Source organism: Aquarana catesbeiana, linkage group LG04 (assembly GCF_042186555.1).
Source record: "Aquarana catesbeiana isolate 2022-GZ linkage group LG04, ASM4218655v1, whole genome shotgun sequence".
NCBI classification, from domain to species: domain Eukaryota; kingdom Metazoa; phylum Chordata; class Amphibia; order Anura; family Ranidae; genus Aquarana; species Aquarana catesbeiana.
In genome coordinates, this window is record NC_133327.1 from 286,020,186 (window position 1) to 286,164,364 (window position 144,179).

Here is a 144,179-nt window from a genome sequence, read left to right on the forward strand (position 1 = left end):
GGGTGACTTTAGTGCTTAAAATGTTGCCAGGTGACTTTTGTGCTCCCCCTTCACCCCTGGGAGTTCCTGACCTGATGCAGACATAAGTTTATGGGACTACTGTACACCACTTTGATTTAATTACTGCAGCATATGCTGGGTCCAAGTTTCACTATATGAACTGTAATGTACTCATATGGATCACACTCCATGCTTGATTTATGTACGTATATGTATGCGGTTGATGCAGATATAAGCCTATGGGACTAATATACACCACTTTTACATATCTACTGTAGCATATACTATGTTCCAGCCTTATTGTATCACTCAAGTTGCATTTGTGTGGTTGGTATAATTTATTAATTTATAATCTACCTATATATCACTCTGCCTACTTTTCCATACAATTTTTATTCTATATATACAATAAAATATTCTATCATAACTTATTGTTTAGGGATCCTAGGACCCCTCCTACTCATTTCTACCAGTCACCGGGGTATTCCTTTTTACCTACTGACTGGGATGATATGAACATTGGTGTGTAATACTGTACTAATATAAAACCACCTTTATGGTTTTTTCCTGAATATGCATTAGCATTTAGGTTTTCCAGGTAGCGCCAATCAACCCATTTTTTCTTTTAATTCATGAACGGTTAGCAGAGTACCCTGTGTGAGTGCTCTGCGTAGGGGAGGCAGCAACCTGTTCTCTTACCATATAGGCCCATCCTAAGCGCAGTTTTTCTACGCAGTACTGAAGGGGTAAAGTGTGTTCCCTCAGTGTGTTCCATCTGTAGGGGGGGTGAGCTACCACTGACATGACAGAGATTACTGTTCCTGGTGACAGGGAACAGTATATCTCTGTCATGTCACTAAGCGCCTTGAGGCGATTCAGTTCGCATTTGCAGCGCTATACAAGTCATTCATTCATTCAGGCAGAACAGGGAAATTCCTCATTCTGCCTCTCCACGCCCAGATCGCGGGCCAACGGTGGACATGGAGTCTGCAGGACGCGCGGGCACACTCCCGAATGCGCGCCAGCTATCCTGCTTTTGTGGACTGAAAAGGTACGTCAGTTTGCGCAGGAGTGCCATTCTGCTGACGTATATCAGCGTGAGCCGGTCGTCAAGCGGATAAACTTCCCATTATGTGGGAAATAAGGAGCTTTCTTAGCACATGATTGGAACACTGGTATTAATAGATCTTTACTGAGACATGTGATAAATGTACTTCCTACGTAATCAGTCCCACTAAGTATAAAATAGGTGTATAAAATAGGTGATATCTCTAGGTTTCATGGTAAAATGAGCGCTTTAGAACAATATCACCAGCGTATGAAATGCATATAGTGCATTTTTACATTTCCAACTGCTTGGAAAATTCACCTAACATTATGAACAAAATCTGAAAATGAAGTAAGAGTATTGATTAGTCTCATCAATCTATAAATGTTATATGTGGAAAATGAAAATGCAGACACATTGCTTATGAGTACAATAAAAAAAATCTTACAAAAAGCCGTATACATATATAAATTTATATGTTTACATGCTCTTCAGAAAAGAAAAATGCAGAGCATGTAAGCTAGTAGAAGACAAATTATTCTTTTTATACATGGTATGTCAGAGATTCACTGTGGTCTTATAAATTGTAAAGGCTTCAAAGGTAAATGCATTTATTTCCTTTACTGCGTGTGCTATTTCTCAGAAAAGGCGATCAAACAAAGCCAGTAAAGAACATAAAAACGTATTTTAAAAGATTATTTTGCTATTTTCCAAGGTATTGCTATCATGGTTTTAAAAGGTACACCTGAATAGAGTGCATACCATTGTAAATGCAACCATAGTTGTAAATGTTTTTACATTTTTGTTAATGCTGTATATAATTTAAAAAGTTATAGATTGCTTCAAAACCAGTAATAGAGTTAAAAAAGTGCCAGAGAAGATGGCAGTAAGAATTAATAATATGAATCCATAATAATGTAATAATAATGTAACTATTATGGTATAGGATTTAAAAGACATTTGTACTCTATGATGATTAAAGCTTGGATGATAGTGCTATATTCCAAAATAATTCACTGTCACAGATTGACATTGATCCTTTATGTCAGCTGTGAACTCTAAAGAGTTCTTAATATTTACCTTTCCCCCTGTAATGGTCCCCTACCCTTGGAGACTAGTGGGGACTCTGAGAGGTAAGGTAGGCTAGCATTTGCCTCGGGACTGTGTCTTTGGAGTGTGGTTGGTGGTGGGAAACAGTGGCCTCCTTAGCGAAAGAGTGGCTAGCTCTAGTTTTATTCCCAGTCAATTTACCAGTCCCCCACACAGCTTTCCATGACACCTCCAGCAGTAGTTCCATTCCTGGCAAACTTTGTTATGATTTGCTCTTATCCATACCAGCAAGGCCTGAGCGCGGGGAAGGATGAGAAAGACCTTTTCACAAGGACAACACAATTATGTAAGCCTGTCCTCAGCATGCTCCACTGGCAATAAACCTCCTAGTGGTTGGCCAGGAAAGGAAATAAATAGTAATCCAGATCTATTGCCTCATCCCAATTTATTGCTAGGGCCAGTCCCATCAGCAAGCAGTGGTAGACAACCAGGCTGGGTTGTAAATGGTAAGGCCAAGCAAAGACAGATTATATCAATTAATCTTTTGCCTACTAAGGTATGTTTGTAAACGGCATGGTAAACAAGGAGTTAATACAAGCTCAAGGCTGCTCCTGCAGCAATCACCTCTGCGACTAGTGAACCTAAAAGCAACATGTATTATGTCAATTCTGTGTTCACAGCTGTAATTCCTTGGTTAGGGTAGCCAAGGGTGCAACTAATCAAGCACAAACTGTGCTTGATCAGCTGCCGTGTTTGCCCCATTGTGATAGATGTGATAAAGTTACATTTTTAAAAGCGTAAATCAAAAGATAAACTGTAAAAAAAACAAATAAAAATAAGAAAAACATTTCTGAAGCTCACCCCTGTAAACACCCCAATGTAAACACATATCATATGGTGTGCATGTGTATGTAAGCATAAATTTTGCCATACATGTGAGGTAACACCACAAACTTTGGAGTGGGAGCAATACCTATCGGGACATAAATCACAGTTAACTCTAAACTGATAACCTTTAACCAGTTCCCACCAGGCCCATAGTGAAATTATGGCCGAGCATCGTTCCAGGTGGACGTCATATGACGTCCTCGCAGAACATGCCTCAGGCCCACCCCATGGGCTGCGCTGAACCACGATCTGTCACCTGCTGTGTCCACTGATGCTGCCAGTATCATGTGATTGTTGTGACCAATCACAGTAGATCACATGACAATTGTGCACTACAATGAATGGCTTTGATTCATGTCTTTCATTGTGTACTATTGTGTTGATCTGTGTGATTGGTCACAGTGATCACATGGTACAGATGGGATCAATCACCGCCCATCTGTACCATGTGATTAACTGTGACCAATTACAGCTAACCACAATAGTAACCATTGAATGAATCAATTTCATTCAGTAAAAATGGTTGCTTATAACAGTAAAATTCACTGGTATAAGCAATCATAATGTGTAAAAAAAAAAATCCTGATTACTTTCTCAGAATAGTACAGTGTTACTATGATAATACTGCATTTCTCTGGTCACAGTGTGTTGAAAATAAATAAATACATTAAAAGTTGAAAAAAAAGTATTAGCTTTTTTTTATTTTTATCTTATATACTGTCACCAGTCAGTGTCCCTGATCATTGCCACACCAGTTATATGATGACGCTGTACTGCACTGGTGACAGCATGTAAAAAAAAAATGTGAAAAAAGGATTGATTAATTTTCGTATATATATATATACCATAGTTTGTAGACTCTATAACTTTTCTACAGACTAAATAATATACACTGAATTGCGTTATTTTCACGTGTAGGAGAAAACAGTTTGGCCTAAATTTATGAAGAAAGCTTATTTATTTGCAAAATTCTTTAACAGAAACAAAGAAAAACACCTTTTTTCAAAATTTTCGTTTTTTTTTTTCATTCAATTAGCAAAAAAAAAAAACCCATTGGTGATTAAGCACCATCAAAGGACAGTTCTATTTGTGTGAAAAAAATGATAAAAATTTCATATGGGTACAGTATTGCATGACCACACAATTTTCACTCAAAGTGTGACAGTGGCGAAAGCTGAAAATTGTCCTAGGCAGGAAGGGGATGAAACAGCCTGGTATTGAAGTGATTAAACACTTTTAAAGTGTTGCCTAGCGAAAATTGTGGGTACCATAGTTTAGTTTTTTTTCATGCGTGCATGCAATTTTAAGGCTTAAAACGTTTGGTATCTATTCACTCAACACAACCCCAGCTTTCTTTTTTTTACAAAAAATGGCTATTATATTGTATTTATTTGCACTAAAAATCATTTTAGTGTATTTTTTTCTGAAAATATGTGTTCGAACAGTTGCGCAAGTAGCGTGCAACATACATAGATGCAACTGCCATCATTTTATCTCACATGGCCTCTGCTTTCAGAAAATATATAATTATTTTGGGTTTAAGCAACTTCAGGCAACAAATGCAAATTTTAACATTTACAAAAAAAAAATTGCCACAGTAGACAGGTGATTAAGCTTTTAACTGAGTACAGCCAGACAGTACTAAATTTAAGGAGACACTTCAGCTTAAGGCAGGGTGGCATACCCCCTACAAGAAATGTTAAACCTGTCTAAATTTCAGTCCTCAGGTTTCATGCAATGATGACAGCTTATGTGCTGGCAATTAAACAGGTATATGGTTATGAGTTATGAGGTGAAGGGTAAAACAAGTGGCACAAATAGTCATAAAAAGCCTAGAAATCAGGAAAGGTTGCAAAAGGACAGGAGTCAGGGACCATTCACCAAGCCAAATTGCAACCAATGGACAAGATATGACATTACCAGTTTAGGATGCACACAGGCTGACCAAACAGAACAGAGTGCAACAGCAAGAAACAGGAACCTTACCTCAGACGTTGTCCCAGTGAACTGTATGGGGTATTTACTAAAACTGGAGCGCTCAGAATCTGGTGCAGCTTCTAACTTCAGTTTGTTCCAATAAGCTTTGACAAAAAAAAAAACTAAAAGCGGATTGGTTTCTCTGCAGAGCTTCACCAGATTTTGCACTCCCCAGCTTTAGTAAATCCCCCCATTTGTATTATGTATTTTCAACTTAAAGATCTCACAGACTTTGAGGAGACCGTCTAACTTATAGTATTCCACAAAGGAAAACAAGTGATGTGCTTCTCTGATTTACTTTGTTTCAACGGGCCTTGCTTTCCTCACTTCTGTCTTCAGCCTGTCCATTTAGACTGCCCTTAATGGCCACTGAAGAACTCTTAATGGACAGGGGAATGGCAGTTTGACAGAACTACATTAGAGAGGCTAATAAAGGTCGTAACAGATACCTTGTGGTGCTTGCTATTTGGCAAGACATGTACAATCAAAAGTTAATTGTTGGTGTTCTTTAATGCTATAGGGAAATAATGGGCATGAATATACTTAAAGGAACCTGTCAGTATAGTAATATTAAAGCCCCCAATGGTAATTTGTTTATGCAGTGTGAAATAAACAGAAAGTGCCCCAGCATAGTATCTTCAATAAAAGTTTAATTAGTACAAGGTATTGTAAACACAAAAGCACTTTACATACATGCATAATACAAACCTTTCATACAATCCAAAATATCTTCCATATACAAGCCCAGATGTCAGACTATCTGTGCCGCACCACTGATCCCTCAGTAAGGGGAGTACCAAATTCATTTAAATACCAACATACTTCACAAGGCAACTCAATTCAAATTACAAAATAAAAAAAAAAAAAAATCATAATGATAAAACTAGTAATAACCATAATAATATTAAACCCATAGGTGACTCGTATGTGCTAAACATTACAATGCATAATGACTAGTGATGAGCCAACATGCCCTGGGTTTGGTTTAAACAGGATTTAGCAAACTTCAAAGAAGTCAAACCTGAACCCCATTGAAATCAATAGCAACTGGATTTGCTAAATAGGGCAAGTGGACTATCACGATACAGTACAAAGAAGGTAGATGTAGATATGTAACCACATATAAAAAAATAATACAAAAGTTTATTAATACATAATTGATAACACATACAGTAACAAATTACAGTTACAAATTAAAAGCATTGGTAACAATCCATGTGTATCACCAAGATAATATTCCCCAAACGGGGAAGATCACAGTGGGATAGTTGATTACGGATAACATCTTAACTAGTTTTGCGGGCTAATGACGCTTCATCAGGAGGATATCTATAATTTGATTAGCACATGGTCAATGACAATATAATTGGTCAAAAACATAAAAGGTAACAGTGTTTAGTACAATATGCCAATCAAACAATACATTTATATGAACAGGGGCAAAAGTAAGACTGCTTACCCACATCCCGGTAGGCACAAGGTGTCACCAGTAATGGGGGTTTCCCGCGGCAACTAGGGGGAACTACCAGGACAATAAGCTGGAAACTAGATGGAATAAGGTAAATGCAATGGGTAAACTATGTACTGAAGAAGATTGCAGGCGAAGGGATGTGAAAATTGTGACCAGGGTGAGTTAATTTAGAAACTGTAGGTGGAAAGATCTGGTTGTGAAAGTGTGATGGGTGAAGGACAGTGAAGGGTCAATTCATGAAAATGAGGAGCTGGAACTAATGCATAGGGGAAAGATTGGAGAACACGGGAAAACGTTATTTGAAATGTGAAAAGTGTGAAAGGTGAGGGTGAAAATGGGATTCCAGGTTGTGTGTAGGGTAGTGAAGGGAGCTATTGGGCAAAATAGGGAAGGAAAAGAGAAGAGGTGAAGGGGGGGGGTGTGTGGGAGAGGTAGAAAAGGAGAGATAGGAAAGGGGGAGTGGGAGAGGATACAGGGATGGGGAAGAGGGGAAAGAAAAGGGAAGAGCCAGAAGGTAGGGGGAAGAAAAAGGGGGGGAGAGGGATGGGGGAAAAGGAGAGGGGAAGGGTGGGGTGGTGGGAAAGAAAAGGGATAAACGGAAGATAAAAAAAGAGAAAGAAAGAAGAGAAGCAAAAAGGAGGTGGAGGGGAGGGGGGGAGGGAGAGGCAAAAAAGATGGGGGGAGGAGGTAAAGGGGGAAGGAAGGAACAGGGGAAAGCAGGGAGGCAGGAAAAGGTGGGAGAAGAGAGGGAAGGATGTGGCACATAGACAGTGGAAGTGAATATGAAGTGAGTAAAGTGGGGATCTGTGAAAAAAGACATAGTATATACCTTGTGTCAAAATAAAAAAAGCTGAGGGTCCCGGGAAGAGGAGTCCCACTGGCAAGAGGGATGCCAGTGTGTAAAGACAATATGAAGTACCATGGGAAGAGGGTAGAGAGTAATATTCATCAACAAGTTTAGAGAACTGTGCACTGGGGCGTTTTGGCAGGGCTTGATAGATGGGGATACCCTCAACTGATTTCCAAACATCCTCGAACCCCCACTTTTTACACGTTGCCAAAGACACACAAGAATCTTGTGACAATTCTAGCAAATTTGTAGACAGCTTTTTGATGCCACATGTACTGAGCTTACCATCTTATATTCATGATACAACAGACCTCCTGAGACACACTGTGGGGATTCAGGTCCCTCAAGACTCCCTCCTCGTGGCTATTGACGTTGATTCCTTGTACTTGAGCATTCCCCACGAGAGGGGAGTGTCGATGGCCAGGTCTTTTCTAATGGAACAGGAAAGTACGTCCTGGCCTCTAAATGAATTTGTTTTACAATTATTATCTTTCATACTTACATGGAATTTCTTCATTTTTGAAGATCAACATTTTTTACAGGCCCAAGGCATGGCCATGGGCATGTCCTGTGCCCCGTCCTACGCTAATTTATTCCTCGGAGCCTTGGAAAAAACAGTCTTTTCCAATGATCAATACATGACCTTCTTACAGTCTGTGCTCTGTTGGTATAGAATCATAGATGACCTATTTGTGGTATGGACTGGCTCTGTAGCCCAGTTAAACGAATTTATACGTTTATTGAATGTCAATTCTATGAATCTACATTTCACGGTTAATTATGATGATACACAGATCCCATTTTTGGACCTGTTGATCATCAATAGGGATGAGCTTCGAGTTCGAGTCGAACTCATGTTCGACTCGAACATTGGCTGTTCGCAAGTTCGCCGAACAGCGAACAATTTGGGGTGTTCGCGGCAAATTCGAATGCCGCGGAACACCCTTTAAAAGTCTATGGGAGAAATCAAAAGTGCTAATTTTAAAGGCTAATATGCAAGTTATTGTCATAAAAAGTGTTTGGGGACCTGGGTCCTGCCCCAGGGGACATGGATCAATGCAAAAAAAAGTTTTAAAAACGGCCGTTTTTTCAGGAGCAGTGATTTTAATAATGCTTAAAGTCAATCAATAAAAGTGTAATATCCCTTTAAATTTCGTACCTAGGGGGTGTCTATAGTATGCCTGTAAAGGGGCGCATGTTTCCTGTGTTTAGAACAGCCTGACAGCAAAATGACATTTTGAAGGAAAAAACTCATTTAAAACTACCCGCGGCTATTGCATTGCCGACAATACACATAGAAGTTCATTGATAAAAACGGCATGGAAATTCCCCAAAGGGGAACCCCGAACCAAAATTAAAAAAAAAAAATGACGTGGGAGTCACCCTAAATTCCATACCAGGCCCTTCAGGTCTGATATGGATATTAAGGGGAACCCCGACCAAAATTTAAAAACAAATGACGTGGGGTTCCCCCTAAATTCCATACCAGACCCTTCAGGTCTGGTATGGATTTTAAGGGGAACCCCGCGCCAAAAAAAAAAAAAAAACGGCGTGGGGTCCCCCCAAAAATCCATACCAGACCCTTATCCGAGCACGCAACCTGGCAGGCCGCAGGAAAAGAGGGGGGGACGAGAGTGCGGCCCCCCCTCCCTCCTGAACCGTACCAGGCCACATGCCCTCAACATTGGGAGGGTGCTTTGGGGTAGCCCCCCAAAACACCTTGTCCTCATGTTGATGAGGACAAGGGCCTCATCCCCACAACCCTGGCCGGTGGTTGTGGGGGTCTGCGGGCGGGGGGCTTATCGGAATCTGGAAGCCCCCTTTAACAAGGTGACCCCCAGATCCCGGCCCCCCCTGTGTGAAATGGTAAGGGGGTACATAAGTACCCCTACCATTTCACGAAAAAAGTGTCAAAAATGTTAAAAATGACAAGAGACAGTTTTTGACAATTCCTTTATTTAAATGCTTCTTCTTTCTTCTATCTTCCTTCATCTTCTGGTTCTTCTGGTTCTTCTGGCTCTTCTGGTTCTTCCTCCGGCGTTCTCGTCCAGCATCTCCTCCGCGGCGTCTTCTAATTTCTTCTCCTCGGGCCGCTCCGCACCCATGGCATGGGGGGGAGGCTCCCGCTCTTCTCTTCTTCTTTTCTTCTCTTCTTCTCTTCTTCATTTTCTTCTCCGGGCCGCTCCGCAATCCATGCTGGCATGGAGGGAGGCTCCCGCTGTGTGACGGCGCTCCTCGTCTGACAGTTCTTAAATAACGGGGGGCGGGGCCACCCGGTGACCCCGCCCCCCTCTGACACACGGGACATGACGGGAGTTCCCTGTGGCATTCCCCGTGACGTCACAGGGAAGTCCCGTCAAGTCACCGTGCGTCAGAGTGGGGCGGGGTCACCGGGTGGCCCCGCCCCCCGTTATTTAAGAACTGTCAGACGAGGAGCGCCGTCACACAGCGGGAGCCTCCCTCCATGCCAGCATGGATTGCGGAGCGGCCCGGAGAAGAAAATGAAGAAGAGAAGAAGAGAAGAAAAGAAGAAGAGAAGAGCGGGAGCCTCCCCCCCATGCCATGGGTGCGGAGCGGCCCGAGGAGAAGAAGATAGAAGACGCCGCGAAGGAGATGCTGGACGAGAACGCCGGAGGAAGAACCAGAAGAGCCAGAAGAACCAGAAGATGAAGGAAGATAGAAGAAAGAAGAAGCATTTAAATAAAGGAATTGTCAAAAACTGTCTCTTGTCATTTTTAACATTTTTGACACTTTTTTCGTGAAATGGTAGGGGTACTTATGTACCCCCTTACCATTTCACACAGGGGGGGGCCGGGATCTGGGGGTCACCTTGTTAAAGGGGGCTTCCAGATTCCGATAAGCCCCCCGCCCGCAGACCCCCACAACCACCGGCCAGGGTTGTGGGGATGAGGCCCTTGTCCTCATCAACATGGGGACAAGGTGTTTTGGGGGGCTACCCCAAAGCACCCTCCCAATGTTGAGGGCATGTGGCCTGGTACGGTTCAGGAGGGAGGGGGGGCCGCACTCTCGTCCCCCCCTCTTTTCCTGCGGCCTGCCAGGTTGCGTGCTCGGATAAGGGTCTGGTATGGATTTTTGGGGGGACCCCACGCCGTTTTTTTTTTTTTTTTTTGGCGCGGGGTTCCCCTTAAAATCCATACCAGACCTGAAGGGTCTGGTATGGAATTTAGGGGGAACCCCACGTCATTTTTTTTTTTAAATTTTGGCCGGGGTTCCCCTTAATATCCACACCAGACCTGAAGGGCCTGGTATGGAATTTAGGAGGACTCCCACGTCATTTTTTTTTTTTAATTTTGGTTCGGGGTTCCCCTTTGGGCAATTCCCATGCCGTTTTTATCAATGAACTTCTATGTGTATTGTCGGCAATGCAATAGCCGCGGGTAGTTTTAAATGAGTTTTTTCCTTCAAAATGTCATTTTGCTGTCAGACTGTTCTAAACACAGGAAACATGCGCCCCTTTACAGGCATACTATAGACACCCCCCAGGTACGAAATTTAAAGGGATATTACACTTTTATTGTTTGACTTTAAGCATTATTAAAATCACTGCTCCTGAAAAAACGGCCGTTTTTAAAACTTTTTTTTGCATTGATCCATGTCCCCTGGGGCAGGACCCAGGTCCTCAAACACTTTTTATGACAATAACTTGCATATTAGTCTTTAAAATTAGCACTTTTGTTTATTCATGTTCGTGTCCCATAGACTTTAACGGTGTTCGCGTGTTCGAACGAACTTTTTTCCTGTTCCCATGTTCTGGTGCGAACCGAACAGGGGGGTGTTCGGCTCATCCCTAATCATCAATAACCCTGATAGAACACTGGGTACAGACCTGTATCGGAAGCCAACAGCAGGGAACACCCCGCTACATGCTTCCAGTGCCCATCCTAAGCCTCTTGTGCACAGTATCCCCTATGATCCATGATCAACTATCCCACTGTGATCTTGCCCATTTGGGGAGTATTATCTTGGTGATACACAAGGATTGTTACCAATGTTTTTAATTTGTAACTGATTTTTTGTTATGTGTTATCAATTATGTATTAATAAACTTTTGTATTATTTTTTATACGTAGTTACATATCTACATCTACCTTCTTTGTACTATACTGAGATAGTCCACTTGCCCTATTTTTTTTCGGGAGGCCTGGTTGGGGACCAGGCTCCTGATCTCTTTACCTCTAAGCCTTTGGATGATGGTACAACTTCTTTTTCTCTAAGAGGGAAGATCAAGAGATACAAGAGGTAATAACTGCGGGGGGTGTGCTTATGGAGAAAATAAATGTACAGTTGTTAGTTGGGGGCCAGATATTCTTCTCTGAAAAGATGAGTTTTCAGGGATCGTCTGAAAGTGGACAAAGTAGGAGAAAGTCGGACAGATTGGGGTAGAGCATTCCAGAGGATAGGAGAGGCTCTGGAGAAGTCCTGAAGGTGAGCATGGGATGAGGTGACAAGGGAGTTAGAGAGCAGGAGGTCTTGGGAGGAGCAAAGAGAACGATTAGGTTGGTATTTTGAGACTAGGTTAGTGATGTAGCTGGAGGCCAGGTTGTGAATTGCTTTGTAAGTTATTGTTAGTATCTTGAATTTATTTCATTGGTTGAGTGGCAGCCAATGGAGGAATTGGCAGAGGGGTATAGCAGACGCTGAGCGGTTTGTAAGGTGGATGAGCCTGGCAGCAGCATTCATGATGGACTGAAGTGGGGATAGCCTATTTAGAGGTAAGCCATATTTAAAGAAAAAATAGCTAAGGGGGTACCACATCCATATATAGACTGTTTTAAGAGTATAGAACCATTTTAATGGACTTTAACGGTACCAGAAAAGGAACATAACATAGTCGTATAAAATACAATTTATTACAAACATATTACAAGAAAAAAACATTTACAAAATAAAAGCAATAAAATATGAGCTCTCATTGATATAACCACATAGTGTATGTAAAACATATTAGATCCCTATTGCTGCTAGGTCAGGGAGGTCGATGTTTCGCTTTATGCTTCCTCAGGACCTTTATTCCTTGAGTGTAAGTAGAGGGATTCTGTATGGTAGACAAAGGAGGGAAACATCATGTTTCAGCAATGGATATAACATGCAGCAAAATATTTAATAATATCGTCCCCATATATAATATGGAGAACACTGTGATACAAGTGCCACTCACATGTCAGAGGACACTCATACATGTAACATGCCATGTGCTCTCCAAGGGCATGTCCTCTGACATGTGAGTGGCACTTGTATCACACTGTTCTCCATATTATATATGGGGACGATATTATTAAATGTTTTGCTGCATTTTATATCCATTGCCGAAACATTATGTTTCCCTCCTTGTCTACCATACAGAATCCCTCTGCTTACAGTCAAGGAATGAAGGTCCTGAGGAAGCATAAAGCGAAACGTCGACCTCCCTGATTTAGCAGTTTTACATACACTGTGTGGTTATATCAATGAGAGCTCATATTTTCTTGCGTTTATTTTGTAAATGTTTTTTTCTTGTAATATGTTTGTAATAAATTGTATTTTATAAGACTATGTAATGTTCCTTTAGAGGTAAGCCAATGAGGAGGGAGTTGCAGTAGTCAAGTCGAGAGATGACCAGGGAGTGGATTAGAAGCTTTGTGGTGACATTGGTTAGGAAGGGGCGTATCTTGGAGATGTTGTGGAGGTTGAGGCGGCAAATTTTGGAGAGTGATAGGATGTGGGGCCGAAAGGTTAGTTCGGAGTCCAGGATTACACCTAGGACCTTGGCGTGGGGGGACAAGTTGATAGCCATGGGGAACATGTACCAATGAAGAAAAAATGTGTAATAAATTCCTTCAGCCAGGAGCAGTGATTTTTTTTAAATGCTTAAAGGAAAAAATGCCAAATTCCTTTCATGACTAAGCCTATTTTTGAAATGTGGTGTTTACAAGTTAAAATCCGTATTTTTTGCTAGAAAATGACTTAGAACCCCCAAACATTATATATATTTTTTTAGCAGAGAATCTAGAGAATAAAATGGCGATTGTTGCAATATTTTTTATCACACGGTATTTGTGCAGCGGTGTTTTAAACGCAAATTTTTGGAAAAGTGACACTTTCATGAATTTTAAAAAATCCAAACAGTAAAGTTACCCCAATTTTTTTGTATAATGTGAAAGATGATGTTACGCCAAGTAAATAGATACCAAACATGTCACCCTTTATAATTGCACGCACTCTTGGAATGGCGACGAACTATGGTACCTTTGAATTTCCATAGGCGACGATTTAAAAATTTTTTACGGTTACCAGGTTTGAGCTACAGAGGAGGTCTAGGGCTAGAATTATTGCTCTCGCTCTGATGATCGCGGCGATACCTCACATGTGTGGTTTGAACACTGTTTACATATGCGGGCGCGACTTCCATATGCGTTTTCTTCGCTGCGCGAGCTCGCGGGGACAGGGGCACTTTAAAATTTTTTTTTTTTTTTTTATTTAATTTATTTATTTTTGTACTTTATAAATTGTGTTTAAAATTTTTTTTTTTTTTTTTTTTTTACTTTTATTGCTGTCACAAGCAATGTAAACATCCCTTGTGACAGTAATATGTGGTGACAGGTACTCTTTATGGAGGGATGGGGGGTCTAAAAGACCCCCCATCCCTCCTTTACACTTCAAAGTATTCAGATCGCTGAAAACGGTGATTCTGAATACTGTGTACTTTTTTAAATTCGGCGCCATTGGCAGCCGAGTAAACGGGAAGTGACGTCATGACGTCGCTTCCGCATTTACAACAAGAAGGCTGGAATGAAGCCGCTCGCAGCTTCGTTCCAGCCCGCCCCCAGCCGCCGAAGGCAGCCGAACGGACACCGGGCCTCCCGATCGCACGGGAGGCCCGGTAACAGCGGCGGAAGGCGGCGGGAGGGGGGGGATGTCCCCTCCCGCTCCTCCGGTATAACAGCCGAGCGGCTTTTAGCCGCATCGGTTGTTATACTCGGGTAGCCGATCGCCCGCTGAAAACAACGGTACCGGGATGATGCCTGCAGCTGCGGGCATCATCCCGGTATAACCCCGGAAAGCCGAGTATGCATATGTGCATTCGGTCGGCGGGAAGGGGTTAAATACCATGCTTAATCCTGCATTTGAAGGGGCACATTTTTGTGATGTAGCAGCACTGACACTTACAAAGAAAAAAGGGTTTAAAATCTCTGGCAAATTACATTTCATTGTGAGCTTTTTTGTTTAGAAAAAGACCCCTCCAAGGGTTGGCTGTGTATTTTAGGAGACTTTTGCAGGGTTCTCTCTTCTATTTTTTTTGTTTTGTTTTTATGATTCAATGTGAATACAGTGCATTTGCCTGAGTCGGATTGCAGGGGTATGAATACTCATACAATCTGATTCCAGTGCGGCAAAAAAATGGTGCCTGCACCTTTTCGATGCAGATGCGGCGCGATTTGAGCAATACAAAGTGATGGGCGGAAATCTCACCGCACAGAATTGCATTTGATTTGCACAGGAATGCGGTGCAATTCCTATGTGAATCACATGCAATGTGATTGTGTGAACCGGGGGTTAGATGTGAACAGCACAAGTACAAAAAAAAGGCACATAAAAAAAAGAGTTATGAGTAGGATGCCCATACCGAGAGTATACAGGCCACAGTAACAAGACAAAAAACATGTGATGGTTATAGTAAATAAACACTTTTTTTTTTAAAAGAAGTTTAATTTGCTGGGGGTTCAAACTGTATATATTTTTTTCTTTGTAAATGTCACTTTTGCTGTAGCGCATCGTACAGAGAATGAAAAAAAAAAATCATAGCGTCCTCCCTATACGATTGACGGTGACTTACTAAGTACTGAAACTCAATAAGGATGGCAGTCCTGGTGCTTGTACCATTTAAGAAAAGTCAGCAATGGCAGCTTTCACTCTGTGCACAGGTTTACAGAATACATATTCATAAGGTTGTGATTATTAGTTTAATACACACGACACCCTTGTAGACATCCTTTAGAATTGCATCAACCTCCTCACCAAAATTATAGGTGTTCACGTATCTATAACAGACAGGTACATGACTCTGTCAATGCCAGGCACTGAGGTTGGAGTGACCATACCGGACTCTTTCATTCCCTCCCTGTCTCCCCAGCCACTGCACCTATCACACTGGCAGGTGCATGGCCAAGGGGTTTTGTAGTGAGGGGGCTGAGAGACTAGTTACTCATTAAGTCTGCCTAGCTTTTGCTTGACAGTGCATGACAGTAGGCAGATCCATGCCCGCTTTTCTGTCCAATAGTGGCTTTCAAATACACACACTGATGTACGCTGTCAGTCAACTGGTGGATCTAATGGGGAACTAGTTTCTCGATTTCCCATAAGGCTCCACCCACAGGCTCCCATCAGGTTCCACCCACCCATTTATAAGTCATTTCCCAAATATGCGCATTACCATATTTGGGTAATGACATAACCCGTAACCCAGTCCTGCTGGCTTTCATCTAGCTTTTGGCCAGGGAATCTCCCGGCAGATAGACGAACGGGGTCAGGGATATAGTACTGTGTGGGAAGCTGTCATATTCTAAAATTTTAATAAACCATCGCCTAACATTTTTTAATGGCAGATGATGTCAGATTAAAAGCAACCCCTATGCTCTTTAGTGGGTCTAGTAGATGAAGGTCTTTACATTATGTTTGCAAAAAACACTTGCATTTGCCCAATGGTTATTTGGTTATCACCGCTTTTGAAGGCAAAACACACTGGGGTTGATTTGCTAAACTTTTTTTTGTCAAAGCTTAATTGAACAAGCTGCAATTAGAACCTGATTGGCTACCATGAACAGCTGCACCAGATTTTGCATTCTCCAGTTTTAGTAAATCAACCCCACTGGTCGGAAAATAAAGCCCAAGTACATAATCCATTCTTCACCTTTGTGTGAACCAGTAATGGCGCTTCTCATCATTGGATTTTCAGAGAATTCAGCAGAATAATAATATAACCCAAAATTGCAGCTCTAAAATTGCAAGTGATAAAACCAAAATGCTTATTAAATAAACAGTGATAAGTCCATGAGAACATCTAAAATATTAATGTTCAAATCCATGAGGAAATCCAACATAAATAAAGTTCTTAAATATTCGTGATAAACGATTGAACACCAAAAGTAACCACCAAAAGTGCACCTTTCACCGTGAAAAAAGAAAGGCTGTGCCCTTACCAGATGACTAGACCCCACGTTATAGGAGCCTAGTAATACTGACATATAATCACACACATAGGTTGGACTTGATGGACTTGTGTCTTTTTTCAACCTAACCTACTATGTAACTATGTAACTAGTAAAGCGTGGATGAGAGTAAAACATACGATCCATCCTTCGGATATAAACAGAATGATGGAAGTATCAACAAAGGTGGCTGCTCTCTCAGTTTCTCACTCCAGATGACTAGGCTCCACATTATAGGAGGCTAGTAAAGCGCGGATGAGTGTAATACATACGATCCATCCTTTGGATATAAACAGGATGATGGAAGTATCAACACAGGTGGCTGCTCTCTCAGTTTCTCGCTCCCAAGTACGGTAAAAGAAAGCAGAAGAAGAACACCAACATAGCATAAAACCGTCATGGTTTATTGAGGTAGCATAAGTCCAAACAGACAAGTATAAAAAAGTTTCCAAGGTAAAAAACGGTCTGCAGATCACATAGGAACTAGCGTGGTGAGAATTAGCATAGACTTCACCCTACTAGTTTCGTCATAACTGACAAAACCATATTATAATTTTTATATCTCTCATCACCTTTGAAAAAAAAATGAACTGTGGTTGAGATTGACTAAAGGCAATGTAGGTACTGCCTGGACAAAATATGCTCAGTTTACTTCCTTATTTTAAGTAGCTTTTGTAAATTATGCTCACATGAGAGAAAATATACTTGCAATGTAACTGAAAAAGCAATGTACAAATCCTTGAAAGTTTCATATATGACTCATTCTTAAAAATGTATTTTTTATGGTATTGGAATAAATATTCATCAAAATTACATAATAATAGCTAGCAGTGGTTGGAATTGTTGCATCACTAGCTAACATAACACACAGTACAACTAGCATTAAGTTATAAGCCCATTGATATGGATGGACTGTGAGGAGATAGTGTCTTCTGCCAGCATTCAGTGGTCCAAGGTCAATGTTAATGAAATTCAGATTATGTTTGCTGACAAACAGAAAATGACAGTTTAATAAAATACTGTATGCAGGGATGGCTGTCAATTATATTACTGCTGACTTACTGTACCTGTCAGGCTATTATGTAAATCAATTCTCTTACCTGCATAGTACAAACATACAGTATATCCTAGTGTTATAAACTTAAAGAGACAAGTTTCTGTTCTGCTTCAGATTCATCTACTCAAAATCTGTAGCAAATGTTATATGAATTTAGAAAGTGAATTTAAAGTTTTGAAACATTTTTTTTTATTTTTTATGTGGGATAAAACACTTTGGGAAAAATTTGTTTACAATACTAAAGCAGACAGAGTCTGGAGCAACTGTGTATGGCAATCAGCATCTATCACCAGCTTGTTAAAACAATTGTAAGGGCAAAGTTTTTTTTCATTTACATAAAAAATATGTTTTACTCACCTGCTTTGTGCAAGGATACTTCACAAAGCAGCTCCTTACCTCCTCTTCTGGGGTACCCTGACAATGCTTCCTGTTACACCTCCTCTCCATGTGCCCCCATAGGAAGTCACTCTTTAGCTGGGCTGTGTGGGTTTTAAGACACACACAGCGCGGGTTGAACCCTCCCCCTGCTCCCTCTTCACTGGATTTGACTGAAAGCAGCGGGAGCTAATGGCTCCCACTGTTCTCGGCCAAGCCTGTGAGAGAGGTGAGAGAAGATCTGCAGATGGGAACAGCGCTGGATCTGTACAGGACTCAGGTAAGTATTTGGGAAGAATGGGGGCAGCTACTGGAAGGTTATTTACCCTAATGCATAGAATGCATTAATGTGTTAAGGTGAAAAACCTTTTGACATAAGAACCACTTTAAGCTTTGAAAATCAAAGATAGAAGCGGATTGGTTGACATGCACATCTGAAATGGATTCTGGCTGATTGAGTTTTGATAAATTCCCTTTATTGTAGACTTGTGCACAACGGAAAATTTTGTTAAGTTTTGGTTCGTTGTCATTCGTAAAATACATAATTCAGTTCTGTTATATTCGTTATGTTATGTTAATTTGTTTTTGGATAATTTGTTATTTCTGTAGAGTGTCGATATTCGTTATACTGAATCTCGAATCATGTCGAATTCATTCATTATATCCGCTATTATTTCTTTTGTATTAGTTGAAATTCGATATTTATGTATGTATATATATATTCGTGATAATGATTGGTAGTTTGGAAAGTCATTTGTTTATTGAATCTATTAACACACAGAATGGCAATATCTCTTCTTCTCTGCTCAAATACAATACAACACCCTTCTCACTCAGTTCTCAGGAATGCACTTTGCCAGTAATCCTACCTACAGCACAAAATTAATCAGCTGATTGGACTGTAAGATTTACTTTGAGCTGACCTTTTATTTTATTAGAACTTAAACAAATTACTGAATCATGTCAAATTCATTTGTTATATCCGCTATAATTTCTTTCCTATTGGTTATGAAACGAATTGAACAAGTCTACCTTATTATGTGGGGCTCAGAATATAAGATAGTAATATTAAAAGTTAAAAGATGAATCTGTGTTTTGGGTTGCTGCAGTGTTCTAATAGCAGGGCACTCCCAAAACACCAAAAAGGAATGAATCAGATATGAAGTTAAGAACAGTGCTTGCCAACATCATTTGCACTTTTTATAATGGCAAACACTATTCTTAACTTTATTTCAGATTTTTTTTATGTTGCTTTTGTTTTATTTTTGTTTGCTTTTTTTTTTTTAAATAGGGGTGTATTTATCAATAATTTGCTGATTAAATTTGCCCAGTGAAAACAAAAGTAATTTCGCCCAAGCAAAATTTGATGAAATCTACCCAGCAATTTATGGCAAGATTCATCTTATGTATTATATGACATTAGCTGGGTAAATCTTGTAAGTTTCAATCTTGCCAGGAAAAATTCTTGTTAATACAGTAGCAGCAGCAGTGGCGTACTTAAGAAGGTGTGGTCCGTAACAGGTGCCGACACTCTGGGGTGTTGTGGCCACCGAACAAAGGCAGTTTAGAGTTCCCTTTTCTGCTCCAGTCCCATGGCAAAACTGAGGGAAGGGCTTTTCCTCACTCTACACTACTGTTGCTTTCGAAGTCTGGGAATCATGTTGCTGCATCTGATAACTAAGTTGGGGATATCTATACTCACTCTCGGTCCCTGCCTTCTGTGTGTTGCGCACTCCTGAATCCTGCACTCTATGTGATATGCACTCCTGGCCCCTGCGCTCTGTGTGTTACGTACTCCTGAGATCTGCACATTCTGCATTACATACTCCTGAGCCCTACACTCTGTGTGTTATGCATTCCTGCACACTTTGTGTTTTGCACTCCCGAGCTCTGCACTCTGCGGATTACGCACTCCTGACCCCTGCACTCTGTGCATTATGCACTTCTGGCCCCTGTACTTTCCATGTTATGCACCCCTGATACCTGCACTCTGTACATTATGCAATTTTAATCCCTGTGCTCTCTGAGTTATGTGCTCCTAAATCCTGCACTCTCTTCATTACACAGTCCTGCTCTCTGTACTCCTTGTATTTTATGCTCTCCTGACCCCTGCACACTCTGCATCACATTTCTGAGCTCTGCACTCTAGACACTATGTTGTACATCTTCTACTCCTGACTACTGCACTCTGTATGCTGAGCTTTAAAAGAAATACTCCTGACCAGTGCACTCTAGGGCTGTATTGACACCTGAGCATAGCTTCTTTGAGCCGTTTTCAAGCAGTTTTTTGTGCTTTTTTTGCACATTTTTGTACACTGTTTTTTAAGCATTTTTGATCTTTGGTGTTTTGTTATTAGCCAATAGAGAAAACTATCATCTGTTTCATCATTTGATGCAATGTATTTCATCCACTCAAATCTCATCTTACGGGGTGTTCATTGTTCTTCCTGGACTTTTCTGTGTTGTGTGGTGTTTCCTGCCCTGCAAACATGAGTGATGATGCTGTCACGTCATATTTCCTTCAAGTAGAGATGGAGAAGAAGAGGCCACGGTGATACTGGATCCATTCGTTAAGCAGCGATCAAGAAACTAGAGGCCAGTTCTCGGTCATGTACAGTGACCTACCTGCTCATGAAGATAAATTTTTTGAGTACACCAGGATGTCCATAAAAAGGTTAGTCTAACTTCTATTATTACTTTTGAATTATGATTGTTTTCATTGTTGCTTTCTTATCATGTCTAATAATCGTCCCTTTTTTTTTGGCACAGTTTTGAAAAGTTGCTAGGTTTACTCAGTCCTCGTTTGCAGCAAATAAACACATATGTTTGAAATAGTATACTTCCTGATGAACGACTATTCATCACACTGAGGTAAAAGGAATTAGCTCTTTTTCAATGTTTATTCATAAACTAAACACCCAAAACATGTTTCTAAAATAGAAAAAAAGTTACATTTTTTTTTTTTAATTCAAACTTTCCAAAGGAGAAAAATCGCCATTTTTTTAAAATACATATATATAATGTTATATTTATAAATATATATTTTACAACAACCAAAAATATAAAGAAAAACTACAGGCTCAGAGCCAGAGGCAGCTCTTTAATTAGGCAAATTAGGCGGTCGCCCAAGGCCTCGCTCTCACAGGGGCCTTCCGGTCGCCTAATATGGCCAACCCACACACGGAGCATCACTTTTTGGGGATTGTCTCTCTCCCTAAGCGGAGATCCTCTCTGCTCCGGTAAATTGCCTGCATTACCAGGACCTTGCCAGTGTATCCAGGCTAAATCCTGCTGGAGCAGAGCCAAGTGACTCCAGTGACTTCCCCTGGCGGGGGGGGCGCTAATGTGGACACACCCGCCCTCAGCTTATGTGGGCTGTTTGGTGTCCAACACACTGCAATCTGAACTCGGGAGAGATGCTGACTGCCTCCTCAGCTCTGATGTCTACAGACAGGAAAAGGAGCTGACAGGAGGAGGATCACTATCCTGCCTGTCAAGCTTCCCCAGCAATGATGGGACTCCTGTCATATACCTGATCTTTCTCCTGCCTGTCAAGCCTCCCAGTAGTGGTGACACTCCTGTCCTAGTCCAGACTCACCCCTGATTCCATTGTCTCATCCACCACTGATAACTTGCTTGAATTATCTTTTCCATTATGGGCGTGAGTGGGGCCTCATGTCTAAGTTTTGCCTAGGGCCTCACAAAACCTAGAGCTGCGTCTGCTCAGAGCATTTCCAAAAATTCCCCTCATGAAAACAGTATGGATATATGAAAGAGCATACTCGCCAGACCAATCGGTTAACTTTTGATTGAGCTGTAATCAGGATATAGGAAAAGCCTGTGGATGTAGTCTATCTAGATTTATTCAAAGCTTTTGACACAGTACCCCATCAAACCTTAAAGTGATTGTAAAATCAGAAGGTTTTTCTATCTTAATGCATTCTATGCATTATGATAAAAAGCCTTCTGTGTGCAGTAGCTCCCCTCAGCCCCCCTAATTCTTACCTGAGCCCTCTCTAGATCCAGGCTGGGACTCCCCTCCTCATTGGCTGAGACAGCAGCGTGGCACCATTGGCTCCCACTGCTGTCAATCAAAGTCAGTCAGCCAATTAGGAGAGAAAGGGGGCAGGGCCAGGTGTGTCTGAATGGACACAGTGAGCTGTGGCTTGGTTTGGGTGCCCCATAGCAAGTTTCTTGCTGTGGGGGCACTCAACAGGAGGGAGAGGCCAGGAGGGCCAAAGAGGGACCTGAGAAGAGGAGGATCCAGGCTTCTCTGGGCAAATCCACTACACAGAGCAAGTAAGTATTATCTAAAAAAAAACCTGGATAGAAAACTGGTACATGAGCCTGATCAAAGTGGTGGTGATAAGAGGTGATAAATAGCATATCTTTGGAATGGTATGGATTTCTTAGTGCAGCACCACAAGGCGCTATCTGTTTAACTGGTTCATAAATGACAGAGAGGTTGCTATAGATAGCTCAAACTAATTTTTTGCATTATTTAAAAAAAAAAATGTAATAATAAGAAGCCTTATTTTATTTTTTACTGTATGTATGTGTAGCTTTACTTCATCTATACAATATCCATTCAAAGGACTGCAGAGACCAAAAACATATATACACAAAGACAGAAATGTAAGTTTGGGGCGAATGGGCACATACTTCAGAAGGATAATCATCACACTGAGGTAAGTTAACCTGAGGTAAGTTGAACTTAACACTTAATGTTTGTAAATGTAGAATTACAAATCGAATAAACACAAATACACATATGTTTCAGGTTATGAAAAAACTTTTCTCTTTTTAGAAGAAGCAATAACAACTTTTTTATTATTATTTTTTTTTTTAACAAAACTTTACAAAACATTTTTTAAAGAACCCATAAATGTAATATTTATTTAAAAAAAAAAACTCTAAATTATTTTTTCTTCACAAAACTTTAGTATAAAATCAGCCAAAAAATAGAATATTTTGCATAAAAACATTTTTGTTTTAGAACAGCATCTAGTGGGTGGTGGCTGAACCCTGTTGTACCTAGGGTAATTGCAAGATGATTGGTAGTTGGCGAATTGGCAGGGTCATTGATGATGGCACATTCATGGCCTGCGCAAAATGCTGAGAGGTGGTGGAGTGACTTGTAGGATTATAAATTGGAGCAGTATTTATTTTGGACTTATTTTGTCCTTTAGAATTTTTGAATGAGGAGTTTTGGTCAGATGGCAGGATGAATGTGCCTATGTACCTAATGACACATGCACACATCATAGCTTTTAGTTCAAAGGGAATTCTAGCCATCATCTCCTCTAGAAACCGGAAAAACTGTATCTCTGTCCGGTTTCCCGTCATACGGTCAGCCATAGTGGACATAATGTCTAACATCCTGTTGGAATCTAACACTGTTGTCCTCCCTCTAGTTGCAGTTGTACTTGCACGTGAACAAGGTGCACGTACACATGCAGTTGGTGTAGTGTTATTAGAATCCTCATCAGGAATTGGGGTTATAGATGAAGAAGTTGACGGTAGCATAGCTGTATCCTGTGTTGATTCATCTCCAATGATTTCCTCTGCTTCCTGATTTTTTTGTGTAGCAGAATGCTCCCAGCTGGTTTCTGTATTGTAAATGGAAATTTCTTGTTAGATCATCCTAAATACCTAATTATATAAAAGAGACATAATTGCAGATGCTAGCTTACCTCGCCGTAGCCAACATTTGCCTAAGGAACTCCATTTTCTTGGCGTGCAAGTATTCTGAGGGTGGATATGCTGCAGATCCACTTTTGCACGGAATAACCTAAGGTGACATGAATAAGCATCCCGTAAAATTTTCCACTTTGTTTTCAGTAGTTTAACTGTAAAAAAGAAAAATATATATTTTTAGTTTTTTTTTTTAGGTACCTAGCAACCGGACAATCATTGATAATTATAGCCAGTGACAGGTACTCATTTTTTCTTATAGACCCTACCTCCTCAGTCCTTTTCTTCAGATCATACCAAGATGGATATTCTTTCTTTAAACCTACAGGGGTTGTTTACAATTGCAAAACCGGATAAAATGCTCGATCGCTTCCGTTTTAATCACTAGTCGTCAGCTTTTTTGAGCTTCAGGCGTTCGGCTTGAGGCGACTTGCAGTGGAGAGGTGAACCATCTCTATAGAGGATCATGATTTTTTTCTCCTCCAGCTTTTTGGAGCTTCAAGCTATAAAAACGCTCAGGTGTGAATGGGGCCTTAGTACATTTGGTCCTGAAGTTCTTCTTTAACCACTTCAGCCTCGGACGATTTGGCTGCTCAATGACCAGAGCATTTTTTGCGATACGACACTGCGTTACTTTAACTGACAATTGTGCGGTTGTGCTGTACCCAAACAAAATTGATGTCATTTTTTCCCACAAATAGAGCATTCTTTTGGTGGTATTTGATCATCTCTGCGGTTTTTATTTTTTGCGCTATAAACAAAAAAAGAGCGACAGTTTTGAAAAAAAACACAATATTTTGTACTTTTTGCTATAATAAATATCCCATTTTTTTTTTCAAAAAAGCTAATTTTTTTCTCAGTTTAGGCCGATATGTATTCTTCTACATATTTTTGGTAATAAAAATCGCAATAAGCGTATATTGATTGGTTTGCGCAAAATAGGGGATAGATTTATGGCATTTTTATTATTATTTTATTTATTTTTTTTACTAGTAATGGCAGCGATCTACGATTTTTATCGTGACTGTGACATTATGGCGGACACATCGGACACTTTTGACAAATTTTTGAGATGATTGACAATTACCGATCAGTGCTATAAAAATGCATTGATTACTGTATAAATGTCACTGGCAGGGTAGGGGTTAACACTAGGGGGTGATCAAGGGGTTAACTGTGTTCCCTGACTGTGTGTTCTAACTGTAGGGGGAGGGGACTGACTAGAGGGGATGACAGTTCCTAGCTATTAGGAACTCACGATCTGTCTCTCCTCACAGAACAGAACAGGGATTTGTGTGTTTACACACACACGTCCCTGTTCTGCTTCTCGTGCCCACGATCGCGACCGTTGGCCACAAGCGCGCCTGCTATCCCGCTTAAAGGAGCCGGTGTCAGTTTTTAATAGGAACGTAGATGGACTGGCAGGAACACTGGGTATTTAAAATAAAGAAAGCAACACAAAGAGAACAGAATATTTTTTCATATAAGTACATTCTACAGCATGCACATTTTAGGAATATGAAATGTTGGAGTAACATAGTGTAGCGCCCCCCTGGGTCTTCTAGAGGCAGTGAGTGACCTCCAGAGGCATGGCTATAATAAGGAATTTTGAAAAATTGGGTGCCAGTCACTTTTGATCCTTTCAAAACTTTAATGTAGAACTTGAAAGAAGGTAGTAGGAGAGAGTGTTAGGGGTCTCAGATACCAGTAGCAGATCACTTACAGATTCCTTGGATCTAGAAAAAGTACCAGAACCTTTAAGCTGACCCGGCGATACTGCAAACACGTTTTCAAATGTAGAACAAGATCCAGCTTCACAGTGTCATAACCTTTAAGCTGACAAGGCAACATTGTAAGCATGATTTAGATGTAGATGTGTCCTCCAAACGAGTCACCAGGCCCTCCTGTGAGACCAGTCTTCATCTTGGCTCTCTCCAGCAAGGGTCCTCCCCTGGATCTTCTCAATGTGGCTTGGCTTCTTCCACGCTGGGCAAAACCGCCTAAGGACCACCTCAGGATTAGTAGGCCCCAGACAGGCTTCTGGGCCTACATGCAGAGCTTACTTCAGCAGCACCTCCTTAGGGGAGAGGGGCCTGAGGCAAAAGAGCAAGCACATGGCCCTGTCTAAATAAATATACTCTCCCAGAATGCACCAGTGGCCAAGAACCTCCTACTGGGCTGGCTGGAAGAAGACTAAATATTCATAACTCAATCCTAGTTGTACCATCTCTTACTATGGCCTGTGGTACCAGTGACACCTACTGGCGACAGTAAGAAAAGCACAACCTAATTGAGATTAGGGAAAGACCAGATAATCTGTACAATCAATCTGAGCTGCCCACAGCCCAGCCAAAAACAAAATTTACATAATAGCCCCAGTTTAGGACCAAGGGGCTACAATATTCTTTAATCTCTTACTGCTACAGGGCGACCGCTGTGTGCAGGATCATGTAAATAAATACGTGATCCTGCACTTCTGGGTAGTGGGTGCATGCCACTGGCGGCTCGCTTCCGCTGTGATTATTCACAGCGGAAGCCGATGGGCAGTTGCTGCAGACTCGATGTCTGCTGGCACCCCCACTCATTCAGTACACAGACAGAACAGCAGTCTGCCTATGAAAACAAGGCAGATTGCCGTTCTGTCAGAAGGGAAGACATGGATCCTGTGTCTCTGCAAAGCAGGGACATTGATCCATGTTTTCCCCTAGTACAAGCACCTCCCCCACAGTACAAAAAACACCAACTAGGCACACATTTAACCCTTTGATCGCCTGATGTTTAACCCCTTCCCATCCAGTGCCATTAGTACAGTGACTGCATATTTTTATCACTGATCACTGTATTAGTGTCACTAGTTCTTAAAAAAAAGTGTAATTTAGTATCCGCAATATCGCAGACCCACTATAAGTCACTGATCACCGCCATTACTAGCGAAAAAAAATATCCTTTAGTTTGTAGATGCTATAAATTTTGCGCAAACCGATCAATATACGCTTTTTGGGATTTTTTTTTACCAAATATATGTAGCAGAATACATATTGGCCTAAATTGATTAGATTTTTTTTACATTTTTTTGGATATGTTTTATAGCAGAAAGTAAAAAATATTGAGTTTTTTTTCAAAATTGTTGCTCTTTTTTTGTTTATAGCGCAAAAAATAAAAAAACTCAGCGGCGATCAAATACCACCAAAATAAAGCTCTATTTGTGGGAAAAAAGGACATACATTTTATTTGGGTACAGTGTGACTGCGCAATTGTCATTTAACTACTTGCCGACCAGCCACCGTTGTTATACGGCGGCAGGTTGGCTCTCCTGCGTGAATCGCCGTAGCTGTACAGCGGCTCGCGCAGCCGCAGTTGCGTGTGCCCGCTGCATGCTGCAGGCATGCTCCCGTGGGTTGGGCGGACTCGATGTTCACCGGCGTCCCACCATCGCCTAGTACAGAGGCAGAACATCGGGAACAGTTATCTCTGTCATGTCCCTGGCAGCCCATCTCCCCTACAGTTAGAACACACCTAGGGAACACAGTTAACCCCTTGATCGCCCCTAGTGTTAACCCCTTCCCTGCCAGTGTCATTTTTACATTGATCAGTGCATTTTTATAGCACTGATCAATGTAATAATGTCACTGGTCCCCAAAAAGTGTCATTTGGGATCAGATTTGTCCGCTACAATGTCGCAGTCCCGCTAAAAATCTCAGATCGCTACCATTACTAGTAAAAAAAATAAAAAAAATAAAAGTCCCTAAATCTATCCCATAGTTTGTAGATGCAATAACTTATGTAGAAGAATATATATATCGGCCTAAACTGATGAAGAAATTTGTTTTCTTATATATTTTTTTGGGATATGTATTATAGCATTCTTTGTTTATTTATAGCGCAAAAGATAAAAACCGCAGTGATCAAATACCACCAAAAGAAAGCCCTATGTGTGGGAAAAAAAGGACGTCAATTTTGTTTGGGCACAGCATCGCACGGCCACGCAATTGTCAGTTAAATTGACGCAGTGCCGTATTGCAAAAAATTGCCTAGTCATTAAGGGGGCAAATCCTTCCGGTCCTTAAGTGGCTAAAGTAATACAGTGCTGTGTCGGAAAAAATGGCCTGGTCAGGAAGGGGGGTAAATCTTCCTGAGGTCTAGTGGTTAAAGTATATTTTCTAGGTAATAGGACTATGGCATATATGTTTCATGTATACAGTGAGTAGGCTCAGGTAGTATTTAACCATTGCTATTTGAGCCCCTCCCACTATTAACACAATTTGGTCACACTTACAATTTAGCACAATGGACTTTGCATTACTTCATGTAATTTTTTTAAGGGGGTTATCCATCCACCGTCGCTTTACATCGCTACTTTTAAGAGGAATATCGTTTTTATGGTAGCAGCTAGCTTCCATAACCCCGGTATCCTCTTCTTCAGCGGGCGGTCTGCTTCACGATAAAATTGGCCTCTGAGGTGGATTCGCCGCGAGTTCACTTTTATCTGCGGCGGGAGAGGCCCCCCTCCTGCCGCTCTCCGGTGCCCTCCGCCACTTACCGGAGCCATCGGTAGCGGCGTAGGCGTTCGGATCCTCTCCCTAGCCTGACATGGAGACGAGTGAAGGGAAGATGGCCCCCACCTGTCTCCATATCATTGCAAGGGACTTTTTTTGTTTTTTTAATGACATTACATTTTTTTTTTTGCATCTTAATGTAAATATGAGATCTGAGGTCTTTTTGACCTCAGATCTCATTTAAGAGGACCTGTCATGCTTTTTTCTATTGCAAGGGATGTTTACATTCCTTGTAATAGGAATAAAAGTGACATTTTTTTTTTAATGAACAGTGTAAAAATCAAAAACAAAAGGTAAAATAAATAAGAAAAAAAAAATTTTTTTAAACACGCCCTGTCCCGGCGAGCTTGCGTGCAGAAGCGAACGCATACGTGAGCGATGCCCGCATTTGAAAACGGTGTTAAAACCTCACATGTGAGGTATCGCCGCGATCGTTAGAGTGAGAGTAAAACAATTATAGCCCTAGACCTCCTCTGTAACTCAAAACATGCAACCTGTAGAATTTTTTAAAATTGAATTTTTTTAAACGTGGCCTATGGAGATTTTTAAGGGTAAAAGTTTGCCGCCGTTCCACGAGTGGGCGCAACTTTGAAGCGTGACATGTTGGGTATCAAATTACTCGGCGTAACATTATATTTCATAATATATAAAAAAATTGGGATAACTTTACTCTGTTGTCTAATTATTTTTTAATTAAAAAAAGTGATTTTTTTTTCAAAAAAAGTGCGCTTGTAAGACCGCTGTGTATACGGTGTGACAAAAAGTATTGCAATGACCGCCATTTTATTCTCTAGGGTGTTAGGGAAAAAAATATATAATGTTTGGGGGTGCTAAGTATTTTTCAAGCAAAAAAAATGTTTTTAACTTGTAAACACCAAATTGCAGAAAGAGGCTCGGTCCTTAAGTGGTTAGAAAATGTTCAGTCCTGGGTACCAGACATGCTAGGTACATCACTGACCAGCTTTACATTTTTAAAATTAAAAATGTAAAAAAAAAAAACACAACATCATACCTCCCCCTCCCAGAGTCAACCAACACTAATGAGGGGCTTTAGAAGGGGTTTCTGAGGAAAAAAAAAAAAAACAGACATCCCTTTCCGTAAAAGGGATCTCTATTCACAGAGTTCCTTGTACTCATAAAATCCTGCCCAGCACGGGAAAAAAGTGTTGGAGCGGTGAGGAAGGAGTACTACGTTTTGTCTTTCACTTACCTGTCGATGCTGGACTGGACACCATGGGACATCTTTGGACATTGCTGGAACCTGAAAAAGTAAATAATGATTTTTAAAAAAGCAATTTCCCTTGTATTTTGTCTTTTTCTTAAAGTGGTTGTAAACCCACTTAAAAAAATAAATCAATAAAAAACTAACACCTGCAAGACAAAGGCATAAAGAGCTAGTATGCATAGCATTCATTGTGTAATACTCACCTGAGATCGAAGCCCTTGCTGCAGTGCCCTTACACCGCTCCGGTGGCTGACATCACTCCCAGGGGTTATTTCCGGGTATTGTGGCTCTGGCGCTGTGATTGGCCAAAGCCGCAATGACATCACTCCCGCGCATGCACGCGGTAACGGCACATGTGCCATTGCTTCAGTTTGTGTCAGTGTGCATGTGCCGATGACGTCGGCACATGCAAATGCACGGGATATCTCCTAAACCGTGCAGGTTTAGGAGATATCCGGGGTAGCTACAGGTAAGCCTTATTATAGGCTTACCTGTAGCACAAAGTGGTCTGTAAGGGTTTACAACCACTTTAATGCCCCGTACACACGGTCGGACTTTGTTCGGACATTCCGACAACAAAATCCTAGGATTTTTTCCGAAGGATGTTGGCTCAAACTTGTTTTGCCTACACACGGTCGCACAAAGTTGTCGGAATTTCCGATCGCCAAGAACGCGGTGACGTACACCACGTACGACGAGACTAGAAAAGGCCGGTTCAGAACCAAGCGTGGCACCCTTTGGGCTCCTTTTGCTAATCTCGTGTTAGTAAAAGTTTGGTGAGAGACGATTCGCGCTTTTTCAGACTCGTGGCTTTCAGATCGTTTTCTGACGTTCAGTTTGTGCTTGTGGGTTTGTATCTGCTCTTCAGTGCGTGCAGTCAGTTCGTATCGGAGTTTTCTGTGTGATCTTGCCTGCTCGTTGCTGTTTTTCAGGTCGCTCTTCACAGGCCTTGCTGTTCTTCAGTGCGTTCTGTTACTTCGTTCTGAGCAGCCGACCGTTTTCTAGCCATGTTTCGTATGCGTACTCCTCGTAGAGTTCGTGCTGTGCGGGGGCTTGGTGTTGGGGTCCTGACCTTGACACAAGTCCAGTCCATGAACAGGGTGGGGAGGAGTTCATGGACCAAGAATTGGTTGCTCCAGCGTGACCAGTTCTGTCACATGCCTTTGCTCCGTGAGATCCGTGAGAATAATCCTGATGATTTCAGGAACTTTCTCAGGATGACGGACCCCGTGTTTCACCGTTTGTTGGCTTCGCTGACCCCCTATATTAGCAGGCAGGATACCTGCATGAGGCAAGCCATCACTCCGGAGCAGAGGTTGGTCGCTACCTTGCGGTATTTGGCCACAGGGAGAAGCCTGCAGGACTTGAAGTTCTCGACAGGCATCTCCCCCCAGGCTCTGGGGATCATTATCCCAGAGACCTGTTCTGCCATCGTACAGGTCCTGCAGAAGGAGTATATAAAGGTAAGATTTTTATCCTTTTATATCACATTTTATTGTATTGAATGTTTGATAATATATTGTATTTCTTTCCTCATTCCCTAATTACCATGATTGGAATATGCTGTGAATGTCCCCTTTGTCCTCATGCATGCTGGATTTTTATGTAATTATTATTTTATGTCCTTCATACATATTTGCCCTTCAATAACCTCCCCAGCATGGTGTCTCCTGGCCTATATTCACCTCATGTAGTCACTTAACAATGTATATTATCTGCTTCATAGTAGTGCTTTACCCCAAACACCCCCTAAAATGTTTGGAAATGTTATTTTTTATTTAAATTCAGGCAGAGGGCCAGAGGCTTTTTTTTGTGGTGTCCCCAAATTTTTTGTAACCCTCCCTCCCCCAACTGCTAAGTCAGCTGATCCCAATTCTCTATCCTCAATCATCTATCTGCTGACTTTGCCAAACCCATACACACTATACCCACCTCTTTAGTGCTCGGATTTATGGATGAATTCCCCAAAGCATGTAGTGCAAGGGCCTGCCTGTATACTTTCCAATGGTACTGTTTAAAGTTCTTGTATCCTATTATGATCTTGATAGGTAATAGCAGAATGTCCAAATGTGCTCAAATGTGTACAGTGTGTATTTATATCTTTGTATTATGACACTTCTTACCTGTCCAGTGGGCTGCCAATAGTGTAACTAAGGAGGGGCTGTTCCAAGTAATACCCTGTATTTAGGCATTCATCTCTCAATGAAGTGAAGAGGGTTACCTGTCCAAGAGTTCCCCCCCCCCTATAATGTTAGAAATGGCCCATGAGGGGGGGGGAGGGGGGATATGATAGGTGTACCTTATACTTTGTTGTTGTAAAATTCCCCTTAATAAATGCTATCTGGAGGTTGACCCATAATGTTTGTGTCTAATCTGCTTGCCATGTTTCTGTGAAAAAATAGTAATGTTTATTGTTTTTTCCTCAACAGTTTCCTTCCACGCCACAGGAATGGCAGACTGTGGCCTCCCACTTTGCCCAGCGGTGGGACTTTCCTAACTGCGGAGGGGCAATTGATGGGAAACATGTCCACATCGTCCCACCACCCAACTCGGGGTCGTACTATTATAATTACAAGGGGTTTAATAGTATAGTGATGTTGGCGGTGGTGTCGGCTAATTACGACTTCTTGTATGTGGACGTGGGGAAGAATGGCCGGATGTCCGATGGTGGAGTGATCGCCCAGACGGAGTTCTACAGGCGTCTCCAGAATGGCAGCTTGGACTTGCCACCTCCAGAGGACAATGTTGAAGGTCTCCCATTTGTGTTCGTTGCTGATGAAGCGTTTGCGCTGGGGGACCACCTGATGCGGCCATTCCCGATGAGGACCCTCACCCCGGAACAGAGGGTTTTTAATTACCGGCTGGCCAGAGCCCGAAGAGTGGTGGAGAACACATTTGGAATCCTGGCCAGCCGGTTCTGACTATTTCTGACACCCATCCATATTATACTGGCGTGCTGTGTTCTCCATAATTTTTTAAGAAAACATTCAGCCAACTATGCTGGCTCAGTTGGGCCTGAGGCCGGAATACCAAATACATCAACAATGACGGCGCTTAAAAGCGGCCGTCCTGGCTTGCCCTCCCTGAGTGCCCGTGATGTCCGGTTACGATACCTGGAGTTCTTTGCGGGTAGGGGGGCTATCAATATGCCAGACAATCTGTGACACCTTTTTCAAATAAAAAACAACCAAAAGCTATTCTTGGTGGACATTTACTGCTTGTGTTTGTTTGAGCTGACCCTGACAGAAATGTGTTGAGTGCAGAAAATGTCGTGATTGGGTAACCTTATAAAGAATAGTGTTGGCTGGTACTTCCTAAATGCAAAAACACATTTCACTACAAGTGCACTTGCAACTGCACTGAACCTGCACTTGTAGTGCAAAGTGTATTTGCCCTTAGGAAATAACCCCCATTTTTGCATAAAACAGCTATTACATCACCCCAAAAGTGTTGTAGTGTTGAGACAATAATCCACACATTCTTGAGTAAGGCACTTTTTTATACCTATAGATAGGAAAAACTCTAAATATGGGACTTTGAGGGCACAATAGTATTAAGCTACAAACTATATATTTAATAGAGGTATTTTATTAGAAAAATATAAAAGACATTAAACACACATAAATTGTTTAAAAACACTACAAATTCAATATAGATGCTAATGGTAATACACCGTATGGGTCCTATCCTGCCAATTTGTATAACATAGAAACGGCTATAGACATATACATATATTGCTTAAACCAAATACGGGAGAAATACTTCCCCTGAAAATCAAACAGTAGGCAAGCACATAGCTATAGCAGAGAAGATGCAGCAGGTTTGGTAATCCACGGTGGGGTATTCTCTAGTTGCTCTACATGTTTCGCGTTTCGCAGAACGCTTCCTCAGGAGCTAGAGACTCAATTGAATGTGGTAAGATTGCCCAAATCAGCCAGTGGTAATTATATGTGACTGACCACAATTTGATCATAAATGTAGAAAGTTTAAATCAGATTGTAAACAGCAATCGGTCATAACTTGGAACCTCTCAAGGAGATGTAGCGTCAAGTATCCATATGAAGGAGAGCAAGGGCTTAAACGTTGTAATGCCTAAGGTAGATGAGAGGAAGCAACAGGCTATACCGTCCGGTCTGTGTAGGGGCCGGAGTGGCCCCTACACAGACCGGACGGTATAGCCTGTTGCTTCCTCTCATCTACCTTAGGCATTACAACGTTTAAGCCCTTGCTCTCCTTCATATGGATACTTGACGCTACATCTCCTTGAGAGGTTCCAAGTTATGACCGATTGCTGTTTACAATCTGATTTAAACTTTCTACATTTATGATCAAATTGTGGTCAGTCACATATAATTACCACTGGCTGATTTGGGCAATCTTACCACATTCAATTGAGTCTCTAGCTCCTGAGGAAGCGTTCTGCGAAACGCGAAACATGTAGAGCAACTAGAGAATACCCCACCGTGGATTACCAAACCTGCTGCATCTTCTCTGCTATAGCTATGTGCTTGCCTACTGTTTGATTTTCAGGGGAAGTATTTCTCCCGTATTTGGTTTAAGCAATATATGTATATGTCTATAGCCGTTTCTATGTTATACAAATTGGCAGGATAGGACCCATACGGTGTATTACCATTAGCATCTATATTGAATTTGTAGTGTTTTTAAACAATTTATGTGTGTTTAATGTCTTTTATATTTTTCTAATAAAATACCTCTATTAAATATATAGTTTGTAGCTTAATACTATTGTGCCCTCAAAGTCCCATATTTAGAGTTTTTCCTATCTATAGTCTGATTTTTGGGGACGTTGGCACATACTGTTACTGAGTACCTGCAGAGTCACCCTGCTTATTGAGGTACTCCGATACTAGGTCTTTCATTTGACTTTTTTATACCTGCACAATCACGTGCATTTACCAAAGGTTTTTAAAACAAAACAACATGTTTGTTGTATAACAATTTTTGGGGGGGGGCATTATCAAAAATCGAAATATCCATTTCAGATAAAACAGGCCTGTGTAAAACCAACAAGAAAGCCAAAAAACTTGAACTTACAAAGTTCACATTAGGTAAAACCTGAAGGCTATATCAGACATCAGTATTTAGGAACTGGGTTTGATATAGCGTTCAGATGGGGGGAAATAACCCCTGGAAAAGCCAAATTTGGAAGATGCACACCAATTTACGAATGTCAACATGTGCTATCTGCCATCAGGGGGGATCAAGGGACGTGTTTTGGGGGAGCAAGCCCTTCCTCATCGCTACTTTATAATTGAGGAAGGGGTTGCACCCCCAAAACGCATCCATTGATCTCCCGTGATGGCAGATAGCACATGTTGGCACACTGTGTGCATCCTCCAAATTTGGCTTTTCTAAACATTGTAAAAATTTTAGTAAGATAAAACAGGTGATTTTGTGGGGTTTAAATTCGCCCCAAAACATCAATGATGTTATTATTTTTTTTAATAACATCACTGATTTGTTGCTGGATGTTTTGCAATTGGAGATTACACCCCATGATCTCCCCGATCAGTATCTGGGCACTTTCAGATGTAAAGCGTTCTGGATCACGATCACCTAAAAAGAGATAAAGAACAAAAAAAACAGGTCTCAAAAATCTGCCAACATCCATCTCTTTTACCTGAGCCTGTGGTTGCAGACACTCACCTGTTGTGGTGCCAATCTCCACCACATCTTCTTCTTCCTCCTGCTCAGCTTCTTGGGTTGGTATTTCCCCTTCTTCCAGGGGGGGGGGTCTCTGGTCTCCTGGGATGAGGGGTGTCCGAGTCTTTTCTCCCCTATGTAAAACAAAAATGGTATAATTAGCACACAGATATTTGATGGCAGAACTAGAAATAGGAAACATTGCTTGGAAGTGGGGTACAATTGTCTATTTTAGCCGAGTTCCAAGATGTATATTTTTTATTGCCCTTTGTCAAGCTGCAATACTTTACCTGTTTGGTACAAGCTTCACAGTTGTAGCCCCCCCTATAGTATACACTGGAGCACCTGTGTGCCCCCCCTAATAAAAATGGTGTTCTTGTGTCCCACACTAGTGCTCCAGTGTCCAGATGTGAAAACAGCTGCTCAGTGTCCTCTCCTTACACACAATATAGTTGGCATTTCATTCTAGTAACAAACCCATCTACACAAACAAATATTTGGCATCCAAGTAGGCCCCAAAAAAATGTGGGAAAATGCATATGGCCTAAACAATGGTGTTCTAGAGGCCGAAAGAAAAATGTTTGATACGAACGAATAATGGGCCCATGAACATTAAAGTTGACCTTTTTAAACGTTACAATTACTAAAAGCATATGGAGCAGAACGAACGGAATAAAGACAGAAAGAATATGAACACAGCACAACTACTTACTTTTTTGCAGCACTCTCCGGATCTTTCGGTACTGCTCTGGCTCTCTCAACTTCAGGTCCGACCACCGCTTCCTGAGCTGATCTTTAGATCTTCGTACCCCGAAATTCCTCTCCAGACTCCGGACCACTTTACCAATGATTTTGGCTTTTCTGATGTTGGGGTGGGGGTAAGGCCCATATTTTCCATCATAGTCGGACTTCTTCATGATGTCTACCATCTCCAAAATCTCCCCAAACGACATATTTGTGGCCTTAAAACGTCTCCTTCTGGATCGTGATGTGCCTGGATCCGGGCTTTCCTCCTCTTCCTCCTCGTTGTTAGAATTATCACGCACCTGTTGTAACTCCGCCATCATGCTCTTCCCCCACTGCGCAGAACGAAAAGGGGCGGGGAATAGACTAGAAAGAACATCAGGGGCGGGCGGAGTTACACGCATGCGCAGTGTGTATAAAGCATAACACGCGTGCGTATTACGTACGATCTGTGAGCGGAGGAAGGAGCATTGGACGCGCCGATCGTAAGAACGAAGGTAAGAGACAAACTTGGGCCTATACTGCTTCTAGATTGAGGCCTATATTGTAACAAGATTAGGAGAGTTTGGTCTGACATTAGGCTTTGTCTTGTGTTGTGTCTTGCAGTGAACATGGATATCTTAATGAGAGATACTGACTTCATGTCACTATTCATTGATATGCTAAGTGAGCTGCCCTGTCTGTGGGAGATTACCCACCCCCATTTCAAGAACCAAGCAAAGAGGAAGGCAGCACTGGAGCAATTGTGTGAAATTGTGAAGCAGGTGATCCCCACGGCAGACATCACTTATTTAAAGATTTTCATTGGTGGCCTGAGGAGCACATATCTAAGGGAGCGCAAGAAAGTCCTGGATTCACAGAGATCCGGAGCAGCAGATGAAATCTATGTCCCCAGGATGTTGTACTACGACAGGCTGCACTTTCTGGCAGGCCAGACTGAACCCAGGCCATCCCTCTCCAGTCTTCCTTCCACGCTTCCTTCCCCCCCGGCTGAGGCTTCTGACGCCCAACCTGGGCCTTCCAGGCCACATGTGGAGGAGCCCAGATTGAGCCAGGTATAGCATTCCTCGAAATATTTCTGCTTGTCCAATCAATGATGTTAACTAGATGTTAGTTGGGAGTACTAATTTAGGATTGTGATTGATGATGCAAAACATTACAACCATGTCCCTTTTTCATACACAGGGATGTCTCAGCCATAAGGTGGCCGGGCCGAGCCGGCGGGCTGATCTGCAGGTCCCTCCACCCCCCCTGAAAAGAGAAAGTGGCAGTAGGAGGAGTGCCCTAGAGGAGGCTGCTATAGGATTCTTTTGGAGGGCTACAGAGGTCCTGGGAGCACCCCACACCATGGAGGAGAACATTGCTGCCTTCATTGCATATAAAATGCAGAGGATGGAGGAGGGCCAACAAGTCATGTGTGAGGCCCTCATATTGGAGGCTCTTGAGAAAGGTATGAGGGGCCAAATGACACCTCAGACACACCTTTGGGATGGTCCTCCTCCTGCAGGTCCTCCTCCTCCTCCTTCTCCTCCAGGTCCCCCCAGTCCTCCTCCAGGTCCTCCTAGTCCTCCTCCTCCTCCAGGTCCTCCTCCTCCTCCTGCCACATCTCCAACTGCACAGCCACAGCCCGGAAGGAAGTGTGAAAGGAAGACCAGAGAGTGATTGCCCTGGATCCAGTCTGGTCGGCCAAAAGATGCAGCCTCTTGTGGTACCACAGCCTGCGGACACAGATGTCATCTGCTGCTATCCGAGTCTCTGTGAATCCCGGACCAGACTGCCCTCCCTTAGATATGGACTCCTCAGGCCACCAATTTTGATGTTTAAGAATTGATGTCTGCCGTGGGGGTCCCAGGCTTCACTAATTTCTGCTGTTGATCCAGTGTTGCCTTCCTCTTTGTTTGGTTCTGATCCCTTAATAAAGGATTTTTGTTTTGAATTATACTCTCCTATGTGTTTTACTTCAAAAAGGACAGTTGGTTTGTGAGGATTCAGGTACATTTCTAATATACAATGTGAAATGAACAAGGGTCACCAACAACAAACAATCTCCTTGAGATTAAATAATAAAAGATATCAATGGTGTTGGGGTAACTTGACACACAAAACACACACAAAAATATTCTGGAGTAAAAATAAAAATAACATTGAACAAAGATCAGCCTTGGAAAAAATCCAAACATTAAAGAAAAAAAAAAAAAGGCAGAAGGCAGGAGGCGGAGCCTAGCAGAGCAGACATGCATTGTTAGAGCTCCACACCGCTGAGGAGAGAAGAGAAGGACAAAGCGGAGCCTGCAGGCTCAAAAGGTATCCATTTGAACCTTTTTGCCCCAGGGAACAAACTGTGAAAGTTTGGGCAGGAAATATGGTACTGGGAGGAAACCGTGGCAGAAATAAAAATCACCTCACAAAGAGCTCACAGGCACTCACTGCAGCTGAAGCAGCTCCAGTCACCTCACAAGATACAGCATCAGGGCGCTCTCACAGACAGAAAATGTCACAGCAAGACTCTCCATTTGAGTCAGATACAGAACAAATCCTCTCACAAACTTCTCCACAAGCCTCCTCAGTATCCCCAGTAATATTATTACAATTTGAAAAGATGCTTCATAAGGCTTTAAAACAAACCTCAGACCAAATAACAAACAGCCTAACCAAAGAAATAAGAGAGCTGGGAAACCGCACCGCAGCCTTAGAAATAAAAATGGATGAAATTGAAATTACAACCCAAGAAAATATAACAGAATTGGAACAATTAAAAAAAGAGAATTTAATACTTCAAACTAAGCTCGAAGATTACGAAAATAGAGCCAGACGTTCAAACTTGCGCATAAGGGGAATACCTGAAACTGTGTCAGACCTGCAATCTACTATTACTGCTCTATTACAAGAACTAAAGCCAGATATCCCTATTGAACGTTTAGAACTGGACAGAGTACACAGAGCCCTCACAGCCAAAAAGAAAGATGGACCCCCACGTGATATAATCACAAAATTTCATTATTACAGAACGAAAGAACAAATACTAATTGCTGCAAGAGAAAAAAAGGAATTTAATTTTCAAGGACACAATTATCACATTTTTGCTGACCTATCCCAACTTACTATTACTAAAAGACGATCCATGAAACCCCAACTAATGGAACTGCAACGCCACAACATTATGTATGAATGGGGCTTCCCCTTTTTTAGTCAGATTTAACTACCAAGGTACAATTTACAGAAGCAGATCAGCAGATGAACTACAACAAACCCTTTTAAAATTAAATCTGACAGAACCCACAAACAGCAACACTCCCACACGCAGAAGAATGGCGTCATCTTCACCTTCAGGCAGCACCCAGAAAATTTCAGAACAAAATGGGAATCATCATTCTCACAAAAGAGGCCGTTATGCCACATCATCCATGGACCAAGAAGATTCAATGGACTGACATCCTAATTCCTGATATCTCTTCATTTATTATACTAAGAGATGGTTCTCTATAAAAAAACCTATATTTATAACTGAATGTAACTGCATTCTGATAGTCACACACTGTGTGGGATCATGTTACATTCCAGTTATATTTCTTATTACTTCTGATTCATATAGCCTTAGAATATATAAGTGAAATAAGGAAATTCTTGTTCAGTTATATATTATCAGGTAATAACAATAGATTTATTACTTTTTAGGACAAATATGTTCAATAATCCAGAAGTAATGGAAGCTTTTTCTTTCTTTTCTTAAAACAAATATATTATTACCTAACTAGTTCCTAGAATTATGTTTTTGTTTATTCTAATCTGAAGCAATACAACCTCAATTTTATGAGTTAACATATCTAAACAGTTACATATGAATAAAATATGTAATTGTTTACTCTAAAAGGGTTAATATCCCAAAATAATTCAAACTATCTTCATCAATACCAAAGTTATTAACAGTACCTTTCTAACTGAATTATTTAGCCTAGGGCAAGACTAACCATATACAACCACCCTGGAATAAATAATTTCAACAAAAACTATATTCTGCACTCCAATTAATGAAACATCATTTTGATGTCTTTTGACATAGCACTTCTCTCCTGTAAGCGGAAGATCCGTGTACCCCCATTAGCCCTCCTCATTCTCCCAACCATATTATGTGGGAGTGTAACGAAGGCACTTATTCCCCTGAGAGAGATATTTATTCTCTTTCACGGGTAAATTGTGATTACTTGCAAAAAATAATTTATACAATGTATCATCTAATCTCATATGTTTTTTGTTTACTCTTTACTCCAGAATTCACTGGTTTCTTTTCTATCTATTCATCTCTTCAGTCCACACAGGTTGATCTGCGCAACCAGCTCTGCATAACAAAAAGTAAGTCAAAACTATTTGATCTATTGCCATGGCACCACTGAATATACTTTCCCTGAATGTTCAGGGAATAAATGTCCCTCAAAAAAGGACCAAAGCCTTCCGTACTTTCCATAACAAGAAGGCTCACATAGTATGCCTCCAAGAAACACACTTCACCAAAGATTCTACTCCAAAATATATTTCTCCTTTTTATCAACAAATTTACACGGCTTCTGCCTGTACCAAGCAAAGGGGAACTCTAATTGCATTTCACCGATCCACACCATTCACCTTATCATCAGAAATTAAAGACCCAGAAGGTAGATACCTGATACTCATGGGTTATATAATGGATACAGCAATCACGGTGATTTCCTACTACGCTCCTAACAAACAACCTACACCATTCCTCTCACATATATTACAAGTGATTAATACACACAAAATAGGAACAGTGATAATGTGTGGGGATTCGAACCAGGTCCTCCTCCCATTTCTAGATAAATCACCTTTTACACCATCCAAAATAACCTCTAGATTACCTTTTTCTCAACTTCTTTCTAAATACAATCTGGTAGATTCGTGGAGAGAAAGTAACCCAATGAAAAAGAAATTCACTTATTTCTCACACCCTCATCAAACCTTCACCAGAATAGATCATATTTTTCTAACAATAGGAATGATACCAGAAATTATTGCATCAGATATAATTCCGATTCTGTGGTCTGACCATAATGCAGTATACACTACTATAGCCTCAGCCATACCAAAAGCGCATGACCCAACGTGGTACTTACCGGACATAATGCTCAAACACCCACTACATCAGATGGCCATTGAACAAGCTTTAAAGGAATACATATCAATTAATAATACAACAGACATCTCCCCAATAACACTGTGGGAAGCTCATAAGCCTGTCTTGCGTGGTACAATACAAAGACAAATGGCACTATTTAAACGGGAACGCAAAAATCTAGCAAAAAAACTAGAACTCAATTTTAATGCAGCCTACATATCATTTCAAGATAATCCATCTCAGAGTACAAAATCTCATCTGGAAAAATCTAGATTGGAATACGATCTATTTCTCACTGAGTCAGTTGATAAATCCCTCAAACGCTCCAAACACAATTTCTACATGAATACAAACAAACCTGGTACATATTTGGCTCGGGCATTAAATTCAACTAACAAATCTTTCAAACCAATACGTTTGAAATTATCAAAAAATGTTTACACTTGTAATCCAGTTAAAATAGTCCATAAATTTCACTCACATCTCGCAACTTTATACAAGACGAACAATGAATTTAATCCTACAGAAGCTGAATCCTTCTTCTCAAAAATAAACTTACCTGAGTTATCTCAGAATCAAAAAAGCAGTTTGGATGAGCCTATAACTATAGATGAAGTTGCTAACGCCATAAAAGACCTAAAACTTAACAAAAGACCAGGCCCAGACGGCTACTCGGCTTTATACTATAAAACATTCTCAGAAATACTCTCTCCCATTCTCACTGAAACTTTTAACAAACTTCTAGATGGACATTCTTTTCGGCAAGAAACACTAATGGCAATTGTTTGTATGATCCCAAAACCCCTTTCTGATGATACTTCCTGTGTGAATTATAGGCCTATCTCTCTGTTAAACCTCGATATTAAATTATTAGCAAAAATAATAGCAAAACGCCTCAATAGCATTATAGGAAAATTAATACATAGAGATCAAGTAGGCTTCATGCCAAATAGACAGGCAGGCGATAATATACGCAGGGCAGTGTTATTGGCACATATTGCTAAAAAACGGAAAATCCCTTTATGTTTTCTATCTCTCGATATTAAGAGGGCATTTGACACAGTATCCTGGCAATATATGCAATATTCATTACAAAAATGGGGTTTTGGACCCCACTTTTTAACATGGATCAAAGCATTATATAATAAACCCAAAGCCTATATAAAATATGCTGGATACAAATCTGAAGCCTTTAATATCGAAAGAGGTACCCGACAGGGTTGCCCATTATCTCCCTTATTATTTTCCCTTATACTCGAACCCATGGCCCAATACATCAGAACAAACCAAACTATAACTGCCATTGAAGTAGGAGGTATTACACACAAATTATGTATATTTGCAGACGATATATTACTTTTTCTATCATCACCACAGGTCTCTGGTCCTAACTTAATACCAGCTCTTGATGGATTTGCAGCCCTATCCGGCCTTATGATTAATCCTAAGAAATGCCTAGTGCTTAATATTTCACTCACAAACATGGAATTGATCCCGGCTAGGGCTGCACTCCCATTCACATGGGCAGAAAAATCAATCCCATATCTTGGAATTCATTTAACAGCATCTCATTCTGACTTATTCTCAACCAATTATCCTCTTGTATTAAGACAGATCACAAATCTAATAAAACAATGGTCGCAACTTCCTTTATCCTGGATAGGGAAGATTAATGCAATCAAAATGACTATTCTACCCAAATTGCTTTATCTATTCAGAGTCCTCCCTATTCCAATTCCTTCCTATTTTTTAAGAATAGTACAAAAAAGAGCAACTTCGTTTATATGGGGCTCTTCTAAACCACGTATACCTATACACACACTACATCTTCCCAAAAATAAAGGAGGCCTGGGATACCCTAATTTTACTAACTACTACAGAGCAGCACATTTGGCCAGTCTGTCCAAATACCATGCAAAACAGGAAATCCCATTATGGGTATTTATAGAGGCTTCAGAAAATGACCCTCTATTAATATCAAATTTATTATGGCTTGATCCTAAAGACCGCTTTAAAATTCATAATCCCATAATTAAACACTTCTTATCTCTCTGGGATAAACTAAAAACCAAATATCAGTTACAATCTCCACACAATCCTCTCCTTTCTTTTATCAGAAATCCGGCCTTTTATCCGGCATGGATCTACCCAAATTCTTTTAAAGCTTGGACAACATCAGGCATTCAAACACTAAATGACTTCATAGCATCTAAATCATTCCTTTCATTCCCATCGCTTAGAGAAAAATATGATCTACCAAACTCTGAGATATTTAGATATCTCCAAATCAAAAATTTCTATACACCATTCCTAAAGGGGGATACACCATTATCCCAATTATCCATTTTTGAATCAATCTGTACAAAAGATCCATTTGCTAAAGGTACAATTTCATCACTTTATAATCAATTATATGGAGTAGCAAATCTTAATAGACCCTCTTACGTTCAGAGGTGGGAGGAGGACCTGGGACGAACTTTAGAAGACACGGACTGGTCTAATATATGGCTCACATCTAAGTCATCTTCACCCAACATCTTAGCACTGGAGACAAATTATAAAGTCCTAACTCGCTGGTACCTTGTACCCGCTAGAGTGGCAAAATATTCACCTAATACCTCAACTCTTTGTTTTCGAGGATGCCCAGAAATAGGCACATATTTACACATATGGTGGACGTGCCCAGTAATCCAAACCTTCTGGAAGGAAGTCTTCGTGATTGCATCTAAAATATTTAAAAAAATAATACAACCAGATCCATATTTAACTTTACTTAATCTAAAACCGGAATGGTTAACACTCTCTCAATTCAAACTTATGATCCAACTAATAACGGCTGCAAAACAAACAGTGGCCAAGGCATGGAAATCTCCTACATTGGTACTAGCAGAAACAATTCACAGAATGAATAATACAATGTCCCATGCTAAGATGGTAGCCATCGATCAAAATCAAATTCCAAAATTTGAAAAACTTTGGCATCCTTGGATAAAACAACAATTCCTGTCAAATTTCAATGACTCTGTCCTGTTGCCATGGTAACAGATTAAATGACTTACAGAGACACCCATTCTAAGGCTTCAAAGAGAACTAAAAAGAATAATAAACTGACGAGCGGGACAACCTTGTGGACCATACCTCTACCTTTCAACCCTTTTTCTTCTTTCTCTTTCCTTTTCTCCACCTTACGATTAAAGCTCATTATCAGAATTTATTTGACCTATATACACTCTACTTGTAAACAATATGTATAGTAGGTATAAATCATTTAAATACCTACAAAAGTAACTAAGGAAATGATATATATCTTTAATTTAGGTTTACGTGAACCCAATGTTTAATATTTGAAATTTCATGATATTTACCTATATAAACCCTACTGTAAAACAATGAGCTTACTTTATAGATCCTTGTAAACTTACTTTATGTATCTTTATGTATCTTTATAACATTGTATACTCAATAAACTTCTTTTGACAAGGAAAAAAAAAAGGCTTAAAATCAAAAAAAAAAAAAACATACAAAATATAAAACTGTCAGATGTGACAACTAATAACAATATATTCAGGGAATCCCACTAAAAAAACACAAATAAAACTTTGTGAGAAGTGTGTGTGAATATGAGCAGCAAAACTACTTAATTCTTGTCACATTATAAAGAAGAAGAGAGTGAGCTGTATTAAACCAATTTTTACATTGCAGCGTGACGAAAGTGCTGTATCCATTGCGAACGCTAAGTTTACCAGAACGAGCTGTCCCGTGTCGGAATTTCTTCTGAGCATGCGTGGCACTTTGTGCGTCGGAACAGGCCACACACGGTCGGAATTGATGAGATCGGATTTTGTTGTTGGAAAATTTTATCTCCTGCTGTCCAACTTTGTGTGTCGGAAAATCCGATGGAAAATGTCCGATGGCGCCCACACACGGTCGGAATTTCCGACAACACGCTCCGATCGGACATTGTCCATCGGAAAATCCGACCATGTGTACGGGGCATAAGTCTTTAATTATCCACATGTACAAGTGGACTGGTCCAAGGGACCCCTAAAACAAGTTCACCAGTGAGGGGTTGAGCACTCCTATCATGCCCTCTATGATAGGTAACTAGATGGAACAGAACATGGGAGAACACTTTTTTTCACAGTAAAATATAATTTGATCCTGGAAATGATCAACCTGTATTACAAACATAGGTCCAGCCAAACCAAAAGGCGCATCAAATACATATGTACCTACTTCAAACCAGTTAATTTAACTAAGATCATTACGTTACTGTAAGTGAAAAAGGATGTATTTTGGGTGAGTATAGGGGAAACAAATCTGCATTTAGTGACTGATAAATAGGAGTAATAGTACAGCAAAGCACTTTCCCACTGAAGAACAGATGGTGGGCAAATTTTGTTTGAAATGATTACGCAGGCAAATCTCGTTTGAGCCAACTTTCAATAGGCAAATCTTGTTTAAAAATTGATAAATTGTGATTGAAAAGAAGTAAATCTTGAAAATAATGATAAATACACCCCATGGAAATTGGATATTTTTATGACCACCATAAAATGTAATTTTAGACCAGATAAAAAAATAAAAATAATTTCTAATTTTCTAACATTGTAATATTTTGTGATTGGTCATTCTCACTTACGATAACATATGAACGATCTAGACACTTGAGCCAAAAATGTGTACTGAAAAGACAACAACAAAAAAAAAAAAAATCAACTTTAAAACATCTGTATAGACTGACAAATCAGATGACTATTGTCTCATGCCACTATGACTGGTCCACGTGTGAAGACTCTTTAAATTTTAATATGTTTTGTTTTTATATGCCTTACTCCTGTGGCGCTTAATTAAAGAATTTGCTCTTATGGAGCCAGCCTAATTTTTTTTTTGCCATCACTGAAGAGAACAGAGTAGCTGCAATAAAACTAATCTAATTGGTATTGTAAAATAACAATTATAAAATGAAATTATGAAATGATAAAAAATGCGGTTGACAGTTTCAAGTTCACGCTGAAATGAATGTGTATTTCACTAAATGAAGGAACAGAACATGTTTATGTGAAATAGGATTGTCAAGAAGACTGATTTATGATCCAGAAAATGCAGCTGTCTCATTATTTCCATCACACTAATACATGTGCAATAAAATAGCATTTTTGATGTAACAAGAAGATATGATTATTTGGATGAGCAACCAGGACGATATTTGACAAAACACTAACATGAACTGAACAGTGTTAAACAATGTCAAAACTAGCCTGATCACTGCCCTATATGAAAACCATAGAGCCATATCAGACAACAAGTCCACATATGTGCTTTTCCTATTGTTTATGAATGAATATGTGTAAAATTGCTTTAATGGTGGAATTGAAGAGACTTTACATGCTGCACAGCTGCTCTAATTTTCAAAAAGCTGGATTGCCTGTATTTACTGTTGCTGTTCCCTACCATTACCACTAGTGGAAGTATATTGCTGTTTAAAGCGGTATAAGTTGTAAAGGCTAAAGTTTTTCTTTACCTTAAAGTGTTACTAAACCCAAAACCCTGCATTCACTATATCTAGTCTCCCACAGTACAAGAACATGGAAATACAATTATTTCAGTAAATATAAACTGCTAAAACTCTTTAGCAATACACACCAAACTGAGCATGTGCAGCCCGACTCCAAAGGCTCTATCTGGACCTGTTCTGGAGTCAGTGGAAGAAGAGGAGGATCTGTGCATACAAGATTAAACAGCACAATGCACAGGATTAACACCTTAGGTTCCACAGTGAGTATAACAAGCATGCTTTACTGCATATATAGAGTAATATTACTGTTGTGGGTTTAGTAACACTTTAACCATTTGCCGACTGCTCGCATTTTACCAATGTACCTGTACCGTTGGCAAACGCACAGGGCTCTGTACAGGGCTCTGTTACTCTGTTGCTAAATATCTGTACTCTGTACAGATATTTAGTAACAAGCAGCACATACTGTATTACACACATCAACACTTGTTAGGCACACACTTAACCCCTTGATTATGCCGAGACGGTTACCCCTTCCCAGTCTTATTAGTACAGTGATAGTGTATACAATTTTCACTGATCACTGCATTAGTGTCACTGGTGATGTCAGTTAGTGAACCTCCCAGCCAGCGTCAGTTAGTGTCAGATTTCCCACCCCACTATCACAGTCCCACTATAAGTCGCCGATCCCCACCATTACTAGTATGAATAAATAAATCCTCCTGTTTGCACATAAGTCATCTTTATGTAGCAAATATCAAGAGATCACCTACAAGATTTTGACCCGTTGGTACAGGACTCCATCTGTACTAGCGGCAATGTTCCCAGGACAAAGCCCTCTTTGTTGGAGATGTGGTAACCAAACTGGCACATTACTCCACATATTTTGGGACTGCCCAGAATTGACCCTTTTCTGGAGGCAGGTATTACAAATCATCCACAAGATCACAGATGTCTCCCTCCAGGATAACCCAGCAGCAGTATTCCTAAACCTAACCCCTATGTCTTGTAAGCGATATCGCAAATCCTTGTTGAAACACCTCCTGAATGCAGCCAGGGCGTGCATCCCCAGTGTATGGAAGCAACAATCTCCACCGGTGGTATCACAATGGTTTGCTAGGGTGTGCGACATACAGCGGATGGAGGGTCTCACGGCTGCCCTGGGAGACAGAGAGGAGGAACACAACACTCGTTGGACACACTGGAACCTGTTCCGATTCTCGGATGAATACAATTCTTACATTTGAATAACCTGTCTTGGGAGAAATCGAAGCTTTGGGCCGTCGACCCTGCCAGAGCCCTATCACCCCCCCCCCCTCCACTTACCTACCCTCTACCACTTCTACCTTAATCTTTATTTTCCCTCTTGATGCCTTAGGCGTCATCCTCTTTGTTTCCCTATTAAAAAACAGGAAAAATTCCTTCGGATTGCGGTAATCCACTGGTATTGCTCCTGCGAAAACAGAACCAGGAACCACGCATTGTAGGAGGCACGTTACTCAAGTCTAGTCTTCCAGGGCACAATAGTTCGGTTAGAGGATCTATCCAATGTTTAAGTTTAACTACAGGTTACGATTGTTGTAGAGCCCCTAGACTCAGACTCCTGAACTAATACAACTGTTCTAGAACCTTGCCCGTATTATCCATAACCTATATACAGTAGACCTCTCTGGATAGTTATGTTTATTGCCTGTCACTGAATTTCGCAGGTTGACATGTATGTTATTCTGTCACTTTGTTCAAACCGCAATTCTTAAATAAAGATTTAAAAAAAAAATAAATAAAAATATCAGTATATATATATATATATATATATATATATATATATATATATATATCAATCATAGTTTGTAGACGCTATAACTTTCACACAAGCTACTTAAAATATACTTACTGGGATTTTTTGTTTACCAAAGACATGTAGCAGTATACAGTTTGGCCTAAATTTATAAAGAAATTCGATTTTTTGATTTTTTTTATTCGATATGTTTTATAGCAGAAAGTAAAAAAAAATCATAATAATAATTTTTCCCAAAATTTTCAGCCTTTTTTTATTTATATAACAAAAAAAAAAAAACAGTGGTGCCCAATAGGGATGAGCCAAACACCCCCCTGTTTGGTTCACACCAGAACATGCGAACAGGCAAAAAATTTGTTCGAACACGCGAACACCGTTAAAGTCTATGGGACACGAACATGAATAATCGAAAGTGCTAATTTTAAAGGCTTATATGCAAGTTATTGTCATAAAAAGTGTTTGGGGACCTGGGTCCTGCCCCAGCGGACATGGATCAATGCAAAAAAAGTTTTAAAAACAAAAGAAAGAAGATAGAAGAAAGAAGAAGCATTTAAATAAAGGAATTGTCAAAAACTGTCTCTTGTCATTTTTAACATTTTTGACACTTTTTTTGTGAAATGGTAGGGGTACTTTTTTACCCCCTTACCATTTCACACAGGGGGGAGGGCCAGGATCTGGGGGTCCCCTTGTTAAAGGGGGCTTCCAGATTCCGATAAGCCCCTCGCCCGCAGACCCCCACAACCACCGGGCAAGGGTTGTGGGGATGAGGCCCTTGTCCTCATCAGCATGGGGACAAGGTGTTTTGGGGGGCTACCCCAAAGCACCCTCCCAATGTTGAGGGCATGTGGCCTGGTACGGTTCAGGAGGGGGGGCCGCTCTCTCCTCCTCCCCTCTTTTCCTGCGGCCTGCCAGGTTGCGTGCTCGGATAAGGGTCTGGTATGAATTTTTGGGGCGACTCCACGCCATTTTTTTTTTTATTTTGGCGCGGAGTTCCCCTTAAAATCCATACCAGACCTGAAGGGCCTGGTATGGAATTTAGGGGGACCCCCTATGTCATTTTTTTTTTAATTTTGGTTCGGGGTTCCCCTGTGGGGAATTCCCATGCCGTTTTTATCAATTATCTTTTATGTGTATTGTCGGACCAGCAATGCAATAGCCGCGAGTAGTTTTAAATTACTTTTTTCTCCTTTGAAATGTCATTTTGCTGTCAGACTGTTCTAAACACGGGAAACATGCGCCCCTTTACAGGCATACTATAGACACCCCCCAGGTACAAAATTTAAATGAATATTACGCTTTTATTGCTTCACTTTAAGCATTATTAAAATCACTGCTCCCGAAAATACTGCTGTTTTTAAAACTTTTTTTTGCATTGTTCCATGTCCCCTGGGGCAGGACCCAGGTCCCCAAACACTTTTTATGACAATAACTTGCATATATGGCTTTAAAATTAGCACTTTTGATTTCTCCCATAGACTTTTAAAGGGTGTTCCGCGGCTTTCAAATTTGCCATGAACACCCCAAATTGTTCGCTATTCAGCGAACTGGCGAACAGCCGATGTTCGAGTCGAACATGAGTTCGACTCAAACTCGAAGCTCATCCCTAGTGCCCAAATACCACCAAACAAAAGTCCTATTAGTGTGAATAAAAAATATATATATTTAATTTGGGTACAGCGTTTCATGACCGCACAATTACAAGTTAAAGTAGTGCACTGCTAAATAGCAAAAAATGGCCTGGTCATGGAGGGGGTAAAACCTTTTGGGGGTCAAGTGGTTAATACATTTTCTGCATTAAGGTAAAAAACATTTTAGGTTCAGCTCCCCCCCCCCCCCCCCCAACCCTACTAAATTCTTACCTGAGCCCCCAATCTCAGTTCAGCGATGTTCCTGTAAAGATCTGTGCTGCTGTCAATGAAATCCAGTGACAAGGGAGCGGGAAAAATGGGGGCCGAACCAAGCAGCACTGTGTGTGTGTGTCAATAGATGCACATAGTGCAGCTCAGAATGGAGCCCACACAAGTGCTCAGTGGAGGGGGGGGTGTAAGTGCCGGCAGGAGTCCCCAGAAAAGGAGGATCAGAGCTGCTCTGTGCAAAACTATTCCACAATGCAGGTTTGTTATTTTTTTAAAAATCCTTTACAATCACTTTAAACCCAAAAACAAAAATTGTATACGATGCAGCTTACAGATACTAACATAAAGTAACTGCATGCAGCTTCCTTTTTATGTTTTTTTCCCTTTCCTTAATTTTGTTTCCTTTATTTTCTCCTGGTCAGTAACACACTTCCTGTCTTAGGAGGACCGGAAGAGCAATAGGAAAACTTTGAACAGCAAAATATATGGACTTGACTAAGAAATTAAAGCTGAACCCCAGCTAACGCTTTTTAAACATTTACAGCAAATTTATTTTTAATGAATGAAATTAATGCAGCCACTACATTTAAGGATTGGTAAACTGCAATATAATACATTTTTGTTTTGTTTTTAGATATGCTTTAAAGAGGGAGTCCCGCAAATTTTTTTTTTTTTTTAAGTCAGCAGCTACAAATACTGCAGCTGCTGACCTTTAAGATAAGGACACTTACCTGTCCCAGGGTCCAGCGATGTCGGCACCCGAGGCCGAACCGTCCCTCGGGCCTCGGATGGTGCCGCCGCCGCCATCTTCGGTAAGGGGATCAGGAAATGAAGCCTTGCGGCTTCATTTCCCGGTTCCCCACTGCACATGCGCGAGTCACGATGCGCAATCTGAATGGTCCGTGCTGTCTCTGGGACCCGAGTGTGTCCCAACAGACAGCGTGGGGGGACGGGAAGTGGCGTAGACTCCCGTGAGAGTTTATGCCCTCCCCCCTGAAAGGTGCCAAATGTGACACCAGAGGGGGGTTCCGAAAAGCGAAGGTTCAATTTTTGTGTGAACCTCCGCTTTAAGAATATGCACAACAAGGCCAAGATAGGAAGCATAGTCAAAACCAACTACAGCAGCATATGCAGTCTCCAAAAATCAACTGAGAATGCTTACTTCCTTGGAGAGATTAATAAGATATTTTTCAAGAGGTCCGCTTACAAAGGTTAGGTAAATTCAGTCACATTCACCTGCCTAACCTTGTTTAGTTTTGATTTACTACACACTTCCCACCAACTAGGTCAGTAATTTCTGCAGAGCAAATATTAATCAATGCAAATAAAAGTATTAGGTGAAAGTGCAGTGAATCTGTGGCAAATATGACATGAGGCTAATGGATAAATGTCCAAGCCAGAATTTAAGGTGAAAACCTGGGAAAATATCCAAAGGTTGTTAAATTTAAGGGGCTAATATGACAGAAAATAACATTGATGATACTGTGGGTAAATGAGAAGGATTTATCACCACTTTTAAATAGATCTACTAAGTATTTGTATAGAGCCAACACATTTTGCAGCGTTCCAGCAGTTTTGCTAGGGCCTAAGAAAACCCAAGGTACAGTGATGGTGCGTCCATGAGGGCGCACGGGCGCCGCCCCCTCTCTCCAGCCACCCCCTCTATCACCAATAGATAGATAGATAGATAGATGCATTGCATGCATCTATCCATGGCCACCGCTGCCACCCCCTATTTAGGTGCCCTCTTCGGGCCCCTGAATTACAGCAGCGGGGGGTGTTTTTGAAGCACCTGATTAGAGCCATATGCTCTAATAGGCGTCAAAAAAGGTAAACAGCTTGGCGCTCGCAGTTCACCCAGGTGTGTTATAAAGCGAATTAATATTCGCTTTCCTAACACTGAATCGCCTCTCAACCAATCAGGTGCTTGGGTCTTTTATCTGTCACCTGAATGGCTGAAACAACAGACGTTGTGATTGGACGTGTATCAGGCGCCCAATCATAGGAGAGGACGGGAGAAGACATTGAGGACATGGAGGAGCATGGAGGACACTGCTCACCACCCGCCACGGTCACCTGCTGCCCCACCAAGACAGGGTAAGTGCTGGGCAGACGGTGGGCGGGCACAGTGGCAGCATTCAATGGGCACAGTGGCAGCATTTGATGGCACAGTGGGAGCATTTCATGGGCACAGTGGCTGCATTCAATGGGCATAGTGGCAGCATTTGATAGCACAGTGGGAGCATTGGATGGGAACAGTAGCAGCATTTGATGGGAACAGTGGCAGCATTTGATGGGCACAGTGGGAGCATTTGATGGCAAAGTGGGAGCATTTGATGGCACAGTGGCTGCATTCAATGGGCACAGTGGCAGCATTTGATGGCACAGTGGGAGCATTTGATGGGCACAGTGGGAGCATTTGATGGCAAAGTGGGAGCATTTGATGGCACAGTGGCTGCATTCAATGGGCACAGTGGCAGCATTTGATAGCACAGTGGGAGCATTGGATGGGCACAGTGGCAGCATTTGATGGGAACAGTGGCAGCATTTGATGAGCACAATGGGAGCATTTGATGGCAAAGTGGGAGCATTTGATGGCACAGTGGCAGCATTTGGCGGGCACAGTGGCAGCATTTGGCGGGCACGGTGGCAGCATTTGATGGGCACGGTGGGAGCATTTGATGCTCACGGTGGGACCATTTGATGGGCACGGTGGGAGCATTTGATGGCACAGTGGCAACATTTGATGGCACAGTGGCAGCATTTGATGGGCATCGTGGGAGCACTTGATGGGCACAGTGGGAGCACTTGATGGGCACAGTGGCAGCATTTGATGGGCACAGTGGCAACATTTGATGGGCACAGTGGCAGTATTTGATGGCACAGTGGCAGCGATTGATGGGCACAGTGGCTGCGTTTGATGGGCACAGTGGCTGCGTTTGATGGGCACAGTGAGGCTGCAATTGATGGGGGTTTTTTCAGAATCTTTCAATTTGCTTGCACCCCCCTTAGAAATTTTGAGCACCAGCCGCCACTGCTCCTGGATACTTACCAGAGTGAAAAGACGATTAGGTCTTTAGGTGATCCCTGAAAACCCTCCTTTTCAGAGAAGCCTATCCTGCCTCCACTTAACAACTGCACTTTCATTTTCTTCCTCAGCTCATCCCCCACAGTTATCACCTTTTGTATCATTTGACCCTCCCTCCTAGATTGTAAGCTCTAACGAGCAGGGCCCTCTGATCCCTCCTGTATTGAATTGCATTGTAATTGTACTGTCTGCCCTCATGTTGTAAAGCTCTGCGCAAACTGTTGGCACTATATAAATCCTGTATAATATATATTTTTAACCCCTTCCCGCCGAGCGTACACATATGTGCGTACTCGGCTTTCGGGGGTTATACCGGGATGATGCCCGCAGCTGCAGGCATCAACCCAGTACTGTTTTTTAGAGCCGGCGATCGGCTTTCCAGGGATAACAACCGATGCGGCTAAAAGCCGCTCGGCTGTTATACCGGAGGAGCAGGAGGGGACGTACCCCCCTCCCGCCGCTCTTACTGGGCCTCTTACCGGGCCTCCCATTCCACCGGGAGGCCCGATCAACAATCCGCCTAGCCAGCTGCTAGGGACATACTGAAATGAAGCCGCGAGCGGCTTCATTCCAGTTTCCTAATTGTAAACACGGAAGTGACATCATGACGTCACTTCCCGTTTACTCGGCGCCAGTTTTAAAAAAATATACAGTATTCAGAATCGCCAAAAATGGTGATCTAAATACTTTGAAGTACAAAGGAGGTATCCATAAAGAGTACCTGTCACCACCTATTACTGTCACAAGAGATGTTTACATTTCTTGAGACAGCAATGAAAGTGATCAAAATTTTTTTTTTTTAAACACAATTTATTACTATAAAAATAAATAAAATAAATAAGAAAATTTTTTTTTTAAAGCTCCCCTGTCCCCGCGATCTCACGCAGCAAAGAAAACGCATACGGAAGTCGAGCCCACATATGTAAACGGTGTTCAAATCACACATGTGAGGTATCACTGCGATCGCCAGAGTGAGAGCAATAATTCTAGCACTAGACCTCCTCTGTAACTCTAACCTGATAACCGTAAAAATAATTTAAAGCGTCACCTATGGAGATTTTTAGGTCCCGTAGTTTGTCGCCATTCCACGAGTGCATGCAATTATAAAGCGTGACATGTTTGGTATCTATTTACTCGGCGTAACATCATCTTTCACATTATACAAAAAAATGGGCTAACTTTACTGTTTGTTTTTTTTTTAATTCATGAAAGTGTCCCTTTTCCCAAAAAGTTGCGTTTAAAACACCGCTGCACAAATACCATGTGACATAAAATATTGCAACAATCGCCATTTTATTCTCTAGATTCTCTGCTAAAATATATATATATATATATAATGTTTGGGGGCTCTAAGTAATTTTCTAGCAAAAAATACGGATTTTAACTTGTAAACACCAAATGTCAAAAATAGGCTAATGCCGCGTACACACGGTCGGACTTTTCGTCTACAAAAGTCCAACGGACGCTGACGGACTAAAGCTGGCTGGTAATCCGATCGTGTGTGGGCTTCTCCGGACTTTCAACGGACTTTTTTAGCCTCAAATCCGACGGACTTTAGATTTGAAACATGCTTCAAATCTTTACGTCGTAAGTACGACGGACCCGAAATCCGCTCGTCTGTGTGCTAGTCCGACGGACAAAAACCCATGCTAGGGCAGCTATTGGCTACTGGCTATGAACTTCCTTATTTTAGTCCGGTGTACGTCATCACGTACGAATCCGTCGGACTTTTGTGTGGTCGTGTGTAGGCAAGTCCGTTCGTAAGAAAGTCTGCCGCAAGTCCGCCGAAGGTACGTCGGAAGTCTGTCGGACAGGCTGTCGGACTTTTGTAGACGAAAAGTCCGACCGTGTGTACGCGGCATTAGTCATGAAAGGGTTAAAAGAAGCCACAACCTACAGCAGATAGTAGATGTAGTCAACTATGAGTTTGGTTTAAGCAGATATTCTCAATTCCACCATCTTGACACAAGGAAAGTGGTTCATCCAAGCAGACTTGCCTGATTTTAAGTGATATTTGAATGTTGTAGCCAACAAAAATTTTACTATCAGATTAGAAAGGGGTTCAAGGTAAGTGTTTAAAGCGTAAATCCACTTTTGTTGGGAAAAAACATTGCCCTCTGGGTGATCTATGTACATTGCAAGGATTTTAGAAAACTTTGTTGCAGGTTCCTACCTTTTGTTATTCTGAAGAAATTACTGTTTGTTCCTCTGTGCCCCTGTGCTGAGTAAGTCCAATCAAAGTGGTTTCATAATTATCAACCAGCTGCTGCAGCTGCAGGGCTCTAATGGAGAAAACTGTAGGGCCTGCATCCCTTTAGACAAGATTTTCTATTGGGAGCATCTCACCAAAAAATTACATTTTTTTTGCAGAGGATGACAAAAATCTGACTTGTATCTTAGTGCAGACTTCTGGGAAAATCAGTGAGCCAATCACACAAGCAGGAAATTATGTTTCTGGGGGGCGTTCTGTACACATGCTGTACAGAACACCTCCCGTTAGCCATATTGCATTGCATTTTACAGAAAATTACAGAGCTGCAGATTAAAAAAGAAAGGTAATTTTTACAATATGACTTGTGTCGCATTTGTATATACTATATTATTTTTCTTTATTTGCTATTTTTTCCCATGAAAGTGGAGTTACCCTTTAAGTTGTAGAATACATTACTGCATGATGCAATAGCAGCAACATAAATAACTAAAGTGTATCAAACAATAGGTCTGCAAATACTAATAATTATAATAATAATAAGTTTTCATTAGCAAGCAGGCTAAGCCTGAGTAAAATAGCCTGTCCCCTGTCAGCATGTTATAAAGAAGGACCTTTGCTATCTGTGTGGAAACAGACGTCTCTCTGCAGAGGTCTATCACACCCCCTGCTGAGTTGTCACTTCATTCAGCAGAAAGCATGAATTTTGCTAATTAAAGAGCTATAGATCTTATTCAACAGGGTGAGGTTTGTAGGACCCAGTGGCGGTTGGTGCTCAATATTTTAGAGGGGACGTCAAAGCAATGCCACCAGCCCCCCCCCCCCCCCCCCCCCATGGGAGATGGACAATAAGGCAGCAATCAGAGGCCTCCTTACCTTAGGAGGCAGGTAACAAGGATCCGAGGTAGGGTTGTTGCTCCTCGCTCCAGCTACTCCTTGCTCCGGGGGCCATTGCTTCTCCTCCTGGCTGAACAGGAAGTGGGTCCTGGCCAATTGAGTCTCAGGACCCGCTTCCTGATTTGCTGGGAGGAGAATCAGGAAGACAATAATGAATATTAATTCACTATTCACTATTGTCACACAACTGGGTGGGCTCAGGGCGCACTGCTCTGCACCCCTAGCCCACCCTTTTTTGAAGCCAGTTAGAGCCTCGGGCTCTAATCACGTGCTTAAAAAAAAACCCTTTGAAATCCATGCATCTGACGTCTTGCATGTAGATTTGGGTCTGGACATATGGACGGGCCGCCACTGGTAGGACCTATGCAGTGGGACCACCAGTTCCTCACAGAGAAGCATAGATTCTTCTATATAGCATGCTGGCAAGGGACAGGCTTTTCTGCTCAGGCTGAAGCTGTTTTCTAAAGAAAACAAACTTTGCACACCTTATGTTTTGATGCACCTGAAATGTATTGGTACTAAAAATTTAATTGTGCTTTAAATGACAATATGGGAGTATATAGACCCAGGGAAGTTGCACTTAAAGCCATGAATTTTTTTTTACCACCAGTCTGACAATACAATGCAAAGGTCTGACACAGTTATACAAAGATTTGAGATAGTTCTTTACTCAATATACAGGCATGTTTAAATTGGCGCAGTGTTACAAAGGGCAGACTGTATGAATCAAACTCCTAGTAAATGTGTCATATTCTGTCTCTTTGCTCCTTTTTTCATTGCCTCGCTGTTTGGCAAGGCTGATTAATCTCCCCCAATATGTGCATAGACTTGTATATTTTTATCACCTAGGTGTGCAGGAATGTACACAGAGCAAACATCCCTGGTTCTGAACAAATCTCATTATCTCAAAGAGAAAACATGGTGAATTAACCCCACCTGGATGGGAATTTCTGAAAGTGGTCATGGCCACTATCATTGTCCCCTGGTCTTAATAAATTAGGCCAAATTAAAACACAAACAAACACTTTTAATAATAGTGTGGGGCTGTGATATTTAACCACTGCTATATACAGCAGGTAAAATAAGTATTGAACACATCACCATTTTTTCTAGGTAAACATATATCTATTGACATGACATTTTCACCACATGTCAGTAACAACCCTTGCAATCCATACATACAAAGAAACCAATAAGTTCAGAAATTAAGTTATGTGTAATAAAATGGAATGACACAGGGAAAAAGTATTGAACACATGAAGAAAGGGACGTGCAAAAAGGCATGGAAAGCCAAGACACCAACTGAAATCTATCAGTAATTAGAAAGCAATCCTGCCCCTTGTCAGTGCAAATAATTATCAGCTGGTTCAGCCTCAACTGATGGCCTATAAAAAGGTGCCTCATTACCAAGGTGTCACACAAGAAACATCTCATATTGGGTAAAAGCAAAGAGCTTTCTCAAGACTTTTGCAACCTTATTGTTTTAAAACATACACATGGCATTGGGTACCGAAGGTTTTCTAAAGTTGTGAATGTTCCAGTGAGCACTGTTGGGGCCATAATCCCAAAGTGGAAAGAACATAATTTCACCATAGACCGGCCACCACCAGGTGCTCCTCACAAGATTTCTGACAGAGGAGTGAAAAGAAGTATCAGGAAAGTTGTCCAAGAACCAAGGACCGCTTGTGGAGAGCTTTAGAAGGACCTGGAATTAGCAGGTACAATTGTTTCAAAGAAAACAATAAGTAATGCACTCAACCGCCATGGCTAGTATGCACGTTTATTACGCAAGACTCCATTACTGAAGAAAAAGCATGTTGAAGCTCCTTTAAAGTTTGGTGCACAACATTTAGACAAGCCTGTGAAATACTGGGAGAATATAATCTGGTCAGATGAAATCAAAATTGAACTCCTTCAATGGCATAATACACACCATGTTTGGAGGTCAAATTGCACTGCACATCACCCCAAAACACCCCAATACTAACAGTGAAGTTTGGAGGTAGGGACATCATGGTGCGGGGCTGTTTTTCAGCATACGGTACTGGCAAACTTCATCTCACTGAAGGAAGGATGAATTGACAAATGTACCAAGACATTCTTGATAAAAATCTGCTGCCATCTAGCAGGATAATGAAGATGAAACGAGGGTGGACATTTCAGCAAGACAATGATCCCAAACACAAAGCCAAGGAAACTCTCAATTGGTTTCATAGAAAGAAAATAAAGCTGCTAGAATGGCACAGCCAAACACCTGCCTTGAATCCAATAGAACATCTATGGAAAGAACTAAAGATCAGAGTTCATAAAAGAGGCCCACCGAACCTTCAAGATTTGAAGACTGTTTGTGTGGAAGAATGGGCCAAAATCACACCTGAGCAATGCATGCGACTAGTTTCTCCATACAGGAGGAAGTTGCGCTTTGCAAGGTAATTTGCCCCAAAGCTTAGATAATGTGGTGAAGTTTTGCTGACTTCCATTATCCAATCAATTGCAATCAAAAATTATGTTTTTTTCCTTGCACGTGATTGTGTATTCTTTGCAAAGTTAAACATCACATATAGTACACTAAGCTCTGGGGAAAATGTCCTTGCAAAATAGAACTTCCTTTGCAAAGTGAACAGCCTATTTCCCCCTAGTAAATCAACTCCATAGTAACTAGTTGGAGATAGATAGAAAGATAGATAGATAGATAGATAGATAGATAGATAGATAGATAGATAGATAGATAGATAGATAGATAGATAGATAGATAGATAGATAGATAGATAGATTTTAAAATAAAACAAATAAATGTCTGGCTGCAAATAGATAGATAGATATTAGCATATGCTCAAACCAACACTGGCTTTCTAAGCTTTTTTGGGGCTACAAGTCACAGACTTGTTTTGTAATTTGTGTACCTATCAATATGATTGCATTTTAGTAAAGCAAAACTTTTGGGAATGTGTTAACTCCTATGGGGCGACAGCTAGGAATCATAAATAACTCATTGTCCACACACGCAGCCCCAGCATATAAATGACTTTACAACAAGCCTGCTTCTTGGCAAGAGATCTGTGTTCACTCTCATTCTCCACTAGCTCTTGCATATCTGATCACACAGAGAAAGACATTCACAGGAGTAAAAATCATGTGCCTATTTGTACCTGGCTTTCTTTGCAACAATGCGATGGACTGCTTCTATGCTAGGGCATATGACTCTTTCCCCTGCTCACTATTTGTCAATTAGTGTGCACTGCATTACTAAAGAGCGCAGAAATAGAGAGTTTCACCACATAACACTGGTGTGTTGGTGAAGGAGGAGGTAAGGGCACCATAGCATTAGCAGCTTATCCATTATGTGCCTGCTGAGGATGCCGAAGATTATCAATGCCATTGCAGTGTTCTACAGAGCACTGAAATCCACATGAGTCATGTCACCTGGATAAGCTTACATTCTAAGACCGCTTAAACACACACAAACATTTGAGGGTCAGTTCAGTCAGATATAGTCCAACTTAGTATGTGGGAACAACCAGCAGAAAAAAAAGCGAAAATAAACAAACTCCATGCAGATAGTTCCCTGGCTAAACTAAGGGGTCAGGGCTGCAAGTATACTGGCCAATCCTCTATGCTGCTCCTAAAATTATTTAGGCTGGGTGTACACTTTTCCACTGTGGCGTGTTGTGGTAATATGTGTTAGCGCACCAGAGGAGTGTAATCTCTGCCTTAGTATTTGCATTTAATTGCCTAAATAGTAGATAATCTCTACTCACTCCATCTTCTTCTTTCAATTACTGATGGAAGTGCAGTTCAACAATTCAGCAACTCCTTGCAGTACCAGCAATGTCTTATCATTATTTAATTAGGGATATTTGCACACAAGCAGGCTTATTCAATTAGGCACAGAGCAATGATGAGTGCAGTGAACCATAGCAAGCAATTAAATTTCAATTTAGTATTGCCACATCAGTAAAATATGACTTCTGATTGGCCGATATAGGTTATGGATTTGCATGGGATCTTTTGCCAGCTTACTTAATTACGTCCATTAATGTAACTATTTAAAGCTGAACACTGGACAAATATAATAGGCATCATTTAATCCAGGTATGTATATATTAGAATCAAATGAAAGGTACTTTTACACAGAACCAGCATAAATACTATAATCTGACGTGATATTGGACTTCTGTATTCAACTGTCAATGAGACTAGAGTCAGAGGCCAATCAGAAACAAGAAACATGCTTACAAGGATGACCTCAACAGTGTGCTTCTACTTCTTAAATCCCAACTTGCTTCAATACTTACCTTTAATCCAGAGCTGTGCTCCACAGTACTTCTTCCACCTAAGAAGTCCTCAGTCTTCCAGGTTGACTGACACCTTACATTACTCAACCTGGAAGTCTAAGGAAAGATTTTGAGTGCAGAGCATCATGGGCCCCTTCCCTGAGCACAAAACCCTGCACATACAGTGTTGGGGCAAGGGGAGCTAATGTCACTATGTCACTCTCTGCACCTTCCAGGACTGACCACGGTCAGAAGAAAACAAAAGAAGAAGAAGATCCAACATATCATGTGACTAGCCAGAGCATATGAGAAAAAGGTATGTAAAAGACAAGCTAACCATATTTCTGGGGATGTAGGGGCACTTCAAGGAGGTTCAAGGGCACTGAGGTTTGGATCTGATTGTCCAATCACAAGCTAAGTGGGTTCTGGGCTATGCTATTTTGTATAATAGGCAAAATAAAACTCTTCACTAAGTTTAAAGGAAAAAGTGTAAGAGAACAAGATAGGAACAGCTGCAATCAAAAATGTCGGAATACAAAATACAAATACAAAAACCACATAAATGAAATAAGTTGCACTAATTCCTTAAATTTCATAAATTGACTCCCATAAACAAAGTCATATATAGTAAAATGATTATAACAATTCAAAAACTCACACAAAATGATGGAAAATGCAATCATAATGATGCGATAATCATAAAAAGTCGAAGAAAATATTACAGCGCACACATGCAAAAAATACATTTACCTCCAGCAAGGCTAGTTTAAAAACACCTAAACATTTAAAAAAAAAATTATCAAAAAATATGGGGATTTGGTCACACCATATTACTATATGGTGCTAAGCCCAATTACTGTGACAAAGTACCCCATGATTAGTGGGTCCTACACTATCCATAGACTGGGAGATCCTGCATCTCTGAACCATGAGAGCAATACACTCTTCTAAATGGGAGAATCTTGAGGTCTCCACCCATGACACAAGTGGACACTAATGAGAGGTACTTAATGAGGGAGTGGGGTGCTCCTTACCCAAAGGGATTTGGTCAGAATCCATACAATATACAAACAAGATATTTGGGGGGCACACCCTAAAAGATGCATTAAAGGTGGTGCAGCCATAAGACCATACAGTAGAAGAAAATATTACAGCGCACACATGCAAAAAAGACATTTACCTCCAGCAAGGCTTGTTTAAAAACACCTAAACATTTAAAAAAAAAACATTATCAAAAAATATGGGGATTTGGTCACACCATATTGCTATATGGTGCTAAGCCCACTTACTGCGACAAAGTACCCCATGATTAGTGGGTCCTACACTATCCATAGACTGGGAGATCCTGCATCTCTGAACCATGAGAGCAATACACTCTTCTAAATGGGAGAATCATGAGGCCTTATGGCTGCACCATCTTTAATGCATATTTTAGGGTGTGCCCCCCAAATATCTTGTTTGTAAATCATAAAGAGTCCACACATCTTGTTATTAAACTCCTTATTGGATCAACATTACCTCCCATACATGAGGTCCTCAGGAATTTGGTAGAAAAACAAGGTAATGCCACATACAGTAAGTGCTGACTGGCCCATTAAGAGTACTTTTACAGAGATCCAACACAAACTCAACAATACTCAGAAGATCCAGGGCATATGAGAAGAAATAAATATACTAAGTAGTAAAATCAAACTATTAAAACCACTAGCTTATTTAAAAGCAAAGAGGGTACTCACAAAACAACTTTGATAAAAACAGCATGGCTCTTTTTCAGCTTCCATTTATATAAATTGTCCCTAATGGGTGCATTTTGTGGTTTAGAAAATCAAACTTATTTATGTTTATTATGTATAATTATATTGGCCTTACCTTTTCCAAGTCTTATTATTTAGTGAACTCTCAAGAGGTAGGTTATAAAAAGTTTAAATTGGCTCATATTGCCAGTAATTATTAATGGTGATATGGATTTTTACATTGAAATGTCTAGGGGTGAAGTCCCTATCTCTGCTTGTCTTCAGTTCTGCATATAATGCAAAGCCATTAACCATTCAGAGTCCCCTGAGGATGTATTGCGTGACAAAATGCGTTGGCTTGGTTGTGAGTCATCCATTGGTGTGCTCTCATGCTGTTTTCTCTATTTCATCCTATAATTTACCCTTTAATTTCTCTCTTTCATGATATATGATTTTGTTTATGGGAATCAATTGATGAAATAATTAGCACAACTTTTTTCATTTATTTATGTTGCTTAAATGCACTGCTGCAAGAAGGTCCAGGACCTGGCTGTCTGGAAAGGGTGTCTGTAACACATAACCAGCTGAACAGAATTACAAACCCTTTTGTATGCTCACATTATTTCATCTTTCAAGTGTATATTTAGCGGTCTGGCTTACCCTTCAGCTTTAAGGCATATGAATATTAGCCTATACATTGGCAATAACCTTTACTAGGTAATGTTTGTAGTCATAATGAGGCATCACCGTATTATAATTTTCAGTCTAATTTGGTATAAGATTTTAACATAACCAATTTAGGCTGCAGGGGAATAAGCAAAGAAAAACAAATCATAGGGCACATACATAGTTAATGTGGCGACAGAAGGCAATTACACTGTGCTGATCTGATACAGTGTTTTAGAATGAGATCAAACTTAGAAAAAAGCTTCTTGTCGTACAGCAGTCCAACAATTCAAGCCATTTGGAAGAAGAAATGTGACTTTTCATTTGACTTCACAGGTGCTGATCAATTGCTAATTATCCTTTAACCACATCGACCTGTTCCCGCAGTTTGTGCTGTATAGATTAATGAATAGCATTATAGGCGAAACAATATTGCACACGAGGAAGAATTCTTACATGTATTATTCAGCCCACATAAATACATGAAATGAAAAAAACAGAGAGATTTAATAAAGGGCCAGCAGAAAGTTTGATACTTGTTCCCGCTATGACATGCTTGGAAGTGTTTGACATGCTGGTGACAGGTCTTCGATGATTTCATCTCTAACATGAATATTGGTAAATGTAGGTGTAGCTTGTTAACACTTGTAAAGGTTGGCCTGTGCTTCATCTGTCACAACACACATTTCTCATTATGCTGCAGGAACATAAGCTTGTCACGGCTGCTATCCTGGCATCTCTGACACAAATAATTTTTATAAGGCTAAGGTGGAAATAGAAAAACCACACTTGGATGGGAACATTCAAAATAAATGTATATATCCACATACAGCCTGGGGTTATGCAGCACTCTGTAGGAAAAACAAATAGCCTGGGTCTGACCCAAACTCTCATGGACATGACATTTTAAAGGTAATGCAGCTTTTCAAGGCAAATAGCTAAACACACAGCTAAAATACATGGATACACTCTTTCAAGGATTTAGAATTTTTTAAAGGCCAGACCAGAAATGTATACAGTTCTGCTAAATATTGTAGCCAGTTTGGTGACATTGTTTTTTTCTTATAATATACAGTAGTCAAAGTGGTAATAAACCCCAAAACAAAAGTATAATATATTGTAGCTTAATCATTTTTAGATGTAGTGCCTGCATTTTTTCAGCCTTATTTCTATTGTGTTCACCTAGTGATTCTGCCAGTAGCTCTGTTATTTTTCAACTTCCTTTAACAGGCCAAACTGTCCAGCAAAAGTGACTGTTATGCCCTGTACACAGGGTTGGATTTTCCGACGGAAAATGTTCGATGGGAGCTTGTTGTCGGAAATTTATGTAGGTTCCATCGAACATTTTCCATCGGAATTTCCATCACACAAAATTTGAGATCTGGATCTCAAATTTTCTGACAACAAAATTCGTTGTCGTAAATTCCGATCGTGTGTACACAATTCCGACGCACAAACTTCCACGCATGCTCGGAATCAAGCAGAAGAGTCGCACTGGCTATTGAATTTCATTTTTCTCAGCTTGTTGTACGTGTTGTACGTCACCGCATTCTTGACGTTTGGAATTTCCGACAAGATTTGTGTGACCGTGTGTATGCAAGACAAGTTTGAGCCAACATCCGTCGGAAAAAATCCATGGATTTTGTTGTCGGAATGTCCAATCGTGTGTACGCGGCATTAGAGGTATGAGAAAAAACATTTCCCACTGACAAAGATGCTTACAATGGTCAGCTTTTATTAATTTATCCCAAAATGAAAAAAAATATTGGTGTAACTAATGTGTTAGATGGAGTATAGCTTTAATTGTTTGACAAGTCCATGTAACTATTTTCCACTACCCTCTCCCCAGATTGACATTGTTACTGTCCAAAGATGTCTCTGTTGCTCCCTCATCCCGTTTGGGAACACCCTAAGATAGGAAGTGTGTCATTGGCCATAATTAATAATGCAATAAAAATATAAAATTAACTTTAAATGTTTATATTTTAAAATTGCAAATTCCATGTGATAAAAACATGTTTTGCTAATAGCTCCATGTGCACTAACCCAGCCTTTTTCAACCAGGGTGCCTTCAGGTTTCTTCAGGGGTGCCTTGTCAAAGTGCATAAAAATTGCCCAAAAATTGTACACATGCCAGCAGGTAGATCAAGCCTGCCTTTTAGTTACACAAAGCCACAGGTTTTCATTGTTCACCATTATGACCTTCTAGCCACCAGTGTCCTAACAGCCAATGACATCATAAGTTGATAAAGAGGATGTTGGTTGACTGCACAACATCCTTGTTTGCCCCTCCTCTGCCCCTCTCCATGAGCACTGGGGTCACATTAGCTGAGTGATGGAGAGGAACTGAGGAAGAAGAGAAACACTGGAATACTAGTCAGTACCAGTGTGCAAAGATGTATTTGCTGTGGAAAAAAAATAACCTCTAACGTTGGGTATCCTATATGTGTGGATGCATTATGAGAAACTACTAGAATCATTTTTTACATTTTAGAATGGGGTGCCTCAAACTTGTCCATAATTTTAAAGGGTGCCTTGATTGAAAAAAGGTGGAGAAACACTGCACTAACCAATAATCTGAACATCCACGGAAAAGTATACACTCTTTTGAACTATACTTTTATATTATCAGTGGTACGCATATTGTTTTTTCAAATGTTTCCAAAACTCCAAGCCTTACTCTTCTTCAATGCATTTCGTAAACAGCGTTCACTTCATCAGAAGGAGATTAACATAGGATCTGGAATCATATTCAGCAATATAAAAGCAACAATGTGCTATTGTGTAAGCTTTTAACCCAACTCCAAGAATAAGCAGGCGATGGAGGGAGAAGATCATTCAGGAACCCACTGAGGACATCTCAGAAAGGGAAGCAGCTTCTATTCACTTATAAATACCGATTATATCTATTGGACTGCATGACGAGGATTGGTGAATGCAAGAGATGTTATTTTGACCTTATCCTGACCTGTCGGAGGTGTCTGTTAAACTCCAAAGGGCATGTGACAGTCTCATAATATTGAGTAGGGTATACCCTCACAAAAAAGGTCCTGTAATTATCCAATTATCCAAAGCAGTATAGTCAGGGATATAATGTACATGATGGAAAAGAAAGGGTTTTTCTCCCAAGGGCCTATACGCAGCTCAAAAAATTGATTACTAGTTTGTAAGAATTATTGCTTTATTGATGTATAAAAAGATTCTGACTTTGCATAGTATTACCAAAAAAAATGTCGAAAAGCAAAGAATGAAATACGAGAGATACATATATCTTTAAAAGGATAACAACATGAGCTCTGGTGTACAATATTCTAATGGATGTCAAAATACCACATTAACTATGTACAATTCACCACTGTGGATTGCCATATGGGTGTCCCCAGTGCGTTTCAATCTCTATTGGATATAAACGATCTTCTTCAGGGAAAAAAAACAATGTGGGTATCTTAGATAGAAATATACCAAATATTGTTAACCAGAGTATATTTTAAAATCATCACAGCTGGATTTTCCACGAGGAACACCCAAACGAGCGACAAACTGCCTTATCTCTGGCCGCAAATTAGGAGAATATCAAATATGTCACTATTTCTGGCGCTGAAGGGAATATCATTCTATCATGTACATGCATTTGATGGTCAGGTTAGATGTCCATCACAGGGATCCAAATTATAGGCTGCACATCCACCTGGACAGACACACTGGCATACTGCAGGAGCAACAATAAGATCAAATAAAAACCTGCTAGAATACATACATATATATAGACTTACCTCTTATGCAGCCTATAATTTGGATCCCTGTGATGGACATCTAACCTGACCATCGAATGCATGTACATGATACACTGACATTCCCTTCAGCGCCAGAAATAGTGACATATTTGATATTCTCCTGATTTGCGTCCAGAGATAAGGCAGTTTGGGGCCGCCTGTTTGTCGCTCGTTTGGGTGATCCTCGTGGAAAATCCAGCTGTGATGATTTTAAAATATACTCTGGTTAACAATATTTGGTTTTCTATCTAAGATACCCACATTGTTTTTTTCCCTGAAGAAGGTCGTTTATATCCAATAGAGATTGAAACGCACTCGGGACACCCATATGGCAATCCGCAGTGGTGAATTGTACATAGTTATTGTGGTATTTTGGATATCCATTAGAATATTGGACACCAGAGCTCATGTTGTATCCTTTTAATTATATATGTATCTCTCGTATTTCATTCTTTGCTTTTCGACATTTTTTTTTGATAATACAATGTAAAGTCAGAATCTTTTTATACATCAATAAAGCAATAATTCTTACAAACTAGTAATCAATTTTTTTGAGCTGCGTATAGGCCCTTTCTTTTCTATACAATTATTGGGCTAGCAGCATTTTGTCTATACCTAGGGAAGGTGGGTATCCAACCTTGCCATAATTTACATGATAACATACCTAAGTTTTCCTACACACTACTCCTGCAATACAGCATATTAGGGTTTGCAGAAACCTGTCTAACAATTACTTTTAGTTATCCGAGAGGTTCAAGCAGAAGATTATTTCCAAAAGCACAGTGTTATTACATTCAAAGTCGGGCTGATTGCTCAACTTAGAAACATTCACATACATTAAGGCTCCTTTCACGCTGACAAGACTAACAAGATGATCTGATCATTCCCTGAGCCCAAAGTAAGTCATATGGCGCCATGTTTGGGACCTATGTGTGCTCATTCACATGCCTGCAGAAGGCCATACTCCATAAATAGGCTGTACACTGTTAACCACACTTCAGAGCATTTACATGCGTACAAGGATGGATGAACACAAAGGTGGGTATTTACTAAATAGGAGAGTGCAAAATCTGGCGTAGCTCTGTATAGAATCCAATCAGCTCCCAGGTTTTATTGTCAAAGCTTAACTGAGCAAACTGAATTTAGAAGCTGATTGGATACCATGCACAGCTGCACCAGATTCTTAGTGCTCCAGTTTTAGTAAATCCCCTCAAACTGTCTGCTCCCAGGGGTGCACATCCATCCCTGTGTGCATGTAGCTGCAGCCTGTCATTAATTCGTATAGTTGGCCAGCCCTCAAAAATTCTACTCGCCTGCTCGCATTTTGCGAGTGGAATTTGAAGGCTAGCAAGCTATGGCTGCCTGGGAGCGGGGGGGTGAGCACCGCCGGCAGGCAGGGTTGTATGGGAGCTGTTCTCCCAGCGATCGTAGAGGGGATTAGGGAGGAGAGCAGGCGGCCGGATGATCAGAGCGCTGAGGAACATCACAGCTTTCATTTCAATTGCTGTATATTGCCCGCACTCGCCATCACATACTGCCCCTCCTCCTTGTCCAGGCACTTTGATAGACAGATCACCTGTCCAATCCCGGGATGTGTGACATATATCAAAGTTCCCAAGCCAGGAGGCGGGGCTGTATGTAACAGCGAGCGGTGGGAACATACTGCAATTGAAATTAAAGCTGTGATGTTTCTCGGCGCTCTGATCATCTGGCCGGCAATTCCTCTCCTCTCTTCCCCTGCACAGGTAGGCTGCATTGGTGGACACAGGCTGCATTGTTAGACACAGGCTGCACTGGTGGACACAGGCTGCATTGATGGACACAGGATGCATTGTTAGACGCAGACTGCATTGGTGGACACAGGCTGCATTGGTGGACACAGGCTGCATTGTTAGGCACAGGCTGCATTGGTGGACATGGACAGACTGCATTGGTGGACACAGGCAGGCTGCAATGGTGGACACGGGTAGGCTGCATTGCTGGACACAGGCAGGCTGCATTGGTTGACACGGGCAGGCTGCATTGATGGACACTGGCAGGCTGCATTGGTGGACACGGGCAAGCTGCATTGATGGACACAGGTAGGCTGCATTGTTGGGTACAGGTGAGGCTGCACTGATAGGCAATGATAAAGTTGTTGTTAATATTTATTTTTAGAACTTAATTCTGCATAAAACATTTAAGTGTCATTTCATGAGATAATTTATGAGGGCGTGTTTAGGGGCGGAATTAGGGGCAGGGCAGGTTAGGGGTTGGGTGGGACAACTGGTGGCGAGTAACCATTGAGGCCTGGCTAGTAGCTCAGGACTTGAAATTTTGAGCCCTGCAGTCGGCTATTAGGAAATACCTGTCATTGGGCACAGAAATGTTCTCCTCTTTTACATTGTACAGTTAGTTCTTTGCACCTGAGCGAATGAGCCTTAGCAGCTGCCATGTATTGTATTTTAATATCTTTACAGTTTCATCTTAAATATTTAAAGTCAAATGTAAAGGAAATAAAGCAGTGTATTTATGAAAGTTTTGATGGTCAATTCTTCTAACCAAAAATTAATTGGGAAACATTTACCTTGTTTATAAAGAAAACTCAGTGCACAATCATCCAACATTTAGCAAACATTCACCCACTAAAAATGATATTGCCTAATAAAATCCCCAGGCTTTCTTACTTGTTAGATTACCTGTTTCTGTAGAACTGCAATCCCGACATGTCTAACTGGTATCAATACTGTCTCTGTGGAATTAAAAGTTCCACAATGTCCTTTCCCTGCACTGAAAGACACATCCCACATAACCCAAACTAACAGTCACATCCCACTTGAAACTCCCTGTACAGACAACTACAGTGATTGAAAGTCTGCATTTAGATTTATTTGTTTAACATGCATCCAGTATGTATTTAACAGTATTTTTTTTTAAATGGACAACCACACCTGATTCCGATATATATATATATATATATATATATATATATATATATACACAGTATCTCACAGAAGTGAGTACACCCCTCACATTTTTGTTAATATTTTATTACATCTTTTCATGTGACAACACTGAAGAAATGACACTTTGCTACAATGTAAAGTAGTGAGTGTACAGCTTGTATAACAGTGTAAATTTTCTGTCCCCTCAAAATAACTCAACACACAGCCATTAATTTCTAAACCGCTGGCAACAAAAGTGAGTACACCCCTAAGTGAAAATGTCCAAATTGGGTACAATAAGCCATTTTCCCTCTCTGGTGTCATGTGACTCATTAGTATTACAAGATCTCAAGTGTGTTAAATTTGGTGTTGTCGCTCTCACTCTCTCATACTCGTCACTGGAAGTTCAATATGACACCTCATGACAAAGAACTCTCTGAGGATCTGAAAAAAGAATTGTTGCTCTATATAAAGATGGCCTAGGCTATAAGAAGATTGGCAAGACCCTGAAACTGAGCTGCAGCATGGTGGCCAAGACCATACAGCAGTTTAACAGGACAGGTTCCACTCAGAACAGACCTCGCCATGATCGACCAAAGAAGTTGAGTGCACGTGCTCAGCGTCATATCCAGGGGTTGTCTTTGGGAAATAGAGGTATGAGTGCTGCCAGCATTGCTGCAGACAGTGCAGAGGTTGTAGGGGTGGGGGGTCAGCCTGTCAGTGCTCAGACCATACGCTGCACACTGCAAGGTCTGCAAGGTCTCTAACATCCACCAGCTCCGTGATGTTGTCATGGAGGAGTGGAAGAGGACTCCAGTGGCAACCTGTCAAGCTCTGGTGAACTCCATACCCAAGAGGGTTAAAGCAGTGCTGGAAAATAATGGTGGCCACACAAAACATTGACACTTTCGGCGCAATTTGGACATTTTCACTTAGGGGTGTACTCACTTTTGTTGCCAGCAGTTTAGACATTAATGGCTGTGTGTTGCTGGGATAGCCTTCCCAGAAGAGTTTAAGCTCTTATAGCTGTAATGGGTGGGCCAACTCAATATTGAACCCTACGGTCTTAAGCCCTGTACACATGGGCCGAATGTCAGTAGACATCGGGCAGTACAACAAGGGCCGACATTCGGCCCATGTGCATGGCACCCTGTACGACAGAAGCCAAATGTTTGGTCCGCTTCTGTCGGATGAGCATGCTGGAAAACCAGCAATGGCGGAGAGCGCTGATTTGAGTGTTATAGCGGGGGGGCCATCCCCCTGTAAGAACACAACAGCTCAGCGAGGGAGATCATTGTACTAACTTCACATAGTACAGCAGCTGACAGTTTTGGTTGAATGAAAAAAAACTCATAGTGTGTACCAGACGTAAGACTGGGATGCCATTAAAGTTCATTTGCAAGTAAAGGCAGGCCTCCCAATACTTTTGGCAATATGGTGTGTATATATATATCGTGTACAGAGATCCATTCACCCTATGCAGCTGAACTCATAACACAGAAATGCCATCTTTCTGTAATGCATACAACAAGCTTTTTGGTTTATGCATGTCTCTCTTGGTAAAGCACAGACTGTAATTTAGCACATACAGTGACCCATGAGGGACACCAAAGGAATGTTTTGAAGCAGGATTTCTTCAAATGTGAACAAGTCTTTCTGTTCAAGATGCATATAAAATGGAACATATGCATACTTGCCAACAGTCCCAATTTTCCTGTGACAATCCGATTTTGAGACCCTCGTCCCGATCGGAGGCCGTCCCGATTAAAATCCCGGGATTTTGCTTTTGTCCTGGGAAATCAGGACAGTTTTTGGCACCGGAGCTGCTTCTTGCTCCAAAAATATGGCCGCCGCCACCGCCGCGAGATCTCTTTCCTGTTTCCCCTAGCTCTCAGCTCAGATCTAAACTCCGCCCCTCCAGCCCTCTGCACTGCATCTCCTCCCACTCTCCCTCACAATGTTACTTGGCCATCTACCGCCCTCCTCCGTGCCCCCTGTTTTCATGGTGTTGTACTGAGACAGTTTTCCTCATGAAAACCGGGGGGCACGCACAGGGGCGGGGGCGGTAAACGGCCGAGTAACATTGCGAGGGAGAATGGGAGGAGTTGCAGTGCAGAGGGCTGGAGGGGCAGAGATTAGGAGGAGTTGGAGTGCAGTAGGCTGGAGGGGCGGAGTTCCGATCTGAGCCGAGAGCCAGGGGGAACAGGTTTTCTGGGGGAAACCGATGTTGGCACAACACCAGTCTGTGAGAGGCAGAGCCAAGGGACTCTACTGCACTGGGAACACCTGATGTAAGGAAGCACTCCGCTGAGGATGCCTGATGTAAGAAGGAACTCTACTGGGAACGCATGATGGAAGCAATGACTCCGCTGGGGACGCCTGATGTAAGGAGGCACTCCGCTGGGGACAACTGATGTAAGGAAGCACACCGCTGGGGACCCCTGATGTAAGGAAGCACACCGCGGGGGACCCCTGATGTAAGGAAGCACACCGCGGGGGATACCTGATGTAAGGAAGCACTCTGCTGGGGACACCTGATGTAAGGAAGCACTCCGCTGGGGACGCCTGATGTAAGGAGGGACTCCGCTGGGGATACCTGATATAAGGAGGGACTCCACTGGGGAAGCCTGATGTAAGGAGGGACTCCGCTGGGGATGCCTGATGTAAGGAGGGACTCTGCTGGGGACACCTGATGTAAGGAAGTACTCCGCTAGGGATACCTGATGTAAGGAAGCACTCTGCTTGGGACACCTGATGTAAGGAAGCACTTCGCTGGGGACCCCTGATGTAAGGAGGGACTCCGCTGGGGACACCTGATGTAAGGAAGTACTCCGCTAGAGACACCTGATGTAAGGAAGCACTCCACTGGGGACACCTGATGTAAGGAGTAAACTCCACTGGGGACACCTGATGTAAGGAAGCACTCCTCTGGGGACACCTAATGTAAGGAAGCACTCTGCCGGGGACACCTGATGTAAGGAAGCACTCCACTGGGGACGCCTGATGTAAGGAGGGACTCCACTGTGGACACCTGATGTAAGGAGGGACTCCACTGGCAGTGCCTGATGTAAGGAGGGACTCCGCTGGGGACACCTGATGTAAGGAGGCATCCGCTGTGGACACCTGATGCAAGGAGGCACTCCTCTGGGGACACCTGATGTAAGTATGCACTCCGCTGGGGACACCTGATGTAAGGTGGGACTGCACTGGGGATGCCTGATGTAAGGAGGGAATCTGCTGGGGACACCTGATGACAGGCGACGTGACAAGTAACACGCTCAGGGCTCCCACTGATTCTGCATTATGGTGAGTTAAAATATTTAATTTTATATTACAATGTCATAATAGAAATAATGCGCTTTAGTCATCCTGACACTATAACAACCATGGTGTTGGGATGCTTGAAGCACTAACACCAGGTATTTGGATTATCTTTATCTGCTGATTGTTAAACTTTCTGGCATACACATATTTCTATTGTGGTGTAGAATTTGGGCCTGCTACCCGTCCATCCCTCTTTCTTTCCTTCTATCTCTTTCTTTCTCCCTCCATCCCTTGTTCATCTCAGACTCAGACCACACTCCCTTGAGCCAAGCCCCCTTTAACCCACACTAACTATTTCCTTTAAACCAAGGCCATTTTTCACTTTGGCGCTAAGCACGCTACATTTTCCTTTTCCTTGTACACCACACATAAAAGCTAGTGCCCTGCCTCCTAATTAAAATAAGACTCCGCCTACAGACAAAAAAGTGTCCCTATAAATTTTTTTACAATGTTGCCAACTATGCATATGGCTATAAAATCTGTTTATTTATCTACTGTTTGTTGGTAATTAACATTCCTGTTCCTGTTATAGGGGGTTCATTTTTACACCTTAGCCAAGACTGCTTCTGTTTTTTTACTATATGCTGATTGAAAGCATTTGTTTTCATACAGTTTTACAACAAACTGCCATCACAGCTTGAAGCAGAACTAACCCCCCTATCCTTTACAGCCAAGGAAGCTGTCATTTTAGCCTCTGTTTGAACTGAATTTGCCATGGTAATGCACATGTGATGCCTTTGCAGATCAGCTGACAGCACAAGCACTTGTGACAGTTACCATTCACAGCATGCCTTAAACTTACAGTAACTGTTTTGTGAGGCAATTCACCTGATGAGTTTATTTCCACTTAAAAAAAAACAACTGTACTTTTAATAAGAACTACACTAATCCTTTGCTCTTTTAAACCAATCTACACCTATACCCACACCAGCTAATTACTTACTTCCACGGGGCAGCTACTCCCTGCTCCATCTTCTCTGGACAAAATTCTCTTCACCTTTGAATGGATCCACACATTGAAGCCTTACACAGTGTTGTGTTCTGAGCATCTCCAGTCTCAGAAGAGAGTGCCATGCAAGTTCTTTAGGTATCACTGTGCAAGTGACCAGCCTTTAAGAGCTCAAAGAATTATAAGCGATTTGAAAACCACAGCTGTCCTACTGATGTAAATAAGGAGTTGAGATGGAGTGTTTCAGTGTAGACTAGTTCAGGAGTAGGAAGGATGGGTTAGGATGGGTTAGCATAATTTATATTAAAAGCTAGGTTCTCCTTTGTAAATAATATGCACTATGCAGTTAAGGGGCACCAGTAGTTTTACCAAAGTTCGGTAACCGGAACAGATAGTCAGACAAACCTTTTCTGACATTTATTGTTTAGTAAAAATCATTATCATTATCAAGTAAAAATCATTATTTTCTGCTAGAAAATTACTTGGAACACCCAAACATGATATATATACCCTGTTTCCCCTAAAATAAGACCTAGCGTGATTGTCGGCGATGGCTTCAATATAAGCCCTATCCCCCAAATAAGCCCTAGTTAAAGTCCTTGTAGGTCTTCTTTTCAGGGTAGGGCTTATTTTCGGGGAAACAGGGTAGGGCTTATTTGGAGGGTAGGGCTTATATTGCAGCCATCACCGACAATCACGCTAGGTCTTATTTTAGGGGAAACAGGGTACACACACATATATATATATATATATATATATATATATATATATATATTTTTTTTTTTTTTTTAGCAGAGACCCTAGAGAATAAAATGGTGGTTGTTGCAATATTTTATGTTGCACCATATTTGCACAGCGGTTTTTAAAATGCAATTTTAAAAAAATACACTGATGAATTAAAAAAAAAACTAAACAGTAAAGTTAGCCCAATTTTTTTGGATAATGTGAAAGAAAATGTTACGCCGTGAGAATCGTGATCTTTATTCTAAGCAAACAAATCGTGATTCTCATTTTAGCCAGAATAGTGCAGCTCTACTCTGGATCAACACGATATGTGGGAACATGATGCGTGGGAAACAAACATTTTCAAAAGAGGTTAGTAATAGCAGTCCTCATATTTTCTCAGAACATAATCCCCTTTTAATCAGTCAAAAAGAACAAGATCAAAATGAATGGCCCTATAAAAGATTAAAAAATAAAACTTTGCTGAAATTTTCAACTTCAACTAGTCCAGTAATTTTCCCGTCATAGTCTTTTCCCCCATTAGAGCATTGTGATGAGCTAATCTCTCTGTCTCTCTGCTTTCTCCTTCAACTAGCATGCTTCTTGTGCACACAGGAACTGCTGACAGGTAGGGTTTGTATGACAGAAGAGAGCATATTGGTCTTTTCTGTCATAAACCTTTCTCCCTGCCATTAGTAGCTTACTATACATTGCAGTACATTGCTCTGTGCCGTGATGACGTGATTACTGTGTGCATGCACTAAAGTTACATCATTGCAGCCTGGCTAACCAAGTGGCTGAAGAGCCCTGGAACCCGAGAAGGAAGACTGAGAGAAGAAGGTTGCAACGCGTGTGACCGGTGGGAGCGCTGACAGTACAGTGCTGAAGGGAATTGCTTTGTTAAGTCTGACATGTGCATATGTTGTGCGTACTAACACATTATAGCTAACAGCTCCTGTAGCCCAATAGAAAAAAAAAATGCAGAGGTTTGATTCTGCTTTAAAAATACATTTAATGATGTAATGATGGGTACAGAGGTGCATTAATTTGTGTATTTTATATCTTTATATATTTAGCACACTGGCTGAGTGGAAAAAACTGAACCATTTAGGGTTAGCTTTACAATGTCCTCAGTTGAAGATTTTCTGTATACAGGCATACCCCACTTTTAAGTACACAATGGGGTTTATTTAATAAAGCTGGAAAGTGCAAAATCAGGCTCACTTCTGCATAGAAACCAATGAGCTTCCAGGTTTTATTACCAAAGCTTAATTGAGCAAGCTGGGGTTAGAAGCTCATTGGTTTCTATGCAGAAGTGAGCCTGATTTGTACAGAATAATGTTTATATTTTTTACAAGTACTGAGGGCTATTTATCAAAGATAGGGGTCAACCAGCAGTTTCTGCCAACATTCCCTCTATGTTTTGCATGTCAGCTGCTGAGTAAATCATGCAACCTCGAATATTGCTGAATCAAACACTGATCTAATGTCTAAAGTGCAGTTACCAGCCAAATCTTTGGCTGAATGTTTGGGTGAATCTTGTTAAATAATATGTTTATTCTGTTTTATTTATCTGCTGATAGCTTTATATTTAACCCTAGGAGGAAGCACCAGTGCCTGATTAGGGGTCCTCCTGAAACACCCCCCCCCCCCCAAAAAAAATCTATTTTTTAATTATTATTTACCTTTCAATGGTCCAGCAATGTTCTGGTAGCATCCATCCAGTATCGGCAAGTAAGAGGAAGGGGAGTACAGGTCTCCCCTTTATCATTGCTCAAATCCTTTTTAGAACTGGTTTTATGTACACAGGGAACTTTGGTCCCCATGACATTATTGTCCTTATGTGAATTAATACCAAATACGGACAATTATATCCAATAAAAACCCATCCCTAGATTTCCCTTGGCACAGAAAACCGTGCCTAGCGTGGGAAATGTGTTATTGCTCAAACAGGGTTGAATTCTTTTCTACATTTTTGGACATTGCTGGAACCTTCAAAGCTAAATATTAGTTAAAACTGATCAATGCATTTTCTGGTGTTTGTGGGTTTTCTGCACACACTGGGGAACTCTCTAGGTTCTTTAAAATCAAATAACAAAGTAAGGGGAACCATCTACTTGCTCTCCATGAGGGGAACAGGTAGGTGATACATAATCCCCCTTTCCTTGGTGGTGCCTCCTCCTAGGTACCAGCATCAATATTGGCCACCAGTGCTGTGGGAGGGAGAACCCCATTTTTTGGGAGAAAATTCTCAAAGCAACCCCTGAATGGCATGCAGGCTGATATCAATATAGCAGAGGGGCTGCACCCTCGCCAAAGCCCTTGCTTCATGCCTAGCTGGCTTTAAAAAAAATGTTCCCCTTTCAGAATTATAAAAAAAGCACTTATATAAACTATCATTGCATTTTGGTAGAAATCACAAAAAAATCAGCAACTCAGATTTAGATTTTAATAAAATGTCAGGCAAATTCGTAGGGAATGTATTATTCACTCCTATGTAGCATGGGGTGAACGTTTACTGTGTAGAAGTTTTTTACAATTGAAGAACAGATGAGGACTCCAGTGACAACCTGTGAAGCTCTGGTGAACTCCATGCCCAAAAGGGTTAAGGCAGTGCTGAAAAATAATGGTGGCCACACAAAATATTGACACTTTGGGCCCAATTTGGACATTTTCACTTAGGGGTGTACTCACTTTTGTTGCCAGCGGTTTAGACATTAATGACTGTGTGTTGAGTTATTTTGAGGGGACAGCAAATTTACACTGTTATACAAACTGTACACTCAGTACTTTACATTGTAGCAAAGTGTAATTTCTTCAGTGTTGTCACATGAAAAGATATAATAAAATATTAACAAAAATGTGAGGGGTGCACTCACTATTGTGAGATACTGTATACATATGTATATACTGTATATATATTTGTTTTTATTTATTTTTGTTACTGAGTGTTAGAGGGGATCTTTTATAAAGCTGCTAATATGGCTGTCCAACTGGGCTTTCATTTGAATGACACAATACACAAAGTGCATCTGTAATTACTGAGCCATATGCAACTGGAAAATAATTACAGACCTTACACTGTAGTACTGCTTGGCAAATTATGCCCTTGGACAGTTCCGTTCTAACTGCACCGAGCCTCTGAGACATGATATAAAAGGCTTTCTTCCTGCAGTCTGTCCAAAATGTATAATCATACACAGCTATAACAAATGAAGAAAGGCCACGTTTAAGCAGTAAATCAGAATGAATAATAAGAGTGAGCAAAAATAAGACAGTCTGAAAATGGATTTTTATTTATAGTAAAATGTGCAAATGTACAAATCATTATGACAGACCTCTTACAGCAATATTTCGCATAACATCTGAACTATAATTCAAAAATTACAATGTAGAATTCTGCAAATAATATTGATGTGTTACTATGCCATAGAGATGAAGCAGAGAGAATGTGCTGATTTTACATTTCTTCTTCTTATTTTGCTCTTCTGTCTCACACATCACGTTGCCCATCTCTGCTTCTGCAGCAGAGCAGCACCACCTAGCCGCAGCTCGCTCCTCTAGCAATGGAGTTGTTTCTGTACTAAAGATAGAGCATATCCTTAAGGAACACTTTAGTAAACATTGCTGTTACTTCAGCAACACACATTTCATTTCCCCTGAATGCGCCAGAATTTATAATAAGTGCATTATCTGTAATTATCATGTTTAGCTTAACTGAAACATTCAATCTGATACCCCACTGCATGCTTTTTAATATTGTATAATCTGATGAAATATTTATTTGAATTCTTATGTACATAATAGCCCAGGTTCATTATATATTTAATCAATTCTCTATTTAATGCAAAAAAAAAAAAAGTAATTTTCACAAACTGCCAAGTAATAGTCTTCTAAGACCAGAAATTGCTTACATATCTCCATAAATAGCTGGTCTCAGCCATTAACAAGTATAGATCTGTGCATATCTTTTAGATAATTAAAGAACTCAGCTAAACCTTATTTGCACCTACTGTATAATATAACACAATGCAATTTCAGAAAAAAAGGGGTTTAACTTTAACTGTAATGTCCTGTACACACGGCCGGACATCGATCGGACATTCCGACAACAAAATCTAAAATCCATCCAAACTTGTCTTGCATACACACGGTCGCACAAAGTTGTCGGAAAATCCAATCGTACTGAATGCGGTGACGTAAAACACGTACGTCAGGACTATAAACGGGGCAGTGGCCAATAGCTTTCGTCTCTTAATTTATTCTGAGCATGCCTGGCACTTTGTGCGTCTGATATGTGTACACACGATCGTAATTTCCAACAACGGATTTTGTTGTCGGAAAATTTTATAACAAGCTCTCAAACTTTGTGTGTTGGATATTCCTATGGAAAATGTGTGATGGAGCCTACACACGGTCAGAATTTCTGACAACAATGTCCTATCACACATTTTCCATCAGAAAAACCTCTCATGTGTACAGGGCAGAAGAGCCAAAGCACACCATTGTGCATTAGAGTGTTGTAGTGCTATTCATTTCATTTTGAATGGCACCCCAATGGCACTGTGACCATGGAGATTTGATGCCCATGCATCGTTGCTTAGCACAAGATACAAAAAAAAGCTGCATGTCCATTTATGTCATACTTACCTGCTCTGTGCAATGGTTTTGCACAGAGCGTTCTCCTTCCTCCTTTTCTTGGGTCCCCTGCTGGAGTTTCAGGCTCCTTCTCTTCTCAGTGTGCACCGATAGCAAGCTGCTTGATATGAGGGCACATCCGTGGGCTCACTCCCGAGCCACACTGTGCATGTCTATAGACACACACAGTGCGGCTTGGCCCTGCCCCCAAACTCTGCTTAGAGGAATTGACTGACAGCAGTGGGAGCCTGGGTCCCTTTAGGATCAAAAAGAGAGGGGAGAGAAGACCTGAAGCCAGGACAGCGATGGATCACTGACAGGCTCAGGTAAGTGTTTGGGGGGGATAGTTAGTGGGGTGTTTTTTTACTTTAATGCAGGGAATGCAATACGGTAAAAAATACCAAGTACTTTAAAACACGAAGATGTGTGCAGCCAGGGCTTCTCCGCAATGTGTGATAGAGGACGGTCATCAATGAGGAAAAAAGAAAGAAAACTGACATTTTATTGCCTGTGCTTATCCACCAGTGATGATGCAGCAAAATGATTATTATAGGAATTTATATAGCAGCAACCATTTACACAGCATATGAACCTACCAGCATGTCTTTGGAGTGTGGGATGAAACCCATGCAAGTGCAGGGGGAGCATGCAAACTCCATGCAGATAGAGTCCTTACAGGGATATAAACCAGGGACCCCGGTGCTGTAAGTCAGACAAGCTGACCACTAAGCCACTGTGCTGCCTGACTTGAACACAAAGCCTGGTTTCATGATTATCAAGAAAGACCACAACAAATAATTCCGCTGTGGCGAACAAGCTGAAGCAAAAATGATGTTATTTAAAAACCCACAAAAATTAGCTATTGTAAATTATAGACAGGTTTTTGTTTATACTAGAGTTGTACCTCTTTTGCACTCTCCAGCTTTAGTAAATAAACCCAATATTGACCAGCTTCAAGTAAAACTTCACAGAAAAAGGGAAGTTCTGCTTTTCCACCTCTCTGCCCCCTGCTCTAACACTTTTGGATTTTTTAATTTTTTTTTGGAGAGTGGGTTCCTGGTTTTGACAGGTACCCACTTCCACTCGGATTGCTGAAGTACCCCTCCCTCCCCTTTGCCCGCAGCCTTCTGGGACATAGATCTCAGAAGGCTGCAGGATCATTCACATCCCTGGACAGGTAAGTGTCCTTTTATTAAAAGCCTGCAGCTATAGTATTCATAGCTGCTGACCTATTTTTGGGGTGAGGGGACTGAAGATCCTCTTTTAATAGGTGTATTCTCTTTTAGTCTAAGATTCAGTACATCCTTTCCTTTAAACTTAGTAGACTGGCACACGCTGCAGAAAATAGTCAAGAAGTGAGACAGCCATGCTTCTCTAAGCTTGTCACATTTTTCTAGACATTTTTATAACTTGTGTTTTTATCTCTTGTAGTTTTTAACTTACACTGAACTGTAATATCTCTGTTACCTTTTGTATTTATTGATGCCATTGTGTGATACAGTAAATCTCACTATCAGCTGGTCATCATATGAGTGCAATCATCTTCAGACATCTATGAAATATAATAGGTTTTACAAAATTCTTCAGATATCAAGTCAAATTAAGGTAGTTTTGAAAAATACATTTAATAACTTGTTAATGAATACAGAGCTGCCTGGAATTCAGCTTTAATACACCCCACTATTATATATGCATTATAAAGTAAATCTAAATGTATAAATAAAGGATGCAAATAATAACAATAATACTAATACATGGTAAAGATTTATGTGTAGTTAAAAGAAATAACAACATAACATTTTGCCTCTTTGCACAATGCATACACAGAGTAATACCTGCTACTGCTGTTTGTCATGATGATTTAAACATTTCAATTAAAGAATTGCAAAATAAAGACCAAATGGTTAGCAAACCAAATAGAAGATTTAGATGACTTTCTCCAGAAAATACTTTACAACGCAGTGGTGCAAAAAATAGTAGAGGGTCTGATTCATGACACCATGCAAAGTTAATGGAGCTAGTTACTCATTAACGTGACAGCTTCTAACTAGCACAAGACTGTGTGACAGAACAGCTGCTTGTCTCTAAAGGCACAAGTAGCTGCCGTGCTGTTTGCAGAAGAAGGCATGGTTGAGTTGGTGCTCACACTAGGAGACACATCCAGCCCCTGCCCTAGGCTAGAAAGCTGGAACTAACAGAGCTTTGCAGGGTAAAGATCGTATTCAGATTCAATGGACTTTGTGACAATCTGTTTTCCAATGCATTAACTATTTGTCTCAAACAATCTCCAACTAATCAAAATCAAGAAAATAATATTAAAAAAAAACTGACAACCCTTTGAAAGACAATTACAGTACACAATCTAAAAATGTGCAGTAAGTCTCAATCTGAGCTAGCGAAAATAGCAGTTCCTATAGTAATTTCCATTACAATCTATTCGAGCGTGGGCACACTGGAAAAGTGTAGGGTGAGGGGGGGCATTTTAATAATAAAATCATAAAATGCATTGCATTCACAAAAAAAAAAAAAAAAGAAGCAGAGCTTATCTCTATTTGGGAGAGTTCAATAGGTAGGCACCCTGTGGTTAGCTGAATGAAATCCAACATCAACAGGTTGAAGGTACTGTATGGTAGGTAGGATGTTGAAAGTCTGCACCCTCATTCCCACTTTGCTTTTCAAAGTATGGGATTGTGGGAGAGAGAACATGGAGGCAAGTATATGGTAAGCAAAGGGGAGAGAAAGATACTGTATCCTTTATTGATGAAGTTAACAATATTAAACTGTAACTATAGGTAAAACATTTTTAGGCTAGAGTGAAGAGGGATTAGAATACCAGTCAGGTTTTTTTGCTGTCTCACTATTTGTGCTGCTTACCTTTATCACTGAAAGTGAAAATTTTGGAATAGGAATAGAGGGAACATTTTTCAGTGGAGCGTGTCAGGGCTGGGCTCAGCCTTTCCTTCTCAAAGCTGGCCGCTCAGCTTTAGGCTAATTGCCAGCTCCTACCTCTACACAGTGACTCACCTGTTGATGGTATCCTGCTTGTCAATCCTGCCTACTTAAGCCGTCCAGCAGTGGCGGCTGGCGCTTAATATTTTTGGGGGGGCGCAAACAAACTGAAAAATACTGACCCCCCCCATCAATTGCAGCCTCACTGTGCCCATCAAACGCAGCCATTGTGCCCATCAAATGCAGCCACTGTGCCCATCATACGCAGCCACTTGTGCCCATCATACGCAGCCACTTGTGCCAATCAAATGCAGCCACTTGTGCCAATCAAATGAAGCCACTTGTGCCAATCAAATGCAGCCACTTGTGCCCGTCAAATGCAGCCACTTGTGCCAATCAAATGCAGCCACTTGTGCCCGTCAAATGCAGCCAACTGTGCCCATCAAATGCAGCCACTTCTGCCCATCTAATGCAGCCACCTGTGCCCATCTAATGCAGCCACTTGTCACTTCAAATGCAGCCACTTGTGATCATCAAATGCAGCCACCTGTGCCCATCTAATACAGCCACCTGTGCCCATCCAATGCAGCCACTTGTCACCTCAAATGCAGCCACTTGTCACTTCACTAAACCACCCACAACCCCCCCCGTGCACTCGGCTGGTCTGGCAGCACTTACCACTCCTCTCCTGGAGTGACAGGGGCCAGGGCTCTCCTCCTCGGCGGCTCTTCTCCTTGGCGCCTCTCCTCCTTGTTGGCTCTTCTCCTCAGCGGCTCTCTTCCTTGGCGGCTCTCTTCCTTGGCAGCTCTTCTCCTTGGCAGCTCTTCTTGGCGGCTCTCTTCCTCGGCGGCTCTCTTCCTCGGCGGGAAGCGGCGACTGTGGCTCCTATGTCCGTTTGCCTTCTCTTTCACCAAAGCGTTAGGCATCCAATAGGATCGCCTAATGCTGTGGCCAATCGGGAGACAGGTCTCACTGACCTGCCTGCTGATTGGCACGGAGGAACCTTAGTGTGAAAATAGCGAAAATTCATTCGCTATGCCACACAACATGATGGGATCAGGACGCAGTGCTCTGTGCCCCGAGCCCATGCTATTTTGAAGCCTATTAGAGCCTCTGGCCCTAATCACATGCTTCAAAATACATCCCCCCGCCTATCCCCACCATAGTAATTCATGTGTCCAGCGTCCTGAAAGAGGCCGGCACATGAATAGGGAGGGTGGCGGTGTCAGGGGGGGCGGCGCCCCTGTGCCCACAACGCACGGGCCGCCACTGCTGTCCAGTCCAGATGATCTCTGCCTTTGCCTTGGTCACATCTCTAGAGACGCTCTCCTGTGTTCCTGTTAAAGACTTGCTAGGCTGACATTCCTTCTGGCTTCAGATCCTGCTTTCTGTTCTACTACACTCATCTCTGGTTGCCTGACGTTGTGGCTTGTCTGACTATCCGTTCCGGTTCCTAAACTCTGGCTATGTTTTGACTACGTTTACTCTGTTTACCTTTTTTTTAATTATTATTAAACAAGTGTGATTTAACTGTACTTCTGTCTCAGTCTGATTCGTGGTTTCTGACAGGAAGCTAGTTCTGGTAACCCTGATACAACAGGTAGCAAAGAATAAACACAAAACCCTGACAGGGGTATAACATTCCCTTAGGCGCCTTTCGTGCGGGCTTGTCTGTTTGACAGATTCTGCTTGCTCAGTGGTGGATCGATCTGCTAATCCCCGCTAAACAGGCAGATGACAGGTCTGACTTCGCTCACTGTGTAGAAACGGACCTGTCAGAGTCCAGCTCCCCTCTATGGAGAGATCAGATGAAAACGGACCACCTGTCCGTTTTTATCTGATTCTATCCGATCCGCCAGATGGATGGAAAATAGAGTCACCATCTGTCTGGATTTGGCGGACAGGATCAGATTGAATAGCAGTGGGTGTCAGCGGACATAACACTGCTGACATCTGCTGCTCCATAGGGGTGAATGGAGTGTCCGATCAGATCCGCCTGAAAAACTGACAGGCGGACTTGATCGGAAAGCCCGTGTGAAAGGGGCCTAACGCTACCCAAAATTAATTAAAAAATTGCCTTTGGTCCTCTTTTAATAATATAGTAACAACATAAAGTTTACGCCACAAAGTAAAGTAGTCTGTTGTTCTGACGTGTACATTTTTGAGCAATGCAAGTTATAAGGAAATCAGTTGCTTGATTGCACATTCTAAATGTGTGTTATAAATTCTCAGTTCCAGGCACATGTACATCACATTTCATTCAGTGTGAAAGTATACATCATACATTGAAACTACAATGAATTTGGAATAACCTTGAGCGCTTTAAAAGTTGTGAGGAGTTTTGTATTACACATGCTGTCAGATGTTAACAATGAGCCAACCATTAAAGGATAGACTTTGAGGTTTATATTCTACTGATATGTAGTGCCAGTGCCAGTGCCAGTGCCACATGTATAGTATATCAGGAAGAACAATAGGCTAGTAGTAAAAAAATCCACTTTTATAGCATTTTCCTTCAAGTCTATTGAGGTACGCTTTATAGTGCTGAAAAAAACATCTAGATTGTTCCATAAACGGCAAAAGATGGAGCAGTATGGGGTGTAAGTGGCAGGGTAGTCAACCCAAAATCTACTTTTTATATGAGCTGTTTTCCAAAAAATGATGGAACTTTAAAGTAGACTTGAATTCAAAAAGTACTGTTATAGAGAATATTTAGAAATGTTAATTACACTGAAAAACATACCTTTTGTATCTAATCTCTGCTTAAAAATGGCAATACACTTCCTGTTAAGTGAGGGTACATAGGCATTCATGTGCATACACCCTCTTAGCTATATATCTGCAGTGTGGGATCTAAGACACTGCTGTCTGGGACAAACAGCCAAGCGCTATTTGTATTGATGTATGATTAAATCACCAGCGCTCATCCAAACCTTACCCCCCCCCCCAAAAAAAATGTGAATATAACTCTCAGCTGCTGCTGTTAAGTGTACACCTCATACATTCAATTTCAGCAAATACTTAAAGTGCAACGCTCTAAATAAACTACAAATTAAATAAATTCCTTAAAAATGCTCAAAGTGTTACATTCTATGTGAATTAATTGCATAAAAATACACAGGCACTATAGGGATTTTTTATGTATTTATTTAGTTAGTAGTTTATTTAGCACTTAACTTTAATTATTTTCTGAAGAGATATTTGTAGTAAGATATGGTGATATCACTACTGTGCTGCCCACTGTTCTTCTTGCTGGAGGCTCTGACATGAGGAAGCAAAGCCCTGCTTCTACCAAAATGGCTACCTTCAGACAAAGACACAGTACAAGGCATTAGTATTTTAAAATGGGGGACAAAGCAGCTAGAGGGAAAAAACAGACCGAACTGGTGACTAGTCTTTTGTCCTCTGCCTGCTTTTTTTTTGCAACAGCTTCCAGAGTTCAATTGCTCTTTAAAGCCCAACTTTGAAAAATTTGAGTTATCTCTTGCAGTGGGGTTGCGCCAGCACTGCAGAGGATAACTTCTCATTTAGGGAGGTTAGAAGAACTTTACTTTCCTGATTCTCTTCTCCCTCAGCAGATGGTGTTCCCCCTCCTCCGGCGATGGACTGTCCCTTTATGTCATCAAGTTCAAAGCAGGGCTATGGATTCTGCATTGTTCTTGGTAACGCTAGGACCTTAGACCTCTGGAGTGTGGGGTAGAAGATGCTCCAGGGATCAGTCTAACAGCATGGAAGAGCAAAGGACCAGGTAAATAGGTCTTCTGCTGTATGTTCTCTAGACCTAAACAAGTAATTAATCCATGCAGTGTGGGTGCAGCTATTGACCCTGTATTGTTCTTGGTGATGCCAAGACCTTAGACCTCTGGAGTGTGGGGTAGAAGATGCTATGAGGACCGGTCTAACGGCATGGAAGAGCAAAGGACCAGATAAATAGGTCTTCTGTTATATGTCCCCTAAACCTAAACAAGCAATTAATCCTTGCAGTGTGGGTGCGGCAGTTTCCTGGAGCTGGGCTTTAAATTAAAACCAAAGGCCAAAGAAGGTTATAACTCCCATAGCCAAAACAGGAAGTAGGAGAAAATCCCTCCAAAGTGAGGGAATCCTTGGTTGTCACCAGAACCAACCCAGGTGAATAAATGATAAGAAGCAGCCTCAGCCTATATTTGTGTGGTGTGGTGGAGACATGTAGGCTGAGGCCACCCCTTATCTTTTATTCACCTGGGCTAGTCAGGAGTAGTGGCGATCCTTTCTTCTTGTTCAATAGCCCTTTGGATTGGTATCAGGATAAGCCGGCCACCCCATGTCCTGGAACCAGGGATATGCTTTTACCTCATATATATATATATATATATATATATATATATATATATATATATATATATATATATATATATATATATATATATATAGCACAGTACACTATCTCCCAAAAGTGAGTACACCCCTCACATTTTTGTAAATATTTTATTATATCTTTTCATTTGACAGCACTGAAGAAATGACACTTTACTACAATGTAAAGTAGTGAGTGTACAGCTTGTTTAACAGTGTAAATTTGCTGTTCCCTTAAAATAACTCAACACACAGCCATTAATGTCTAAACCGCTGGCAACAAAAGTGAGTACACCCCTAAGTGAAAATGTCCAAATTGGGCACAAAGTGTCAATATTCTGTGTGGCCACCATTATTTTTCAGCACTGCCTTAACCCTCTTGGTCATGGAGTTCACCAGAGCTTCACAGGTTGCCACTGGAGGCCTTATCCACTCCAGTGCCAACCTGTGAAGAGCTGGTGGATGTTAGAGACCTTGCACTCCTCCACCTTCTGTTTGAGGATACCCCACAGATGCTCAATAGGGTTTGGGTCTGGAGACATGCTTGGCCAGTCCATCACCTTTGCCCTCAAATTCTTTAGCAAGGCAGTGGTTGTCTTGCAGGTCGTTATGTTGGAATACTGCCCTGCGGCCCAGTCTCCAAAGGGAGAGGATCATGCTCTGCTTCAGTATGTCACAGTACATGTTTGCATTCATGGTTTCCTCAATGAACTGTAGCTCCTCAGTGTCAGCAGCACTCATGCAGCCACAGACCATGACACTCCCACCACCATGCTTGACTGTAAGCAAGACACACTTGTCTTTGTACTCCTTACCTGGTTGCCTTGACACGATCTGAACCAAATAAGTTTATCTTGGTCTCATCAGACCACAGGACATGGTTCTCGTAATCCATGTCCTTAGTCTGCTTATCTTCAGCAAACTGAGGCTTCCTTCTGGGATGACAGCCATGCAGACCAATTTGATGCAGTGTGTGGCTTATGGTCTGAGCACTGACAGGCTGACCCCCCACCCCTTCAACATCTACAGCAATGCTGGCAGCACTCATACGTCTATTTCCCAAAGGCAACTTCTGGATATGACGCTGAGCACGTGCACTCAACATCTTTGGTCGACCATGGCAAGGCCTGTTCTGAGTGGTCTTGGCCACCGTGCTGCAGCTCAGTTTCAGGGTCTTAGCAATCTTCTTATAGCCTAGGCCATCTTTATGTAGAGCAACAATTCTTTTTTTCAGATCCTCAGAGAGTTCTTTGCCGTGAGGTGCCATGTTGAACTTCCAGTGACCAGTAAGAGAGAGTGAGAGCGATAACACCAAACTTAACACACCTGCTCCCTATTCACACCTGAGACCTTGTAACACTAACGAGTCATATCATGCCGGGGAGGGAAAATGGCTAATTGGGCCCAATTTGGACATTTTCACTTAGGGTGTACTCACTTTTGTTGCCAGCGGTTTAGACATTAATGGCTGTGTGTTGAGTTATTTTGAGGGGACAGCAAATTTACACTGTTATACAAGCTGTACAATCACTACTTCATATTGTAGCAAAGTGTCATTTTTTCAGTGTTGTCACATGAAAAGTCTTAATACAATAATTACAAAAAATGTGAGGGGTGTACTCACTTTTGTATATATATATATATATATGTGTAGTAAATTTCTAGCACTGTGGGTTGTGATTATGTGAGACAGCGTATCTGGTATGTGAGTGTATGTATAAATGCTAGTATGTATGTACCGTATGTGTATAGTTGCAGGTATGGGACCATGAATACATGCATGTCTAACACTATGCATTACATATTCTGAATATTTGCTGTGTTCCTCCCATGGTGAATTTTATATTTGTATATTTTACAGATCCTTGATATCTTTGCACAATATGTTATTCAAAATCGTACATCTCTTGTTGTATGCTTATTTAAGTGCCCGTGCTGCTTAATGTACATGAATACGAGCTTGAGACAAATGAGCTAGAGAATAGGTGAAACACCCTGGGGTTGTTAAAAAGACAGATACGATCTTTAAGCTACTGGAACACCTTCAAATTAATCTTACAGATAATCTTAATCAAATGAGATTTATTGGATCAGAAAGGGCTGCAACACTGAACAGATGCCTGTTCTCCTTCTTGCATCTTTCATGAAGTATTTGTAAGGAAACAAATGAAAAGCAAGCGGTGCTTATACTGGATGTTCTTTTATCTTATATTATATGGTACTGCTTTTAAGAATTACAATTATCCACAGCTCCAGCAGTGTTGTTGCATGCAGATCATTGCTGTTATCTTCTTGCTCCTAGCAATAACCATAACCAGTGTCCTGAGGTTGGTTGGCAACTGATCTGGCTGTGATAGTAATAGGACTAGTGCTGCCTGTTCTTTAAAAGAGAGAAACATTCCCCCTTGCAAGCTTTGGCGGTATGCAAACAGTGTCTTAAACAATTAAATTACCATTTTTGTCAAAGGAAAATGCAGTTTTTACTTACCATATACCTCACTTCCTCTTCTTATTTTTGTGATCAATAATGTATTCTGAAGCCAAATCTGAAGAGGAGAACGGCAACTGATGGGGGAGGGCATGAGAAACAAGGTAAATAAAAACTGCATTTAACCACTTGCCAACCACCAGCAGTATATTTACCGCTGGCGGGCAGCTCCCCCAGGTACCACGTACGTTGCAGTGCATATGTGCACTGCGTGTGCCCCCTAGGGCACTCTGCAACCGGACACAGTGGATTGTGGTGCTTGGTTTCAAGTCACTGGGTGCAGCTCGGATACCAGGTGATCGCTGTGTGATCACATGACATCTAGTAAATAATGAAATCCATTGATGACATCATTGTTCACTACTGTGTGTGAACTGTGATTGGTCACCAGTGATCACATGGTACTTGGGCCAATCACAACACCATGTACCATGTGATAGCTGTGGACCAATCGCAACATCACAATAGTAAACAATGAGTCAGTAATGAAAGCCATTCATGACAGTTTGTCAGGGCTGGCTCAGCCCTTCCTTCTCTGAGCTGGCAGCTCAGCTGTTGGCTAATTGCCAGCTCTCTTCTCTCTCCACAGTTAACCAGCTGTTGTGGATCTGCTCATCAGTCCTGCCTACTTAAAGATGTTCAGCTCACTTCTTTCCTGCCTTCGCCTTGGTCACATCACAAGAAACCATCTCCTGCGTTCCTGTTTAAAGACTGGCTTGCTGACATCCCTTCTGGCTCCTTATCCTGCTTGCTGTTCCTCCACTTGGATCCCTGACTTCTGGCCTGGCTGATTACTCGATCTGGTTACTGAACTCTGGCTTGGCTGACTACCGATCTGGTTACTGGACTCTGGCTATGCTTTGACTATGCTTACTCTATTTACCTTTTTATTTTTATTAATAAACAAGTGTGATTTAACTGTACTTCTGTCTCGGTCTGATTTATGGTTTCTGACACAGTTCACATGATTGCTGTTACAGTGATCATCTCTGTAACTATCAATCACAGAAAAAAAAAATCCTTGATCACCCCCCCCCCCCCCCATAAAAGTACAGTGTTTCTATGGTAACATTGAACTACTCTGATGAACTAAGAACTCACCATGCCTCTTACTAAATATCATGGACTGTCTAATTTCCAAAGAGGGATCATTTGGGAGATATTTGTACTATCCTGGCATTGTAGGGCCTAAAAAAATGAGATAGGTAGTAAGTACATAAGGACTGATCAATTTGCATATACACTACGAAAAGTATTGGGATGGCTCTATCAGGTTGAAGTCAAGTTCCTCCACCCCAAACTCGCTCATCCATATCTTTAAGGACTTTGCTTTGTGCACTGGTCTAAATAATTTGATGCAGGGGAGATTATGGTGTGGGTTTGTTTTTCAGGGGTTGGGCTTGGCCCCTTAGTTCCAGTGAAGGGAACTTTTAAGGTGTCAGCATACCAAGACATTTTGGACAATTTCATGCTCCCAACAGTTTGGGGGTGGCCTCTTCCTGTTCCAACAAGAATGCGCACCAGTGTCAGGACTGGGCTCAGCCCTTCCTTTTCTGAGCTGGCCGCTCAACTGTCAGCTAATTGCCAGCTCCCATCTCTCCCCACAGTTACTCACCTGTTGATGATATCCTGCTCGTCAGTCCAGCCTACTTAAGCCGTCCAGCCGTCTGTCTCAACGTCCTACCTCTGACAGCGCTATGCATCCTTGTGGCTACTTTTCCTAGAAATTGTCACCTGTGGAGTGCAATTACGAGATTGGTGACAGAGAGCTGTTGGCGATCATTTTAGCCCTGAAAGAATGGAGACATCTCCACAAAGGTACCACTGTGCCGGTGCTCATTCTTACTGACCATAAGAATCTCACATTCTTGTCTGAGGCTAAACGCCTCTCTCCAAGAAGGACGGGATGGGCTCTTTTCTTGTCAAGTTTCAATTACATTGTTTCATTCTTACCCAGTACTAAGAATGTAACAGCTGACGCCTTGTCACGACAATTTTCCTCCACTTCCAAGTTGGAGTCGGTTCCGGTTCCTATAATTCCTCCTGATCGTATTCTGGCTACGGTTCGCACCAGCCTCACTTCTCCTTTGGGTGCCAAAATTCTTGCTGCTCAGGTCCATGCTCCACCTGAGAAGCCCTGTGACCGCTGCTTTGTCCCAAAGAGTCTCCATCCTGCCGTGCTCCAGACTTACCATTCTCCCAAGGCTGCTGGCCACCCTGGGAAGAATCAACTCATTTGGGCCATTTCCCAACAATTCTGGTGGGCTAGTTTATGTGCTGATGTAACTGCCTTCATAGCTGCCTGTTCCGTGTGTGTTTAGATTAAGACTCCATGACACCTTCCAGTGGGCCTCCTACAACCCATACCCAAGTGAGAGAGGCCCTGGACCCACCTGTCTATGGATTCCATTGTGGAGTTACCCAAATCCCAGGGCAACACAGTTATCCTTATGGTGGTTAACCGGTTTTAAAGATGTGTCATTGTATTCCACTTAAGAAGTTGCCCACTTCTAAGGAACTGGCTTCCATTTTTGCTCAGGAGATCTTTTGCTTACATAGGCTACCCAAGGTGATTGTCTCGGACAGGTGTAGTAAGTTTGTGTCTTGGTTCTGGTGAGCCTTTTGTGCACAGTTGGGAATTCAGCTTGCTTTCTCCTCTGCATATCACCCGCAGTCTAATGGGGCCGCAGAACGAGCCAATGAGTCCTTGGAGCAATTCCTACTTTGCTATATCTCGGACCATCATAACAACTGGTCAGACCTATTACCGTGGGCAGAGTTTGCTCACAACAGTGCCTTGAATTCTGCTTCCCAATTGTCCCTTTTTATGGCGAATTATGGTTTCCAACCTTCCATGTTGCCTGAATCAGTTATTCCGCAGAGTATTCCCGTGTTAGAGGAGCATCTCCGTGGTCTTCAATCCACTTGGACACAAGTCCAGGAGGCTTTTCGTCATGCTAATGATAGGTACAGACTCCATGCTGACCGCAGACGCCTGCCTGCACCTTCCTACCAGGTTGGGGACAGGGTCTGGCTGTCATCTCACAACCTCCGACTTTGTGTTCCCTCACTGAAGTTCGCACCTCGGTTTATTGGGCCTTTCCGTATTCTTCCCAGGATTAACCCGATGGCTTACGCATTAGACTTTCCTTCTAATATGCGTATTTTGATTGTATTTCATGTCTCCTTATTAAAGCCTTTGGTCTGCAACCACTTTACCACCTCAGTGCCACGTCCTCACCCTGTACAGGTTGAGAACCATGAGGAGTATGAAGTACAGTCCATTGTTGACTCCCGTAGGTTCCATGGGCGCATACAGTACCTGGTGCATTGGAAAAGGTACGGTCCAGAGGAACGCTCTTAGGTCTCATCCTCGGGCGTACATGCCCCTGTCCTCCTCCAAGATTTCCATAGGGGTTTTTCCCTCAAGCCTGGTGGTCCTCCAAGGGGGAAGGGTCGTTGAGGAGGGGGTTCCGGTTACTGAACCGAGAACCGTTCCGGTTACTGAACTTTGGCCTGTTTTGACTACGTTTGTTCTTTTTAATTTTATTATTAAACAAGTGTGATTTAACTGTACTTCTGTCTTGGTCTGATTTCATGGTTTCTGACAACCAGTGCACAAACAAGGTCCATTAAAGACATGGATGAGCGAGTTTGGGGTGGAGGAACTTGACTGGCCTGCACAGAGTCCTGACCTCAACCCAACAGAACAACTCTTTGGGACGAATAAGAGCAGAGACTGCGAGCCAGGCCAGCCGTCCACATCAGTGCCTAACCTTACAAATGCGCTTCAGGAAGAATGGTCAAATGTTCCCATAGACACACTGCTAAACCTTGTGGACAGCCTTCCCAGAAGAGTTGAAGCTGTTATAGCTGCAAAGGGTGGACCAGCTCAATATTGAGCCCTACGGACTAAGACTGGGATGCCATTAAAGTTCAGGTGCGTGGAAAGGCAGGTGTCCCAATAGTTTTGGTAATATAGTTTATACATACCATAGTTTGTAGATTCTATAACTTTCACACAGACTAAATAATATACACTGACTTGGGTTATTTTTACTAGAGAAATGTAGTAGACTACATTTTGGCCTAAATATATGAAAAAAGATTATATGTTTGCAATATTTTTAACAGAAACTAGGAAAAACTAGTTTTATTTTTTCAAAATGATCTGTATTTTTTCATTTATATAGCAAAAAATTAAAAAACCTGGTGGTAATTAAAGGGGTTGTAAAGGTAAAAATTTTTTCACCTTAATGCATTCTATGCATTAAGGTGAAAAAACTTTTGACAGTACCGCCGCCCCCAGCCCCCCCGTTTTACTTACCTGACGCCTCGAATCTTCGCTCCTCGTCCTCGTCAGCTTCATTGCAGCTCAGCCTGGTCGCTGATTGGCTGCAGTGGATGGATTGAAAGCAGCGCAGCCATTGGCTCGCGCTGCTGTCAATCACATCCGATGACGCGGCGCGCCGGGGGGCGGGGCCGAGTGATACAGCGAGCGGCTATAGCCGCCGGCTGTATCACGGGAGCGCGCCCGCAAGCACTCACCACCGTGCGAGGGAGCTCGCATGAAGGTGGTAAATGCTTGCGGGGAGGAGCTGAAACAGCCGCCGAGGGACCCCAGAAAACCAGGTTCGGGGCCACTCTGTGCAGAACGAGCTGCACAGTGAAGGTAAGTATAACATGTTTGTTATTTAAAAAAAAAAAAAAAAACAACTTTACAACCCCTTTAAATATGACCAAAAGAAAGCTCTATTTGTGTGAAAAAAAATTATATACATTTTATTTGGATACAGTGTTGCATTACCGAGCAATTGCCAGTTAAATTAGCACAGTGCTGAATAGCAAAAAATGCCCTAGTCATGAAGGGGGTAAAACCTTCCAGAGGTCAAGTGGTTAAAGCTAAACTTCAGTTATTGCTTCTTTGCATAATTACATTGGTCCAGCTTGGGTGTAAGTTAGTAAGTGTGTATGTGCCATACCTTTCAGATCACTGTGGAAGCTGGAAATCACTGTAGTAGGCACCACTACTACGATAATCACCACTGTCTTCCAGTTACCATGCTGAGCTGCTGCCCTGTGACATAGTGAACAGTCACTCACTTAGCATGGGCACCATTCACCGAATGGCTTGCATATTTCTCAAGGAATGTAAAGGGTTCTCTGATTGGACAAGGTCGAGACTGTAACATCACTCCACAGAGTCCAAAAAAAGGAAATTTCACTTTACAATAAATTCTTTATTGCAGGGTTTCTGGAAAGGATACAAATGCATTTCACAATCGACAATGGTTACTATAAAATAGACGTCAAGTAAATAAGCTGGTATACATGTTTATACAAGGACACAGTGAACTACATCTGACACACAACATCTGTAGTAGAAAAATCAATAAAGACTTTCTGTCAATCAAACTTTGGTGTATGTCTTTTACTTTGCTGTATAGGTTTTCTGTCACCCCAAGGGCAACTTTTAAATGTAAACATTCAAGAACATTTAAGGTCATAATAAAAAAAGGCTTAAGCCCCATACACACTATCAGATTTTCTGCTGATTTTTGTCTTTAGATTTACCAAAACCATGTAGTGCAAGGGCCTGCCTGATTGCAAACAAATTGAAACTCCTAAGGTTTGACCTCATATTATATGGTTTTGGTAAATCTGAAGGAAAAAATAAGCAGAAAATATGATAGTGTGTATGGGGCTTAAAAGCACCATCTATTTTTTCAGAGACACCGTCACCTTATCTATGCAGAGTAACTGCATCTCTGGAAAGGGCGTCCCCCAAGCCCATGCTTAACTGTGCTCCCCTGCAGCTCCTTGCTCCTTTGCAGCTAGCACTGAAAATTCCAAATCCCCATTAAAATAGTAGGTACGATGTCCAGTGGGTGTGGAGATGCGACTCTGTGTACATCTTGCGGCATTTATGCGTTCCTTGATCATCCGATCATGGGTGAATACTGCTGTGCAAAATGTAAGCACATTTTTTCCCTGGAAGCCCAGGTTCTGAATCTAGGGAAGCAACTGTCAACACTGAGAAGTCCCTCCATACTAAAGGAGAGTTGGAATTGTACCAGGCAGGTGCCGGCAGGGGCCAGCACAGAGACTGGTGGAGATAAAGAGGGGCAGGCACCAGAGCAGAGTAGATGGGGGACAGGAAGAGTAGAGGGGAAAGTGGCAGGGAGGCTGGTCCTGGGCTGGAACATCCCAATAAGTACGCCCTGTTGCATGACATTGGTGAAAGCAGTCAGGGACCAGCATTGCTGGAGCAGAGAGATGCCCCTAGCTGCAAGGGGAATAACTCCTCCATTGAGGGTGGGAGTAATGCCAAGGAAAAGGAAAGACAGATTCTGGTGGTAGGGGACTCAATTCTTAGAAGAACAGAGAGGGAAATATGTCACAAAGACCTGAAGCGCTGAACTGTATGTTGTCTACCAGGCACTCGGGTTCGGCACATCATGGATCTGGTGGACAGATTACTGGAGGGGCTGGGGAAGACCCGGCTGTCATGGTGCACGTTAGCACCAATGACAAAGTAAGAGGAAGATGGAGTGCCCTAAAAAAGATTTTAGGGACTTAGGAGCTAAATTGAGGAAATGGACCTCCAAGGTAGTATTCTCAGAAATACTACCGGTACCTCAAGCCACATCAGAAAGGCAGAGGGAGATTAGGGAAGTAACCAGTGGCTGAGGAGCTGGTGTAGAAATGAAGGGTTTGGGTACCTGGCCAACTTCTCAGTCGATTACCAACTCTTTAGCAGGGATGGACTGCACCTAACTAGGGAAGGTGCAGATCGGCTGGGAGTGAAGATGGCCGACAAGTTACAGAGGTTTTTAAACTAGGCGACGGGAGAGGGTCCAGAGGTAGTCAGCGCAGAACAAATTCCAGAGGGTAGTATTGGAGGCATTAGTGGTAGGTTGACTCAAGCACCTAAACCCAAGGTAAGTACAGTAACAAGTCCTATTTGCAACCTTAGAACACCCAAAAAGAGTAAAGTATTCGCCTGGTCCAAACTACGTGGCATGTTCACCAATGCCAGGAGTCTAGCGGACAAGATGGGAGAACTAGAGCTACTGTTGTACGAGGAGGATTTAGATCTTGTAGAAATTGGTTCAACAGCTCATTATAATGGGGGATTTTAAATTATCCAGACCTAGACTGAGCAGAAGGAACCGCGCATTCATCTAAGGCTCGCCATTTGTCTTGTAGGAGAATTTCATGGGTCAGATGGTAAATGCACCAACAAGAAACAAATCGTTACTAGACCTACTGATTACCAACAATACAGACCTGATCAGGGATGTGGAAATACGGGGCAATTTAGGAAACAGCGATCACAGGTCAATTAGTTTCAGTATAAATCACACAAATAAAAAACATAAGGGGAATACAAAGACACTGAATTTCAAAAGAACCAATTCCCTAAACTACGATCCTTGCTAGAAGATACTAAATGGGATAAAATCTTAGGAACAAAGAACATGGAGGAAAAATGGGTATGCTTTAAGAGCATATTAACTACTACTACTACAAATGACGGCTACAGCGCGGCTCGATTACGCTGGGAGGGCGTACATTGACCTTCTCCCAGAATCCATCCATCCATACTGAGCCATCCATCCATACTGAGCCAGCCATCCATACTCAGTTAGACATCCATGCTCAGCCAGCCATCCATCCATCCATCCATGCTTAGCCAGCCATCCATCCATCCATCCATGCTCAGCCAGCCATCCATGCTCAGCCAGCCATCCATGCTCAGCCAGCCATCCATCCATACTCAGCCAGCCATCCATACTCAGCCAGCCATCCATACTCAGCCAGCCATCCATCCATCCATGCTTAGCCAGCAATCCATGCTCAGCCAGCCATTTGTGCTCAGCCATCCATCCATACTCAGCAATACTCATCCATCCATCCATGCTCAGCCATCCATCCATACTCAGCAATACTCATCCATGCTCATTCATCCATCCATACTCAGCAATACTCATCCATGCTCATCCATCCATCCCTACTCAGCAATACTCATCCATGCTCAGCCAGCCATCCATCCATACTGAGCCATCCATACTGAGTCAGCCATCCATCCATACTCAGCCAGACATCCATGCTCAGCCAGCCATCCATCCATCCATGCTTAGCCAGCCATCCATGCTCAGCCAGCCATCCATCCATCCATGCTCAGCCAGCCATCCTCAGCCAGCCATCCATCCATCCATGCTTAGCCAGCAATCCATGCTCAGCCAGCCATCCGTGCTCAGCCATCCATCCATACTCAGCAATACTCATCCATGCTCATTCATCCATCCATACTCAGCAATACTCATCCATGCTCATCCATCCATCCCTACTCAGCAATACTTATCCATGCTCAGCCAGCCATCCATCCATACTCAGCCAGCCATCCATACTCAGCAATACTCATCCATCCATCCATGCTCAGCCATCCCATCCACCCCCATCCATACTCCGCAATACCCAGCCATACCCATCCATACCCAGCCGTTCCAAGCCATACCCAGCCATCCCATCCGCACTCAGCCGTACTCAGCCGTACCCAGCCATCCCATCCATACTCAGCCGTACCCGGCCGTACATCCATGCCACATCCATGCCGCTAGAATGCTTCACAAAAGTGTAATAGGTAGTCAAATTAGATTTGACTTTTGTGCCCCTAGAACGCCTGATGGTGCTCCCTGCATGTTGGACCTCTCTATGTGGCCAGGCTGTGTAAAAGTCTCACACATGTGGTATCGCCGTACTTGGGAGGAGTAGGAGAATCTATTTCTAAGTGTAATTTTTGGTATGCACATGCTATGTGTTAGAAATATTGTATAAATGGACAACTTTGTGTAAAAAAATGCGTTTTCATTTTCTTTACACATTTTCCAGAAACTTGTAGAGAAAAAATGACATGTTCCAAAGACTCATTATGCCTCATAGATTATACGTTGGGTTGTTTTATTTCCAAAATGGGGTCATTTTTGGGGTGTTTCCATTGTCCTGGTGCTCAAGGGTCTTCAAAAATGAAGAGGTAGTCAAGAAATTATATGTATAATTTATGCTCCAAGAATGCCTGATGGTGCTCCCAGCATGTTGCACCTCTGTATGTGGTCAGGCTGTGTAAAAGTCTCACACATGTGGTATCGCCATACTCAGGAGGAGTAGTAGAATGTGTTTTGGGGTGTAATTTGTGCTATGCATATACTGTGTGTGAGAAATAACCTGCTAATATAAACATTTTGTAAAGAAAAAAAAAAAAAAATCTTGATATTGCGAAGAATTGTGGGAAAAAATTACAACTTCAAAAAACTCACCATGCCTCTTACTAAATACCTTGGAATGTCTGCTTTCCGAAAAGGGGTCATTTGGGGGGGTATTTGTACTTTCCTGGTTTGTTAGGGTCTCGAGAAATGAGATAGGCCGTCAGTACATCAAGTGTGAGCAATTTTCAGAGATTGTCACCATAGCTTGTGGACTCTATAACTTTCACAAAGACCAAATAATATACATCAATTTGGGTTAAGAAGTGAAAAGAAATGTAGCAGTATAAATTTTGGCCAAAATTTATGAAGAAAAATGACTAATTAGCAAAATTTTTATAATAAAAACTAAGAAGAATGCATTTTTTTTTACAGAATTTTCGGTCTTTTTTCTTTTATAGCGCAAAAAATAAAAAACCCAGGGGTGATTAAATACCAACAAAAGAAAGCTCTATTTGTGTGGAAAAAAGGACAAAAATTTCATATAGGTACAGTGTTGCATGACTGAGTAATTGTCATTTAAAATGTGAGAGCACCGAAAGCTGAAAATTGGTCTGGTTAGGAAGGGGGGTTTAAGTGCCCAGTGGTCAAGTGGTTAAATAAGGGTATTAGCCAGTGCATCCCAATGGGAAATACATTTAAAAGAGCTAATAATAAGTCATGGGTGCCTTAACTCCAACGTAAAAATGCATATAAAAAGCAAAAGAGAAGGCCTTCAAAAAATACGAGGCTGAGGGATCATCATCAGCATTCCAACTTTACAAAGAAGGCAACAACAAATGTAAGGGCGCAATCAGGGCGGCTAAAATAGAACATGAAAGGCACATACCGGAGGAGAGTAAAAAAAAATCCCAAGAAATTCTTTAAGTATATAAATAGTAAGAAAGGGAGGTCAGATCATGTTGGCCCCATAAAGAATGATGAAGGGAACCTGGTTACTAAGGATGGCAACATTTTATTTATTCTTCTCCTCAGTCTTCACAAGGGAAACAGAGGGATTCAGTAACCAAAACTGCAATGTTTATCCTCATGATACATCACAGGAAGCACCCTCATGGCTAACAGAGGGTAAAATTAGAAGTAGACTTGAAAAACTTAACTATAATAAGTCACCGGGACCAGATGGCTTGCACCCGAGGGTCCTTAAGGAACCTTTGCTCCTAATTTTTACAAACAGTCTATTGACTGGAATGGTACCAGCAGATTGGAGAAAAGCCAATGTAGCTCCAATATTAAAAAAAGGGCCAAGATACATCCCTGGGAATTACAGACCAGTTAGCCTAACATCAATAGTATGCAAGCTCTTGGAGGGGATGATAAGGGATTATATACAAGATTTTAGTAATGAAAACTGTATCATTATTAGCAGTAATCAGCATGGATTCATGAAGAATCGTTCTTGCCAAACCAACCTAATAACATTCTATGAGGAGGTGAGCTATCATCTAGATAAAGGAAGGCCCATAGACGTGGTGTATCTGGATTTTGCAAAGGCATTTGATACAGTTCCCCATAAACGTTTACTGTACAAACTAAGGTCTGTCGGCATGGACCATAGGGTGAGTACATGGATAGAAAATTGAAAGTACTCGGATTGGGCCAGTGTGGAAAATGGGGTCCCCCAGGGTTCTGTCCTGGGACCAATCCTATTTAATTTATTCATTAATGACCTGGAGGATGGGATGAACAGCTCAATCTCAGCATTTGCAGATGATACTAAGCTAAGCAGGACAATATTTGCTCGGCAGGATGTGGAAACCTTGCAAGAAGATTTGAACAAATTAATGTGGTGGGCAACTACATGGCAAATGAGGTTTAACCACTTCCCGATCAGCCGCCGCAGTAATACTGCGGCAGGTTGGCCCCCCTGGGCGAGCTGTCATAGCTGTACGTCAGGCTCTTTAAGACACCGTAGCAGGCGCGCGCGCCTGCAGTGTGTCCCTGGAGCCGATGCGCCTGCCCGGCGGGCGCGATGACTGCCGGGCACCCGCAATCTCTCATGACAGAGCGAGAACCGGGATCTGTGTGTGTGTGAACACACAAACCCCAGTTCTGTCAGGGGAGAGGAGACAGATCGTGTGTTCCTACTAAGTAGAATTAACGATCTCTCTACTCCTCTAGTCAGCCACATTCCCCCCACAGTTAGAAACACACATAGGGAACACAGTAATGAAATATGAGTGGTGTATCCGCGCAACGGAACAGAAAATTAAAAAAGTGGAGAAAATGAAAAAAAATGGAAACAATGGAAACAATGGAAGAAATCGCATAAAAGAAATCGCATTAAGGACTGCTGCCTCCACAGATGTGATTTCCACCAAGGTGGAAAAAACAGAAGGTAAGTGAAGGGTTAACGTGTGGGTGTGGCGCTGTCCTAATTCATAGAAATACTTGGTAAATCGTGTGTAGCCAAATCCCCTATGTAAAGTCGCATATAAAGTGTAAACCAAAATTGCAAATAAAAAATTCAACGAAAATAAAACCAAACATAAAACAGCAAAGTGACCCCCTTTGGAGTGTGTAGGTGTAACGTTGTCCTAGTGGAGGAAAAAGTGGAGAAAATGGAAAAAAATGGAAACAATGGAAGAAATCGCATAAAGGACTGCTGCCTCCACAGATGTGATTTCCACCAAGGTGGAAAAAACAGAAGGTAAGTGAAGGGTTAGTGTGTGGGTGTGGCGCTGTCCTAATTCATAGAAATACTTGGTAAATCGTGTGTAGCAAAATCCCATATGTAAAGTCGCATATAAAGTATAGACGAAAATTGCAAATAAAAAATTCAATGAAAATAAAACCAAACATAAAACAGCAAAGTGACCCCCTTTGGAGTGTGTAGGTGTAACGTTGTCCTAGTTTAAAAAATACTTTGTAAGACATGTGTAGCCAAATCCCACATGTAAAGTCGCATATAAATTATAAACAAAATATGAACAAAATCGCATATAGCAAATTTAACGGCTAGGTTGGCCCCCTTTGAATTGGGGGAGGGGGGAAAGGGGACAGGGGATGAAATCAAAAAATGACTTTAGCCAAAACTATTCCATCCGCATAAAAACCCCATATAGTGATTGATTTAAAAGTCTTTGACAAACATAACATTGCTGAATAATTACATAGGTTAAATCGTGACTAGTGCTCAGTGCAACTTAAGTGAAAAACTTGACATCTTTGTAAAACAAGGCAGGTATTTGTATTAATCTTGGTGACCAGGTGCTCGTGTCTTGTGATCATGCGGACACTCACCAGCTTCTTTAACCCCTGCGGGGGTAATGCGCAGTCACAGTGTATGCCACTGTGCGGCAATCCACAGGCTTTTTCTGGGTCACGGTGATGTTTTAGGCAGCTTCTTTAACCCCTGCGGGGGTAATGCGCAGTCACAGTGTATGCCACTGTGCGGCAATCCACAGGCTGTTTCTGGGTCACGGTGACATTTTAGGCATAAGAGAAGAAAGAGGAGATTCCATAGCGTAAAACCATAAAACACTCTTTATTGAACGCAGATGACAGAATGGTACTCACATTTAAGCAGTTTATAATAGGCAACCATGTGTCATCAAAACAGAAGAGCGTCAGATATAAGTTGGTGATCCTCTGGGAGATGATGCAAAAGCGTCAAAATAGGCCACGTCCTACGCGTTTCATCATAGGGACGTCAACTGGAGCGTGCCCCCTTTGCGTCACCTCCCCTCCTTTTTAGGGAACACAGTTAACCCCTTGATCGCCCCCTAGTGTTAACCATTTCCCTGCCAGTGACATTTATACAGTAATCAGTGGCTATTTTTAGCTATGATTGCTCTATAAACGTCACTGGTCCCAAAAAAGGGTCTGATGTGTCCGTCGCAATGTTGCAGTCCCAATAAAAATGCAGATCACTGCCATTACTAGTAAAAAAAATAATAATAAAAATGCCATAAATCTATCCCCTATTTTGTATAACTTTCTATAACTTTTGCGCAAACCAATCAATATACGCTTATTGCGATTTTTTTTACCAAAAATATGTAGAAGAATACATATCGGCCTAAACTGATGAAGAAATTTGTTGTTTTTTTTTTGGGGGGGGGGTTTATTATTGCAAAAAGTACAAAAGATAGTGGGTTTTTTTTGTTTATAGCGCAAAAAATAAAAACCGCAGAGGTGATCAAATACCACCAAAAGAAAGCTCTATTAGTTGTGAAAAAATGGCATATATGTTGTTTGGGTACAACATTGCATGACCGCGCAATTGTCAGTTAAAGCGAAGGCAGTGCCGTATCGCAAAAAATGGCCTGGTCAGGAAGGGGGCAAATCATTCTGGGGCTGAAGTGGTTAATGTAGAAAAATGTAAAATAATGCACCTGAGTGGCAAAAATGTGAATGTAATCTACTCACTAGGGGGAGAACCTCTGGGGGAATCTAGGATGGAAAAGGACCTGGAGGTCCTAGGGGATGATAGGCTCGGCAGTGGCATGCAATGCCAAGCTGTTGCAAGTAAAGCAAACTGAATACTGGCATGCATTAAAAAGAGGATTAACTCCAGAGATAAAACGATAATTTTCCCACTCTACAAGACTCTGGTCTGGCCGCTCCTGGGGTATGCCGTCCAGTTCTGGGCACCAGTCCTCAGGAAGGATGTGCTGGAACTGAAGAGAGTCTAGAGAAGGGCAACAAAGCTAATAAAGGGACTGGAGGACCTTAGTTATGAGGAAAGGTTATCAGCACTGAACTTATTCTCTCTGGAGAAGAGACACTTGAGAGGGGATATGATTTCAGTGTACAAATACTGTACTGGTGACCCCACAATAGGGATAAAACTTTTCCGCATAAAAAACCTATAAACCATGCGCTTACTCCAAAAAAGTCATAGATGTAAGCAGCTAACACAACAAATAGAAAATTTGTAATAAATCATATGTAACCAAGTGTAGCGCTAAAGAATGAGAAAGAGAATATTGCTATACCACATATAATAGCAAAATGAATTGTGAAAAGATAGTGTTTTGTATACTTTGTGAACATTCATACATATAGAACACTTATGTTATAAAGCCTTAGGGTCACCAAAAGTGATAACAGGATGTAAAAATGGCAATAAAGTCCAAAACTGAATGTGCAGGTACGATGAACATAAATTTTGCAATGGTGATAAATTCCAAAACATATACTCGTGAGAGATTTCTGTATGTAATCCAACATGTGCTGACAAACACTTGTGCGAAGTCTTGTATGACGAAACGCGTCGGGAGGACTCCACTGCCGCCATTTTACTTGCAAACGCTTTTTATTCTGAAATGTAAGTGTTTTTCCTTTTAATAAATTTTTTATGGTTTACGGAATTACGCTATGAGCCCCTTCTTCATTACATGTGGGTAATGTCCGTTGGTGTCTGAGCTTCCATATGAAGAAGACCTCTTTGGGATAGCAATGTTACAACTTCACCATTCACCAGCCCTTGGTTCCCTACCTTCATTGCCAGTGAGCAATCCAAGCCTGTTTGACCCATATAGCGTATGCTAGGTGGGTCCCAACTTTCTGGTAAGCCTCCAGTCAACCTAGGTGGCGGTTTCGCACAAGTGTTTGTCAGCACATGTTTGATTACATACAGAAATCTCTCACGAGTATATGTTTTGGAATTTATCACCATTGCAAAATTTATGTTCATCGTACCTGCACATTCAGTTTTGGACTTTATTGCCATTTTTACATCCTGTTATCACTTTTGGTGACCCTAAGGCTTTATAACATAAGTGTTCTATATGTATGAATGTTCACAAAGTATACAAAACACTATCTTTTCACAATTAATTTTGCTATTATATGTGGTATAGCAATATTCTCTTTCTCATTCTTTAGCGCTACACTTGGTTACATATAAAACTTTTCCGCGAAAGGGAATTTAGAAAGACATGCAGCCATTCACTAAAATTAGAAGAGAAGTGGTTTAACCTTAAACTGCGTAGAGGGTTCTTTACTGTGAGAGGGGTAATGATGTGGAATTCTCTTCCACAGGCAGTGGTTTCAGCGGGGAGCATCGATAATTTAAAAAAACTATTAGATAGGCATCTGAACGACCACAACATACAGGGATATACAATGTAATACTAACATAAAAGCACTCACACAGGTTAGACTTGATGGACTTGTGTCTTTTTTCAACCTCACCTACTATGTAACTGTGTAAGCATATGGTAGAAGAACTACCGTCATTTGTCCTTGATACAGGTGATCGCTTGGGAATACTGATGGACTTACGGTTGCCGAAGGATTGTGTCCTGGCGGGGGTGGACATGGACTTCTTACACACATCCCACACCAGATGGGGATGCAGGCTGTAGCAGAATGACTGGATTTGAGACACCTCTGTCTGGCCCACATAATGAGTTGTTGGTAGAGTTGCTAGAGTTTGTATTGTATAACAATTTTTTCATTTTTGATAACAAGTTTTATCGCCAGACAAGCGGAGTTGCGATGGGTGCTGAATGTGCATCCTCATATGCATGCTTGCACCTAGGTTGGTGGGAAAAAGAAATTGTATATAACAACCCGAGATATCAAAAAAATTTAGTGATTTGGGTCCTCTTCATGGATGATGTGCTGGTGGCATGGAGAGGCTTAGTGGATGAGTTTCACCTGTTTATAGCTAAGTTAAATAGCAATGATAGGAATATATTCCTCACATATAAAGTGGACCAACAAGAAATTGAATTTCTAGATTTAAAATTGGAAAATTCGGGGGACAGGATTGAAACTACCACATATGGCAAACCAACAGCGGATATTGTGCTTTTCCATGCCACCAGCCATGGCCACAAAAAAAAGGTATCCCATATGGACAGTTTTGAAGGAGCAGGAGGAACTGCTCAAATATAGATGATTACCACATAGAAAGTTTAGACCTGAAGGAGAGGTTCAAGATAAGAGCACAATTCAGGCTTTACAACAGGACATGATGTAAATACTACATAAGATAGAAAGAAGCATGAGCAAAAAGAGAAAGAAAGAGTTGGGTTGGTTACCAGGTATGACACACTAATTTAGAAGTACGCGTGAGCCAATGTACACTCAACCTCCTCTAAAAGGGATGTTTGTGTGCAGACACTGTTCTGTATGCAAAGATGTGAACAAAATAAAGGAATTTCAGGACACGCAAGGCAGATGGGAGTAATATATAAACTCTTTTCTCAATTGCTTATCTTCATGGGTGATACACAGGGTAGTATGTCCATGCCAAAAAGCCTATATAGGTAAGATACAGTACGTAGAGAATTTAGACACAGAATAGGGGAGAACCTTGCAAGTATAATTGGTAAGGTTGATCAATCACCACAGGCGATTCATTTTGAACATTGTCATAAGTCGTCCCTTAGAGGCATAAAATGTGCTGCCCTATATCGATTAACCCTATCGGAAAGAAGGGGTGATACGGATAAAGTCCTTTTACAAAAAGAGGCAAGATTAATTTTTTTGCTTAACGCTATGTACCCTATGGGATTAAATAATGAATTATCATTGCAATCATTTTTGTGAGAGATGTATATAGTTTAGGTTTGATAGGATAGGATATGTTGAAAAATGAATAGTTGTACTTCTTTTTGAGTTAGGCTACACAGTCTAGCTAAATAACAGCGCCCACAGTGGAGAATACCCAGTGGAGGTGACATTAAGAGGTGGAACATAGGCTTGACAGTTGGGTATATAGAGAATCAGCCATTGACCAATCCCCAGCTACTCCCTAAGGACGCCCTGGTTAGTAAGAGGGGCAAAACATGTAGGCGGCAGGGGACACGCTCCTTCTCACAGCTCCACTGTCATGCTGGAGTATACGGCAGCATGACTGACCCGCATGGAGGTAGCGTACTACCATTGCAGTCGAACATACTGTGAAATCAGCTAAGCCGTTTACCGGACACCACTCATCCTGGCTACATTTTAAAGAGAAGAGGACTCATATACTAGCAGATGCAGTGAGACAAGTTATACTGATTTGAGCACATCGGTGCCTGCCACAGTTTAACGGCTCCAGTTGTACTCCACCAAACAAGCCAAGGGTCAATCAGCTGCTACACATATCAGGACTGTTTTACGTGGCAGGCTGGACCCGGCTAAGGAGACACTGTTGCTGCATATAACCTTGCTGTTACAGATTATTGGAATTTCGTATCTGTCATCTGTTATCCGGTTCAACATGGGAAGTGCTTCTTTCACAAGAACTGATTAATTCAGTGTTAGATCACATACAGTGCCTTGAAAAAGTATTCATACCCCTTGACATTTTCCACATTATGTCATGTTACAACCAAAACGGTAAATGTATTGTATTGGGATTTTATGTGATAGACCAACACATAGACAACACATAGACCAACACAAAGTGGCACATAATTGTGAAGTGGAAGGAAGATGAAGGAAAATGATAAATGGTTTTCAAAATTGTTTACAAATAAATATGTGAAAGGTATGGCGTGCATTTGTATTCAGCCTATGTAGAACTACCTTTTGCTGCAATTACAGCTGCAAGTCTTTTTGGGGACGTCTCTATTAGCTTTGCACATCTAGAGATTGACATTTTTGCCTATTCTTCTGTGTACAATAGCTCAAGATCTGTCAGATTGGATGAAGAGTGTCTGTGAACAGCAATTTTCAAGTCTTGCCACAAATTCTCTATTGGATTTAGATCTGGACTTTGACTGGTCCATTCTAACACATGACCAGTCAAATATTTTATTTCTATTTTCATTCTATTGTAGCTCCGGCTGTATGTTTAGGGTTGTTGTTCTACTAGAAGGTGAATCTCCGCCCCAGTCTCAAGTCTTTTGCAGACTCTAACAGGTTTTCTTCTAAGATTGCCCTGCATTTGGCTGCATCCATCTTTCCATCAGCTCTGACCAGCTTTCCTGTCCCTGTTGAAGAAAAGCATCCCCACAACATGATGCTGCCACCACCATGTTTCACAGTTGGAATGGTGTCTTCAGGGTGATGTGCTGTGTTAGTTTTCTGCCACACATAGCATTTTGCTTTAAAGCCAAAAAGTTCAATTTTGGTCTCATCTGACCAGAGCACCTTCTTCCACATGTTTGCTGTGTCCCTCACATGGCTTCTCACAAACTGCAAACAGGACTTCTTATGGCTTTCTTTCAACAATGGCTTTCTTCTTGCCACTCTTCCATAAAGGCCAGATTTGTGGAGTGCACGACTAATAGTTGTCCTGTGGACAGATTCTTCCACCTAAGCTGTGGATCTCTGCAGCTCCTCCAGAGTTGCCATAGGCCTCTTGGCTGCTTCTCTGATTAATGCTCTCCTTGCCCGGCCTGTCAGTTTAGGTGGACAGCCATGTCTTGGTAGGGTTGCAGTTGTGCCTTACTCTTTCCATTTTTCGAATGATGGATTAAACAGTGCTCCAAGAGATGTTCAAAGCTTGGGATCATTTTTTTATAACCTAACCCTACTTTAAACTTCTCCACAACTTTATCCCTGACTTGTCTGATGTGTTCCATGGCCTTCATGATGCTGTTTGTTCACTAAGGTTCTCTAACAAACCTTCACAGGACAGCTGTATTTATACTGAGATTAAATTACACTCAGGTGGACTCTATTTACTAATTAGGTGACTTCTGAAGGCTATTGGTTCCACTAGATTTTAGTTAGAGGCATTAGAGTAATGGTGGCTGAATACAAATGCTTGCTTTTCAGATATTTGTAAACAATGTTGAAAACCATTTATCATTTTCCTTCCACTTCACAATTATATGCCACTTTGTGTTGGCCTATCGCATAAAATCCCAATAAAATACATTTACATTTTTATTTGTAACATGACAAAATGTGGAAAATTTTAAGGGGTATGAATACTTGTTGTAAGGCACTGTAGCGGCCCATTTGGGTCTCCTGGCATTACATCTGAGGGTGAGCTAGGGGTGTATGTATGAGAAATAGGTAGGGGCTTGGTGGGTTTTGGAGGAGGGTGGAATGGGGTGGGAGTTGCTGGGGGTGTTTGTTTGGTTTTTTTTGGGGGGGGGGTATGCCTTTGGTGGGTTCTGCAGATTTAACATTGAAATGCTATAATGTTTTATTTCCAGAATTCAATAAACTGTTTTGGTAGCCTAATGCCCCGTACACACGGTCTGACTTTGTTCGGACATTCCAACAACAAAATCCTAGGATTTTTTCCAACGGATGTTGGCTCAAACTTGTCTTGCATACACACGGTCACACAATGTTGTCGGAAAATCCGATCGTTCTAAACGCGGTGACGTAAAACACGTACGTCGGGACTATAAACGGGGCAGTGGCCAAAAGCTTTCATCTCTTTATTTATTCTGAGCATGCGTGGCACTTTGTCCGTCGGATTTGTGTACACACGATCAGAATTTCCGACAACGGATTTTGTTGTCGGAAAATTTTATAGCCTGCTCTCAAACTTTGTGTGTCGTAAAATCCGATGGAAAATGTGTAATGGAGCCTACACACGGTCGGAATTTCCGACAACAAGGTCCTATCACACATTTTCCGTCGGAAAATCCGACCGTGTGTACGGGGCATAAGAGGTGCACCTATGTGGTGTTTTTAGCAGTATGGTCTTATGGTTGCATCTCCCCTGACAAGGGTTTTGGCACCAACAGTACAAGATATTGGTCTTGAGGGTTTTTGAGTGGTGTAACTTGGACAATAATAAAATGGTAAAGGTGACCAAAAAAGGGGGAGGGTAAGAGAGTAAATAGGGACATTTAAAAATGAATTTGAAAAGAGATACTGACTGTTTCACAGCTAAGGTTTCAGTTTCTTTTTAGGACTGTAAATTTAGCTTTGATGCAAAGAGGCACCAAGCATGCATATATATTCTGTTGCTAGACTGTACTCTTTACAATAATACCATCTCTTCCAGGAGGTTTCTTTTGTACCATTAATGGTGGATGTGAGATTTTCCCATACTTTTAATATTGGTTATAGTGAACCACTGGGCCACTGTGGGGGGTCTGGTGGATGCCACAAGGCCAGCGCACAGGACCTTGCCCGCACTGATGAGATGAATGATCATTTGTTTTATGTATATCTTTTGATATGTATTGTTGTGGAGAAGGAAAAAGGAGAGGTTATCGGGAATAGGGTAATCTACAAATTTCTGAGATATTTCCCTAGCTGCCTTCAGAAAGCATATCATCTTTGGGCATTCCTAAAAGAAATACCACATAACCATCTTGTTTTCAGGATCAGGGGAGAAAGGTATGCAGCACCATCAGGGCTCAATAACAGTGTGTAAGTATTTTATAACCTACTTTCTTATAGGTGTTTCTTATAGATGATTTGTGGAAGAAGTACAAAATTGTATATATTTGTTCTTGGGAAAGAGAGGCCTGCAGATCTTTCTACTATTTTTATAAGAGAGTGGCAGAATGATACTAATTGGAAGTAGATCAGGCAAAGGGAGAGTCACAGAGTCCACTATTCACTTGTTACTTGAAAACACTAACTGCAGTCTAGGAAGGAATCTTAGCTAACAGCAGGAGTATAGTTATAATAAATGGCAAACTGCTGTGGCTCTGAAACTCTGCTTTGTCAGTTTGAATGTGATTGATGATACAGGAAGCAGAGATAGAGGAAGTTACGCAGCATATGTTTAAAGCTTAACTCCAGAAAAAAATTATCTCTAATCCTGGGTTTTTACACAGCAAATGGCCTAAAATGCATTTTTTCTGAAGTTCAACTTCGAGTCAGTACGCTTCCAGTGATCTTGTGAGGTGCTGTTTGAAATCTATCTGCACTCAAAGTAGTCAAAAAGCTTGGGAACCCAGGCAATATAATGTAAATGTGCTACGTTACCAGTATTTCATGACATAGCTCACACAGATCAGGAATATAGTTGTAGCATTCCAAACGGGCAGAATTAGTTCAGCTAGCTTCCAATTCCTGTTACCACCTACCCTACAAAACCATAATAAAAAGGTAGTGATACCTGCTATGGCCACTTGGCCCTATATAATTTAACACTGATATGTAAGCTTGGTCTTAGTTTCAGAAATGATCTTTCACAAGGTTAAAAAGTTTTGTCATGTAACAATGCATTTCTCCTTCCTGATAGTGTGGGGCAGGGTTACAGGACACTGTGCCTGTGTTCCATAGTCTGTTTAGCCTGAGGCAAAGTGGGGCTGGCTGTAAATGAAAGGGGTTGCATGCCCAAGGCAGACTGTGAGTGGTCAGTGGGCATGATGACTGAAAAAACTATGCAATGCATACATGCTGTGTTTCTGTACAGTGTCCTGTATCTCTGAATGGCCAGCCAAATGTAGGAAAACTAATCACGCTAACAACGATTAGCTTCTGTGCTTTGTCTGGTCAGTTTAGAACAAGGAAGAAAGCTGACTGGTAGGATCAACAAGGTATTTCAGATGGAAGAAAAGTGAAAATGATAGAGGCTATGAGGTTGATTTACTAAAGGCAAATCCACATTGCACTACAAGTGCACTGCAAGTGTACTTGGAAGTGCAGTCGCTGTAGATCTGAGGGGAAGATCTGAAATGAGGGGAAGCTCTGCTGGTTTTATCATCCAATCATGTACAAGCAAAAATGCTGTTTTTTATTTTCCTTTCATGTCCCCTTCAGGTCTACAGCGACTGCACTTTCAAGTGCACTTGGAAGTGCAGTCGCTGTAGTTCTGAGGGGGGAAAGTGGATTTGCCTTTAGTAAATAAACCCCAATGATTCATAAAATATACATATGTGACCACACACATAGAAAAAAAAAATCTTTAGGGTAGCATACACGTTAAATGCGTATCAAAGGTAGAGTTATGGGCCTAGCATAAATATATAAAAGTAATCATTTTTCATGCCTAGACCACAAGCCTTAACAACACTCTTCTTGCTATCATAAAAAAAAGATAAAATAATAATAATAATAATAATAATAATAATAATAATAATAATAATAATAATAATAATATAAAGAACCTCATATGATAAGCCTTTTCAATGCACTGTGCGGTTTTGTGCTGTTAACATAGGTATTAAACTGTTAAGATGGTTAATAATCACAGGCATCTAACAAAAAAATTCATCGTATTCACAGTTTTTTTTCCTGAAAAGTATACTCTTTCATTCATTTAAGAAATTAGATGGCCATTAATTATAATTTCAAGCATAATAATTGCACAAATAGGACAGTAAGAAGCAATCTCTGTGAGTTTTCAATTACTGTCATTATATGCAACTGGAAATGTATTAATATATATTTTCCAAAATAGCCATAGTCATTATTTCCCTACATGCTTCTTATACTGCACATACTGAAATCCTTGCATCGGTATATGGAAAAGCGTACCAGCCTTCGGGTAACTGGCCACAGAACTACATCTTACAGCACACTTGGATATATGATCAGCAAATGGCATCCAGTATGCTTCTGACTGTACTTAATGGAATCTAGTGCATATGACCTTGGAGGACCGTGTTGAGCATGATCCTTTTACCCCTAATGTAATAAGCTGTTGGAAATTATCTAGGGAATGAGAGGAGTTATAGAGGGGCAAATCAGCTTGATTAATGTGTTTTTTTGTTTCAGATAACATTGTAAAGAAATGTAAAGAGGAAAGAGAACATTAGTGTTACATTTTCACTTTGTTTTTTTCACAGTTAGTGTCAAAGCTTACAAGATTCTATCTTGCGAGCTGATATGAGACTATTTAATGTGCTATTCCCATCAGAAGACTTTCTGACCCTTTATAACACTACTGCTTTCACTTCTTGCATGTTGTATTAAATCTGTATACAATATCTCTGCAGACACTTCACACATCAAAAATGAAAAATAAGAGTTTTAGCCAAATGGAATTTTCTTTTTATTAAAGTGTATCTAAACCCAAAACCAAAAATGGAATATATGATATATAGTGCAGCTTACTAATTCTTGGTGTAAAGGCTGCATTGGGTTTCATTTTTTTAAACTTCTTTTGGTTTATTTTCACCTGCTAATACTGGAAATAACACACTCCCTGCTCTTGATTGTGACTGTGTCACCCTTCCACTGTATCAATGGAGTGAGCCATGGTTGTCTTCATCAGCTGCTCAGCCTGACTTGATTTTGTTTCAGGAGCCCGATGGGAAATGCCCGTCCCGCTGCTGAAACACAGTGCTATGTACTGTATGTAGCTGAGGCTACATACAGTATATATATACACACACACACACACACAACTGCCGCATCTGTTAGTGAAAGAAATAGTTTGTTTTGACCAGCTCTCCTGCAATTGTAGCAGTTAGAGTGTTGAGACAAACCATTTACTATTAACAGGGGTGCTTACACTGATCAGCTTTTATTTATTTATGTAAAACCACAAAAAAAAAAACTGTTTGCTGTAACTGCTTGTGTGACTGCAGTGTGAGCTGGAGTTTGGCTTTAATTCGTTCTAAATCTGCTAACACTCCCCTCCCCCTAGACTGACATTACTGCTGTTCAAAGCTGCCCCCTGTGCCTATTCATCCAGAGTTGGGGCACTGTAATACAGGAGGCAGTGGCGGAACTACCAGGGTCGCACTGATGCACTTGCAACCTGGCTCTGGCGTTCCGCCACCGTGGGGGCCCCAAAGACAGTCGCATGTCTGGGGCAATGTTAATAGGCACTTGTATTCTGTCCGTAAACAGGAGACATATGCCTGTAAAAAATGTCCTTGTCAGCGGTGTTGAACTGCGCAAGTGCAGTTCTGGAAGTAGCCGATTAGAGACCTGCCCGGCTCAGCCTCGGATCAGGCAGTGTTGTGTGGCTTATATTTACATGCCCCGCAGCATGAATAGAGACTGAACCCGGCAGTACACTAAGCGGCTGAGCACACAACTGCACGTGCACAGTTCCAAGTTGCCAACAAGGACATTTTTTTAAAAGTATTTTACTGCCCGACCGGCTGCTTGCGAGTTGCGGGCAGCCCGCTGTACACAATATCTGCACATATACAAAGAGAAATGTACACAATATCTGCACCTGCTTGCCTCCCTGAAAGTCAAAGTGCACAATGACACCGGAAAAAGGAGGTTTATTGGTGAGTGCCTGAAAGTTTACATTGCTCATACTAACAGCATAAATTCCAGATTCTTTTTTTGAGCCCTGGAGGAGGATGTAAGGGGCACACTCTGGAGGATGTATGGGGAACTCAGTACCTCCAGAGTTTCCCCTTACATCCTCCAGAGTGCCCCCTTAGTACTAAGGAGTCACTCTGGAGGAGGATGTAAGGGGGCACTCTGGAGGATGTAAGGGGGAACTACTGTACTAAGGGGGCACTCTGGAAGCACTAGGGGGGCACTCTGGAGGATGTAAGGGGGCTCCCTGGAGGCACTAAGGGGGCTCTCTGGTGAAACTAAGGGCACACTCTGGAGGATGTATGGGGAATTCAGTACCTCCAGAGTTTCCCCTTACATCCTCCAGAGTGCCCCCTTAGTACTAGTACTAAGGGGGAACTCTGGAAGAGGATGTAAGGAGGAGGATGTAAGGGGGCACTCTGGAGAATGTAAAGGGCCCTCTGGAGACACTAAGGGGGCACTCTGTAGGATGTAAGGGGGCTCTCTGGTGACACTAAGGGGCCACTCTGGAGGATTTAAGGGGGAACTCAGTACCTCTAGAGTGCCCCCTTAGTACTAGAACTAAGGGGGCACTCTGGAGGAGGATGTAAGGGGGCACTCTGGAGGATGTAGGGGGAACTACCGTACTAAGGGGCACTCTGGAGGATGTAAGGGGGCTCTCTGGAAACACTAAAAGGCGGAACTTTTAGGGTTGCAAAGGCTGCACTTATGACCAGGCCCTGGCATTCTACCACTGTGCGGGTGCTCCAAGATGGCAGGAAGGGGGCCCACTTCAGGACAAGAGAAAGGGCTCCAGGACAGGGTGGGACAGGGCTCTTGCAACAGGGCTCTGATGGTTCTAGGTACTCCCCTGACAGTAGGTGTGTTATTTTCCAGATCATCAGGTGAATGCAGAGGGAAAAGCCAAAAAAAAGAAAACCAATGCAGCCACCACATCTAATGATTGGTCATCCATAGTACTTTCATTGTTTTATTATTTTGACTGCCTTTTTATGAGGTCAGTGGCTTTGCAATGGTCTCTCCTTTCCAACTTGCTTTTCTACCCTTGGTTTTTGAACCCATGCAGATTGATAATATAATTGTCAAATTCTTAGATGTATTATAGTTAGTTTAAATCACTGTTTGGGTCTGGCTGTACTAACTCACATGTTTTTATCTTTTATTTTTTGCAACACTCTATTTTTTTTTGTAATATTATTTATTTTTGTTTTTTGATATGTCACATACTTTTTGACTATTGAGCAGTGATGAAAGCATGGTATTAAATTGGTTAATTAACTGAACACCATCATGTGGGGTGGTTCAGCCGGATATAAATGACCAGTTGACAGAGACAATAATTGGATAAAGCACAGTTTATGTGTGAAACGCGTTACCGTTCCTCCCCTGCTTTTACACGTTGTTCTCTTGATGTCTTTCATGATTTTATATGAATCGTGTGTGCAGCCATCTGGATTAATTTTTCTTGGCTCTTTGTTTACAATGGAGCGCTGCAGATCACTGAGTTGCTGCTCAGTTCACCAAAGCACCACAGTTTACAGTGCTGTCAAACACAACAGTTTAAAGTGTACCTAAGCACCAGTACCCCCCATACAATTCTTCCAAAGGGAATAAGCCCCATATTATCAGCATCGTATATGATATGCCAACAAAGAGGTAGAAGTTCCCATGCAGCTATGATGGGGCAAGCAGCCAAAGTGTCCATAGGCCAAAGCAGTGGTCATAGACATGTGGCATTATCTACAAGTATGTTTGTCCTTTTTAGCGAGCCCTGGGCGTGCTATATATATCGAGTGCCAGAGCATGAGGAGAAGGTGTTGGAGTGGCTAACCAAGTCTTCATCATCCCACTCCTCTTTACCCCCCCATTACCCCATTACCCCCCATATAATTCTTCCAAAGGGAATAAGCCCCATATTATCAGCATCGTATATGATATGCCTAGAGAGGTAGAAGTTCCCATGCAGCTATGATGGGGCAAGCAGCCAAAGTGTCCATAGGCCAAAGCAGTGGTCATGGACATGTGGCATTATCTACAAGTATGTTTGTCCTTTTTAGCGAGCCCTGGGCATGCTATATATATCGCGCGCCAGAGCATGAGGAGAAGGTGTTGGAGTGGCTAACCAAGTCTTCATCATCCCACACCTCTGTCACCCAGAACTAGCTCTTAGTGCTCTGCAGCTGCCAAAGCACACCATTCTACCTCCTCATCCACAGCTACCTGTTGCCTCCCCAATTATTCACGATTCACTCTCTCTTCAGTCTCCTGCAATATCAATGACAGTATATTAAAGGGTCTACTTTATGGCTCCTCTAGCAGGAAAATGGGTCTGAATGGGGCCACACAGAGTAGAGACAATGTAAGCTGCAGCCTTGCTTTGATTCTGCCCACCCCTTCCCACCAGCTGTAGCATTGAGCAGGCAAGTTTTGCTGCCCAGCAAAAAAATAAAAATACACCTGTGCCCAGCTCCTAAATGCCAAATTGACATCTTGGCAGCTAGTGCTGATGGTACCAGAGCTGTCCCCTGCTCTTCCTATCCCTCCTCCTCAATCCCCTCTTTTGCTGAGTTGTCCTCTAATCCAACAGTCCCCCTCAAAATGTATTTCCGCTTTTGCTGTCAAATTTGAGACAATCCCACTATATATTTGTTAAGTGTTCCCATTTACACATGCCTAAAAAAAAATATGTCTTACCTTTTAGCTGTTTCTCGGGAGAACATGTCATGGCTGACTGCAAGTTTTTTTTTAACAATGTTAGAGTGAGTCTGTCCTAGGTCTGCCATCATTAGCATAAAATGCAAGAAGATCAGCCTTTACACCTTTAACCCTTTATTAGGAGAGACAGTGTTTAAATCTAGTATCAATTGATAATGAAGATCTGCCTGCACAGTACAGACAGGGTTATTTATGACCAACACAGCTGCCTAGCACCATTATAAACAAATAGAATTACCTAGGATAACACACCCAAGTATTGGTTTGTTTTCAATTTCTACATTTATGGTTGTACTACCATTGGCAAGATAAATGTATTACCGTATTTTACGCTCCATAAGACGCACTTCCCCCCCCCCCGCCCCCAAAAAATAGGGGAAAATGTCTGTGCGTCTTATGGAGCCAATACTGACCAGATCCCCACCCGTCCCTGTCATGTTAGAATAGCGGGCCGGCCATCTCCTACGAGCGCCGGGCGATCTCCCGGCTAAGCCTGTCACCTGTTACTCGGCCAAGCCTGTCACAGATAGATGATAGAAGATAGAGCAGCCCGAGCGGCGAATGGAGTATGGCCAAAGCGGCCACTCTGGCTGCTCTGTCTTCTATCTGTGACAGGCAGATGTAATGAAGTTCTCGCCAGGCACAGGTCAGGCATTTCATGGGATTTGTCAGGCTGCATTTCATGGGCACTGGTCAGGCTGCATTTCATGGGCACTGGTCAGGCTGCATTTCATGGGCACTGGTCAGGCTGCATTTCATGGGCACTGGTCAGGCTGCATTTAATTGGGACTGGTCAGGCTGCATTTAATTGCCACTGGTCAGGCTGCATTTAATTGGCACTGGTAAATATTTTAGTACACCATTTGGTTCAGAATATATTTTTTCTTGTTTTCCTCCTCTAAAACCTAGGTGCGTCTTATGGTGAGGTGCGTCTTACGGAGCGAAAAATACAGTAATTTTTTTATATATAATGACTAAAATATAACTAAAGGCAAAAAAGTTTTCAGTTTTGGTTAGAGGGGATAGGGTTTGGAACATCTGTCAGGTTTTTATTGCTGTCTGTGTCCCCCCTTAGGGAGATTCACCCTCTATTTGTCCTGATTACGGTTATCACCAGAAGTGAATGTGAAAGAAAATCTCACACTTTGGCTTATCGCCAGAACAGGAATAAAGAGGAAATGTTCCAGTGGAAAAACTAGTTGGAGGGGATATCCTTCATTACCTGGTGTGGCTTTTTGAAAGGAAATGAAGGGAAATCTCCCCAATGGGGCAAAGAAAAACTGACAGGAGTTATAACGCATCCTAACTTCATCCAAAATTAAAAACAAAGTTTTGCCTTTAGTTCTACTTCAAAATAATTGTTATTATGCAATCATGAGTTTTACTTTTTATTAGCTGTACACATGAGTGTAAAAAACACTTTGGGCACTACAACCCGATAGAATTCAAAAGGGTGTCTATGGCAACCTTTATGAATTCCCCCAATCATCTCCAAGAGGCTAATAAGTGATACCTGACAATAATCATCTGCTAAAGTATTACTTTAATGCCTTAATGTTATAAAAAATCCATCTCCCTCTCTTTACTGTCAAGCAGCAGAGATAGACAGAATTTTATACCATATGTGCAGGATAATTTTTAAGGCAGGGCAAAAGGGAAAGCTGCCCTGGGCCTCATCATTGTTGTGGGGCCCAAAGCAGCTGCCTCATACATGCCAACTATCCCAGTTTAAATTCTCTTATCCCTTGAAGTTTTAGTCCCGTGCTGTTGCATTCTTTATAAAGTCTGAATGCTGAGGATGATCCCTCAACCTTGTATTTTTTGAAGGCCTTCTCCTTTGCTTCTCCTTAATCAGCCACAGCACTTGTGTAATTAATATGTGTTCAAAACGGATGAGGGGGCAACCCTACCTGCACCCCTCCTCCTGTCCACCTGGCTCCATCCCTCCACCTGGCACCACCCCTCCACCTGGCTCCATCCCTCCACCTGGCTGCACCCCTCCTCCTGTCCACCTGGCTCCATCCCTCCACCTGGCTGCACCTCTCCTCCTGTCTACCTGGCTCCATCTCTTCCCCAGGAATTATGGTGCTAAAATTATTGAATTAATTTAGATTTTTTGGGGGGGGTTGCGCAAGTAGCTGATGTCGCCTAGGGCGCAAAATAGTCTAGCACCGGCCCTGGCAGCACATTGACGCCCAAGAAGTGAAATAAGGAGCTCCCCCAGCCCTGCTCCTTATTTCACTGTAGGGGGTCTGCCGCTTATCCCACTGTGAGGGTGGCCCGGCGCCGCTGCTGTCAGAGGTAATGGCAGAGCACTTGCTGCCATACCCCCGCAGCAGACGGCCAGCCCATCCTCTCCGCGGCTCCCCCCCCCCCCCCATTGCTGCTGATGCCAAATTAATACAAAATTATATATACACAAAAAAATAACATAAATGTTGCATAGAATAGCTTAAAAGCAAAAAAAAGATATTCATATGAAAATTATAATAAACACAGCTGAATTATAGACCATATGATGATCTCACAGTTTGGAGGTCAAAACAGTGTCGATGGACACCAAAGATCCCAACACGTTTCTGAATATATATATACTTGGATATTTAATTCCTTCTTCAGGGGATGGTTTAGAACAGGATGTATTCTCTATTAAAACAATAACAAAGTATCAAAACAAATATACAGTGAATATAGATAATATATGGTCAGTGGATACAGACATGGCAATGAAAACAGGGCAGGCATGGAAATCTGTGAATACTTGCATAATAATGAATATCTTGAGTAAACAATGCTACACAAACAGGTTCATAGATCCGACATCTCCAAGGCATCCCATCTCATAGATATGTAATCCAAAGAATAGGAATATATCAAAGAAATGGAACGACACACAATTACAGATAGGGTGTGCTGACCAACAATTTCAGATAAACTCCACATAGAATGCAAGAGGAAGAAGAGGAGGTACAATATTGCCACAGGAATGCAGGGCCTCACAAGGAACATAAATTGTGGAGACGGTCCTATCACAAAAAAGTATAAATATATATATGTATTATTATTATTCAGGATTTGTATAGCACCAACAGTTTATGCAGTGCTTTATGCATCTGTGTATGTTTATTTATTGCACAGGCATAAAGTAAAAATAAACTTTATAAGCAAAGTATATAGGTAAGTATATAGGTAGCATGGGAGGCACAGATGAACAGTGCAGCAGCAAAGTGAATGTACAAAATGTGATGCATGAACTGCCAAAGTTTCAGAGGTAAGGTAAGAGTCAAATAAAAAGGGATCATGCCAAGTAAAACCTCACATGAAACAAATAAACAGCGAATCATGCAGGCATCAAACAGAGGGAAGAAAGTGTAAATAAATAATCTTACTTGTAAAGCATAAGCAAAGCTTCTCTCCCCATTCCATGGTGCTTTGCTATCCCAGAGTGTGCAGCCTATGTTTGAAGTACACTTTATATGAAAGTAAAGCACTTGAGGTACACGCCCAGTGGTGTGAATAACATCCCATGTCTGCAGTGAGTGGACATCAGGTGACTGGAGGCCCCATCAAGGGGTGAATCATTCCAGCACCTGTGTTCAAATTGTGCATAGGGAGAAAGTCAACCAGACGATCCCCTAGCACAAAGGGCGTCCAATGTCAACACCATCATGAACGCCTCTTTCTGAACCCCCACCAAACCTGTTTTAAACATGTAAACACCTTAAATCCAAAACGAGGCTGGTCCTTAAGTGGTTAAATTATTTATGATGGATTTCAATATTTACTAGTGTTAAAAAATAACCAGACCACTTATTCCAATTTGTTATCAAGTGTAAGTTTTTACCGGTTTGCATCCTGTTTTTGAAAATATGAAGAAAATAGTATGGTTTCACCTACAGCAGCCACCTTTGCTTTATGGCTAGTATGCCTACCAGTAAGATCACCAGATAGATCACCATTTGTTACTAAACACCTTTGTTGCACCTCTATTAAATTAACTTTTATAATTATTTTTATAATTTGTGCTTTCACAATCACATTATGACTAGTCCTATAATGAGGGATTTCACACTGTTTTTGTTTTCAAAATATATATTGAACAAACATTAGGCTATTTTGTATATATAGCTGTCTATTTACATAGTACACAGTACGTGCTGCACAATGGCGCGTCACTTCCCTAGCAGTGGGCGTGTTGTCGGAGCGGACCGCTGGTGACGACATTGCGCCATGTCTACTGCTACACTGAGGCGTGGCACGCATGCGGCGGACGGCCGCCTAGCTTGCGTTCCACTCGGGCGGAAGATGACGCTATACACGTCACGAAGAGCGGTCATCCGGTTTCACTCACTTCCTGTGAGACATCCGGATGATTCCTCTCCAGCTCACACTATTTCTTTATTATTTCTCTGAACTTTTGAACTATATACACCAATTTAGACACCCAGTATTCATAATATTTGGGAATCCCGTAGTAAATGGGCATATTTATTCCTTATTTTTATATATAACATCTACAAGGGAAGGCTGGAACGCATAGTGGTTATCAGAAAGAGGCCTGGAACGCACGCAGGGCCGCCATTTTGGCGATACCCGGAAGTGCAAGTAAACAAGTGGCACACGCCGGATTCTCATCAAAGGGGGTCTTGGTACATATATAAGTGAGTATGGCAGCAGTGGTAGGGTACCCCAGATGAAGTCTGAGTAGACGAAACGCGTTGGGAGACTCCACTGCCTGCCATCAGTTTTACTATAAGCGCTTTTTTAATATGGAGAATGTAAGTGTTTTACCTTAATAAATCTTATTTTAAGAAAACGGTATTATACTATGTGGCCCCTTTTCTTACCTTCTATGAGCCACCACGAAATCGGGTTATACATGAAAGAATTTTGTCGGGAGCCCTAGAAACAGCATCTGGATTCCATATTGTACCATCGGGAGACCCCACTTCATTGCCCGGTGGCAATACAAGCATTACTGACTCAGGGGACATATGTTTCTGTGAGTCCAACGGTTCCGGTAAGCCTGCATTGCTTCCATACGGGGGATCCAATTATTGTGTATTACCTCTCTCAATTTATCTACGCGGTGTATAGACACTACCACCTGTTTGGGGCTCTTTATTGGTCTTCAGATTTTCTATGCAACAGATACCTATTGAAATCTTTCTCAGTACCATTCTGAACGTATGGTGTTATGAACAAACTGTTGGATACATCTGTTTTTTGCCATTTTAATAGTTTTTGTGATCTAAACTAGCGCTACACTATATATACCTGCTTTATGGCTAGTATGCCTACCAGTAATTAGATGCCCCTAGGACTTAAACTCTATTTCCACTTTTGCAGTAAAATTTGAGAAAATTATACTTTATGTTTGTTTTGTGTTTTCATTCCCTCAACATACCTACTCTAAACAGTTTCAGAATGAGAGGAAAAACACTCTGTCATCACTAACAAAAAACGACACACCAAGTTTCATGTATGGGTCATGTATAAAACTGTATTGGTACTTCTGTTAGGCTGGCCATAGATGGACCATTTTTTTGACAGTTGCTCAACAACCATGGTAAAGTTGGGGAAGAGGGAGAAGCTGAGTAGTGAAGAAGAGAGGCAATAGGAATGGATGCAGGGCGAAACACAGCAGGAGTGTGTCTCACGCTCTTTACAGCAAGAGGTTACATAAGATGCATTTAAATCATTATAATTAGAAATACAGTTATGTATTGTCAGGATCTGAGTCTAAAATTCCTGTATGATTTTAACAAGCAATCAAGGAAAATGTAAAAGTCTAATATGTGTTCTTTAAAGATGAGTGAACAAAAATTGTTTGAGCAACAGAATATAAAAATGTTATTGATGCAACTGAAAATATATAAAGTATTGACCGAAATTTACATTTGATCAGTAAACAAACAAATTCTGTAGCCAGTTTCAGTAATTACAAAGTATCAAGGTAACTTTGCCAGATGGTTCATGTATGTTAATGTATTTACAAAAATACACAGGCTTATTAGTAGCACATTGAGAGATAATGTGTAATGACTTGCTAATAGGTCATCAGTTACCCCCTTCTATAGCACAAGATGTCTCACTAAAAATATAAGGAAAATACAAAAATATCATGAATGCAAGCACAGTAAGAAGTCTCCATTATCTAAAGCTACCAAATGCTCAAACACTTTAACATATTTCTGTTTTTATTGTTAGCTTGCCATGACTGCTGTTTGCCATTTATGATAAATCACCTATTCAAAACCATTAAAATATAGCAGATATTTTGCCAGGATAGCAGAGACTTCCAGCGTGGACAGCCTGTTACTATGTAAATAGCTTCAGTTGTCTGAACACATTTCAGAAAGTTTGCTTTCACATAAAAAGATAATTATTAATAAGTATTACTATTATTCTTATTAGTATTATTAACCATAAACCTAATGTACAGTATTATACATTTATATATTTTGTTATATATATTTTTTTAATTCTCCTTAAGGACTACTGGGCTATCTCCAATATCAGCTAAGGGTGAAAGATGACCTTCACAAAGATTTTTTTTTTATTTAGTGGGTGCATCACCACACTTGTATCTGCTTTATGATTGTATGATTGATGATTGTCATGGTTATGCAATAGAGTTTTCTGTCAGCTTACCTGTCTCCATGTGTTCATCTCTAAAGACCAGCTGCCTCTCACCTGACTGGTTTTATAACCTCTCTTCTAAGCATGGCCCCACCCCAGGCCCTATCAGGGAACCCTATATTAACCTGTGCACTGCATACCAGCAGTGCTGATCAACCATTGTGTGTTAGCTTTCGTGTGTACTTGCTGTGTTTCCTACGTCTGGATTCCGGAGCCGCTGGCAATTTCATGGACTGGGGAACTTCCATGAGACTTACCCTTTTGCCCCTTACAACGCCATTGGTGGTCTTGGCAATTGATGGCACTGTTCTCCCAGGGGGCCCTATCCGCTACCAGACCCTCCCTGTTAAGATGTCGGTAGGGACACTCCACCAGGAGTGGATATCCTTCCTTGTCTTACCTAAGGCTTCATCTCCTATCATATTAGGTCTTCCTTGGTTTACGGCTCCATTCTCCACATGTTGACTGGACTGCTGGACAGATCTTGACTTGGGGTTCCTCCTGTTCCTCCTCCTGCCTACTCAAGGTTACCCCAAAATAGAAAATTCCTGTTGCCACCATCCCAGTATCTTCTACTCTTCCCGCTGCATATAGCAATTTCTGGAATGTCTCCTGCAATAGTCGGGCTGAGGCACTCTCTGGGTCGTGTGGCACTCTGGATGAGGAGCCCACCTGTGAACCTGAGCCGATCAGTAACTCCAGTTTTCATGGCCATTTCCCTTTGCTTGTCCCTGGACTCCCTTGGACACACACCCAGGCTGACTCGTCCACCAGTTCCACAGTCGCTACGCCCTGTGATGCAATTCTGGTGGTCCTTGCACCTGGCGATGCTGTTCAGTCGGCCTCTGCACCAGTCCAGCCTATGCCCAGTGAGCTTCCTGCTTCTTGTTCAGGACCTTCTGTAACCTGGCCTCACCCTACTGCTACTACGTCCCTTCAAACCTGTTTAAGAGGCTCAATCCATCCATTGGATAGACTGCCTCATTCAGCCAGGTGGGGTTTTCAATCTTTTGTTCAGAGCTCTCTGCATTCTGTTTGTGTTTCAGCTATCCAGCTTAACTCTTGTGACACGTCACCTTCTAACCAACCTGACCTCAGGGATCCACTGACCTCTACTCAGTCTGATGGTCCCGTGTTGGATGTCCAGCTCATCTTTAAGGGTCTGGGGGACCCTGCTCAGACTCCTGATGGTCTTCTTATGCCTTTACCCATTCCTAATAAGCCTTTAGCCCTCAATAAGTCCTCTCGTCCTCTCCTTACCTCGGTTTCGGTCTCTGAGGATAATCTTAAGTACGAGGTTAGTCAAGTTCTCAATTCCCGGTGCCGTAGAGGCATTCTTCAGTACCTCGTACATTGGGAAGGGTTTGGTCCTGAGGAGAGGTCTTGGATCACTGCATCTGGGATCTTTGCGCCTCATCTGTTGAGGAGGTTTCATCTGGAGTTTCCCTTTAAGCCAGGGCCCAGGCGGGGGAGGGGGAGGCCTCATAAGAGGGGGGGTTATGCAATAGAGTTTTCTGTCAGCTTACCTGTCTCCATGTGTTCATCTCTAAAGACCAGCTGCCTCTCACCTGACCGTGTTTCCTACATCTGATTCCAGTTACCGACTTTGGCCTGTTCTTAACTATTCCTGTCTACTCGTGACCCTGACCTTTGGCGTGTCCCCGACCATCCCTGTTTGCCTGTTACCTGAACCTTGGCGGGAACTCTGTTGTCCTTGTCTGCTTGTGGCCACGAACTTGGCTTGTCCCTTACTTTCCTTGTTGTTCCAGCCTGCTGCCTCCTTCCTCTTCTCCTGTAGTCTACCGTGAGCGTGAGCTGTGAGACACTGGGGGCCGCGACCTGGAGCCAGACTGCGGCGCAGTCCATCCTCACCACTGGAGGCTCTGGTGAACACCTGCTGGCTCTTAGACTCCGCGCCCTGGGGAATCTATGCTCTAGCTCCCAGTGGATCTGTGTCAGTGATCCAGTAGACCTGCTTCCTGAACCTCCCAGGGTTCAATCCACAGCAGTCAGTCCTAGGGTCTAGCAATGCACTTCTGACTCCTACAGAGTGCATCTGTCACCTAGCCTCAGGGTGACCTGACAATGATAAAGATGATGATGGAGAAAAAATAGGGGAATTTTTTTTTTTAAATTGCCTTTAAAATTCCATCTAGAGGTTCTTATATAGTCAATTCTTTCAGGGATGATGGCAATTTACATGCCAACCTATGTGAGTCTTTTAGTTTGCTAAGATGATGATGGAGAAGATAGCATTGATAAGGAAAATAACATAGCATCAGTATGATAGTGATAAATAAGTAGAGAAACACAAAAAAACTCCTTATAGATTTTTTCAAGAGCATGGTAGAACTAGAGCAATAAAGCATCAGCAATGTTAGCATGTTCTATAAGGCAAGGAAGTAACAATGGGAAAGAAAAAATACATAATTCCTCTTTATTTCATTCAGGATGTTAAATTGGCAGCTAGCACCAGACATTAGGATCAACAATGAGCATTTGAGCTTGTCAGATCAATAGATAATAAAGAACACAAAAATAGAATTCTTTTTTTTTTCCAGGGAGCAGCAACACCAGCATAATGGCTTATGCAAGAAAACTATAAATAATGACAATAACACTAAAGGCAAATATAGAGGATTTGTTAATTTTTTTTTTTTTATATAATGTAAATAAATGCATCTTGGTGGTGGTAAATACAATCTCACCCCCATCTTACATCCCTCTCCATCCTGCTCCTACTAACTTCCAGGGATATTTCCCATATTCTTTGTTCTCTGCTATCTCTCACCCTCTCACCTGCCACCCTCTTTACACTAGCAGCAGTCGCAACCCACTCGATTACCTGTTCTGTTTGTAAAAAGCTCACCTCACCTGTCCATGCCCTTTTTATCTTGCCATTAGTGAAACCTGGCTTCAGGAGTCTGACTCTCCAGCTCCAGCATGGTGGCCCTTACTGGTGTCAAAATTCTTTGATGACTTCTCTGCCTGGCTATGCAGCTGTCTCTGAAATATCCACTTCCACTATCATTCTTGGTAATTTTAGTTTTCCCTTTAACACTAACACCCAGGCTAACTCTCAACTTCTTTACTGAAGTTGTATTTCCAACTTTTCAGTCAAACTTGAGAAAATCCCACTATATGTTTAGTATGTGTTCCCATTCACACAACATGCCTATTTTAAAAAAAAAATATTTCTTGCCTTTTAGCTGTTTTTCAGGAGAAGGTGTCATGGCTGACAGTGTTCAAATCTAGTCACTATTCATAATGAAGCTCTGCCTGCACAATGCAGACAGACTTAATTATGGCAAACACAGCTGCTCAGACCCCTCATAAAAAAGAGAACTATGTTGGATTTTTCCTTGCTGGAGGGTCTAGAAAAGAGCATCTAAAAAATGGTAGGCTGCAAGTTATGCTATGCGAAAGAGCACATGTAACAAATATAAAATATGTGTTATCTCAATTTGGCTGCAAAAGTGGAAATATATTTTAAGCTTAACTTTTGACCGAACACAATGGACCCATACTCCTACTTACTCTGATGGTGACACTCTTGACCTTGTATTCACCTGCCTTGGCACTCTTGCAAATTCTCCAATGCCCCTTCTCCTTTCCCCATCACCACTTTAACCCTATTTAACTGTATTCTGCTAATGACCTCCTCTCACCCCTGCTATGCCCTAACCTGGAATATTCTGCCTACAACTGCTCACTCTCATACTCCCTCAACACATTTGTTCCCCTTACTTCACAGATAATTAGTCTCAGATCACTACAATCCTTCCAAACCAACAATACAAAACGCCTAAAAAGACATAGCCACTCTCTTGAGCGATTGTTGTGCACAGCTAAAACCCATATGCATTTCTCTTCTAAAATATAATTCCTTCCTCCATGCTGCCAAACAGACCTAATTCACCACTGTTATAAATGCCCTCTCAACCAGTCCTCATCAACTCTTTTTAACCTTTAATTCTCTACTTCGTTCCCCATCCTATCCACCGGCCAACTCATTCGCTGCCCAGGACACTCTCAATCACTTGTAGATGCAACTTGGAATATAGTCTCTACTCTCTGGATATTTCTCCCTCTGAACATACCATGCCTTCTACCACATTTAGTGCTTTGCTCTTTTGTTACTACTGTAGAGCAGGTTGCCAAACTCTACTTCGATGCCCACATAACCACCTGCCTCCTGTTGCCAGTTCCTTTGCAACTACTCTGGTCACCCTTTTTCTGTTCTATGCTCTCTAACTCACGTCTTCAATCTCTTCCTCTCTACAGGCATCATTCCCCTCCCCTCTAAAATATGCACTGATCACCCCATATTAAAAAAGCCCTTCCTGGACCCTACCAGTCTGGACAACTTAAGACCCATCAACATCCAAACCTCTAGAACACTTATGCCCCGTACACACGGTCGGATTTTCCGACGGACAATGTGTGATAGGACCTTGTTGTCGGAAATTCCGACCGTGTGTGGGCTCCATCACACATTTTCCATCGGATTTTCCGACACACAAAGTTTGAGAGCAGGCTATAAAATTTTCCGACAACAAAATCCGTTGTCGGAAATTCCGATCGTGTGTACACAAATCCGATGGACAAAGTGCCACGCATGCTTTTGAAACACCCAATACGAGGACAATATGCGACCGGTCTAAACTATGTGGCATGTTCACCAATGCCAGGAGCATGGCAGACAAGATGGGTGAACTAGAGATACTGTTGTACAAGGAGGATTTGGATTTTGTGGGAATTTCAGAGACCTGGTTCAACAGCTCTCATGATTGGCTGGCAAACATTCAAGGGTATACCCTATACTGCAAGGATAGAGAGGGTAAAAAAGGGGGAGGGGTATGCCTATATATCAAGAATAATGTACAAGCGAATGTGAGAGATGACATCACTGAGGGAGCTAGAGAGGAGGTGGAATCCTTATGGGTAGAGCTCCAAAGGGATGAAGCTAAGGGGAAAATAATACTGGGAGTATGCTATAGGCCCCCTAACGTGAAGGAGGAAGTGGAGACGGATCTCCTATCACAAATTGGATTAGCAGCAAGGAAGGGAAGTGTTATCATAATGGGGGATTTTAATTATCCAGACATAGACTGGGCGGAGGGAACCGCGCATTCATTTAAGGCTCGCCAGTTCCTTAATGTCTTGCAGGACAATTTTATGGGTCAGATGGTAGACGCACCAACTAGAAATAAAACATTACTGGATCTACTGATTACCAACAATACAGACCTGATCACAGATGTGCAAATACGGGGCAATTTAGGTAACAGCGATCACAGGTCAATTAGTTTCAGTATAAATCACACAAATAGGAAACATAAAGGGAATACAAAGACACTGAATTTCAAAAGAGCCAACTTCCCTAAACTACAAACCTTGCTAAAAGGCATAAATTGGGATAAAATATTAGGAACAAAGAATACGGAGGAGAGATGGGTTTGCTTTAAGAGCATATTAAATAAGGGCATTAGCCAATGTATCCCATTGGGTAATAAATTTAAAAGAGCGAACAAAAATCCTGGATGGCTTAACTCCAATGTAAAAATGCATATAAAAGCAAAGGAGAAGGCCTTCAAAAAATACAAGGTTGAGGTATCATCCTCAGCATTCAGACTTTATAAAGAATGCAATAAGAAATGTAAGGGTGCAATTAGGACGGCTAAGATAGAACATGAAAGACACATAGCGGAGGAGAGCAAAAAAAATCCCAAGAAATTCTTTAAGTATGTAAACAGTAAAAAAGGGAGGACAGACCATATTGGCCCCATAAAGAACGAGGAAGGACATCTGGTTACAAAGGATGGGGAGATGGCAAAGGTATTGAATTTATTCTTCTCCTCAGTCTTCACGAGTGAATCGGGGGGCTTCAGTAACCAAAACTGCAGTGTTTATCCTCATGACACAACACAGAAAGCACCTCCATGGTTAACAGAGGACGGAATTAAAATTAAACTTGAGAAACTTAACATTAATAAATCACCGGGACCAGATGGCTTGCATCCGAGGGTACTTAGGGAACTCAGTCAGGTGATTGCCAGAATTACAGACCAGTTAGCCTAACATCAATAGTATGTAAAATCTTGGAGGGGATGATAAGGGACTATATACAAGATTTTAGTAATAAGAACGATATCATTAGCAGTAATCAGCATGGATTCATGAAGAATCGTTCTTGCCAAACCAATCTATTAACCTTCTATGAGGAGGTGAGTTGCCATCTAGATAAAGGAAGGCCTGTAGATGTGGTGTATCTGGATTTTGCAAAAGCATTTGATAAGTAAAGGTCAAGTACAGCGCTGCGCTAGAAGATATAAACAGCAGCCAACACACCCGTAGACTCAGGATCAAATTTAAGCTATGTGTAAAGGTGATAAGTGGATAATACGTAAAAATTATATTACATATTCAGTGACTTCAAAAGCAGATATTCCGGTATAAGTCAGAAAAAATCTACGTGGATGGATGTGATAGTGACAAATAATAACACTTAAATACGTAAGCTGAATTAGGTAGTGTAAAAAGTCACAAAATAATATTGAATACAAAGTCCAAATGAGTGAACAAACAAAAGCAAAAAATCTGTGATGACAGTGCAAAAATTGATGATAAGCAGGTGTCTCCTGGGCATGCAGGGGGATTGTTCAGACCCGGCAACCTGGTAGATAGGTGGGCCGTAGGAAGACCAGAGGTGCACAGAGGATTGAAATCAGTGCCAAAACCATCACCAGAAACCAAGGAGGCTTACCAGAAAGATTGGCATGAAATGGCATATGCCATACAGGTCAAAAAGGCTTTATGACCAACCGGTCGAGGTATTATATCTGGTCAGATGACATCACACAGATGGGGGGAAGAAATCAGCACGGCTTCCTCGTCAATGGGTACACCATAAGCCAAGCGAATGATTTATATAACATGTGAGGAATAAAAACACTCACATAGCGTGATAACGTTTCAACTTGGATTTATTTAAAAATATTGAATCAAGATCAACTCACATTTTCAGAAGATAAAACAGGCATGTAATCTTGTAGCGGTAGTCATGAGGGGTCCACCCGACATGTTTCAACTAAACAGTCATCATCTGGGGTTTTGGCACTGATTTCAATCCTCTGTGCACCTCTGGTCTTCCTACGGCCCACCTATCTACCAGGTTGCCGGGTCTGAACAATCCCCCTGCATGCCCAGGAGACACCTGCTTATCATCAATTTTTGCACTGTCATCACAGATTTTTTGCTTTTGTTTGTTCACTCATTTGGACTTTGTATTCAATATTATTTTGTGACTTTTTACACTACCTAATTCAGCTTACGTATTTAAGTGTTATTATTTGTCACTATCACATCCATCCACGTAGATTTTGTCTGACTTATACCGGAATATCTGCTTTTGAAGTCACTGAATATGTAATATAATTTTTACGTATTATCCACTTATCACCTTTACACATAGCTTATAGCGCCACACTTTTTGAATTTTTTTATTGCAAAAGCATTTGACACAGTTCCCCATAAACGTTTACTGTACAAAATAGGGTCCGTTGGCATGGACCATAGGGTGAGTACCTGGATTGAAAACTGGCTACAAGGGCGTGTTCAGAGGGTGGTGATAAATGGGGAGTACTCAGAATGGTCAGGGGTGGGTAGTGGGGTTCCCCAAGGTTCTGTGCTGGGACCAATCCTATTTAATTTGTTTATAAACGATCAGGAGGATGGGATAAAAAGTTCAATTTCTGTATTTGCAGACGATACTAAGCTAAGCAGGGCAATAACTTCTCCGCAGGATGTGGAAACCTTGCAAAAAGACCTGAACAAATTAATGGGGTGGGCGACTACATGGCAAATGAGGTTCAATGTAGAAAAATGTAAAATAATGCATTTGGGTGGCAAAAATATGAATGCAATCTATACACTGGGGGGAGAACCTCTGGGGGAATCTAGGATGGAAAAGGACCTGGGGGTCCTAGTAGATGATAGGCTCAGCAATGGCATGCAATGCCAAGCTGCTGCTAATAAGGCAAACAGAATATTGGCATGTATTAAAAGGGGGATCAACTCCAGAGATAAAACGATAATTCTCCCGCTCTACAAGACTCTGGTCCGGCCGCACCTGGAGTATGCTGTCCAGTTCTGGGCACCAGTACTCAGGAAGGATGTACTGGAAATGGAGCGAGTACAAAGAAGGGCAACAAAGCTAATAAAGGGTCTGGAGGATCTTAGTTATAAGGAAAGGTTGCGAGCGTTGAACTTATTCTCTCTGGAGAAGAGACGCTTGAGAGGGGATATGATTTCAATTTACAAATACTGTACTGGTGACCCCACAATAGGGATAAAACTTTTTCGCAGAAGAGAGTTTAATAAGACTCGGGGCCACTCATTACAATTAGAAGAAAAGAGGTTTAACCTTAAACTACGTAGAGGGTTCTTTACTGTAAGAGCGGTAAGGATGTGGAATTCCCTTCCACAGGCGGTGGTCTCAGCGGGGAGCATTGATAGCTTCAAGAAACTATTAGATAATCACCTGAATGACCGCAACATACAGGGATATGTAAGGTAATACTGACACATAATCACACACATAGGTTGGACTTGATGGACGTGTGTCTTTTTTCAACCTCACCTACTATGTAACTATGTAATAAATAAAGAGATGAAAGCTATTGGCCACTGCCCCGTTTATAGTCCCGACGTACGTGTTTTACGTCACCGCATTCAGAACGATCGGATTTTCCGACAACTTTGTGTGACCGTGTGTATGCAAGACAAGTTTGAGCCAACATCCGTCGGAAAAAATCCTAGGATTTTGTTGTCGGAATGTCCGAACAAAGTCCGACCGTGTGTACGGGGCATTAGACTACATTAGTCTGAGCTGCTACCTGACTCACAACAACCTTCTCAAGCCCTTACAGTCTGGCTTTCGCCCACAACACTTCACAGTAACTACTAAAATGCACTAACAACATGCTACTTATTGCTAAAACCATGGTCACTATCTTTCTGCTGTCGTTGATACATTTGACCAACCACTCCTCATAAAAAACTCCACTCCCCTTGCCCCTAAGCAACTGTTCTTTCCTGGTTCTCCACCTACCTACCTAAACACTCTTCAGTGTTACATATAACTCTATCCCCTTCTTTCCTCTTCCTCTTTCTGTAGGGGTCCCCCATTTCTTTATCCTTAAGTCACCTCTATTCTCCATCTACACCTCCCATAGCTTCCAATACCATCTCTATGTTGATTATTATTATTATTATTATTATTATAATACACTATTTATATGGCACCAACAGTTTACTCAGTGCTTTATAATATAAAGGGAGACAGTACAATTACAATACAGTTTAATACAGAAGGAACAGGAGGGCCCTACTCATGGAGCTTGCAATCTACAGGGAAGGGGAGGTGGTACAAAAGGTAATAGCTGCAGGAGGCAATCTGATGATGTTGACTCGAGTACAGTTCTTATTCGGAGGTGGGGTAGGCGTCTCTTAATAAATGAGTTTTTAAGGATCTTCAAGGGTATGACTAAGCATTCCTATGTGTGAAATATGTCAACTGTAACCTATCATGCGCTATTGTCCCATGTTTGAAGAATAAAGGACATTTTAGTGGATTACAACTGCAGTGTGGGACCATTTACCTCTCATTTCTATATCACTGCGTTAGCGAGCCGGCGTGAGCACCAGGTTGGTGTTGACCCAGACCTGGACGTGAAGGAACATTCTGCAGATCAGAGGCTGGAAAACCAGAATGAATGTTCAACAAAGGCAGAGAGTGCCCACCTCTTCAGACTGTGGTATGGTTTTGATCACAAATCTGTCATCTTGCTGGAGCATATGAAAAGATTGGAAAATCTCCCATCAAAGAGGGCACGTAAGGAGGGAAGTACAGTACCTTATGTCTTTTTATTGCACACCACTGGTACCAAAGAATTGAAGCATGGATTGCACTTTAAAGGACTTATTTTTTGTTGGCACCATATATATGTTGCACAATATGAACTTTTTCTAACTTTGGATATATATATTTTATGCTGATTATTGTACCCTATTTTGTAAGGAGTAATGATTAGAAGTTTTACAAAAAGTTTTCTAAAGACAGCGCTGGGTCCACATAACTTGAGTTTTCAAGGATCGCCTGAAAGCGGACAGGGTAGGAGCTGTTCATACCATAATACAGATGCTACATCCACCTAGGTAAGTATGATTCTTAAAAAAAATGAATTAATACTTGCTGGCTATCACTTATATTAATTTTGATTCCTTTATTCCCTAATAACACCCCAACACTTTGCCAGACTTTAAAAATGGAAAGCAATGATTTTAATATACCTCGGCAATTAGATGACTTATGTGCATAAGCCATTTGGTATTTATTTGTAATTGTGTAAACATCTAGAAAACACATTAATTTAAGCAGACTGACCATTCGGTTCAGCATTCAAATGACAAGAGGGTTGACCTGAGAGGTGGAGCTACTATTAAAAGCTTTTTATTGTTACTTTTTATTCTATTTTATTATTAAGTTTACTATTAAAGGCTACTATTAAAAGCACAACAAATTTAAAAAAATCTTTTTTTTTTTTCATACAACATAACTGTGTGGATTTTCACTTTAGCTGCACTTGAGACAGGCAGAGTTCCAATAAGTATATTTTCACTTTAGTAAATAAATAAATAAGTAATTACACTAAAAAATCCAAATAATGAAGAATATTAATAGATGCATCAAGCCCAGAGTCCCTGATTTTAACATTTGCCCCACTTTAATTGATTGCACAAAGTCTTCTTTTTCTGCATATTTTAAACGTGCCTGAAAAAATCTGATTAATTAGATTGAGTAATGTAAAAAAACAAAAAAACTAAAATAACAAAATGCCACACAGAATGATCTGTACTGTTTGAACAAACAATGTTCATAACTTAATTCAGCTTTTGTGCTCTAAGGAACAATAGAAACAACTGGATTCTCATCTTACTAAATCAAAACAGATCAATGCTTCTGGTCATAAACATAGAATGAGGAGTGTCATTAATCTTTGAGCCAGATCAACTGAATGTTGCTTCAAGGAAGCTGAAACTTCATCTTTTCCCTATCCTTAAATAACTTTTCATTTCGGATTAAGTTTCGAAAGTCACCTCAAAACTTGAAACGCAGTAAGCATCTTGTTCATTTCCTGATAGGTATGAAATTTCCTTCAGGATTTTGCACATCTGAATGACATAGATAAAGATCAGACCTGGCAAATAAAGAGGTGCCTGGGACCATGGCAACAAAATGAAAAGAGAAATATTAACAGCAAGTATCCACTGGTTCATTGATGGCACTGATGCATTTCCACTGGTTCATTGATGGCACTGTAACAAAGTGGCTTGTAGAATTCCATTACAGTTAATGTATGACAGTGCTATTTGCATGTCACCTTTCATTTATTTGCAAAGGCATTTTCATGTGAAAAGGCATTAAACATATGTATAAAGACGTAAGAAACCATTATATATTTAGAATAGTCAAGCTCTCTGGACCAGATTTAAGTGAAAGTGTTCACTACAGTAACCAGTAAAATGTGAGTTGTCATAGAAAGGCAAGCCATACTGATTGGTAGATTTAAGAGACTTTTCTGCTTTTCTTTCCCCCAGCTTTCATACAGAAGAGTTTGTGGAGACACAGGAGCAATACCTGAATAGCACTCATATATGAAGGTACTAGGTCATCTGATGCAAATTTTCAAGACACAGAGCTCCTGCGAACCCATAGACTTGAATAAAATGTTACACAACTAGGCTGATATACTAAAGGAGTTGAGAATATTCACACAATCAATTATATGACTATTTACTTTAATTACCCACTCATGTGCCAATGGAATAAGTAAAAAAAAAATGTTTTTTCACAATATTGACTAAATGGAGCATTTACACAATATGTTGTGTGAACATTCTCAACTTCCTTAGTAAATCAGCCTTGGTGCTTCATTTATGTTGGTTACAATGTTCAACTTCGCTGTTGCCATTTTAATCACATACGCAGTGCTGAGAGATTGATTCACTAAAGGAATTGAGACTGTTGACCTAGCAAAGTGAATATTCATTATGGAAAGCACATGTTCACTTTGCAAAGAGGATGTCAGTGCATAAAGTTGAGTTGAGTTTATATTAAATATCCAATCATGTGCTGGCAAAATGCCACCTGACCTTGCCAGAATACAATCTGACCTAGCTGTCTGTCTGGTCTTAACAGAGACTCTGCCCTTCCATTTGATCTGGCTGTCACTGTGTTGTAGGTGTGATGATGGACTACCCTGTTAGTGGACAGTGTGTACAAGAAACCTGATGTACTTCTAACGTAACATAAGTTACATTGTCTCTAGTAAAGGCTCTGTAGGAGCAGAAAATTACATTGGTTGAGAATTTCTTGCCTAGTTTCCTGCTAAATACCCTAGAGCCAAAACGTAGAACAGTATGCAGACAGAAACTGATATTCTAGTTCCTTACTTAGGACAAGAAGCAATGGATGGTTAAAGCCACATCACATTCTTGTTAACCAGGACACAAAGTTTGTAGATTGCTCTTTTGTAGCTATTCACTAAAATAAATGAATCTGAACGTGTAGTCTTAATGTGTACCAAAGATCAGGTCATAATAGAACATTTTTTTTTTTTTTTTTGCAAATGATAAATTGCTTTTATAAAGTATTAGACTATATAAAAGTTTGTAAGTATTGATGGTTGTATCATGACAGGGTGGGACTGTGGATACAGAAATAGTAGAGAAGTGCCCCATCCTATCTTAATTGGAAAACTGTATTGGGTAATATCATGGACTTTATAGGCACAACAGTACGCAAAGTTGAATAAAAAAGTTGATTTACTTTATCGTTCTATCTGACCATTACAATCGTATTGTGTGCTACCACACACTATTATCTGCCTAAGCTCCTGAGGAAGCGCTGATGCATGCAACGTGTAGGGCAGGGATCCTCAAACTACAGCCCTTCAGCTGTTGTGGAACTACACATCCCATGAGGCATTGTAAAACTCTGACATTCACAGACATGACTAGGCATGATGGGAATTGAAGTTCCTGAACAACTGGAGGGCCATAGTTTGAAGACCCCTGGTGTAGAGCTTTATCATACCACATCTACCTACACCAAGCCCAATTGTATACTGGCTATGGTGGTGTGACATACGTTCTTTATGTAATATTTGCATTGTGATATTTTATAGTGTGTTTACATTTTCATTATTTTGTAATAAAGTAAATCAACGTTTTATTCAACTTTGTGTACTCTTGTTCCTATAAAGTCCATGATATTACCCAATACAGTTTTCCTATATATGAGTATGAGTATTATTTGCTAAAAAGTAGGTAATTTATCACATGTTAACTGTATTTGTTTTCATCATCATTTCATGAAGATTGTCCAAATGTTTTTCAGTACAATGTTTCTTGCGTTTATTTGCACCTGAAGACTATTCTGTCCACATATAAAGGAAAGAATAAGCAGAAAACAGAGCACAGGGGAAAATACTTTATAGTTACAAAAGCAAACAATATTATGTAAGATTATATTTTTTAAACACAAAATAGCTACAAATAACTAAGATTACACTCCATTTACCCCAGCTATACGCTATTAAGACATCAGAACTATGCTACTGTCCCCTGGAATCCCAGATAAGAACCCATGACTGTAAAATCCTTCTTATTTTGGCAGGTATAGCACTTTTTTAGCAGAGTAAGGCAGCAGGAAACATAATTTGACATAAAAAAGTTAAGTAATATTACAACCGTTGCAAAACAAACTGCAAGAAATTGGTAGTCTTTTTATCCTCACTACTTACAAAATCTGAAAAAAAAAACCTTACGGAAAAGGATTAAAAGAGTTTACCTGTCAGTCTGACCAAAACAATTGTCTATATTTAATGATCAGAAAATTTACCATTATGATATTTTGTACATACTGTAGAAAGTATTTTGTTTCAATTGTGTCTGTAATTTTGACATGGAAAATCAAATTCTGTTCAGCAAGAAAAGTACATGGTTCTTTTGACCTAGAAGCATCAAACTACATTAGCAATTTACCAATTTACTTTCTAATTGACCTTGAACTAAAGATGCCAAAATCATTATTAGCAAATTGTTTGTCTGCTACCAGGAACAGGTTTTTGTACAGGCCTCTCTTTCATCTTAACATATTAATGAATAGCTCCATATGCACTGAGAATTTAGTGCAAAATGCACTTTGCCAATATAATTTATTACAGTAAGTGGATTAAGTTTCAAAGCATCCTGTCTTCATAAAATGTCATTATTGAAACTGAAACGTGAAAGCACAACAAGGGTTTTTTTCCCAAGATACAATACAATTTTGTATGGAAATGTGACATGTTGACACCAGCTGTCATGCAAATCTCTCTCAGACAATTCTATCAAGCAATGTCATCCTAAACAGAAATATTTGGCTTCTGTTCAGTCAATGATAGGACAGAGAGGAAATGACAGGAGATAGAAGAGCAACATTGACAGAGGCAAATGCTTAGCACATGGGGGAGCAATAGCAAATGTGCCAGGTCTTCTAACCTAAAATTACTGGATGGTCTAACCTGCCTGATCATTTTTTTCTACCTAAGAGGGATTGACTACTGGTCACGTACAGAGCTTACTGACATGAGGAATAACATAAATGGCCAGACTGGACAACTGTCTCCTCTTGTATATGGGTAGCTTGATAGAGGGAGCAAGTTGGATAAAAATCAATGATTTTTTTTTTAAAAATCAAAAAAACCTGATCTGATTTTTATTTGAATCAAATTGTTTTGATTTAAATCGGATTTTTTTTTATTTTTATCAAATTTATTTTAATAAAATACCTTTGGGGTAAAAATCTATCTAAAGCTAGTTTTCTATTTAGGATACATTAATACTTTAGTTTATTCAGCATGAAATGGAGCTTAGTTATGTAGCATGAGTCTGTATATTCTGCAATATAAGATGCACTGCATTGATGCATTCACACAATTTCACAGTAATAATGAGATAAAACAAAGTTCAGGAATATTCATTTATTTATCCCATTTTTTTGCAAATCTATGTACACTACAAACTCTATATCTGTTTGGAAATACTCCAAAATGGTTGTCCAAGAGTTTTTTTACACAGCTGCATGGTATGTTTTCTGCCTTTATATGGGCAAAAAAAACAGCTAGAACTAGAAAAGGTACAATTTCTGGGGAAATTGTGAAAGTGTTCTTGCCTCTACAACTGGAGTGGGCGGAGTAACTGGGTGGGGTGGAGTGGCTTGAGTAACTGTGAAAAGTGTTAAAAAGCTTAATATTTTAAAAAGTATAAATAGTAGTAAAAAAAGTTGAAGTCTCATCATTCGCTGAAAGAGCTGAACATTTTTTTCAAAAGTAATTTTTTTTTTCAAAAATGATTTTTTTTTATTCAAAAATGATTTTTTTTTCTTCAAAAATGAATTTTTTTTTCTTTCTTGGAGTAACTGTGAAAAGTGTTAAAAAGCTTAATATTTTAAAAAATATAAATAGTAGTAAAAAAAGTTGAAGTCTCATCATTAGCTGAAAGAGCTGAACATTTTTTTCAAAAATGATTTTTTTTTTCAAAAATGATTTTTTTTTTCGAAAATAATTTTTTTTTTCAAAAATTTTTTTTTTTCAAAAATGATTTTATTTTTATTTTTTTCAAAAATTTTTATTTTTTTTTCAAAAATTATTTTTTTTGTTTTCAAAAATTATTTTTTTGTTTTCAAAAATATATTATTTTTTACATGGGGCGGTCATAAATGTTTTGGCTGATCATGGGATGGTCATAATGTTTTGGCTGATCATGGGGTTGTCAGCTTTTGTCACCTCCCACTCTAGTTTTGAACATTTCGCCATTCATTCCTATGGGACCAATTTCGCCGCAAAAACTACATTTCGTGGACCATTCAGCGAAACGTTCCACAAAGTAATAGCACACCAATCGGGAACAATCCGCTCGTTTCGGTATATTACTTGTCTCTGTAGTGTAAAAACTGTGGGAGGAGTCTACAAGCATTATCAAGTCTAGCAGATGAAGTCACATGCATTTGGGGTGTCTCAGCATCTTGTGTTTACAACCACTGTTTCCTAGCAACGCTCATGCCCTGTTTATGCTTCACAAATACTACTTCATCAAAACTGCCCCATCAGAATTACCCCATCAAAACTGGCCCATCATATTCCTCTATTATAAATCAGTACATGGTGTGTCTGTCCCCTCCCCCGGGCTCTGTAATCAGAGCTGAGATGCTCCAGCCACCTCCCCCCCTGTGTATAACAGAAGCTTTGGTAACCATGGCAACAAAACAAACACAGCACACTCTGATTAATGGCTAAAATTTCCTGAAATGACCTCTAAACAAATGGCCATATTTTAAAAACTATACATCCTACAGCGAAGATCTTTATATTGTGAGAATCACAAGACCCAGACCTAGATTTTGATACATAGTATGTCTCTGAAATATTAAAAATGGAGGCACGGTCGCAGTTTAGAAATTGCCCTTCAAATTTGAAGGGGCTAGAGTGTAGTTTCAATGAATGTCAATGGACGGCGTGAGTTGCAAACAAATGGTCATATTGTGAAAACTATCAGGACTATGGCTTAGCCGTGGACATGTTTAGTGGCAGCAGGGATAGCTGAACGTTTTGATATAAGATTTGTGTAGGTGGGCTTGAAAATGAGGGAGTGGCGGCAGTTTAGAAATCATGTTCTGATTTTCCAGCTTTTGCCATCTCCCACTCTAGTTTCCCCATTCATTCCTATGGGACCAATTTCGCCGCAAAAACTACGATATTTCGTGAACCATTCAGCGAAACGTTCCACAAAGTAAGAACACACCATTCGGGAACAATCCGCACGTTTCGGTATATTACTTGTCTATGTAGTGTAAAAACTGTGGGAGGAGTTAGGGTGGTAAATTTGGCTATAATAATAATAAGAATAATATATATGTGAGATAACAATAAGTGGTCTTGCTATGCAAGAACACTTAATTAAATTAAGTACACTGATGTGACCAGTAGCACAGGGGGGATAGGCCTTTCCAGACCTTTATAAGTACTATCTAGCTACACAGTTAGTGACGGTGGGGAGATGGTTGAACCCAGATGGGTTTGACTCTGCCACAATGTTGGAAGCAGCAGTGGTCCAATCGGTGGAGGCAGGGATTGCTGTATGGGGGGGGGGGGGATCCATGCAGGATTTGACCCCCTCAATGACAACAACAGTAAAAATTATGGAAAGCTGCCATAGTAAAAGAGGGACACTCGAAAACTAATCTATCTCCATTATGGAGAAATCCCGAGTTGCCACATCTACGCTCTATTCAAGATCCAGGGGCATGGACTAAATTTGGGGTTAAAAAGCTATCGGAAGTAATACATGGGGAAAAATTTGCCTCATTTGCAGAAATGAGGCAATGTTGGAATATACCTGGGAGTTATACTTTCAGATATATGCAGCTTGTCCATGCCTTATCAGCTCAGTTCCCTGAGGGTACCCCACAATTAATGGGTTTAGAGCAAATGGTAAGGAAAAGAAGTCAATTTCAACTTTGTGTATTTATTCATCAAGAATCACATTGTCTGACATGAGCAAATTATGCAAAAGTTGGAAAAGAGATGTCCCAAATTTAAAAGAAGAAAATTGGGAGGAGATATGGAGGTTCCCACTTCGGATATTAGTATCACTTCGAGACAAACTAATACAATTTAAAATAACATAGGAGCTATCATGTATAACAAAGGAGCTATTATACACCATATAAGCTATATAAGATCTCCCCATTAAATCCCCAAAACTGTTGGAGATGCGCAGACATTCCAGGAAATCCCCCACAGTTATTACCTTTTGTCTCCACTTGACCCTCCCTTCTAGATTGTAATCTCTAACGAGCAGGGCCCTCTGATCCCTCCTGTATTGATTTGTATTGTAAGTGTACTGTCTGCCCCATGTTGTAAAGCGCTGCGCAAACTGTTGGCACTATATAAATCCTGTATAATAATAATAATAATAATAATAATAATAATTCACATATTTTGGTCGTGTCCGAAGATAGTGGTATTTTGGAGGGAGGTTCTGAGAACAATTGCCATAGTAACATCAGTATCTTTGGAACAAGAGGCAGAGATCTGCTTATTAGGATTGGTAAGGAAGAATATTACTCCTACAGGAAAGAGAGTACAGGTGGGCCTACTACTATTCTACGCAAGAAAGACAATAGTGTTAAGTTGGAAGAAGGTGGAAGCTCCCTCGTTGGTATATTGGAAAAATGCCATTGTATAAGGAGGCATATTGTAATAGAGGATATGGGGAGAAATATGAAAGAGTGTGGGCAAGTTGGATAGAGAATCCCATGACGGCTTCAGGATAAAGAGGGTATGAAGAGAGGATAAACCACACCATAGAATAAAGGGGGAGAAATGAATGTATAAAAGTTCATTTGTGTTAGATGAAATGAATGTTAGTGGAATTTTATGGAAGCTCCGAAGAGAGCAGATAAATGTAAGCTGTGAAATATATATTTTGTATGTTTTGTACTTAGTATGGGAAAAGCTAATAAAGAGATTTATAAAAAAAAAATGCACACCACAAACTGCATGATTGAATCGGTTCTAATATCACTGTTTTACTAACCTGACAGCTTATTGTGCTAAATAGGAAACCTTCATTTTGGATGCAAGTATTAAAAAGATTCTAACTACCTGCAAGAATAAGTGCTTACATTTAAAGAGCACCTGTCATTTCAGATCCATTATGGCAGCGCCTGTTAGTGGGCATCCACTCACCTGCTGCCGCCACGTCCCTCACCTTGTTGTGTCACTGCCCCATCACCAGCTGTCCCATTAAAGTGAATGGGACTGTCGGTGAGGCAACAGCGGGTCAGAAGAGGAGCCACTGCGGGACAGAGAATACAGTTGCGCTTTAAGAATTATGATTTAAATCGAGTTGATTTAAATCAAGCCTTTTTACTGGTGATTTAAATCATGATTTAAATCTACTTGATTTAAATCAAATCCACCTTGAGAGGGATACAGGCATGGAATTAAGTGATAATGCACCATTAGAGGCTTGTTTTCTTTGCATGATGAACAAAATACCCTGTATGTGAGGAGGAATCCTTTGTGGGAAGCCGCAGCTGAAATCTTGGAAGAAAAGCGTGCTGATCTCCCTTTTCTAATTGATATCCAAGGCTTATGTTATACGCCTATGAGGTGAGAGTTCTGTGAGCACAGAGGTGTTGGTGATAGCGGCTGTGTTGTTTGAAAAAACACTAATAGACTGCTCTTTTCACTGTTTACACTATTTGGATTACTGGATGAATCACATGAATGGACTTTATTTTTTCATAATTAATTAATCTTTCACATTTATGTTTGGTATACTGTTTATATTCAGACACTGAAGGTTTTGACACTGAAGACCACCAGATACCATAATTCTGTTTAATTGTGTAGTTGTGAACACTTTTTAGGTTTTGCAGTATTTACACGAATTTATACTTTTTACGGTTATTTAGTAGCGCAGAGGACTATTATATATAGGTTAGGAACGCAATCACCTTTCTTTTCATACCCCCATAGACCTCAAACTTTTTGAAGTGTATTAATATTTTATGTAGCTTTCATGTACATGTCTTTCTTTAATAGATGGAATACCTCATACATTTATTCTATCAGATCCTTCTCTAGTCCCATTGTCTTTGAAGCAAAATTTGGCCAAGTTCCTTGTGAATGAGCCAACTGTGAAAAGTAGCGTCAGTAATATGCATCCTACTCGTACAATACATAATTAAAGCTTATTAGTGGTTTTACTTTGTTTCTAATTAAGGGGAGCAGATCAAGATAATAAACAGAAACATGGAACGCCACACAGTGGATTTCAGCTAAATACCTCATGGCTGTATAAATCACCATAAACATCTCTGTATTTTATTAGACAATTTCAGTCCTGCTGTTTCAGACATTTGCTATATAAATCAGTTTAAAAATGAACTTTTTTTTTAAGGGTTTTGATTGGAGAAGGATTGGTGTACAAGTGTAATTCTTTTTTTTAGCCTGCCATTTACACGTTTAAAAACTACTTTGTTTCATTTTTCATAGATTCTATAAAAATTGGAAACAATAAATAGTTATTAAAGATGCCGTCATGAAACTCAATTTCTGATGTATGCGGGGATGCTAGCACCAGAAAATAAATATATAAGTTTAAGTTACTAGATGTTCCTGATTTAATCACTTCAGCCCCGGAAGGATTTGCCCCCTTAATGACCAGGCCATTTTTTGCGATACGACTCTGCACCGTTTTTAACTGACAATTGCGCAGTTGTGTAATGCTGTACCCAAACAAAATTGACGACCTTTTTTTCCCACAAATAGAGCCTTCTTTTGGTGGTATTTGATCACCTCTGCGTTTATTTTTTGCGCTATAAACAAAAAAAGAGCGACAATTTTGAAAAAAAAAAGCAATATATTTTACACTTTTTGCTATAATAAATATCCCCCACAAAAAAATTGAAAAACAATTTTTTTCCTCAGTTTAGGCCAATATATATTCTTCTACATATTTTTGGTAAAAAAAAATATTGCAATAAGCATATATTGATTGGTTTGCGCAAAAGTTATAGCGTCTACAAAATAGGGGCTATATTTATGACATATTTTTTATTAATTTCTTTTTTTACTAGTAATGGCGGAGATCTGTGTTTTTTAGTGGGATTGCGACATTGCGGCAAACAGATCGGACACTTTTGACACATTTTTAGGACCATTGACATTTATATATTGATCAATGCTATAAAAATGCACTGATTACTGTGTAAATGTCAATGGCAGGGAAGGGGTTAACACTAGGGGGCGATCAAGGGGTTAATTGTGTTCCCTCATGTGTGTTTCTAAGTGTGGGGTGGGTGTGACTGACTAGAGGAGGAGCCAAATTGCTGTTCCTAATTAGTAGGAACAGACGATCTGTCTCTCCTCTCCTGACAGAATAGAGATGTGTGTGTTTACACACACACATCCCCATTCTGGCACTCGTGCCCACGATTGCACGTGGCCGGCGGACATCACGCCCACCGGCCACGTACATCGGGTCCCCCGCCGTGTAGCTGGCGCGCGTGTGCCTGCTATAGCTGTTTAAAGGGCTGACGTACAGCTACGGTGATTTGCGCAGGAGAGGCGACCTGCCGCAGTGGAATAACTGCAGCTGATTGGCTAGGGGTTAATCAATCAACAATTGTCTGTACCAACTCTAAGACAGTGAACGTTAAAGCGTAACTCTACTTTCGTTGAGAAATAAAACATTCCCCTCTGGGTGAGGATTTTACCAAACTTTGTTGTAGATTCCTACCTTTTGTTATTCTGAAGAAATG

General features: G+C 41.2%; 1 protein-coding gene across 4 annotated transcripts; it reads right to left on the reverse strand.

The window, feature by feature from the left end:
• Positions 1 to 22,867: 22,867 nt before the first annotated feature.
• LOC141141497 (uncharacterized) lies at positions 22,868 to 119,573 on the reverse strand. 4 transcript variants are annotated; one of them, XM_073629114.1, is made up of 4 exons: positions 119,488 to 119,547; positions 29,383 to 29,433; positions 23,616 to 23,771; positions 22,868 to 23,531 (listed from the first exon to the last, which is right to left on the reverse strand). In XM_073629114.1, exons 1-4 carry the CDS (start codon positions 119,522 to 119,524, stop codon positions 22,957 to 22,959), a joined length of 819 nt encoding a protein of 272 aa, XP_073485215.1. In that variant the 5' UTR covers positions 119,525 to 119,547; the 3' UTR covers positions 22,868 to 22,956. The 4 variants fall into 4 exon arrangements, 2 of the variants coding, with proteins under 2 accessions (XP_073485215.1, XP_073485216.1); XM_073629115.1 differs by lacking the exon at positions 119,488 to 119,547 and adding an exon at positions 76,354 to 76,471; XR_012244105.1 differs by lacking the exons at positions 22,868 to 23,531; positions 23,616 to 23,771; positions 29,383 to 29,433 and adding exons at positions 78,076 to 78,246; positions 80,774 to 80,858 and having other exon boundaries at positions 119,488 to 119,573.
• Positions 119,574 to 144,179: the final 24,606 nt, after the last annotated feature.

Bases quoted from the DNA above. Each gene is read 5' to 3' on its own strand.
- LOC141141497 (XM_073629114.1), bottom strand. From the start codon at position 119,524: ATGGAATGGGGAGAGAAGCTTTGCTTATGCTTTACAA. The intron at 23,772-29,382 runs GTAAGTGAAAGA...TCTTTTTTACAG, and splicing joins GTCCAGTCCAGCATCGACAG to TTAAACTACTGAAAACAAAG. The intron at 23,532-23,615 runs GTAAGCTAGCAT...TTTACAATACAG, and splicing joins CAAATGTTGGCTACGGCGAG to AAACCAGCTGGGAGCATTCT.